Source organism: Xiphophorus hellerii, chromosome 5, assembly GCF_003331165.1.
Source record: "Xiphophorus hellerii strain 12219 chromosome 5, Xiphophorus_hellerii-4.1, whole genome shotgun sequence".
NCBI classification, from domain to species: Eukaryota; Metazoa; Chordata; class Actinopteri; order Cyprinodontiformes; family Poeciliidae; genus Xiphophorus; species Xiphophorus hellerii.
Window position 1 is genome coordinate 6,444,910 of NC_045676.1, and position 116,275 is coordinate 6,561,184.

Genomic DNA, 116,275 nt, shown 5'->3' on the forward strand with positions numbered 1-116,275 from the left:
ACTCAAGTACTGAATAACTGATCAAATTATCAATCATTTAATATTTAGAAATTACATCATTAGATGCACCAAAGTACAAAGTTAAGTAGGAATTTTGGTATTTTAAGGACAAAAATGAAAAGTTTATATAGGTAAACAAAAACTAACAAAGTCAGGCAAAAGAATAATTTTCCAAATAATTCTTTTCAGTAAAAACATTTTGGTTAAAACATGTTTGATTTTTGTTCAGAGGGTAAAGAATCCAGAAATTTTACTCAAGTAAGAAGTAGAAATATTTAAACATATTTTTATTCAAGTAAAATTTAAAAGTAGCAGTCTAAGAAATTATTCAAGAGTAGCAATGCTTTATAATACAATTACTCAAGTAACAGTGCAGTGTAGCAAAAATACTCCTAAAAGTTTTTTTTTCCTAAAAAGTTACTCAAGTAAATGTAACTGAGTAAATGTAACTAGTTACTACCCAACTCATTCTATTTTGTTTTCTCCCCAGCTCCGTGGCTGTGCTTGCAGTAATTTACTTGGTCTGCTGGGGTCGCTGTTGGGCTTCGGCATTTATATCTACGTCATCAACACTGCAAAAAACAGGGAGCCATGTTCGACTACCTTCAGGCACTACAGATGTGTTCAGGGGGATCTAGAGGTCAGTCTCTCCTGATCATTTCCCCCCTTTCCTGTTCTATTTTTTTTGTTTTATCTTTTGCCATTTATAAACCACATCTTAATTCATATAAAATGCTACTCTTATACAGTTTATTATTGCTCTGTGGCAGAATTGGGTTGTACCTAGTTACATTTACTCAATTACATTTTCTTGAGTACATTTTTTGGAAGAAAAAGAACTTTTAGGAGTATTATTTACTATGCTGTACTTTTCACTTTTACTTGAGTAATTTTATTATGAAGTATTTCTACTCTTACTAGAGTAAAATTTCTACCCACTGAAAGAAAAGCACACCAGTTTTAACCAAAATTTCCAGACACAGACACACAACTACAGTTTTTGTTAATGTTCCATATGTTTTTTATTGAAAGAAACTGATTTGGAAAAATGTTCTTTTGCATAATTTGGTATTTTTTGTTACTTCTATAAATTATTGTTATTTTGGTCCTTAAATACCTAAATTTCCACTTAACTTTATATTTTATTCGTCTGATTATGTAACTTTTAAATAGTAAATGATTGATAATTTGATCAGTTACGCAATACTTGAGACTTTGTTTTACCAAATACTTTTTACTCTTACTTGAGTTATTTTTTGGGCAGCTACTTTTTACTTTTAGTTGAATAAAAATATGTTGAAGTAGTGCTATTTTTACTAATTTTTGGATACTCTGCCCACCTCTGTTATCAGTGCAGTATTTATATAACATGTAATGTTTTCATTTTTTTTCTTGCAGGACTACACCTCAAGCCTGACTCTTCAACTGCTGCTCTATGACACTGTGACTGTAGTTTTGCACTTCCTCTTGTCTGTCTGTACCTTCAAAAGTCTTTAGAAAGATAACACACATGCCTAACATACTATGTAATCAATGTAATGGAACTGAGTATTAACCCTGGAGGGTATTGTTTTAGCAGATATTCTTTCTGTATTTTGCATTGTTTTTTGTAAAATGTGTCCTGATTTTACATACAACAAATAAAGATTTTTTTACATGCTTTGTATCTTTGAATAAAAAGCATAAAATAATTATTATTTTGTCTAATTTTGTGTAAATATGATTATGTATACACCAATAAAACTGTTATTGTGAGCATTTGTAAGTTTAGTTTATCTCTTTGTTCTTTTTCTATGTTTTGTCATTTAGCTCTCTGTTTATTTCTCTATTTTGGTCAGGTATTTTTCTAATTTTACCCTAATTCTTGCACCCTTACAACATCATTACAACCAGATATTTCAACCTCTTGTGCCAGTAATCCCCCTCTTTTATTTATACTAGTTTGTTCTCAGTTATTGTCAGATCCACCCGTTTTTGTTCTCATTTATTACTTGTTTGCTCCTAGATAAGTCCCTTCAAGGATCCTATTTTGTAAACCTTTAATTTTTCAGTAAATATCTACTTCAACATGATTCTGGTCTCATCAGCATATACATACATATATATATAATTTTTATTTGCTTATTCTTTAGATATTGAAAAATTTGTATTTGTTATATTTTAAAACAATTTGCTGTTGCTTTTATACACAGCTGTGATTTTCCTAAAACAAAGAGCAATGACTTACAAACATTGTTCCAATGGAAGTTGCTTTGCCATTGTTTTGAATTTACATTGAGAAGCAGTTGCGCATGCGCGAGTCTCTTTGGCCAGCGACCGTTTCCTCTTGTCTCACGGCGCATACCATCTCCAGAAACAGCTTTTTGTTTTTCGGGTTCTCCAGAGGTGAGTGGTCTGCTTAAAACATTACACTCAAACGAAAGAGCAAAAAAGAGTTATTCAAAACTTGGGCAAACATAGAAACCTTGTCAGTTCAGCAATACACGCCTGAATAAAATTAGTTTCTCCTGAAATACACCCCCGCCAGCTGTGGAGGATTCCAAAAATGGCAGCAGTTCCTGTCAGAGCAGAGTGGAACTTTCCTATTTTTCTTCCAATTTTGTCAACTGTCGGATAAATTTTCCCCACTACGTTGATATTTTGATTCAACTAAACATTAGCAGGACTATAGAGAGTTTGGGCAGCCATCAGTTGCTGGGTGACTTGGTCCCGGGGCATCGTGTTTGGTCGGGAGATCACCGGGCTTCCCACGAAGTTGACGCCGCTCTTCTTTTCTCAGGCTCCCCCTGACAACAGCTCACTGATCGCGGAACTTTCAGCTCAGCCTGGACATCGGCGGTAGCTAGCTAGTTAGCTTGCCGGCCGAAGAGCGCCGAAAACAAACCAGCGTCGTCTCGGTTTTTTCCCCTTTATTTCACCCGCTCGGAGATCCAGGAGACGTGTCGCGTCACTTGTCAGGGGAAATAAATATCTGGTGTTAGATGTCAGCACCAGTCAGAGGCGCACTGACTTTCTTCTGCTGTTATCATGTAAGTGCCTGTTTATTTACACCTTTTCTTTTATTGACTGTTCTTCTGAAAATCTGTTTTTATTTACCGTGGCCTTCGACCACTTGTGTACTGTACATATTGTTCTAAGTTATATTTCTCAGACGCCAGTTGGCCAGCTATTTATAGAATATCGCTATTTAGGTGTTCCCCGTTTACTCTTATTTTACTTAAATAAGTGGCCAAATCATTTTAAAATGCGTGTTTATTACGAAATGCATCTATTAAGTAGCTAGTGTGTTTTATTTTTGTCAATATAACTGTAAAAAACAAAACGCAGTTATAATTGAATATATTAATTGACATTAATTTCAGATGGGAGGCCTCCAAGTGTTCACTTTCTGTTTCCAAGCACTGGTTTAACCTCGTTTTACTTCCGGTATGCTCTCTGACGGACAGCTATCCTAGCCAATCACATGGAGAAGCTCCAGGATATGGGCCAATCAGAGCTGCAGGAGCTCTTGGACAATTCAGAGAGGGTGGAGTCTATGACTCAGGAGTCTGACGAGGTAAGAAAAAAAGGAAGCGTTACTTTATCTTTAGCTCATGTTTTGAATTAGCTCAGGGGCAAGTTATAGATTTATTATAATTCAGGAATATTAAAGGTAAAATTCTCAAACTGAGTTGTGTTGATTTGTTGACTTTTATGGATAGATATAATCGGAGGTGGGTAGAGTACCCAAAAATTGTACTCAAGTAAAAGAAGCACTACGGCAGCATATTTTTACCCAAATAAAAGTAAAGAGTAGCCATCCAAGAAATTTCTCAAGTAAGAGTAAAAAAGTATTTGGTAAAACGTCTACTCAAGTACTGAGTAGTTGATCAAATTATCAATCAGTTAATATTTAAAAATTACATCATCAGATGGATCAAAATATAAAATTAAGTGGACATTTTAGTATTTCAAGGATTAAAATAACAAAAATGTATAATTATATAAGTAACAAAAAATCACAAAATGAGACAAAATATATTTATTTCCAAATCAGTTTCTTTCAATATGAATCTTAAACAAAACTGTCAGTATGTGGCTGCGCATGGTGAACCTTTGGTTACAACATGTTTGTTTTTCACTCAGTCGGTAGAGAATCCATAAATTTTACTCAAGTAAAAGTAGAGATACTTGTGGGTCCTGTTGTGGTGCAGGGGCTAAGCACAACCCACATATGGAGGCCTTAGTCAGCTGTCACAGGTTCGATTCCCGGCCTGGCGACCTTTGCCGCATGTCTTCCCCGTTTCTTATTACCCTCTTTCCTGTCAATTCACTATCAAATAAAGGCCACTAGAGCCAATAAAACCTTTTTAAAAAAGTAGAGATGCTTCATAATAAAATTACTCTGGTAAATTTATTATTTAAAATAAATTGCAGCGTAAAAAAAATCCTTAAAGTACATTCTTCAAAAAAGTTACTTAAGTAAATGTAATTGAGTGAATGTAAATAGATACTACCCATCTCTGGATATAATAGATGAATAGGGGAGATTCACATGTAAGTGATAGGCATGTAAATTCACACAGTGACAAACGTCTACCTCGTAAGCCGCTGCTGACCTGCAAAATGTTATCATTTATGACTAAAAAGACAATAAATGTCTAGAAAACCAGATTGGCTTCATCATAATTATAGCCATAGGGTTTTTCCTTTGTCTCCAATGATCATCACAGTTATGGGTTTAGCTGTGATATTGAACCAAAGTACACTGCCTCTTACTAATGTAAGAGTTTTATTTGTTGCATTTGCCAAAGAAAACTGTATACACACATTCCACACTCAGACAATCTGACCAAACGGTTTCGAGTTGTCGTTTATTTGTTTTTTATCGCCTCATGTACACAAGATTTTACTGTCATTAACCACTAATGTCATAATATGCATGGTTTGTTAGTTTGTATTCAAATTGCTGGCATCTTAGGGAGGAATTAAGAAGCTCGATCACAAAATTAATCTAACTGCACTCTGATTCTGGACCCAAATAAAGTTTCATCAGATGTAATATTCTTTTAGATTTTCATAGAACGCTTTCTTAGACATTTTAACATTTTAAGTTTACAGAGCTCACACTGTGTCAGACATGCAAACATTTATTTTTGTTGAATGTTTAAAAAGCTGCAGTCACACAGAAATGTGCCATAAAAAGTCAGTCAACATACCGTTTCTTATTTCTTTGGATTTTTGAGAGTTTGATTTTAGCTTTAAGTCCCATTTTTAATCAAAATTTCCTAGATTGTTCTCGAGGGGGTTCAGTAAATTTTCCTAAAGACAGGCAGCAGCTCAGTTGGCCAAGAGAGGAAAAAAAGTCTCATTTCTCTTTTTTTATGATGTTGGAATAACAACGCCCCTTTTTTCTATGACCGGGTGGAAATATTGACAGTGGCTGTACTTTTAGACTTTAGCAAATCATTGGCAACTTTTATGCTTGAGTCATAAACCAGCCGTGTGTATGGAAACACTGTTAGGCAGACTTGTAGTGCTTTACATAACATTTAGTCACATTACAGTAACAAACATTAGTATATTTTATTTTAATTTTATGTGATAGACCAGTGCAAAGTATTACATAATGTAAAGTTTAAGGACGATGTTGTTTTGGAGAATTCTACACAAAAGCTGAGAAAAGTTTAACAGAGCTGCAGAATATGCAACAAATTTGTCATCACCACAATACGCATTAAGAACTGTAATAATTGTTAGCTAATTAGTTAAGTACCATGGATACCATAAAACAAATTTGGTGTTTGACGCAGCATAAACAAGTTTTAGAAGGTAAGGATGAGGTTCCTTGATCCTTTTTCCAGAACAATTTTTTCAACAATTAAGTCAAAACTTTACAAAAAATAAATGCATTTTGCCTTTAAGATGAAAAAAAAGCTTTTGTATGTGAATATGTTCTACCTAAAGCTCATCAAGTGGCATAGTTTTTAAACAAAATCTCATATTCAGCACCTTTTGCTATCCAATTATTGGTCCATTAATCCAACAGATTAGCCATACACTGTATTATTAAATTAAGCAGGAAGAAATAAACTTGTCACATGCTGATGTATAATAAAATGTATATTTTCTTATTTTAATTAAGAATTGATTTATTAGCATTTTTAATGTATTTCTAATATTGTGCAAGAAAAACTTAAGTGGTTAAATGCAAAAGGCGCAAAATGTGGCAACTTCTTATTCCGATTAATCGTCAAAGTAATCCTTGCAGACCTATCAGTAATTAGCGATTTTTCCTTCTTCAGATTCAGAATATCCAGCTGGAGAGAGAGATGGCGCTGGCGGCCAATCGCAGCCTGGCAGAGCAAAACCTGGACATGAAACCTCGATTGGAGTCCCTGAAGGAGGCGCTGGTGGCGAGATACTCTCAGCTGGAGGCCGTCAGAGAAACCTTCAGGCAGCACTGCTCCCAGAGAGGTAGGGCGGCAGAAAACTCTGACGTGGAAAATTAGAGTTGAGCCACAATGACTCTTTAAATAAATGCTGTCAGGAAGTGCGTCTGTTCAGCATTGTCTTCTAACCCTTTGTATTGTGCTATTTTTAGACATGTGGATGAACTATTTTTAGTTTTTTATAGTCAAAGTCTATATTGCCTCAGGTAAAGGTGCCTTATGTAACTTTTATACAATATTTTTTCTTACATATTTGTTAAAAGTGTCACCATGTCATGACAGTATAATATCAGACAGATAATCTGTAAAAATCAATCTATTTAATTTCCTCCTTTGCCGTCTGAAGAAATGCACCGCTCCCGACCAAAAACAACCAATCAGAGCCAAGAAGAGGGTCTTAGCGCTGTCAATTATCCTCATATTCTCACTTCTAAATTTCCTAATGGTGGAAAAACAGCTTGCAGCTACAGGAAAACCATTTATCTTCTGTCATCAGCCGCTATGTTAACTAGCCTTAGCATTCACAACAGACTCTGCTAGCTGCAACATTGACAGCGCTAAGACCCGCCTCCTGGTTCTGATTGGTTGTTTCTAGAGAGCAATGGGAGATGGCACAGGAGCTCAATTTTTTTTTTTTACAGATTATCTCTCTCATACTGTCACAACATAACAAATTATAATTTTATTTTTTTTAATAAAAGTTGTGTACGGCAGCTTTAAGAAGTGATCAGTCCAGTTTAAGTATTTGTTTTATAATTGGCTTGAATGAATTTACGTTACTCTGCTCTCTGGTTTTCCCCATTGGCAATTTTTAAAAAAAGTTATGAAGTGGGTCATTTGCTGCACGTCTTATTATTCTGAGCAGATTGTTATCCAGATGAACACAACCAGTTTTTCACGTTCTCTGCTGTTCTGTAAACGCCCTTGGTACGTTCTTTTTGTCTTGAGGTTGTTTTTTTTTATCTGTCCACACAGATGGGATGGTGGGTCAGGTCTCTCCAGAGGCGTTCTTCTCAAGACTACAAACAGAAAGTGAAAAAACAGAGTCTGAGTCAGAGGTCAGTGTTCAATCAGTCAACCAATTAATCAAGTTTATTAGTATAGCGCATTTCAGTAACAAGGCAGTTCAAAGTGCTTTACATTGTAAAAACACAAAAAAATGCAAAATTGTTGATTAATGTTTCACTTGTAATGTTTCAAAAGTAACTCTAAATAAGTGAGTTTCTACTCACATGTCTGATTAAAATGTAAAATAGATTGTAGATGTATTTATACATAATTTTTTCCCATTTAGCTATGTTACAAATAGAAATGAGATTTTATGGAATAGACTATGATCTGATCGATATGACTTAAAATATAATCAGATTTTTTTCATACCAGATCCGTCTTTATTCAAACTGTTTTCAAACTTTCTTCTCCTAATACTATGATTACATTCTTGTAATTAAAACAAAAATTGGTGGCTTCAGCTAACTAACTAACTCACTCCCTCACTTTCCGGTTACCTAGCAACTCACTCATTCTTTGGTTACCTAGCAACAACCTGTGGAGTAACTGACACAGCAGCAGTTTTAAGGTTTTCTCACAGTGCCTCTTAACTGCTTAAAAAGAAAAAAAATAAAGTTGTGGAGTGAGAGTTGAAAATGATAACAGCTCAAAGTTCACATCACCAGTTTGGCAGTATTTCAGATATTTAAAACTAAAAACTAATAAATAATTATCAATATTAACTGATATAAAATGCTTATTTTGAGTTACAGGTCCTATCTGGCCCAGATGCTGCGTCATATAACTCATAGAAATTGAATTAATTAGAACCCATAGATTGAATTAAAAGCCTCTTTTTGAAAACATTTCCTGTCATTTCCAATATATTTTTTAGAAATGAAAGCAAGGGAGCTGGCGGAGGGAATTTAAGATAGGAAATCTTTTTGTTGTTGTTTTTCTCTTATTTTTATCTACGTTTGGATTTTTAGAGCTGATTTGCTGTTGTAATGTGGTTTTGGAAAAGAAAAATACACAACTCAGAGCAAACTGAAATCAGGTCTGGTATGAAAATAATTTTAGATTGTATCTGTAAGCCACGCCGCCCAGCCCTGTGTGTTTCTCCCGTTGGCGGTAGATGATGCATGTTTCACCGTGTGTGTCCAGGCTCTGGCCGATGACTTCCTGGAAGGCTCTCTGTCCTTGGACTCCTTTTTCGAGCGTTTCCTCCTCCTGCGCTCGCTCGCTCACAAAAGACGCGTGCAGATAGAGAAACTCCAAGAAATCCTGCGACAGAGGGACAAGAGCAACCCGACCGCCATGACATCAACAGCTGGCGTTGCCCCAAACCCCGTCGCCACTGCAGCCTCATGGAACCTACCGACGACAACAGTGACGACGACAAATCTGCCGCAGCTGAACTCCAACCCGCCGTCCTCCAGCTACCAAAACTCCTCTCAGTCGGCCTCGTCTTCTGCAGTTGGAGCCTCTGGGCTTCCGTACAGCCCGTACCCTGCTTCCCCTCCCAACCTGCCTGCTGTAGTGGCAGCGGCGGGGCCGATCCCAAACAATCCGCCGCCACAGTTCACTCCGTACCCGAGCTCTGGCTCGTCTTTCACCCCTGCCGCGGGCTACTCCGGGCCCAGACCGGCATTCGGGCCGCCTTCCTCCGTCACCTGCCCGTACCCGACCCAACACCCGTTTCCTGTTCCGCACCCTGGCTCTGCGTTCGGTCAGTACACCCCCAGCCACCCCCCTGCCGGCGGCCCGGCGCCGTATCCAGCCTCCTACAGCTACGGCGGCTACAGCTACCCGGCCGCGCCGGCGTATTCCAGTTCTCAGTCTCCAACAGGGAAGCCCATGTACAGAGCCGGGTACGGCGTTCCCCAGCCGTACTCCTGAAAGCGCTGCTGCTGATCGGCCTCACACCGCAGAAACACTGAACCTCTCCAAGTATTTCTGATGTAGTTTCTACTGCAAATATCTTACTACACTTAAAATATGACAAAACAAACTTACAAATAACTTCCCAGTAAAATATAGCATGTTGCTTTAAGTATTCCTTTATTGTTGTAAAGAAGTCCTAGTTCAGCTGGCAGATTATTTCACTTGTAAGTAGAGGTGCACCGACTGCAGTTTCCTGGCCTGACCTTATAAATCCTGACCTGCCAATTCAGAATTTGGCTAATACCAATTTCTTTTTCTGAAATGTTGCTAAATGTAGCAAGAAAGTCACTGAGCTTTCAACAGTAGGGTGATTATTGTTACCTGCAAATGTGCAAACCTGACCTGGTGGGTCAGTCAGTCAAACCTTTCTAAAGGCAGAGCAGCAGAGGACAGAGGCTGATTTTTAGACCTTTACTGAGGTAGATAAGATCGGCTTCACATGCATGTATCAACCGATCACCGATATCCCAGAATTAAGGAGGTCTGGGCCAATTTACTGCATTTTTACTTGTTTTAAGTGAAAAATTTCTTAATATTGATAGTTCCACTGGAAGACTGTTCCACTTATAACAACACTGCAAAAACACAAAATCTACCAAGTATTTTTGGTCTTTTAGTGCAAATTTCTTATTACACTAGAAATAGGACAGAACTAACTTACAAGTAACGTTTCAGCAACAGCTTGGTTTAAGATAATAATTCCTTAATATTGACGAAAATTTTCTAATTCCATCAGCAGATTATTTTACTGATAAAACGTTTTCCCCTTGTTGTATGTGAAATAATCTGCCGGTGGAACTAGTAGTTTTTTTTATGAATATTAAGGAATTTTGCTGAAAATTTACATGTAAGTTAATTTTGCATATTTTTTTTTCTAAAACATTTGAACTAGAAACTAGATTAAAAATACTTAGTAAGATTTTGTTTTTGCAGTGAAGACATTTTTCTTCTAAGTGAAATAATCAGCCAGTGCAACTGATACTTACTAGTCAAGATAAAGGGATTATTGACATATACAGTAGCTACAGTATGTAACTTTTATTTAAAAAATATATGTTTTTCACTTATTTGTTGAAGTTGTCACCATGTTGTGACAGTTTCTGTGAAAAGATCAATCTCCTCCATCTTCTACCTGAGCTGCTATTGTGGTCTGAAGAAATGCACCACTCCTTATCAAAAACAACCAATCAGAGCCAGGAGGCGGGCCTTAGTGTTGTCAATCTTGCTTGCTGTTACAGGAAAACCATTTATCCACTGTTATCGGTGGTTATGCTAACTAGTCTTAGCAGTCACAACAGGCTATGCTAGCTGCAGCATAGCAGAGGGAAAAGGAGGGTGATTGACAGCACTAAAACCCTCCTCCTTATTCTGATTGGTTGTTTCCAGATAGCATTTTTTCGCAGTTTGTCTCTTCTATACTATCACTATATACTGACAGTTTCAACAAATACACCAAATACTTTTTATAAAAGTTGCATACCGCAGCTTTAAAACAAGCTGCATATATCTTGATAAAAAAAGTTACTTGTAAGTTAGTCTTGTCTTTTTTTCTCAATATACTTGCACTAGAAACTAAACCAAAAACACTTGGTTAGATTTTTTTGTGTGTTTTTGCAGTGCAATTTCCAACACTTTCTTCCTTTCTCTCCTTCTTCTCTCTTGCTTTTTTTCCCTGCTTCTTCCTCCTTTCACCACAGTCTCACCCTCCAGAGGTCTCTTGCTTTACTTAACTTTGTTGCACTATTTCATTAAACCAGTCTGAAGTATCTGCCCCTCCCTCTCTCCCTTCCTCCCTCTGCCACACTAGTCTCAGGTTGTTGCATTGCTTTGAGGTGTTCAAGCACTCGTTTGTGTCGTCTTTCTCCCTGTTGAAGTGATGTTCTGTCCTCCCCTCCCGCCTCTCCGTCACGTTCATGGCAACGATAAGTCGTCGTAACACTACAAACAATGTAAACCAGCTGTCTGTCTGCATCACACCCATATTTATTAGTAAATTACTTGTGATCGGAGGATCTTAGGAGGCTGAACACGGACAGAGTTGTGGCTAAAGCGAAGCATGGTTTCTTTAGTAAGTCGTTTGGGTTTTGATGCAGCTTCGGCTCGTTCTGCCGTTTGATTGGCTCTCCCGGTGGCGGTGAACGCCTTCATGCAAATAGCTTTTGTTCTGAGGAGCTTTCAGGAATCAGTCCCACTTTCTGTTCTTAGAAACCAAAGAAGCTTCATTTCGTTTGACCTGCAGGTAGACGACGTTCTTCAGCTGCATTTTTAAAACTCTCCATGCCATTAATGTTGAGTTTTCAGCTGTTACTGTTTTTATGGGGGGGGGGGAAGTCTAAATATATTAATGGAGGATGATGACAGTAAAATTTCCTGAACAACTCTTTTCTTATTTAGCTAGATGAGAACCGATTTCAGTTTTCTAGCCGATCACGGATCTTTAAGGGTGTTTGCCTGGTAGACTCGGTTTGATTGGGGATAAAATCGGTTTCACATGTAAGTATCGACTGATTCCCAATTTCCAAAATCACGGAAATCTACGCCAATTTAACCTCTTTGAAAGAAAGGATTATTTTGAGTTTACGTTCCACCAAGATTTGTCAACAGTTGGGAGACAATTGCTGTGTTTATTACAGTGTACTTTGGCCTGCAGCGCCCTCCATTGGCCACACAGTCCTCATTGTGAGGACTTAACCTGAAAGAGTAATTTTCTCAATTGGGGAAAAAATTCCTCATAAGTATAATCTGTATTTTTGCTTAAATCAAACATTGTTTTCAGTAATTGCAGCTCTATCATACTGGACATTTTTAGATGTAATTCTTGTATAAATACAATGATAGCTAGCCTTAGAAATCTCCTACCAGCTCGTGACAATTAGACTGAATAAAATTTAGAAGGAATATTTTTATTAAAACCCGCCAACACAAGACGCTGAATCCAACCACAGGGCAGAGTTTCGTGAAGCCTGGTGGTGCACCGATTGCAAATTTTTCAGCCGATTATGAATCTTTAAAAAGCCTGACCTGCCAATACCAATTTGTCTTTTTTTTTTTATCTGAAAAGTTGCTAAGTTTATCGGTGCACCCCTTTCCAAAACTACTTGTTTGTTTCTTTGGATATCTGAATATTTTCTTTGCCAAGGATCTAGTTCTGAGTACTGTTTAACTTTGCACTGTGTTTCATCATTGTCCACATTCGATTTAGAAACATTCTGCAAAGCTAGTGTGCATTCCCTCTGATCTGTTTGGATCCATCTTCAGGAATCACTAAACTATAACATTTCTGTTTAACCTCAAAACAAAACAAATTAGTACTCCTGAACCAAACGAGTGCTGATGTGGTTTTTACACGCCTCGGGGTTCTGGCATTTTGCACAAACTTCATCCCTGAGTTTCAGTTTTAGGTCCCCAATAAAACAATAATGAACATCTCAACGTTGATTTTTGTCGTGGATGAAGGAACAAAACTGATCTTAAAGAGATCAAACTGAACTTCTGACCAGACGAGGTGATCAAAACATGCCTGTGGTGGGAGTGATGTTGGTGGGTGATCAGATACCGACTAATTAAAGGGAAAACACTTCAACAGAACCACAGTGGGTTGGTTTTGTTATAAATACATTCTGACTTGACTTTGACCTTCATGTGTTGACTGGGAGTGGTTCAAACCATCCAACACAGCAAGTGTAAAGCTCATGGTGTGGAGAAATATAAACGGTCTACTTACACCACGTGTGTCAAACTCAAGGTCCGGGGGCCAAATCTGGCCCGCCGTAGCTTTTCATGTGGCCGTCTAGAAACCAGACGCCATATTACATCAATAAGCCTCTCTGGCTTTTCATGAAAATTCATGTAAATTTAACAGATCCCTGCATTTTGAGTCATCAAAAAATGGTCAGAATCATTTGGGTTTAAGTGACCAACTCCCACCTGCAGGTGGCAGCATTTCTTACTTTTACGACACTGCCACCTCAGCCTCACTTGACGTCAAGTTATAGTCTGTGATCAATAAGGCGAGAAACAAAAACTTGCATATGTAAATGCAAATACTGCAAAGATCCTTTTCAGATATTTCTGAATTAGCACCGCAGAATCAGAAACTTTGATTGTAAAATAATCAAAAATCAATCATAAAATACTGAAGGGACTGATCAGAAGCTGCGTTTCCGTTGACCATGTAATTCAGCAATTTGACATTTAAAAAATAAATTTGTTTAATGGAAGCACAACAATTTTGAAAAAACTGTCCAAGGAGAGTTTGGCGCTGGGATGACGTGGTTTTCGGCCATTTTGAAATTGGTTTATCAAAACTTCAATGGAAAAAGTTTTTTGCATCGCACAAGTCACATGATCAACAACGCCTGGTGCAAACCACGAAGAAGAAAACGACAGCAAACAGTTGGAGGACATTAGCGTGGCATTTTTTTTATTGACTTATTGTGTCAACAAACTTATTCACGTGATTTTAATTTAGTTTTTTTTATTTAATGGAAACACCGCAATTGCAAAATTGTGTTTCTACAACATTAGTGGAAAATGGAAAAATCTTTGCAGACATTTGTAATGGAATCGCAGCTAATGTGAAAAGACGATAAATATTTAATTTTAAGAGGAACATTCATGATTTTGGTATCGCCCAAAATGAAAATGAGTTTGACACTCCTGCCTTAGGCCATCAAAAGCACAAAATGGCAGTGCTGAGAAATTCCACGTTATTGATGAGTGATTTTATAAGGTAGTCTTTGCAACGCTTCATTAAAAGCAAAATGGAAGCATTGTGCATCAAAGAGTGATCTGTTATATACAACGGCTTAGTAGAGCTACTATAGATGGGGTGGAGGGGAGAGTTAATTTTCACCAAAAAACTGAAATCTTCAGATTAATCTCAAAAATTTTATAGAACAAAAAAACGTGGAAATTTGAGTTTGAAAAATTAAACAATTTGCTAATAGAAAAAAAGCTCCTGCATTAATCAGATAAATTAAAAAAGTACAACATTTTCTGAAGTTTAAAAAAAAAAAAAAATCTGAGATTAATCTGAAAATTTCAGATTTTTTTTCTAGAAAACATTTGATTTTTCAAACTTATTTCTATGTTTTTTCTGAAAAATATGAGATTTATCTCAAAATTAGCTTTTTTTTCTAGAAAATGTTTGACTTTTAGAAATTAAAAATGTTTCAGAAAAACATGGAAATTTTGAGATTAATCTAAAAATGTTACGACTTTTCAAAGTCACAAATTTTCATGTTTTGTTTTGTTTGTTTGTTTAGAAAATTTGTTAGATTAATCTCAAAATTTCAGGGATTTTTCTTTCTAGAAAATATTTGACGTTTCAAATTCAGAAATATTCTTGTCTTTTCTGGAAAAGATTAATCTCTAAAATTTCTGAGATTTTACTCCTTGGTATTTTTCTATTTGCAGTGGCCCTCATAAACCGTGGCAATCATGTGATCTGAGTTCATTTTTAAGTCATAATATTTCACGGAAACTGGGATGTCTCCGGAAGAGCCTGCGGCGCTCCAACGTCAATATACGCTCGTCTACCGATGTGACGTAAGCGGGAAAAATCTCACTTGGAACTATCGGTCTTAAAACGCGTCTTATCTGGCAACCATGAGGTGGTGAGCGCACCCACCGCATGGTGGCGCCACTGCGCCGGCGCGGCAGTGTTCCCATTTGGATCACGTGCTTTAGTTGAGTCGTTCTCGCCACACGCGGAGCCTTGTTGTTTTCTGTGGGCTTTGAGTGAATTCATCAATGTTTCTTCTTCGCCTGACGGGTGAAAAACCCCCAGAACGGTTTCATATCCTCCTGATGATGAAGAGCGATCACACCGAGGACTTACCGGCCCGTCGGGCTCTGACGGTAAAAGTGATTACAGTGTTTTAGAAGAAGCACAAGGAAAAAAAAAATTAGCTTGGTTGAGGATTTGTATTATTCTGAGGATAATGACATTCAGATGGACTGAAATCATCTTCTGATAATAAAAAACTATGTAGATTGTTTAAAATCTTATTTCTTTTTGTTGTGAATAATTAAACATTCATTTGAACTAATATAAGCTTGTTGAGTTGTCTTTTTATTCTGCGATTATTTAATTAAAGTTAATAAAAAAGAGAAGCAAAACATGTTTTAGGGCTGCAGCTAGGGATTATTTTAGAAACTGATTATGTTGGTAATTGGTCAAGTAATTAGATATTGGTAATCGCACATTCTGCCCATTTTCTTTTTTCAGTTTCAACATTTCAAACTCAAGAATTTTTTTTTTTCTGAAAAATTTCTGTGATTTGAACATTTTCAAATTTTATTTTTTCTAGAAAATATTTGATGTTTTTATCTCTGTTTTTCTGTGAAATTTCTCAGAATAATTTCTTAAAATGTTATTTCTTTTCTAGAAATTATTCAACTTTTCAAACTCAAAAATATAAACAAATTTTCCTAGAAAATGTCTGAGATTAATCCAAAAACTTCAGCTTTTTTTAAATAAATGTTTTTACTTTTTAATCTCAGAAATGTTCTTGTTTTTTGTAGAAAATCTCTGAGATTAATCTTAACCTTGCTTTATACAAAAGAAGTTTTATTGCAGACTTGAAGACCAAATCACATAAAATAACAACCAATAAGAACAACAAAAATAAAAATGCATGAAAAAAGACTCAGAACCATTAAAATATTAAAAACGTTTTTAAAAAGCATTAATTTAGTTTATGCAAAGGATGCATTTACAGCTGAATAAATACTTAAAGCCCTTTCTGCCCCACTTAACATCAATATAGCACAGGGCTGATGGCAAAAGTAGCTTAACGGGAGAATTTCACACAATTTGAACCAGATGAAGCTGAAACTACGACACCTGAGGAGTTCTGCTTAGAACATATTTACAGGTTTTGTACAAACAAGAAGTCTCACTTTGAAATAAACTGTAGGTGGGGAATATTTATTTAAAACATGTTTGTCTTTCATTCAGAGTAACTAGTTTTACTCAAGTAAGAATAGCGATACTTCACAATAATATTCACCAAGTAAAAGTAAAAAGTACTCCTAAACGTACTCCCCCCCCCCCCCAACCCCCTAAAAGTTACTTTAGTAAATGTAACTGAGTAAATATAGCCAGTCACAATCTACCTCTGGTTTTCTGAAGAACTTGTATAAGAATAAGAGTTTTGTCTCGAACAAAACCAAAGTTCTTCACATTCGCATTAAAGCACACAACAGATTTAGGATTATATTTAGGCTTTATGATATTGATTGATTGATTGATTGATTGGTTTCTTAAGTAACCAATCAATCAATCAAATTTATTACATTTTGTCCACTGCCATTGTTAAAAACGTCAATGCAAGTCAAATATATTGATCAAGGTTTTATTGATTATGGTTCAGAAGCAACTCCAAACAGGTGAGTTTTTAGTCTAGAACTAAAGGAAGTCAGTGTTTCAGCTGTTTTACAGTTTTCTAGAAGTTTGTTCCAGATTTGCGGTGCATAGAAGCTGAGTGCTGCTTCTCCATCTTTGATTCTGGTTTTGGATGCAGAGCGGAACCAGAAGACCTGAGAGGTCTGGAAGGTTGCTATGACAACAGCAGATCTATAATGTGTATTTTGGTGCTAAGCTGTTCAGTGATTTATAAACTAACAACAGTACTTTAAAGTCTACTGTACAAATACTTCTAAAAGTATTTTTTTTTCTAAAAGGTTACTCCAGTAACTGTAACAGAGTACATGTAACTAGTTACTATCCTTCTCTGTGTATGCATGTATGAGACATTCGTCCTTTAATCCTGGACATGTCCTTCAGGTGATGGAAGGCCAACTTTGTAATCGTCTTTATGTGGCTCTGAAGGTTCAGGTCTATCACTACATTCAGATTTCAGGCCTGATCACGAGTTTCTACATTGCAAAAAAAAAGAGAATGAAGCCTGAACTTTAAAAAAAAAAGTAGATGTGCTACATGTAATCAAATTAAGTTTGTCAAACTTACTTTATTTACGTTTGTTTAACATGACAACTTAATAAAATTAATACACAGCTCTAGAGAGAATGAAGAGTCCGCTGCACTGATCCCCATTGAAAACCTCCTGGTTATTCCACCAAATGCTGGTTTCTGAACTCTTCCTGACTTAAAACATTAGTATTGTTGTTTATAAATTAATATCAGCTTGTTTTCTTTGCATTATTTGAAATCTGAAAACACTGCCTCTTTGTCGTTATTTTGGCTAAATAAATGTTACATTTTTGCTTGGAATTTCAGGGACATGTTGTCAGTAGTTCATAGAATAAAAGAACAATGGTCATTTTAGTAAAACATATAACTATAAAGAGTAAAATCAGAGAAACTGATCATTTTAAGTGGGCTCTTAATTTTTTCCAGACCTGTATTCACTTGAATAAACGTCCTTTGATTACTTGTAACAATTTTTATTTTCTTTTTTCAGTGTAGCTGTAACACCTGAAGCTGACTCCGGATCGTTCCTCTTTTGGATCAGTTGTGTAACGGTTTAATTACAGCTAAAACATGTGCATGTGGGCGTGTATGATCGTAAACATTAGCTTTTACATAAAATTATTGAGGTTTACCATCGTTCAATACTGTTGTGATATTTTTAGTAAATCTGTGTTTCTCTACACCTTCTGGCACACCAACATGCTGAAAGTACTTAGATTAAAGTAATGTTTGTCTTCTCTGCTTTCTCCTATCTCTTCCTGCTTCCTACTCGTTCTTCTTCGGTTCTTACTTTCCCCACCCCTTTTTCACCCAATTTGCTTTGAAGAGAGGAAATCTGCTTTTCTGCAAAAGCTGCAGCCGCCATCTGTGGATGAAGTTCTTCACTGTATGGAGAAGGTGGCGGTGGGGGAGAGGAGGTTTTTTTGTTTTTTGCAGCTCTGCATCATTTCCTTTCGCATCACTTCTGCTGTTGTTGGCGTATCAACCTGAACTGAGCTGTTTGTCCTCCTACATTTATCTTATTCGTCTACTTAATCCTTTCTATGATGGATCTGAGCGCCGTTGTGATCATCGTGGCCTTTTCTCTTGTGTCTGCAGGTGAGTTCATCAGAGTTGGTTTGTACAAAATGTTTTAAAAAGAAAAGAAATAAGATGATTAGGACAATAAGCTTCCGCTTTATGCTTGACTGAAATGTTTTTTAAGACGATGGCGAAGGTAAGTGGAAGAAATCTTCTTGTTTTTGTGAATGTTGGCTCAACATATTTACACATACGTTCATTTATGCCATCATATATGTGTTCTGTGTTAAAGAAAGCGGGATTTTTAACGAGGGTTTTCAATTTAAGTTTAACTTTATAGTCGAACTAAGTCTAGCTTTCAAATTTTAGGTTTTTGCCCCTAACATTTTGAGTTCACAGCAGCAGGATTAGAGGAAATTGTGACTCTGTAGCTCAGTCAGGAAGGAACAGACTTTAAACTAATAGATATTTTAGATCTAATTATGTAATTATCAATAACCACTTTCTGTTGGTCTTGTTACAGCGCCAAATTTACTACAGGAACTTTGCACATGTTAAAACTCAACCCTCGCACTAATGTCACGTTTGCACCTCAAAGTACTTTGACTGCAACCTGCAAAACTGTGATAGCATCAAACTGAGAGAGAAACAGAAACGCCGGGAAAAACAGATTTTAAAACTGCAAAAGGGATTTAAAAAGTAATCTGATTAAAACAATTGGATCTGGATTCATTTTTTATTTTTATGGACTCATCTACTGAAAAACAGCCAATCCTGCAAAACATAAAAAGACAAAAATGAAGAGGAAACTATCTGAATAAGAGTCCAAACCCATCATCTAATGCACATTTTTAATCTAGTTTCAACATTTAGTCTTCTTTCTTTCACATCTAACATCAGTTATAGAAAATGTATCATCCTAAATTAAACCACAACCATCCCAACCAGGTTTTACTCACATTTCACTCAACAGACAAATCAAAATGACCTCATTTTACAAAGGTACCAGTCAGGAAAAGAGCTGAAAATCCACAGGATTATACATACCAGGATGCAGTGCAGATTTACGTTAGGTATGTGAAGAGAATTTGAGGCAATAGTGACATTAGAAAAATGTTATGTTTCTCCAAAATTAGTCAAAAGATGACAGAAAGTGGGTAGGGAGACTCCCAAAACAAAAACAGAAGCCAGCACAAAATTCTGGTTCTGTTTTATTTGCATATCTGAAGTACGAACTGGGTAAAAATAGTGAGCTTTCTCTTTCAAAGCAGAAAGTTCATGCAGGGCTAAAACATTCTATAAGCTTGTTCAAGCGACATGTTTGACACAAAAACAACATCATATTTGTAGGAAAGTGTGGTAGTGGCAGGGTCATGCTCTGGGGCTGCTTCTCTTCACATGCAACTGGGATTTTATGTTTAAGGTAGAAGCAGAATTTAGTAAGTTTGACAAATCAGACAGATTTCATTCTTCAAAGTCCCAGCGCTCCATCCTGCTGCATCCTTCGTGCACAAAGCAGCATTATTATAAATCCTTCCTCCATAACGGTTTACCTCCCAGCTGCTATTTTCATCATAATAACATCCCTGCTGTGCAGTGTTATGTTCTCATGTTGTATATTTGTCAATATTTGCCTGTACAGTTAGATATTTTTTACCTTAGTTTGAAGATGTATATTAAACTTTAACTAGCTGCTGTTACATCTGAATTTCCCCACTGTGAGTAATAATTAAGGATATTTCTATTCTAGACTCCACACTGCTCCTTTATTGTGGACCAGAGGCTGTAGAACATTTTCAACATTGATCTAAACAACAGGGAGCAATTTGTTATCCTTTACATTTGAGTTTTACTGATGGTTGTATGAGAAAAGGTTCCTGCAAAGCTTCTCTGACTTAATATTTTAAACTTTTGTGTTGTTTTGTGTGTTTTTCATAGAGACTGATGGCCAACAATCGACTTTAAATGCAACCGACCCCACGATGAATACTTCCACTTCCACAGTCTGTTCCTGTGCAACGTCAGCTCCCCCTACTTCCAACCCCTATAACCTTTCTATCAAAATGGGCGTCCTCAAAGTCCGTTGGACAGACACATGCAAAGGGACTGTCGAGCTGGTTCCGCATTTTAGCGTCAACAAATCTTCCCTGCCTGTCTGTCAAAGCTCAGAGAAACAAGTCTCCGAGATTCTTCAAAATGTTTGTAAGGACAGAAAGGGCTGTGAATATGAGCCAAGATGGCTCCGTATGGATACCGAAGCGAGGGAATGCTACATGATTCATGCTAACGGAGCTAGCCCAACGTCCGGCAAGACATTCAGAGTCAAGTGCAAAGGTTGGTGCCGACAGCATTCCGCACATTATAACCCGAAATCATTTACTGAAATACATTTACTCAGTTACATTTAATAACTTTTGGGGAAAAATATCTACTTTTAGGACGAGTGTGTTTACTACGCTGTATTTTTTTTTATTATGAAGTGCTGCTGCTCTTACAGGAGTAAAATTTCCGGATTTCTTTACCAGCGAATGAAAAACAAACAAAACTCATCAGACACAGACCTGCAGTTTTTAAGTTTTTACTTTGTTTTGTTTTTTGTTTAAAGAAACGTATTTGGAAAAAACTTTCTTTACCCTAATTTTGTTATTTTGTAATTATTTAAAATATTTTAATTTTGGTCCTTAAAATGCCAAAAATATAAACATAGAATTAATTATATCTTGGTCCATTTGATAATGTCATTTTTAAATATTAAATGATTGATAATTTGATCAGTTACCCAGTAATTAAGCAGACTTTTTACCCAATACTTTTCTACTCAAGTAATTTCTGGGACGGCTACTTTCTACTTTTACTTGAGTACAATTTTTGGGTACTCTACCACCTCTGATTATTTCTGTGTTTAAGAAAGTTAATTCAGTTTAATATAAAACTTCAGGACACATACTTAGCTCCTTAGCTCCCATTTTGTCTGACTTATGTTAGGAATCTTGGTGTTATCTTTCATAGCTGTTTAAAATTAGTTAAGTTGTTAAATTAAGTTTTTGCCACCTGTTAAGTCTTATTTTTGTTTAAAAGTTGCAGCATATAACTTTTATAAAAAGTGTTGTTTTTTTTTACATGTTTGTTAAAATCATTATTATGTTGCGCCAATATAATATAAAACAGATAATTTGTAAAAAAAACCCCCAAAAAACTCCCAGTACCATCTGGAGAAATACACCACTCAGTCAGAAACAACCAATCAGGGTCAGGAGGAGGGTCTTAGCGCTGTCAATCACTCTTACCCGCTGGTTCACTATAACAAAGCCTGCCACGAATGCTAAGGCTAGTTAGCATAGCCACCAATGACAGCGGAAAAAACTGTTTTTCTCTAACGGTAAGTTGTTGCTCCACAGCTTACATTTAGCAGTGGGTACACAAGAATGATTGACAGCACTAAGACCCTCCCCCTGGCTTTGATTGGTTGATTTTGGTCAGGTGCGGTGCATTTCTTCTCTCCAATCTTTTCACAGGTTGTCTGTCTAATATTATACTGTCACAACATTATAAAAGTTTTAACAAAAATGGGAAAAACATATATTTTTAAAATATGTTTACATGCTGCATCTTTAAGGATTTTGAAGGAAATGTTTATGCCTTTGTTAAATCGCTATTGGATTATTGTACCTCGTTATATAAAGGCATAGATAAATCCCTAATGCAGCGTATTGGCTTGTTTCGTACTAGCTGCCTGTTTCGTTTTGGATAGATTCCTTTAATGACTTATGAAGCTTTGAACGGATTGGTCCCTTCTTATCTGCAGGATCTTTTGAAACGACACTTTCATGGAGATTCAACCTGTTTTAAAAGTGCTATATAAACAAGTAGAGTACTAAGAATTGTACTCAAGTAAGAATAGAACTACTTCATCATATTTTTATTCAAGTAAAAGTAGAAAGTAGCCATCCAAGAAATTACTCAAGTAAGAGAAAAAAGTAAAAAGTCTACTCAAGGACAGAGTAACTGATCAAAATATCAATTATTTAATATTTAAAAATTACTTAGACAGTTGGACCAAATAGCTTTAGTAAGTAAAAAAACAATTATTGGCATGATAAATTAAAACAAACTCAATAATTTCCAGTTGCATGATTTATTGTTTTTCCTCTTTTCTCTTTCTACTAAAACTGGATGATAAAATTCTTCCTTGTGGTGTTTTGGTCTCATTTATCTAAGGACAATTTTGTTTACAGATACTTCATAATTAATTTTATTTGTTGTTTCTGTTATTTTGTTAAGTAATTTTGCATATTTAAAATGCCTTCCAGTTCAAATTAAATGAGTTAAATATTTTTTAGAATTTAAAGTTTATTGATCTTTAAGGATGTGTTCTTGTACTATTATGCCATTAAGATTATATTCCTGGAAAATGATGTCTAAACTACAATATAATCATTTATCACAATATTGTGATAAACGATGTTATTGTGACAGGCCTCCCTCAGACAAAAGTATAAAGTTATTTTTTTTAATCAATCAATCAATCAAATTTTATTTGTATAGCACATTTCAGCAGCAAGGCATTTCAAAGTGCTTTACATCATAACAAACACAGAATCACAATGCAATATAGAATCAATCATTAAGTCAAGTTACATCAATAAATTTGTAATTGATTACATTTCAAATACAATTCTAAACAGGTGGGTTTTTAGTTGAGATTTAAAAGAAGTCAGTGTTTCAGCTGTTTTACAGTTTTCTGGAAGTTTGTTCCAAATTCGTGGTGCATAGATGCTGAAAGCTGCTTCTCCTCGTTTGGTTCTGGTTCTGGGGATGCAGAGCAGACCAGAACCGGAAGACCTGAGAGGTCTGGAAGGTTGATACAATAAAAGCAGATCTTTAATGTATTGTGGTGCTAAGCCGTTCAGTGATTTATAAACTAACAACAGTATTTTAAAGTCTATTCTTTGAGCTACAGGGAGCCAGTGGAGGGACTTTAAAACTGGTGTTATGTGCTCTATCTTCCTGGTTTTAGTGAGAACGCGAGCAGCAGCATTCTGGATCAGCTGCAGCTGTTTGATTAATTTGTTGGACAGACCTGTGAAGACGCTGTTGCAATAATCAATACGACTGAAGATGAACGCATGGACGAGTTTCTCTAGATCTGGCTGAGACATTAGTCCTTTAATCCTGGAAATGTTCTTCAGGTGATAGAAGGCCGACTTTGTAACTGTCTTTATGTGGCTCTGGAGGTTCAGGTCAGAGTCCATCACTACTCCCAGGTTTCGGGCCTGATCGCTAGTTTTCAGTTGTAATAACTGAAGCTGTGCATTGACTCTAGATCGTTCCTCTTTAGGTCCAAAAATAATAACTTCAGTTTTGTTTCTGTTCAGCTGGAGAAAGTTTTGGCACATCCACACATTTATCTGTGTGGATGTGCCAAATATATATAATTTGGCATATATATATATTTTAAATATATATAATTAACAAAAAATAACAAAATCAGGAAAAAGAAAATTTTTCCAAGTCAGTTTCTTTCAATAAAAACTTATGAAAATGTAACAAAAACTGCTGTGTATGTGTCTGCGTCTGGTGAATTTTTGGTTAAATCATTTTAGTTTTTTATTCAGTGGGAAGAAAATCCAGAAATTTTACTCAAGTACTATAAAGTAAAAATACTTTATAGTGCAATTACTCAACTAAAAACAAAAAAAATGGTAAAAATATTCCTAAAAGTATTTTTTTCCCCCAAAAAAGTTATTCTAGTAAATGTAATAGAGTAAATATAATTATTTGCTACCCAACTCTGCATAGAAATAAACTTGACAATAACACACTGGTGAATTTTTGCTAAATTTCATAGAAGTCTGTCCAAATGACATTATTTAAACCCCACTGATGCTATTAGATACTGTTCATGCTTGGTAAAGTTCGTTCCTTCCTTACTTTGCATGATGTTATCATTAAGACTTTAGAGAATATTGTCTGTTTGTCTCCAGTTGAGAATCTCCCAGATTTTGAGGGGCAGCTGACGGCCTGTAAGGTGGTGATAGCTTTGCTCAGCATCGTCCTCCTGGTCCTTTTATTAATGCGCTTCACCAAACCCACCGTCATGGCCCTGCAGAAGAGATGTGAGTACACACACACACATTACTCATACTTCTAATCTTATTTAGCTAACCCTGTATTCAAAAAAAAGAGGAGTTGTGAAACATGCCGGTACGCCAGCGAAAAATGTGGGTTTAACGGCGCAAAATTACTGTTTTCAGTATCAGACAGGAGGCAACATCGCTGGGTCGGGCCCACACAAAGTCACAGTGGTGAGTCACACACTTTTATTTTTTCTGTTAATTGTTTGCTTAAAATTATTCTATAAAGCATTTTTATCACCAGCATATTGACACACCAATACATACTATATCTCTGTATCTTCATAACGACTTTGCATTCACATTTACCAAGTATTTTTAGTGCAAATATCTTGAATACATTTGAAATGAGACAAAACTAACTTACAAGTAACTTTTCAGTACAATATAGGATCTGGTTTGTATTATAACAATAACTATATATTTTTACAACAGGACATAAAATCACAATCTTTGTAACATTCAAAGATTACCACACAATTGATAATTGAAACATTACTTTGCATCAAAAATTAAAATATGCCTAACAACAGAGAAAATCAAGTTGGTTGTTAACATCAGTCCAGCAGCTTCAACCCCTGTATATTAAATAAAATACATTAAATATCCCTAAATAAACTACAGAGCGATGGCTCCCAATGAGCAGCTGACAACAGTTAACAATTGTAAAATTAAACGTAGCTAAAACGTAGATTAATTATAATAACAGTTACAAAAATAAACAAAACATGGCAAAATTACACTTGAAACCCCATATATAACTAAAATAGTACAAAATATATGTTAAAATGTAATACTTGTAAAGAAAACATAGAGCTTGTCCTAATACTTACCGTAGTTAACAGAAAAAAGGGTCGGAGCTGTCGGTTACTGGTTGCTACGGTAACCACCAACTGCCAAGAGCAGCGTAGCAGAACTTATAGAGCAAAAAAATGTCTGGAGAAAATATATTTTTGACTATATAAAATAAATTTGAAGAATAAATGAACACATTTTGACAAACTTCACATCTACAGGGTGGGCCATAAGTTTCCATACATAGAAAAAATAAACAGTTTATATTCGACAACTGCTTTTATTTTTGTGGGACTCTGTGTAATCGCTGCCCGTCTTGGACCACTTCGTGGTTGATCTGCAACATTTCCAGTTTTCTGAAACTTGCAAATAAGTTTTGCCACAGTGTCGTGTGTGATGCTGGCTCCATGTTTTCTGTTAAAGTTTCGTGCAACTGCTTCCCGATCCAGCCATCAGTATAATTTCAATTCTTTGCTCTTTTGTCAAACTCATCTTCTTGGGTATCTGAAATATAAAAGACATATACATTTTACATTATCCTATTTATGGAAACTTATGGCCCACCCTGTATAACATTGTTAAAACGAAGCCCTGTTACATTGTTTTTCTATGACAACTAGAAAAACAAAACATCGGTAGACTTCTCATGATCACATACACAGACCGCTGGGAGACAGTTTGTGGTCTGTGTTTGTTTTAAAGTCTCTGAAATGAAGGCGGAGGGTTAGCGATTGCTCTTCATTGCCGCTGCGTTATTTTACCTAAAAATTCTCCTGTTTGTTTAAAAGTCAAGTTTGTATAACATAAGTATCATAATGTGACAGTGTTTGAAATTCTGTTTTTAAACAGATAGAAATAATGTAGTGTAATGTACATTTTAATCACTTTTACAAAACAGATTCACTTAAAAATATGCACATTTAGTTGACTATATATTTATTTTTAAATAAATAAGGAAAAAATATATATGTCATTTTAAGGGGTTGCCAGGTTGCCTATTTAAAAATGTACATTACATTTTTGATTCCGTTTTGCCTTCTTTTGTTTCCTAACAGTTTCCTACCATCGAGGGAAGAGTGTCGCTAAGAACGAAGATGAAGAGAAAAGATTTTCAGGTAACCTGATATTATGTCAGAAGGTGCCAACAGAAGGTTTTCTGACCAAACGTCATATTTTAGATTTTGTTCTCTCAAGCAGGACTTTTGTCATTCTACTCTTTAATCACTGTGGAAATATTTCTGCACATACAGAAAATATATTGTTTTTTTAATGGCTACAAATGGAGAACTTTGTTTTTACAAGATCTCTCTGGTTTGCAGGTGTTTCAAATTATGTCCTGATCAAACTGTTGCTTTACTTGTATTTTATTTACTCCAGTAAAAGTAGTGACACTTCATAACATTCCTCAAGAAAAAGTAAAACGTATATTGTAGTAAAACTCCTCCTAAAAGTAGATTTTTCCAAAATGTTACTCAAGAAAATGTAACTGAATAAATGTAATTAGTTAGTACCCATCACTGAGGATAAGTGAATTTCTTATATAAATAAAACATCAAGAATTTAGCTAATTTATCAAAACTTATAATAAACTTTCTATTGGCGCTTTGCTGTAAGTACAATATCAGCTCATCTGAAATTTGTTTTAATCCGCCTCCTCTTTGTGCCTGAACAGCTCTGGAGCGTCTGACAGTCGGCGGCGGCAGCAGCCCGTCGTGCAACAGAAACTTCTATAACTACTAGTCTGCAGGATCCTCCATCTTCATATCCATGAGTGTCTTTCTCTCCGTGTTGAAGATCTGTGTTCAAATGTGAAGCTCTAGATTGGACCTGTGTGTAGAAAAACTGCCTACGCTTGTCAAATGAATTACTATGACTTGCATCACACACAAACATCATTGTAACATTATAGTATGATTTTATTCTGTCTGTAAATTAGAACTGTTTGTCTTGTAAATTACCTTGAGATGACATTTGTTGTGGTGTGACACTGTATAAATAAACTAATATGAATTTAATCTACTTAGTTGGGCAGTTTCTAATTCTTAAAATTTGTCATTTTTATCAAAGCAAAATGTTATATATAGAAATGGAAATGTTAATTAAATCTAATAATTTTTGAAGGATCCAAACTGCAGTAATTCAACTAGGGATGCAACATTTACGGTAGATATAAAAAGTTTGCACACAGTTGAAATGCCAGGTTTTCAGGCGTTAAGAAGGAGACTGATAAACGGTTTCCACAATTAATGAGACATTTGTCCTGTACAAGACTACTCAAAAACATAAATCTTTGAAACTTATTGAAATCATCTGCTGTGACTGCTTTAAAAATTTAAAAAGGATATAAGAATTCAAGAGTACAATTTCTTTGTCTTTTTAAGGCCAATTTAAGTCCATTATTCTTTAATTATATATTTTTTAAATATCTTTATTACTTGGCTTTAACAACTTCTGTCAATTTCGCATTATTTCAGCAACCAAAACGGATTTTTGTTTTTTAATGTAATGGCAAGGTAGCAACATGTAGCCCTGAAAAGCTGCTACCATTAATGTGATTTAGGTTGATGCTCTTATTTTGAAATGTACCCGGACGTTATCTGTTAAGACAAGGAAGGAGAAATTATGGCGATGCCATTTATGTCGGACTGCCATTTATGTCGGACTGGCAAACATGCACGCAACCTGCCTGGCGTTGTTCTATCGAAGTGCTAAAAGTGTAACTGAGCCCCCAAGTCTTCCGATAACAGCAGCAAGCTCGTAAAACTAAATAAATTAACGAAAGTCCGATGCCAGAGAGGTAAGCTAGCAATACTTTAAAAAAAGAAAAAAATCGAATGACAGACGTTCATTTCGTCCGTTGCTCTTGATAAATGGCTGCAGACGTGTGCTACTTGCTTTAAGCCCTAGGTACAACGGCCATTGTGGATAGAAAAAAATGTAATTCCCGCCATAAAATTTCAGAAATTTCTTTGAAAAAACTTTAACATTTCTGATTTTGAAAAGAAGATTAAGATAAATATCTGATTTTTTTTTTTAGAAAAAAATTAAAATTTCTTACTCTAAAATTTTTGACTTTTGAAATTCTAGAAAATTCTGAGTTTTGTGGCAAAAATGCACTCCTTTTCCATTATATTGTATGTACAATGACCATCGTAATAGCGTGATGGTGGCATGTTGTGGCCGTGAAAAAACCATGCTAAATGTGTTAAGACTGGATTGGCCTTGGTGACCCTGAAAGCAATGGTCGCTTTGTCTGCCTTTACTTTGACATCCAGGTTTATGCCTCTTCCATCTAAAGAGAGCTTCATGCTGAATCCCACCCACACATCTTAAATCTTTCTGTTAGTTGATGTTAGTTTGAAACACCAGTCACAGAAAAATTTGACAGTAAAAGTGTTTCAGAGTTTCAGAGAAATTATTTCCAAATTCAGTTAACTTTAAAGCTTGTTTAAAACTAAAGTGAAACTGACGAAACAGCTGTATGTGGTTTTTGTGTTTTTTGTCACTCTGCCGTGGTTTTGGTGAATACATTTAGTTTTCCATTCTCTGCTTCTGTGTATTTCCTCATATTTTCTCACATGCAGAATTTTATACTCAAGTAAATGTTACTGAGTAGACTTCAAAAACACAAAATCTTAACAAGTATTTTTGTCTACTTTCTAGTCCAAATATATTTCTAGGAAGATATAGGAGCTTGTTTTACGCCAATAATTTCTTAATATTAGTGAAGAAGTACCAGTTCTGCTGGTACATTATTTTACTAATGGAAAAAACATCTTGTTATAAGTGTAGGAATCTGCCAATATATTAACATATAATATTAAGGAATTATTTACTTAAACCAAGCTCCTATGTCTTGCTGAAAAGTCACTTGTAAATTAGTTTTGTCTTATTTCTAGTGTACTAAACTATTTACACTAGAAACTAGTCAAAAAATATTTTGCTGTGTAACTGTAACTAGTTACCACCCAACTCTGGTCATGAGAAGGTAGACACTCGAGTACTGCGAGCAAATAAAGAAATAAAGTGTGTCGAAAAAAACATGAAGAGATCCTAAGAAGAACTGAGCTAAAGTAAATCATGCGGATCAAAATATAAAGAAGTAAAAGCAATATTTTCCTGGAGATGGTTGTTCTGGTTAAAGCAAAAATACAACTTGGTTCAGAATCAATTGTGTAAAACAACATAATATTAAAACGGTATAAAGCCCACACAGCATTTTAGCAGCTTGACCAAACTTGAGAAACAGTTAATCATTTGAAAGTCTACATGATGCAACTGCAAAGCCAACTGATGCAGCAGCATCATCAATGATGCTGCTGCAAACCTAACTGTTGCAGCAGTGGCATCTCCTGATACTACTGCAAGGTAAACTGCTGCAGAGGCATTTTATGCATGCTGCTGCTGCTACAAAATAAAGTGCGCTCTCCGCCATGGGACGTGAAAATAACATAATTTGAGTAACCTATATTTCCTCATGAAGTAGACCATGCTATGTCATTTGTCGCAAACAGCTTCGTGGGCCAACTCGTTTTAGAGTGTGTTTTCAAGTTTTTATCAGTTATTATTGGTTAAATATTAGTCTTAGTTTACATTTTATTAGTCATATTAGCAGTTTTAGTTTCTTCATATTTTGGTTAATTTTAGGTGCAAAATTCAAAAAGGTCAAAGTATTGTGATTATGTAAACATTGATTGGATAATGAACACTCAAAAGAAGAAACCATTTTCAAAAAATGTATTCAACTATTGTTGAACAACAACTGACTGCTGTTTTCTCTATTGAAAGACTAATAAATAGATAAACATACTTTGAATCTATTCAAGGTTTGAACCTGTCTTCCTATGAAAACAAAGGACATTCTATCTATAAGTTCATTAAGTTTTAATTTTAAAAATGCATGCTATAGTTCCAGTTCGTTATAGTTTTTTTAATTACTGTTTTTATTTATTTCAGTTAACAAAAAAGTTTTAATTTCAGTTTTTGTTATTTTATTAGTATTAGTTAACTATAATAGTCTTGATTCCCAATAGTTGGAGTATATGTTGTTCTCATCTGTTTCCAGCTCTGTTGACTTTATTTTGCTCATATTTTGGATGAGACTTGATGGTTAATTGGGAATTATGAAAGTTTTACCTTTCACATTTTTTAAAATCTAAAAAAACAGATTGTTTCCCAGTGCCTCTACATGTTGTCCCGCATATTTCCCAGACTTTGCAGAAATGACTGTATGTACACCTAGAGACAGAAAATGAGACTTTTACAAATTGACATTCTCACATTCACCGTTATGAAAGGAGCAGCGTAGGTGCAAATCACAAATTACCGACGACTGGATTCCCCCCACCGTTGAAAACATGCAAAACTGGCACAACTTCCAATATTGCAAAGGATACAAGAAGTACCCCCTCTGTGTTTTGCCATTTAATGGACAAAGTTAACAAAATGTCACCCATAAACTGGTCAGACATTTTAAAGTCTTCTAGAACCACAAGATCCAGAAAATAAAAATAAAGAAATGATTCAGGGAACATTTACAGTTCTGTCTTCTATTTAGAAACGTGTTCAAGCGTTGTTGCCGTTTTCTGCTCAGTAACCAAACTGCTGTTAGCAATATGAGCTAGAAATTTTGAACAACTTTGAACTTTGTGGATTAATCCGTTTGAACATTTACTGTAGTGGCTATTTGTACATGAAAACCAACAAACTTAAAAGTGATCAAACTAAAGGCGACTATTTATGGTCATTGTTGGTTTTTGCAGAACAAAACAGGCAGAAGTTGATGCCGCTCCGTCATGTAGCCCAGCTGAATAAGCGCTATTAGGTTCAACTTCAGGATTTTTTAGAGTATTTACTTTTCAACTTAAGTAGCTTGTCGAGTGTTTATATTTCAAAACAGAATCCCACCCCGGACTCTGGACTGCTTCTCTTTCACGCTCTGGTATATCTCCGCCATCTTGATTCCTGTACCAACAGCGCCGCTGATGGATAATGACCGGCGGCGCCCCCTGCTGGGTAGGTGACCAAACTACAACACCAAAAGACTCTTTAAGTGGAGGTTATCAGTTAATCATTTGAAACTAATTTTAATCTAATAAACCATTAATTGACACTTAATCGTAAGAAGATTAATTATTTACATCCCTCACCATTGATTTAGTGATACACAAACTGCCAGAAGTACAACTGACTTTATCAATTTCAAACATGTCAGTTGGATAAAATAATAAAATGACGTTAAAGGGAGGATATTAAACATGTACACTTTCACAAGAGGTGTGTTAAGTTTATTCCTCTTCTTTCAGCCGATCTACATCCGTGTTACTCTAGAGACTCTGTGGTTGACGCTGTGGGCGGTTTCAGACCACCTCTTCAGCTCGTCAAACGACAGCATCGTCGTCGTCGTCATCATCATCATCACTCATGATCAGGTCAGGTGGATCAGTTGATAAACTGGGTTGATGCAGCTGCCAAAGTCCACCAGCATAACTTGATGTTGAAAAATCCAACTTAGAAAGTCTTTTTTATATTTATAGAGGTTAATATCAACAAATATTAACATTTTATTACATAGATAAAAACATTTCCAGTTTGAATCATTTTAAACTACTAACCAGCTTCGGATAACTTGGAATCCTCCACCTTTCAAAAGAGGCGTTTCTCCCCTTAGTTCAGCTAAAAAAATCATCATTTGGAGCTGCTAACATTCCAACACAACTTATAATTTTTAATAAAGATTTACTCCATTAAATTTGTTATTTTTTAAAGAACCCCAATTTTAATCCTGTGTTTAGGTTTTGTAATAAAATCTTTGCTAAAAAAAAAAAAGTATCAATAAATTTTCTTTTATAAGATGTTGATATTTGTCGAGACTGATGTAATAACTCAAAGAAAAATAGATCTGAACAATATTACTGGAATTTTGTGTCATTCTGTTGTGGAAAATCAGTGCAATCATTCCATGAAATAAAAAGCTAAATACTGCAAGTCATCATGATATCTATTTTAAAAATACTTGTTGTTTCTTTATTATTTTTAGCCAAAGGTATTAAGAGCCATGGTTCCATTGTGGAAGGTCCAAAGAGCCACCTATGGCCCCAGAACCACAGGTTGAAGACCCTTGGAATAGGTTTACCTGACAGCAAAATAATTTCTTCACCGCAATCTGACTTTTTTCTGTCACAGGAAGAGGAAACTATAATAATAACCTCACAGAACTTCACTTCAAACAAATCAGACCGCTTCCTCTCCTTTTAATAACCTGCTAATCTGCAAATAAAAACTCTATTTTTGACAAAGAAATGGATGAAAACTATGACGTGCAAATTCTACTTTACTGACACTGACTTTAAATGGTCCAAGCTGAATTTCTATGAAGAAAAAAAGCATGATTAAATTATTATAAACATGTTGCAACGTGAATAGCCATAAATTATGGCATCATCTAAAATCTCTTGATGAAAATTAAAATATATTTTCATTTTCCAAGACTAATCGTCTGAACGCAGGTCAATATTTCAAAGCATATTTATCTTAATTTAAACATCTGACCTTCATTTAATGTCGGATTTTAAAAGTATGTTTAAATAACAGCTATTCTACTGACATTTTCTGGTGACATTATTGTTTAATTTGAATTTAAATTTCTTCATGTTCATCTGTGTCATTTTCAAAGCACTTGAACAGAAAGAAAATATTGTTATTTTTCAAGAATATTTAATTCAAATTTATGGGGGAAAGGGGGAGAAAGTGAGACAGGAAGGTTGCTAGCAAGTGCAGATTATGGTTTCCTCTGCCGTTGACGTCAGCTTCCTGTTTGTGTTAAATCGGGTTCAACCGAGACGTCGTGTCCCTGTCTTCCATTCTCATTCTGAGCTGTCCTCATTTACTCCGTTTTTCTTCATTTATGTTCATTCATAGAAAACAGTCGATACTATGAGCTTAAATCCAACAATGACACAAGAGGAAGTTCAAAATTGGAAAGCATTGATGAATTATTTGGCAGGATTGTTGCAGTTCTCCTTTAATAAACATTTTCTCCACTTCTCTCAGGTCTTTCAAGCCAAATATCAAAGAACATTAAGAGATGCCAATGTTACTCCAATACAACACAGAGAAAACAATACAGAATTTAATTGTGGTTTAATCTCAAATTTTTTAATCTTGGACCCTGGTTTATTAATGTTCAGTAATCATATTACATAAGTCATCAAATAAAATATGTAAACATTTATGTTTGATCAGTTAGAATATCTGTTCCAATGAGGTTTGTTTAAAATAACCTTTATGTAGGTATTAAACACTTTTCACTGAAACTGCAGTATGTAACGTTTACAAAAAAGGTTTTTTTTTACGTATTTGTTAATACTGTCACTGTGTTGTGACAGTATAATATTAGGCAGGTAATCTGTGAAAATTCAATCTCCTCCACCTTCCTGAGCTACTACCTCTGAAGAAACGCACCGCTCTGACCGAAAACAACCAATCAGAGCCAGGAGGCGGGTCTTAGCGCTGTCAATCATTCTTGGGAACGTTCTGGTAAAAGTGCTAATGATGGAGAAACAATTTACCGTGACAGGAAAACAATTCATCCACCATCAGAGAGACTGGTCCTGGCCCAGCTGAGGCCTCGGGTGAGGACGTTTCTAGACCCACTGCAATTTGCCTACCAGCCCCACTTAGGAGTTGACGATGCCGTCATCTTCCTGCTGCAACGAGCACTGTCGCACCTGGATGGTGGAGGAGACACTGTGAGAATCACATTCTTTGATTTCTCCAGTGCCTTCAACACCATCCAGCCTCTGCTGCTGGGTGAGAAGCTGCGGAGGATGGGTGTCAACGACTCAGTGATCTCCTGGGTGACTGACTACTTGACAGGCAGGCCACAGTTTGTCCGTCTGGGCAGTGTCCTGTCTGATGTGGTGGTCAGTGACGTAGGAGCTCCACAGGGAACTGTGCTTTCTCCCTTTCTTTTCACCCTGTACACCACTGATTTCCAGTACAACTCTGAGTCATGTCACCTACAGAAGTTTTCTGATGACTCAGCGGTTGTCGGGTGTATAGGGGATGGAGGAGAGGGGGAGTACAGGACACTGGTGGACGGCTTTGTGGAGTGGTCTGACCAGAATCACCTGAGGCTCAACATTAGTAAGACCAGAGAGATGGTGATTGACTTCAGAAGGAAGAAGACACCTTCACGGCCACTGAAAATCAAAGGGGAAGTGGTGGAGGATTACAAATACCTGGGAGTTGTAATCGGCAACAGACTGGACTGGGCATCTAACACTGACGCTGTGTGCAGGAAGGGGATGAGCAGACTCTATTTTTTAAGGAAGCTGAGATCCTTCAAAGTGTGCAGCAAGATGTTGGAGACCTTTTATCACAGTGTTGTTGCCGGCGCCATCTTCTTTGCTGCTGTGTGTTGGGGAAGCAGCATCAGAGCCAGCGACTCTAATAGACTGGACAAAATCATCAGGAAAGCTGGCTCTGTACTGGGACTAAGGCTGGAGTCCCTGGAAACTGTGGTGGAGAGGAGGACACTGAAGAAGGTTCTCTCTATTATGGACAATAACAGCACCCTCTCCACCACATAGTGGACAGATAGCGGAGCACCTTCTCACATAGGCTGCTCCAGCTCCGCTGCTGTAGGGACAGATACAGGAAATCCTTCCTGCCACATGCCATCTCACTGTACAATAAAAGCTAAATCATTGTTCTGCACTAATCAGTCCAATTTTGCACAACTGCACTGTGGCACACTTGCTGTACATATATTTACATATACATATCTGCATTTTTTTGAATCTTTGCAAGGACTGCTCTAAGTTGCTTTTTATATTGACAGCATGTTATATTTTATTTTTATTTTGTCTACAATTGATACTCAGTGGTGGTTGTTGTGTGTCTTGTCTCTATGCTGCTGTAACTGCGAAATAATTTCCCTGCTGGGATGAATAAAGTAATTCTATTCTATTCTATCATCAGTGTCCATGCTAACTAGCATTAGCATTTTGCTATGGAGAAGAATCTGGAAAGAGCAAGAGGGAGCATGAGCTTGATTGACAGCACTAGGACCCTCCTCCTGGCTCTTGATTGGTTGTTTCCGGCTGAGCGTTGAAAAGACGGAGGATTTCATTATTTTCAATTTATCTGCTTTATGTTATACTGTCACAACATTGACAGGTTTAACAAATGTGTAAGAAAATATATTTTTCATAAATACTTTGGCTTTAAGCCCACATTTTTGCATTAATTTTTTTTTATTGCTCTGGTGTAAAATTCTGATTTTAATTTCTTCATTAACTGTAAGCAGAAAATCATCATAATTATCAGAAATAAAGACATCAGTGTGTGTGTAATACAATTAATTAAGCTATATAATGTACTGGGCAGGCTGTTCTCTTGACAACTGAGAAAACAATAAACATACTTGCATTTTTTTTTAAAGTAACAGTGGTTTTGTGAAGGAAATGGAAAAAATAACACAACAAAAAATATGTTGTGGCTTTTGCCTTTTGTTGATCCTTCTAGGCCACCATAATAATCTGCTATACTCTTTTTAACTTGTATATTATGATGATTACATTCAAAGAAATATAAACACAACACTGATATGTAGGGTTTTATTTTGACACATTTTCACAATATTTTGTTTTGCTGCATTTCATTATAACTAATACTGATATTAAGAAGACTCACACTACACTTTAAGCTCAATTTATTTAAAAGGTAAAGTAAATTTAACTAATTAATAAAAATATCACAAGATGTAAGCCTTTTCTCAGTAAAGTGTCCAGATTAAAAAGATTTATCACAGTAAAGGTCACTTATAGGAGATGCTGTAGTGAATATATGATTAAATACATTTAATAAAATCTGGGGTCATTTTGACAAATTATTTCTATTTTTATTTCATATTTTGGGTGTTCATTTATTTTATCTGTAGAACACTTTGCCACAGCTGTCGTTTTAAAACGTTCATATTCAAACGTGTCAGTTAGCCAATCAGAAGTTTCCAAAGCTGTGATGTCATCAGTGGACTTCCCCTCATTGCTTAAAGAGACAGTAAACATTCTGTATAAAACTTTATCATTTTAAAGACATAATAAATAAATCTGATATTTTCTTTCCTTCATTTTTGTGGAATTCATCAAATAAAAATTATTTTGGTGATTCTTAAACCAAAAGGACTTTAGTCTGATTTAACTGTCAGAAAAAAAAGTGTCTTTTGTTTCATTGCTCTCAGTTAATAAAGTTCAGACAAAACTTAAAGAAAAAGGCTATAAACTCAGAGCTTTGCTTTGAAAGTAGGTGAAATAATATTAAAAAGATCGTATTGGTTTTGGTGAATTACTTACATTAATCTCTGTAATTATGAGAATTATTTATGTAATTTTTGTATTTATGTAATTATGATTATCATGTAGGATAAATCAATGTCTTGATTCTTACTGGAGCAATAAAGAAACCACTGCAACTTCTTTCAACAACATTGGGAGAACTTCACACGTTTTATTGTGGTTGTCATTTATGTAGTTTGTGATCATTTTTCCAGTTAGGCAATGGGGACCGTTTGTAAAGTTACAGTCAAACGTTAGCAGCAATAATTTAGGTTATTTAGCCTGTCATGAAAGGGAAAAATGAGGGTTCATTCTTTTAAAGTCATATTATCACAATGATATTCATTTATTTTTAAGTATCAGAATTTCAACCTAAATCTTTAGTCAGCAGATATTTAGCATAAGAACTAAATATTTAGCTTCACACTAAAAATAGTGAGCTAACTATTTAGTTTAAAGTTAAACATTTACCATTTACTTCAGAGATAAATATAAAGCTAATATTCACATGCCAATAGTCGAGATTCACATGTGAATTTCCAGTATAGAGCAAATTCACATGCCAGTTAGCAAGCATAGTAATTAGTTTGCTAACTAAATATTTAGCTTTATCCTAAATATTTAGGTCATAGCTAAGTATTGAAAGTATTGAGTTTAAAGTTAAATATTTAGCTGTAAGGTAAATGCTTAGCTGTCAGCTAATTATTTTGCTAATTAAATATTTAGAGATAGATATTTAGTTTGTAAACTACATATTTAGCTAAGCTAAATATTTAGTTTGGAGCTAAATATTTAGCTTGCTAACTAAATGCGTAGCTTCAAACTAAATATTTAGTTTAGATTGAAGCTCAACTTAGTTTGAAATAAACTAAACTAGTTTATTTAGTTTGAAGCTAAACATTTAGGTTGCTAATTAAATGTTTGGTTTGATGCTAAGTGTTTTGCTAACAAAATTTTTAGTCTGATATAAAATATTTAGCTTGCTAATTAAATATTTAGTTTCAAATTCTGACACTTATAAATGAACGAGCAAGGTGGTGAAAATGTGACTTTGAAAAATGAACTCCCAATTCTTTCCTCTGATGACAGGCTAATTAACTGAAATTATCGCTCTTGATTTTTGACTGTGTAACTTTACAAACGGTGCCTCACAGTTTGGAACCTACTTGGGTAACAAAGAAAAGGTAATTTTTCACTTTGTCCATTTAGAAGTATGAACAGGGAAATGTTTTGGAGACTAGAATAATTCGCATTAAGACAGCTTTGACAACACCATTGAAAACAACAAACCCACCAGTCATGAACTAGCAGACAGAGTTAAGTCTAATGTCCTTTGTTCAAGCAGAAGATCGATTAACACACACAGATACACAGAAGACTGAATCTTTAGTCTGGCTTAAGAGAAGATTAAACACCATCTACATGCCACACTGGGACTGCTGCCGGTGTCTCCGAACGCTACACATCTGGCTAAAGGACTGTCCACAGCGGGAGCAGCTGTAGGGTTTCTCCTGCGTGTGAACTGTTCGGTGCCTCTTTAGGTGACTTGAAGAGATGAAGCTTTTCCCACACAGCGTACAGCGGTAGCGTCTCTCACCGGTGTGGACAAGAAGGTGGACCCTCAGGTTGTTAGGCTGGGCGAACCCTTTCCCACAGTGGGGGCAGGTGTACGGTCTCTCCCCCGTGTGAATCTGCTGGTGCTGCTCCAGGGCTGCAGTGTTTGGGAAGACGAGCCGGCACACCGTGCACACCAGCAGCTCATTATTAAACGCAGCGCCGTTCCTGGGCGGCCGCCGCTGACTAGGTGTCTTAGCTGCAGAACCTGTGCAGTGGGAGGGCGGAGGAGGATGTGGAGCAGCGATGACACCAGCCATGTCAAAAGATGGCGCAAAAGCAGCCACTTCACGAGTGACGGCCATTGGACCGTCAAGAGCGTCTGCCTCTCCCTGCGAAGGAAAGGAAGACGAAGCATGTCCAGAGTTTGTGTTCCCCAAACCCAGCTGTGCAACTGCGTAAGCTGCACCAAGATGGCTGACCCGCTCCTGCATCCAGGCCAGATCCAGGTCCAGGTTAAGGTCAGCGCCTTGTTCTTCTGATTTCACAGCAGCTGCCAGATTAGAAGGATGAAGGCTGTCATCTGTAGTTTCCTCTGGCTTTATTTTGCTTCCTGGAAGGCACTCGGTAAACTCCCTGCTAACGGGGCTTTGAACGCCAACACTGCCGGCGGGAAAACTGCTGCTCAAAGGTTTCATGGCCTTCCGTTTTGCTCGAGGCCTGAAGGTCAGATCTATTGTGGCGTCAGTGGGAGACGGAGAAGACTGCGAGGAGGACAGTAAGGTGCTGGTACTGGTGTCAATGACAATATCAGCAGGAGGAGATTCTTCACTCTGATCCCGGGCTAAAAAAGGACAGAAAGAGAAAGAAGTTCTGCAAGTAAAATGGATCCGCAATGCACATTCACCTTTGAAGTTTCAAGTTTACATTTTCTGACTCTAAATAATTAATAGGAAATAATCAGAATTCTCAAAAAAAATGCATATTTTTTTACAGTTAACATAAACTCAACATAAATTTGCTAGAATTGGCAGTAATGTCTTGTTTTCTTTGATTTACCATAAAAAACAAAATCTAAAAATGTAAAAAAAAAAAAACAACTGCAACATTATTGTCAGGATCAAAGGTCCTGGAGAAATCACTAAAAACCAACCAGAAGCAGCTAAAACTACGATGGGAGGTCAACTCACCAGAAGAAAGGTCGCCACAGTCAGTGCTGATGTTGACCTCCACCTTCACATCCAGGCTGCAGCTTTCTCGCTCCTTTTTCACTTGTTTTTGCAAGGCTAGCTTAGTTTCTTCTTGCTGGAATACAGTAAATAAACCAAATAAATAAACTATTTGTTTTTTAGTGCTTAGAATATGATTGGATATGTTGTATGAATGGATTAAATAGAATAGAAGATGTTAGTTTTCATCTTACAGGAGACGGTATTAGATTGTGGCGATATTGTAGACTGCTAAACATGACGGTGAAGGTAAATGTTTTGGAAACCGTAAGATAATAGTAACATAAAAGACCAATTATACGTATTCTAAACTGAAATGTACAATGTGTATACTGGAGGACTTAGTTTTTATATTTGATTAGTGTATATGTTTATATAACAAAATTTCTGACCTGATAATGAACTTTATTAGGTTCAAAATCTAAAACTTGTTAAATATATTTGACTTAAAGAGTAGAAGCTAGTTGACACAAATGTGGCTCAAATGTTTTACAGTGTACATATTGAAAATAAAAACGTGGAAAAAAACCTTTAAAACTCAACTGTTTCTCCTGTTTACTTCTAAAACAATTAATATTTTTATTGTTTAAATTTCTATTGGTCAAATACAGCACTTAAAAAAATCTAGTAGAGAATGTAGTTGAAATAAAACAAACCATCATGCTTCCACCACCGTGCTTTACAGTAAGTAAAATGTCTCCCAGTAGCTGCTTTCTTATATACTCTTCGGTTCTCATTGAAGTATTTTTGTTTGTTGTTTTATTTAGTTGTGTTATAAATGCTTGAACTGTTTCTTTTATAATATGTGGCGACAATTTGTGAATCAAGTGAAGATATTTTGGGCTATGAGTGTATATATTGTCAATTTAAGAATAATATTTATTAATTCTTTGTGCTTTTCCATTGAATGTTGTTTTTTTTCTCAACAATAGCTGAAAATTTTTATTTTTAATTCCCATTATGCTGATTAATATTTACCTGTGAAACATGATGAAATGTTACGTCTTCAGGTGCTGCAGGAAGAGGTGCCAACAGAAGCTGATGGTTGCCAGAAACTGAAAAATGTAACATAAAACTATATTATGCATTATTCTTTGCAAAAAAAAAACCCCAACTCCTTTTAATGCATGACTTAGTTTTCAGTCAGGTTTGCCTAAAGTTGTTTTGGATCATCGCTTTTAGATTTTGAGGTCGTCACAGAAAAGGTTTACAGGTTAGGTTTTGTTAAAAAGAAAAAAAAAAGCTATATATCAAATGTAATCTACCGCTTTTTCTCTTTAAAAACTCCTGCTCTTTCTAAAACAAAGCCTTCAGGAAACATTTACATTGGCCAAAGTTTTTATTATCGCTCGTTTTTAGTGCTTTTAAATGGAGAGGAATTAAAATTCTCCTGCTCGTTTGTTGGTCCAACAGTGACACCTTGTGGTCATTTTGAATAACAGCATATTTCTTCGTGGGTTTTAAGCTGAAATAAAGGAATTGGAGGGAAATTCTTAAAATAGCGTCTTTGGAAAGCAGAATTAGGAAAAATATGCACAATTGTGTTTTGTGATAAATGTTATTTAATAAGCGGTATAATGTCTTTGGTTTTTTTGTTTAAAAAGGAAAACTGCATGTTGAAAAATTAAGGACAGTAAATATTGTCCTTTGTGAACATTAATATGCTTTATTTTATATAAGGGAAACATAATGTTTTGTTTTCTATTTGTTTTAAAAGACTCTCAAGGACTATTTCATTTATATTACATCATGATTAAGCCTTGGAAATTATTTTATTGGGTTAAACATCTCCAACAATTTCATATCTTTTCCTTTTATGCTACAGTTTTCAGAGTATCTATTCAGTTTATCAGATATCCTGGCTACATGTAGATAAGGACTGAGAGCCGGGGTGTCTAAAATACCATTTGTGACCCTTGGAACGATTTTAGGCGGCTCTTGATCTCAATTCAAGAATGTCTTCATTTTGGTTTGCCAAGCAAATGGAAAAATATAAAGTGCAACACCAAGTTTTAATCCAGGTTTCTGTTTTGAATGTAATTGTTTTTTTTTTTTAAGACTAAAATACCACTACCAATAGTCAGTTCACTATCAAATAAAGGCCACTAGAGCAAATTAAACCTTCACACAAAAAACTGCCTTGGGCACGATCATTTAATAAACTTTACAAAATAAATCAAGAGTGAGCCATGTCTGGTTGTTGTTGATAAAAAGACCAAAAATCACTAAACAAATGATGGTTTGGTGTTTTCTGCTTAATCTGGAAAACCTGCAAGAGCATTTTATGTTTAAAAAATACAATCTAATAAAATATTGTGTATATTTTATACCCAACATTTATACCCACATTTATTTATTTTTCCCCAATTGGATATTTTTGGCCCCATTGTCAAAAAGTTTGGACAAATATAAAGTGCAACACCAAGTATTCATCCAGGTAAACTGGGAATGACAAAGCATCCAGTGTTGATATATTGGTATGGGAGGGGGCCCTAAATTAAAATCTGCTCAGGGCCCCAGACAGACTACGGTCGGCCCTGGTGGAGGGGGATTCTGGAAGCCACGCCCACAGAGAGTCAACCTCAGACAGCTGCTGTCACCAGTTGATCTCTCACACCAACAAGCTCGTCTGGGATTCACAATCATCCCCATCCTGACATAACCCCGACCCTCTCCTCTAATCCTGCTCCATCGCACACCGACGGTCCCATCGGCGCCATCTCCGTCCGTTTACCTTCGCCAGGCTTCAAATGGACGGCGTACATTTCCTCCCGCTGGCGGCTCCTCCTCAGCCTCTTCTCGCAGCTCCTCACCTTCACGTCCATTTCCTGCAGCCTCTGCCGCAGGGCATCGTTCTCCTTCTGGCTCTTGTCGAGCTCCAGGTCCATCTGGGAGCGCAGAGCCGCATAGCCAGCGTCCACCAGTTTGCAGATTTCCACCACCGCCGAATTGGCCAGAATCTCTATTACCGAGGCGATTTGCGCCTGGAAGCCCAGACAGTCCTCCATCATCCCCAGCGGTCTTCCTGGTGCCGTCTGGACGGACTCATACAGAGAGAGAGAGAAAACCCAGTCTCCTTCTTCCAGTTAAAGTGTCTGCTGTTTTTAAACTGTCTTGTTCCGATTCCCGGCAAGGAGCGCATGCGCAGACATGAGACGTTAGAAGGGAAAAAAACAGGAATGCGTCACAAATTAACTGACAACTGAATATATACAATAGTACGACTACGTATTAGAGACATTGAAGATAAAAAGCGTAAATTTCTGACAAAAATTTACAAGAAATTTTGAAATTGATCTAATAAATTTTCTAAAGAAGAAAATAAAAGGACATTTCTGAGTTTGCAAAAGTCAACGCTGTTTTTAGAAAAAAAAAAACTCCGAAATTTTTAGATTAATCTGAGAAATTTTCTAGAAAAAAAAATAATGTTCTCAGATAAAGTGAGAATTTTGAGGAAAATTTCAGAATTCTGGGGGAAAAAAAGTTAAAATTCAGAGAAAAGTCAGAATTCTGAGGTTAAAATCTGGATTTTGAAAAAGAAAGTACGAGTTCTGAGATTTAAGTAAAAATTTGGGGGGGAAAAAAATCGGAATTTTGAGGGGGGGAAATATTTGCAAGAAAAAGCTCAAATTTTGGGATTAATTAGAAAAATTTTCTAGATAAGTTTTTTCACAGGGCAAAAGATGAAAATTAGGAGAAAAGTCAGGATTCTGAGAAAAAAGTTACAATTCTCAAGTTAAAATCTAAATTTTGAGAAAAAACATGAATTGTGATGAAAAAAAGAGTCACAATTCTAAGATGAAACTCAAAATTTTATTTATTTGTATTTTGGGGCGTCCTAATCCTCGTAGGGCCGCCTCACACATCAGAGTCAGACCGAGAGCTAAATTGTCTGGTAAGGCAGAGTATTTTAATAATAATCTAAATTTTGTCTCTTACCAGTTTGATTTAACTGATTCCACTTATGATGTAAATGAAAATGCAAAACAAAACAAACGCAGACATATTTATAACATTTAGATCTTTTTATTAACATTTTGTTTGCATTCAGCTGTTGAGTGAAGAAAAGGCAGCAAAATTCAAAGCTTAACCAACTGAATACTTTGGTGCAGGAAGCGTTTCACAATACTCATTAAATCAGCGGCTTGTAAACTGGACAGATAAAAGATTTTAAAGTACGAAAAAGTAACATGGAGGCATTCATCACTGCTTTCTGCTCCTCCTCCAGTTTGCATCCACCTCTTTCTCAGACATTCATCGACAACAAAAGGAACTGGAAATGGAGGAAAAAATGCAGGTAAATCAACTTGATTTGTCGCTAAATGAAATTTAAATTTGATTTCAGGTGGAGTTATGTGAGGGTTTTTACCTGCATCATGTTCATTCTTACTCTTCCCCTGTTGTGTTCATCCAGAGCCTGGAAAACTCCTAAATAAGAAACAAAATTCAGTCTGAATTAACGTTATTAAAGTTAATTACAAAAAATGAGAAAACATTTTCAGTAACTGAAATAAACAAAAATGGTGATTAATGGAAAAATTAATAACCATCTTGTTATAATTAGCTGGAATTATATCGTGTATTTATAAAATTATAACATCCTGTGTTTTTTTTATTTATGGATATATTTCTTATCTTTATGAAACAGATTTTTTCCTCCCACTCAAGCAGTTTCCTCCTGGTGTCACTTACAGCAGCAAACAAAATGGCAACAGAAAAAGTTGGGCGAAAATACCGGAGTCAACAATAATTAAATTAATTATTTGAAAATTTTATCTTCTGTTAAGTGTTCATTACCCAATTAATGTATTCATAATCACAATGCAATACTTTGATTTTAATTCTTCATCTATAAATTAATTAAATGAAATTTAAATGAAATAGAAAACACTACTAGTATAACTAATAAAACCTAAACTAAAACTAAGCAATAATAACTAATAAAACACACTCTAAAAACTGAATTAGACAAACAAAAAGTACAACAAAAAAAACCCATAAAATTATTATAACTCTGGTCTGAATCGTGGCAAATCAAAAACATTCAGCAGGGACAAATATTGTAAAATCATAAATGTTGGTTTTTACTGCTGTCTCTAATGAATGAGTTAATTTTTGTGTGTTTTAACGTACTGAACATGTTCTCCAGGCGGACGATGCAGGTGAGGTAGTCGTCAAAGTCGATCTCATAGTTATCGTCTGCGAACCTCAAGCCAATCAGCTGCAGCAGCTGGTTGTTCAGGTTCATACCTGCATGAAACCAAGCAGAGGTTAGACATAACCCATCACTTCATATTGGTTTCATATAACGAGATCCACTGCAACAATAAATCTCATATTTTCATAACTTTCAGATTTTAGCTGGAAGGGTCGTAGAAAAGTCTCTTCATGAAAGTCAATATAAAAATATTGTTCCTAAAGATGTATCCTAAACAAATAAAAACCTACCGGAATCCATCTAACCAGTAATATCATATTGTTTTCTAAACCTCAGTGCCTCTTTGACAGAAAGACAACTTTGTAAAAACCAGTCCCGTGTTCTATGCCTCACTTTGTTCTCCCCATCTTCCTGCCAGAGGCAAAGCTGGTTGGCATTGGTTTTAGCTGTCAAGTTGTCAACATAACGCGCTAAATCTTAAATGTACGCATAATATATAAAAGAAAAAGAGACGCAGTGCTTTGCTATTTGTCAACACTACAACAACTAGACAACTAGGAAAAAGTTTCAATTAACAAAACAAAAATAGTGATGAGAGGGAGGTTAGTTATGCTAGCTTGACTTTGACAACTTAACATTTAGATGTGCTGTGGAATCTGGTCTGTTTTGTTTCAGTGACAAAATAAAAATGTGGCCTACACACCAACTGTGACAGGTCATCAGTTGCAGGTGTTTAAATAAGCTAATCAACCACCAGTGTTGGATTAGCCAATAGCAGCGGTAGCTAATCTACCACAGCGATCACTTATTAATAATCGCAAAATAAACATCAAGCCTAAAACATGACACTGTAATGGACTGAATGTTCTGTTCTTTGTGTTGTTTGAAACTTTCATGTCTCCGGTTGAGGTTCGCTGATGCAGGAGATTCCAGAAAAATCAGTGAGTTAAAATCAACCAGTTTATTAAAAATAGAGACATATCTTGGAGATGCACTCCAGCATCAAACATGCATACAGAGTTACCCAAAGGCAATTCCAGTGAGATCTGAAGTTTCGCCAAATGACTCTTACTGTGCTCTGTGGCCCAACCCCCACCCTGCTGAGAGCAGGGTCAGCCTTTTGTTTTAAGGCCAGTAAAATGTTTTACTGAAGCTACAGAGGAAAGATGGCGGCTTTGAAGCAAACAGCTTCGATCTCTAACCTCGGTTCCTGTCCCTGGACAAAGTTATAAAACTGACAACCATTTGGTTCATCTCCTCTTTAGTCTACATTTTGGTTCCTACTGTGACAAGCTGGGGCAGGATGTCGTTATCACTTCCTAATCCATCTTACAAGCTATCAGAGGCCAGACTCAAACCGGGGGAGGGAATGCAGAACACAGCAAGGCTCCACTTGTAGTTTCCTTGTAACTCAAGGTAAATTCATGATTGTACATCAATGTAACATTCAACAAAAATCACTTTATAATATTTCCAGTGTGGGAAATGTTTGAGTGTTTTTTGGTATTGAATCCTGACGCATATCGTGGAGCTGTTGTCAGTCAGTTGCTACGGCAACGTGTTTATGAGTAGCGTAGCCGACACAGAGCAAGAAAGAAGAATATGAGTTTAAAGTTGTTCCTCGACTGTTTTTATGTGTTATTTCCCCCTTTGCTGTGGCGCACAGCGCTGAATGAATCATACCTACATCTCCAGGTTTCATTTAGTCAACGGAGTCGTTTTACCGCAGCAGCGCCGCCGTTAACGGCATGTGGAAGAATAATCCTTTTGCCCTCAAGCGCAAAATTTACAGATGTCAATAATAACATGCAACGTCTCTACACTTGGGTACACTTCCCCCCACAACACCCACTCCACCAGTGAAACCTCTAACAAGTATAATGTCAAAATAAACTCTTATATTTAAAATAAGGAAAACATGATAACATTCTATAGTTTGCTGAATGAATGAATTAATTAATTAATGAAAAGTCTCCCACACTCACCAGTGCAACATCTTCACTGAGGAGGATATTGCTTATAGAAAGTCCTTCTTTTTAAAGTTAAAATATATTTTTGTAACATATATAAAGCTGGTCAGTTTACTCACCGGCGGCTGTAAGAGCCGTGCGAAGCTCATAGGAAGACATTTTTCCTGACCGGTCCGTGTCAAAGGACAGGAAGAGCATCTGCAACAACAACCTGGTCTTAAATAACTTCACAACAACAGCAGCTAAATTTACTCCACCCTTCACCACCTCCAATAAACTATTTCACCACGTAAATCAGTACATACGATCCATTTCTTCATCTTGTCCCAAAACACCTTAAACTCCTGGAACTCCATCTTTCCTGTGTTGTCCACCTGTTTCGCTATGTTAGGAAAAATCTTTACCAACATCTTGATAATCATGTTATCCACTATCACCAACCTATTTCTCATAATCTGTTACAAAAGTACAAAAATCTTATAGGAACTCCAGACATTATTTCCATTTGGTCTCCATAAACAACCATTAAAGGGATATTTCAAGCTCTTTTGAACTGAAACCCAGATCAATTCTTCTCAGGATGAACAGAACCAAGCCATCTCAAACAAAAATGTATTTTTAAATCCACTAGGGCCTAATTAATATTCTCCAATAAAGTAGACCACACCAGAATCAGCTGCTGAAAACCTTCAAAACGTCCTTCAGATGTGTCTATTTATCACAAATTTCTTATCATAACATCCATTAGCAGAAAATTTAATGAGTAAAGCTGAAAGCTAATGCTAAATCTTTCTTTAGCTGCAATAGCTTTCTGTTGCCATTTGGGGGCGATGTTCCTGCTTCTGTTGATTGATTTACTACATTGGTGAAAAGTTAGAAGTTATTGTTGATAAAGTCGTTCACCACACTTTGAGATGTCCTGTTTTGTCCTGTTTTGGTTAAGATCCAACATCCTGGCGGACACGTTTTAAAGCATTTCCTCCTGTAAGGAGAACAGGAGCCGTTTTAAACCTGCAGATAAAACGTAAACAGTCGTGATGTGGAAGGATACGTCCATCAGGTTGATGATGCTGTGGCAGGTGCTGAGACTCAGGCCATCAAACTTAATCTCTTTTCCTGGAGACAAAACAATAATAATAATTAATTATCCAAAAATGTCTGTTTCAGGTTCAAGCAACAGATTCCTGAGAAAAAAAAGGCTAAATCAACTCCACACTTTTTAAAATACAGAAGAATTTGGGACTTTATGTTTTCTTTATACTATTTAGACTTTTCTTTTCCTAATTGAGCATATTTTGTTCCCCTGTTTCTATTTTTTATTATTTATTAGCACCAAGAAGTGACTAGTTTATCCATTTGTTATTTTTCCTCAGGAAGACAGAAAGTTATTTTATATCTGAAATGTTTTCTATGGAATTTGGTAAAATAACTGCATTTGTAACAGGAATATCAGCTTATTTTCTGACCAAATCTCTGCTATCATCTTAAGGAAATGAACATGAACTAAAACTGAATTTATTGTGGACTTAAATGCATCAACCTACTTAAGTCCTTTGGATTTTAATTGTCTTCATTTTAATCTTCTCTTAAAGTCTTGACTTCACTTTCTCACCATCCCAGATACACTGTAAAAACTACAAAATCCAAGTATTTTTGTCTAGCTTTAGTGCAAATACCTTAATGCACTTGAAATTAGACAAACTACAGTACATCACAAGTAACTTTTCAGCAAGATACAAGAGCTTGTTTTAAGTAAATAATTCCTTATTATTGATTAAAACTCTCTAGTTATATGTGAAATAATCTGCCAGTAAAATTAGTACATTTTCAAAAAAATTAAGGAATTATTTATTTAAAACAAGCTCCTATTTCTCGCTGGAAATGTACCTCTAAGTTAGTTTGCTTGAAAAACAAAAGATAAAAATAAGATATTTGCACCAGAAAATACACAAAAAAAGTACAAATTTGTAATTTTGCAGGGATTTATGTTTTTTTACACTGCAAAAACACAACATCTTACCAATTATTTTCCGTCTAGTTTTTAATGCAAATACATTAGTACACTTGAAAAGAGAGAAAACTAACTTACAAATAACTTTTCAACAAGATACAGGAGCTTGTTTTAAATAAATAATTTCTTAATATTTTTTTTAAAAACTACTACACTGCAAAAAACCAAAACCTTAAGTATTCTTTTATCTAATTTTTATTGCAAATATCTCTGTACACTTGAAATAAGACAATACAAGTAACTTCTCAGCAAGATGTAGGAGCTTGTTTTAAGAAAATTATTTTACAATTATTTCCTAATATTGATGAAAAAGTTCTAGTTCTACTGGCTAATTATTTCACTTATAACAAGATGCATTTCCCATGTAAAAAGTGAAATAATCTGCCAGTGGAATTAGTCATTTTAAAAAATATTAAAGAATTATTTACTTAAAACAAGCTCCTATGTCTTGTTGAAAACTTACTTGTAAGTTAGTTTTGTCTTATTTCAAGTTTACTGAGATATTCGAACAATAATCCTTGGTAACATTTTGTGTTTTTGTAGTGTACAGTTCTTTTGCTCTACATTTTCTCATCTTTTACACACATTCTGATTTTTAAAAATGCCCAGATTTAAACCACGTTGGTTTGCTTTTCTACTTACGTCTGCTGAGAACACCGTTCAGCATCTCCTGAAGCTCCGTCACACAGATTGCCTTATCCTGTTGTTGCATTGAGGAAAAATAAAAGTTACTCGTTTGCCGTTAATTTAAACTCTGGGAGTTGTGAAGAGCGTTTCTTACCGAACCGGCCAGCTGGTCAAACAGCCTCCTCAGGCCTTTCTCTTCCTCCGTCTCCTCCTCTGGAGCGCTGGGCATCGGTGGCTGCAGGACGACAGAAAACCTCAGCAGAGTCAATTTGCTAACTCAAAATATGGTTTATTATGAGCAGAGGTGGGTAGAGTAATAAGAGTAGCACTAAATATGGTTTATTATGAGCAGGGGTGGGTAGAGTAATAAGAGTAGCACTACTTCTACGTATTTCTGCTCAATAAAGAAGCCGTTCAAGAGACGAGAAAAGAAAACGTCTTTGGTAAAAAGGTGATTCAAGTAACTCATCAAAACATCATTTAATATTTAAAAATTACATTATTATGAGGAAATGTTGGTACTTTAAAGAGTAAAATGAAAATTATTGATATAAATAAGATATTTGCAAAAGAAACAAATCATTTTCTTTCAATTTAAAACTTTAATAGAAACTGTATTATTGATATCAAGTGACTTTGGGGCTAAAACATTTTTGTTCTTCATTCAGTGAAGTTACTCACAACAGAGTTTTAAAATTAAACAGGAATTTTTACTTACAGATTTTAAGTATTTAACAAATGTTGTATTTTAATGTTGGGTTTACAAGCTCCTTTTATTGTCTTTGTTTGTTTTTATTTTATTTCTTGATTTGTCTTGTTGTGCCTCACTTTAGACAAGTCATTTGAAATTTGAATTTCTACAATAATTTGCTCCAAAAAAAAAAGAGTATCCAGAAATTTTACTCAATTAAGAGTAACGATACTGCAAGTAAAAGTAAAAATACAAAACCAAAGTTCCTACCCAGCTCTGATTATCAGTGATTTATTTACCTCTGGTAAATCTGCGTCCACATTGGTCCCCATCTCTCTGTTGAACAAGCAGCATTTTGTTACAGTTGTAAATCGTAAAACATTTGGTTTTCTTACGAGTTTGACTGTTGGATTGACGCTGGACTCACATGGCTTCGGCCTTTTTCTCAGAGAAGATGCGGATGATGAAGTCGGCCTCTTGGTGCGGCTGGAAGGTGGTGGGGACCAGCAGGTATTTCCCTGGCGGCAGAGTGAAGCGCTCCGACACTTCCCGCATGTTGATGTACGTCCTGCTGCGCGCCTTGGACGGGTGGTAGCGGAAGAAGTCCTTCCCCACCTGGTCCTCTTCGTCCGGAGCCTGAGAAGGACAGAGGAGGACATGAGGTCTGAGTCTGAGGGAATCCTCTTTTTGCCTGGAAACGAGAGGAAGTCATACGGCCAGTTTATTCTCTTCTGAAGGAAGGAGAACCGCTAACCAGAGGTCGCGTTAACGGAATATTTTCCGTATTTGACCGGTTATTTTTTTAAACGACAGAAAATTTTTTAATTTTTTTTTATTTGACACGTTTTAATTAACACCCCTGATTGGTGCACATGGGCAGACATTATAGACTTTAGGCAAAGATTTAATCGTAGAAGCAACTAAAATCAACTAATAAAAACATCCTTTCTGAATATCACCTCATGAACACTGAACTAAAGCGTCTTTCTGACCGGCAGCTGACAGCGTGTTGAAGAGTTATGGACCGCACGCTTTGGAGCGTCTGGTTAGGAAGCGCATTCCAAACCTTTGGTAGAAATGGCGCCTTTAATTCAAGTCTCCATTACAAACAGACCAGAGAAAACTAAAGACAAAGCAATGTTGAGCTAATCCACTTATAGTCTAAACAGAGGAGCCGGAAGTTTATCTTGAGGAAATAAATAAAGGTGCAGAAGTTAATTAGGCCGTAACACACGCAGTCCGCTGCACAACTAATGCGGACGCGGCTCCTTCTGGACGGAGCGCGGCAGATGTAACATCTGTCCGTTTCGGAAAAGCGAAACACACAAAAAATCCTCGAAAAAGCTTTACGTCCGGACCGCACAGGGTAAAAAACAGTTCTATTGATCGGTTTGGATCTGACGGGTCCAAGTGGCCAATGAATTAGCACATATTTCTCTGCAGATGCGACCAGGAGGAATTTGTGAGGCTGTGAGTTCAAACCCCAGCAGATGAAGTGCTGGCAATTTAAGGGAAGTCGTTTAATTTAATTTATTATAAGTTATTGTGGCCACAGTCAGTGGTTTGTGTCACAGAGAAAAAGTTCTGCTTTATGTGTGGTGGGATCTGGAGTCACGGTTCAACTAGGTGAATATTAACTAAACCGCATAAAAATGCAGCTAAATAGCCTAATGTTAATATGATTATAATTTGACGGGTAAAAATAGTACATGACAGATGTTTTAAAAAGCTGTCGGTCAAAATGACGGAGAACAAAAAAGTCTAGCATGACCTCTGCCGCCAACTGAAGCTTAACTATGCTTCCTTGAACAGGTTAGCAAAAGTTTATGAGCTTTACAAAACATGTTCATTACAAATTCTGTATAAAATCACCTGTAGATAATGAGTTCTGCCTTTCAGAATGAGCTTCTTTAAGGCATCTTGTCACTTTAAATCCAAATAAGCTGCTGCTGGCCTAAACCCACATTTCTGTTTTTAAATATAAATTTTTATTGGTACAATGTAATATTGTAATTTTTAAAAAAATGTTCACTTCCTGACCTCATACACCGCGAAGCCGATGGTTTCCAGGTCCAGGCCTTCCTTCCTGAGCTTCCGTCTGTTCTTCTGCATGAGAGCAATCACCACGCTGCAGACGTCATCGTCATCATCAGCATCCTCCAGCTGCAGCTTGAACTGAGGGTTGGTCCAAAACGTGTCTGCACAACAAAGAGTTCATGGAAACGGTTCATGATGGAAACGAATAAAAGCGTCACTTAAGGAGAAAAGAGACAGTTCTGGAGAAAAACCTCAGAATAAAACAATGTTACATTGCATTAGATCAAACTGCAAAAACACAAAAATTTAACTTCTACTAACTAACAAGATATAGGAGCTTGTTTAACATCAATAATTCCTTAATATTGATGAAAATATACCAGCTCCAATGGCAGATTATTTCACTTACATCAAGACATTTATTCCATGTTATAAATTAAATAATCTGCCAGTGGAACTAGCACTTTTTCATCAACATTAAGGAATTATTGACTCTAAACAAGATCCTATATGTGGCTAAAAAGTTACTTAGAAATTAGTTTTGTCTTATTTCAAGTGTGCTAAGATATTTGCACTAGAAACTAGTCAGAAATACTTTGTAAGATTTTATGTTTTTTGCAGTGCAGGGTTCTGCTGTCTGCAGTAGATCTTACATAACACTGGATAATGTTTTTAATTCTCAATATAATTACAAATACATGTTTTAGTGGTTTTTGTTTTTTTATAGTAATATTTGCATTTAATTTTCAACACAAAATGTCGCAAAAAGTTCCAGTTTTATGTACTTTTCTTGTCATGACTAGGAAACTATGAACTTTATCTTTTTAAAACATTTTTCACAAATATCCAAATTCAATGTAAGAAAATGTATTTGTCGTCTTTTTGTAAATTAATTATGATCTTGTTAATTTTGATACCTAAAAATTTGAAATAAAATGGTGGTTGTTTAAAAATGACAAACTTCTCACAGTAGCTATTCAGCAAAAATTACAAGTTGTCTTTTCTCAAACCTTCATGTGAAATTAGTGGCTCTAAATGAGTCAATTTAGCTGAACTGAGGGTAAAAATGTCTCTTTGGGCTGTAACGGTCGCAGAGTTCTGCACCAGATGAAAAAAAGTCTCACCGATGTAGTTCCTGCAGCCCCCGGCGGTGGAGCCACGGATCCAGTTCCCCTCAAAAACGTTGACCTCCCAGTGGCGTTTCGTGTCGTCATCCAGGGCGTCGGGGCTCATGTTGCAGATCTCCACCTTGTCATAGTTCCTCTTGAAGTCCTCAAACTCCATCCTGGAGTTAAAGCCACACAAATAAAACCATTTCTCTGTGGCTTCTGCATGTGGAGGAGTTTATAAAATACAACCGTAACTTCTCAGACAGGTCCGCGCTTTTGTTATTTTAATTTTTTATTAATTAAGATTGTATTATTTTGGTTGATGTTTGACATGAATACAAGGGTACGATTTAGGGGGATATATGAATTTAAAAAAATAAAAAAAGACAATGAAAAGCATGTGTTTATTGAGCTGTGGAGTGAGTCTGGCTAGACATGAAGCAATGCACAAGCATAAATACATTCAAAAAATGGTATAAAATTATATTTTTTAACAGTTAAATGGAAGATGAAAGACAGACAGTAAAATAATACGGGATATTCTTATTATGCAAATGATTCAGATAAACGTATTAAAAAATACACATATATAGTTTAAAATTGTGTTTTTACATAAGATGTTGATATAATATAAACTGACATGTATTTTGATTTAAGCTACATTGGAGAATAGCAGTTATAAAAGTGTAAACAGCAGCTAAAATGATTATGTTGCAAAACAGTTTTTAGTGTATGCGTTGTATGTAAATATATATGTATTCTTGTTTTGTTTGTTTTTTATTATTGATCCTTTAATTGTCATCTGATAATTAAAAAAAAATTAAGGCTGAGGTCTCACCAAAATTCACCGTCATCGGTTGAATTCTGCAGGATTCGTGTCTTTTCTGCTTTGTCGACATAATCCCACTCTCTGGAACTGAAACAGACAGGAACCGGAACATTCAGACAGGAACTGGAACATTCAGACAGGAACCGGAACATTCAGACAGGAACCGGAACATTCAGACAGGAACCGGAACATTCAGACAGGAACTGGAACATTCAGAGAGGAACCAGAACATTCAGAGAGGAACCAGAACTTTCAGAGAGGAAACGGAACGTTCAGACAGGAACCGGAACATTCTTACAGGAACTGGAACGTTCAGAGAGGAACCGGAACTTTCAGAGAGGAACCGGAACTTTCAGAGAGGAACCAGAACTTTCAGAGAGGAAACGGAACGTTCAGACAGGAACCGGAACATTCTTACAGGAACCGGAACGTTCAGACAGGAACCGGAACATTCTTACAGGAACCGGAACGTTCAGAGAGGAACCGGAACATTTTAATATGCAGAAATGTAATTCAGCCTTTAAGTCTTAACTGTACAATACGATTGATTCTGCTGATTCATGTGATTTATGGAAAGATGAGGAAAAATTGTGTGAATAAAAAGTTAAAAATGTGGAACATTTTTCTAAACTGCTTTACATGTCATAAGAATGTAAGTCTTTTATTTTGAAAGTCAGAACAGGTCAGTCGTTTCCTCTTACTTGTCACTCCAGCGGCCGTTCCACTCGACTTGACCCCAGGGGTTTCTGATTCGAATCAACTTCACTTTCTGGCCTCGGAAATGCACCTGAAAAGCAAAATAATATTTTAGTTATGATTTCCCCCAGCTTAGCTTTACATAGTCTAACCAGCAGTATGACAATTTAAAGGTAGATTTCTCTTTGAAAAGTTCAGTTCAGGTAATGACAGAATGAAGATTGTTTAAAATTTAACGCTGTTTAATATATTTTATTAGTAACTGGCATCACTGGAACATAAAAACAATCAGTTTCTTTACAACATGAACTAAAGTTGATCTGAGTCCAAACATTTTGTGAACTGATGTCAACAAGGCAGGTGGATGTGGAAAGTACTGTTACGTTATTTTATACGTCAATTTTGATTAATTAATTACATTAACATTTTAAAAACATTAATCGCACTGGAACCTTTATAGTTGTGTGTTTCTGGTACGCCTGTAAATCTGTTGCACACCTCGAACAGGGATGGGCGACAACGCTGCTTCTCTTGACCCACTGGGTGTTAAGTTCTGCTTAAAAAACTGATGGGACGCTAGAAAATACTATTGCTGTGTTCAAGTTGTGCTAACAGGAGTCAGTTAAGCTACTCAAGCCTAAAATAGCATCTCAAAGCTAAACATGTAGCCGCAGGACAGACGTCCCAAACGCTAATGCCAGTGTCAATAATCATTTCTTAAAAAGCTTTTTTTCTAAGAAGTTACATGAATGATCAGTAGTTCTTGAAATAATGGAAAGCTGAAGGGGAATAATAGCGATTTGCATCAATCTGATGGTTGAATAACCTAAATAATAGATTAAAAACAATAAATATCTTTGTTTTTTAGCTCAGATGTGTATTTATTCAATAATTTAGCAGAAGATAGACTTCAATATGTCAAGCAACACATATATAGAAAAACATAATATGACACAAGAAGAAGAATCATTCAGTTTAGTTGTTATTCTTGTAAATGCCTTTTGAAATTCATTCTTCTGATGTGTCTAATATATATTTTTTGGTAAGCATTACTGTCGACATATTCAAAGAATTTGTATAAACCTTTGGCAGTATGAATATCTTCAATTGGATGTCTAGTTTGATAATCATGTCATTAGCACTAAAAAACAATTTAGAATATAATCTGGTGAGTAGTCTTACCTCTTCCAGGCCGGTAATGGAGTATGCGTGACCTTTCACAAGGCCTGTGCTGGTCCTGGCTTCAGACTCTGCTGAGCTGGTGATCTGGACAAAAAAATACAAATACAAATCAAAGAATCCAGACAGGTTTGGGCCAGAAAGCTGAGTTGAAGGGCTTCGTCGTCATAAAAGACATTCATTAAACACATAAGAGCCGTGTTTTGATTATGTATTCTTACATCAATGGAGCATCCCATCATGGATCCTCTGTCCAAGGCCTTCTTCATGATTGTGAACAGGTCTTCTGGGGCGCTCTTGGTTTCATACATCTCTCCAACTCCACCAGTGAAGTCCTCCATGGCCTCCATGGTGCTGCCGCCTTTCAGGGACTCGTAGCTGCCGTGAACTCTTAACATAAACCAAAAAGAAAACTGGATTAAGTAATGAAACTCATTACTGCTGCAGCTTTATTCCAGTCAGTAGCTGCGTTTTCATTACAAATGTGCGTAAATCTTTGTCGCCATTCTGCTAATGTCGAAAAGAAAGACACAATTTAGCCATTGCGGTGTTTCCGATAAATAGGAAATTAAATTAAAATCACATGTAAATAAGATTATTCACGCAATAAGTTATTAAAAGTCATGACAGCGACTGATGCAAACATTGACATGAGATTTATTCATAGTTCAGCCATGGCGCTAGCACATGGGTAGCATAATCTATCAGCCAATCAGAACAGACGTTGGCGTCTTATTCAGGCGCTCTAGCGTCAACGTATGAGGCTCTTAGGCGGGATTGTAGTCGGTAAATTTACGAAAGAGATGTGGATTAAACACAACTTTTAATGAACTGTGCAATGCTGTGACAGCTCTGGTGGAGCTCGCTGCACATTGTCCGAAACAACAACAACAACAAAAACATAATTCTCCTACTACTTCCTGTTGTCTTCTTTGCGGGTTTCCGCCAGTAGTTGATCACGTGACTCGCGTGACGCGGGGAAACAAAAGTGTTTCCATACGACTGAAAAACCGCTTCATCCCAACGAAAAAACTTCTTGTCGACAAAAACGTCAGTTTTATTTTCGGAATTCGCGAGTTTCCGTTAAGCAAATTTATTTCTGTTCTTTTAATTTGCGCATTTCTGTGACGAGTGGAAACGCAGCTAGTGACATCGGCTTTCGCCGCTGTTTACTTGGCGTAGGCTTTCTCCAGCAAGGCGCTCCAGAACTCGTCGTTGGAGGCGGAGTGAAGCATGATGAGCCGGTTTCTCACCGTCGGCAGCCGGTCGTCCACCACCACGTCCAGCCATTTGTTATGTTGCCAGAACTAATAAAACCGGAACACATCACAAAATAATTAAATCTGGTCTCGCTTCATTGTAGAAACACTAAATATACTTATGTATAAAATAATTATTTTCCCTTTGGGCTCTACCCATTGAACAAACGCTTAGAACAAATAAATGTGTTGGGGTGCCAAGGCTTTCTCCAGCTGGACAAAAACAAAACTTAAGCTATTATCTGTGACGATAGTCAGGGCACAGCTCCTGTTATTACAGTTAGAACAGGGATGTCAAAAGTGAGGCCCGAGGGCCACTTGTGGTCCTTGGACTGATTTTGTGCGGCCCCCATCTACAATTCAAAAATGATACAAATTTGGCCCGTAGATTCAGATGGATACTTTCAATTTGTAATCAGGGTCAAGTTGTTACCAACATAATTTTCTTATACAAAAATGTAAAGTTCAACATAAAATATTTGTGTTTTTATCACCAAGTTTTAACAAAAGGTAAATCCAAGAGAGTTTTATTGAAAAGCCAACTTTGCTGCACCCCAATCAACTTTTATTCTTTCTTAAACTTGGCTAAATATAGCAAAAGTTTTGAAATAAAGTGACTCCAAATTCTGTTTTTATTACTGATAATACAGGTATTGGTCCGAGTCCACAAGAAACTGAAAAATAAATGTCTATTTTACTAGGAAATGTAATCTTTTTTTCTATCTATAGTGGCTCTATAGATAGAGCCGTAAAAATTCCTTTCAAGTTTTGGATCTACGGAAAATATCAGGTTACTTTATTTGATTGAGAAACTTCAGGGCCCAAATCTAGTGATGGACTCTGACCTGAACCTTGAGACCCACATAAAGACAGTTTCAAAGTCAGCCTTTTATCACCTGAAGAATATTGAGTTCCTTGAAATCAAAACTAAAACCCCACCTGTTCAGAGTTGCTTTTAACTACTAGTAAGTGGAACATTGATCATCATATTTGTGTATCTTATAAGAGGATAAATTCAAAGTTAATGAATAAATTAAACTGTTCTCATTCATTGTTTCCCCTGAAGCTTGTTTAGTTTGACATTTGAATTTTGTAAAAGTATCATGGCATTTGAAACACAGATAAAAATCAGTCTCCCCTCTCAGGAGTCAAACAGTTGTGTACCTGGAAGTGAAAGATGCCGGCGTATCCACGGTCGAAGTCTTGATCGTGGGGAACAACTCGAGCCAGAGCTTCTTTCTTCATAGTTAGTGAGGCGATGGCTGCTAGGAGCCAACAGTCCCCTACAGCAACAAAACAATATGTACCAAGGATGAGCAAATGCAAAATATGGCTGTGAAACGATGTTCACACAGCAGGTCTTAAGGGTCAACTCTATGATGGTGAATTAAAGCCATTTAAGACAGGAAAAAAGAGGAAAAAACTCAAGGATTTGGAAATTAATCTCAGAAATTTGAGAAAAATTAGGAAATATCGACTCTGAAAGGTTGAAAATTTGCCAGAAAAGTTTCAGAAATTTTCTAGAAAAAAACTTGAAAATTTCTGAGTTTCAATAGTCAAACATTTTTGACATTTCAAGTTTAAAATTTTTTAATTTTTCTACTTTCCAAGTTTCTTTTTAGACGATTTATGAGATTAATAATATCAAAAGGTTTTAGTTTTTTCTAGCAATTTTTTTACTTTTGGAGTTCAGAAATATCTTTGTTTTCTTCTAGAAAATTTCTGTGTTTTTAGCAAAAATGTACTCCTCCCTGTTTATCTACAATGGCCCTCGGAGTCGTACAATTCCAATTTTTGGATGAAATCCGATGTTTTTGTGTGGTCGTTCATACTGCTAATTAAACTCCAATAAGATTTCTGTGTGAACCGGTTATGGCCTTAAAGCGAACCGCGTGGCAGAAGAGGAACGTTGACGTCACTCACCCAGCGCATCGTTCACGGACGTAACAAGCAACATTCACACCGTGGGTCTCGATGCTAAATCCATATTTTTGCTGAAATCAGATATATTTTCGTTCATACTACCAACCGCAATGAGACTTGTGTGTGAACGGTTTACGTCCCCAAGACGATCCGCATGCGCAGATGAAGAATGTTGACGTCACACAGCAGCGCTCTGTTTACGGAAGTAATAGTGGATGGAGCCGTTTAGGGATTGATTTTTTAAATTTCTTAGCAATGAGGGCCGACAGTAAAATCAAAAAATATGAAAACAGGAAGGAGGCTAATAGAAAAGAACCATAAAGTACTAGTGATGGTCTTTTGTGGCGCACTGACTCTTCGAAAACAATTGGATATCCGAATCGGCGCCACATGGAAGCGGCACAGATCGGATTTTTTTAGGAGGGGTGAAACGATAAGATTGCGGTGAAAACGCCGGATACAAATCGCGTTTGCCTGCTGTGGGAACGTAGCCAGAGATTGATAACAGAACCACCCACCGAGCTGGCCTTGGCAGATATCGGTCCTGTCCGCACCACCGACGATGAACTTTGGGTTTTGACATATCTCCTGGAGAAGTGACAGAAAAAAAAAAACAAGAAAGGAAACAGGTTGGTTGATTTTTAAAGGCCACACCAGGTGCATTCCTGATAGGCGTGTTCACATTCCAACCATATCAATCAGTCTGAAATCCCAGTCAGTCACTAACAGAAAATACACACACACACACACGCCCCCACACACACGCACACACGCCCCCACACACACGCACACACACACGCCCACACACACACACACACACACCATGATGGCAGCTGAAGCATTTACCCCGAAGAAACGCCCTGAGGAAAAATGCACAGCGACTGTAACAAAGTAGAGGGGGGAGTTTGTTTGTTTGTTTGTTTGTTTGTTTTTTTCACTAGATGTGATATAAAGGTGGAGTAAAAATGGGTTAATGGGTAAACAAAGAGATAAAGACACAAACCTGCAAACCAGCTACTGACATTTTTACTACAGATACTTTAAACGTGGATGTTATCTACTCCATTTACAAAAAGTTTCAGTCAGATCAGGTTTGTTTACTGAGAGTACAAACTAGGACTGTAATGATTAATCGCAATTAATCGATTATTGAAATAATATGTATATCTCTGCATTTTAAATTAAAGCATATTTGTCTAAAATTGGCATAATTTTAGCTTCATCTGGATCAAATACACTAAAGTACTAATATGGTATTGCAATTTAGGCAATAAAATGTTTGCTTTCTTATTTTTAAAAAATTTGAATTATTTATTTTCATGTTTGTATGTTTCACTAATATTGCATAAGAAGGCTTATGTGGTTAAATGAAAAATTTGTAGAATGTGGCGATTTATTTTTATCCGATTAATCGATTAGTTGTTAGATTAATCTAAAAATAATTGTTAGTGGCAGGCCTAGTACAAACACACAACACATAAAAAGTTCATCACATTAAACTTTCCCTTCATTTCCTTCTTCCACTTTGCTTACACTGCAAAAACACAAAATCATACCAAGTATTTTTATCTAGTTTATAGTGCAAACATGTAAGAACTCTTTAAATATTACAAAAAGTAACTTACAAGTAACTTTTCAGCAGAGAGTACTAGTTCCATTGGCAGATTATTTCACTTATAAGTAGTACTTTTTCAGCAATGTTTAGGAATTAGCTCCTATATCTTGCAAATTAGTTTTCTCTCATTTCAAGTGTACTAATATATTTGTGCTAGAAACTAGACCAATATTACTTTAACTTTTTGTGTTTTTGCTCTGTAGCTTTCATTTACTAATATAATAAGTAAATATATTTTCTTTCAACAGATTTTAGCATCACTTAGACTTTTTTTTGGCGTCCCAAACATCAACCAGCTCTGACGTTTCCAAGCCTACATACCTTCGGCCTCTTCCATTCGATCTGGACAGGAACGCTTTGGCTGAAGAAGAGCGAGGCATCAGCGGCGGGGAAGTCCGGGTCCTCGAACAGAACCCCCTTCTGGAGACACTCCTGCCTGAGCTGCTCAAACGACTTCCCGTCCCACTGACTGCTCACCACCTGGTTGGAGTCCGAGTTCTTGCCGGACAGAGTGGACTGCACAGGCATTCTCTTCTTCGGCGCGCGGAGGAGGAAGAGGAGAAGAAGGTGTGAGGTGAGCTGCACCTGACAGAGTGGTGGATGTAGGGAAGAGTGTCGGCTGGGTAGGGCTGGTTGGTGGACACACCTCAGGCAGACAGAAACTGGTTTGTCCTCCAGGTAGAGAGCCACTCCCTTTCTGTCAATCTCACTGGGCTTGGCCTGCAGGAGGATTCACGCGTGTTGACAAGACAACAGGAACGTTCACAAAAATATTGTTAAAGAAATCAACTAAAGTGTTTCCACTGTCTTTGAACTACACTTTCCATGAAATCTATTCATGATGTACTAAAAGTAGATCCACATGAAGTTCTATTGGAAAGTAACTGCAAAAGCAGAAAATATATTACCAAGTAGTTTGTTTTGTTTCTAGAGCAAATATTTTAGTACATTTGAAATAAGACAAAACTGACTTAAAAGTAACGTTTCAGCAAGATATAATGGCATGTTTAAAGTAAATTATTCTCTATTATTGATGAAAAAACACTAGTTCCATGTGCAGATCGTTTCACTTACAACATGACAAATCTCTTATTTCTTTAAATAATTTGCCAGTGGAGCTGGCACTTTTTTTTATCAGTATTAAAAAATATTTACTTAAAACAAGCTCCTATCTTCCTATATCTTGCAGAAAAGTTACTTGTAAGTTAATTTTGTCTTATTTCAACTGTAGTAAGATATTCTAAAAAAAAAAAATACACCAAAAGTTCTTGGCAAGACTTTATTTTTTTGCAATGTTGTTTTAAGTTACATAATCTGCCAGTGGAGCTGGTATTTATTCATCAACATTAAGGAATTATTTGCTTAAAACAAACTCAAATATCTTGCTGAAAAGTTACTTGTCAGTTAGTTTGTTGTATTTAGATATTTGCAGTAGAAACTAGATGAAAAAAACTTGGTAAGATTTTGTGTTTTTGCAATGTAAGCGATATAAATGAAAGAAATGAAGGGAAAATGTCGTTTTATTAACTTTTTATATGTTGTATGTTTGTACTAGGGCTGCAACAGACAATTCTAGTAAATGTTGTGTTTTTGCAGTAAACTAGCTTTAAATTAATCTGCACTATAATAGGAAATTCCTGGTTTAGTGAAACACATTGAGATTACCAACCTCTAGATAAACTCAAGCCAAAGTAAGACAAGTTGACGTGGAAACAATAAAACAAACTCCACTTCCTGTATAAAACACAACTTCTACGTTGCCTTTAAGACCGGAAAGATCCATGTATCATGAGATGCAAAGTTCTGGGCACATTACAGATGATCTTTCATGAATTATGTATTTTACTGTATGCAGGATTTGTGAAAGAAATCTTAAAATCAGATCTACAAGCCAAAGAGCGATTGTAAGACTTGTTAAGCAACTTCAAAGATCCGGACCAGCTGGATAGTTGACAGTATGTGTGCATGCTTACGCACTCACTCACATTGTTCTGTCCGGCTCTGCAAGGTGTGAACCAGAATCGAGCTTCGACAAGCAAGGGGAAGTGAATGTTCACCTTGATAACAGGAAACAATCACAAAACATGTGGATTTATTTATTTTTATTACTATTTTTACTGCAGAAAGCATATCTGTAGTCTGAAGATATTCTGACTACATTTTCTTGAGTAATTTAAAAAAAAAAAGTACTATTTACTCTTACTTGAGTAATATTCTTATTAGGTATTGCTACTCTTGAGTAAAATTCCTGGATACTCTACCCACTGTGAGAAACTTCATAGAATGAAGAGCAAGTTTGTTTTAATCAGAAAAGCACCAGACAAACATCTTATAGTTTATGACAAAGTGAGACCTCTTGTCTCTACACAATCTTTGTTACTCTATCGTTATTTTCTATCTGCTGAGCTTCTGGAGCCACTTGGAAATCAACAAAAGATACAGTAAACACTGTATGTATATATATATATATATATATATATATATATATATACCAAACATTGTTAACAGTAGCACTACTTCAACATGTCTTTAAGTAAAAAGTAGCTATTAAAGAAATTACTCAAGTACTTGAAGTTTGCTTTGTAAATATATTCTAGTTTCTAGTATATATTTACTCATAAGTTATATTTTCTTAGTATCAAGCTTTTATATCTTACTGAGATAATTAAGTACAAAAACACTTAAAATAAGAAAAATATTCTAACATAAAAACATCTTGGTGAGAAAAATTATCTTGTCAAAAAGAAAACAAGCTTAAAAACTCCTTAATTTAAGATATTTAATCTTACTCAGATTTCAGTTTTTGCAGTGTAAGAGTAAAAAAGGATTTGGTAAAAATACCGAGTAACTGATCAAATTATCAATCATTTAATATTTAAAAATTACATAATCAGAAAGACCAAAATATAAAATTAAGTGGAAATTTTGGTATTTTAAGGACAAAAATGACAATAATTCATATAAGTAACAAAAAATAACAAAATCAGGCGAAAGAAACATTTTCCTTTTTTTTTTCTTTCAATGTTAAACTTATGAAACTTTAACAAAAACTGCAGGTGTGTCTGTCTGGTGACTATTGGTTAAAAAATGTTTGTTTTTCTTTCAGTGGGTAGAAAATCCAAATTTTACTCAAGCAAGAGTAGAAATACTTCATAATAAAATTACTCAAGTGAAAGTAACTAGTTACTTCACAACTAAGCCTGTAAGGATGTAGTGGGAACAGAAAATGTACGGGGAACAGAGCTGCTGAAACTTACAAGTTTATTCCAACTGCATCAATAAGCAAGTTATCAATAACGTTGTTTTTGTCCATAGGAAAAAAAAAAATTCTCCTTTTAATGGCGCCAAGCATCCAGATTCCTATGGAACCGAGTGAAAAATGCCCAGAAACTGCCAGGTATTTGTACTTCATCTACAGTACGATAAAAAATACATCAACAATCTGGTTTCACAAGTTTGTAAGAAACAGAAAATCCTTTTTTTGTTGCCGATTGTTTTTGTGCTTTCTTACGATACCATGAAGAACGAGTATTAGAGCCACGTTAAGAAAGTAGAATTAAATTATGAGAATACAGCTTAAATAAAACGAGACTAAAGTCAAAACTACACGAGAAGTTGTAGTATTACAAGAATAAAGTTTACCACAATAACGTCATAGTATTAATAAAGTCAACTTTTTTCTCTAAATATTACGGTTCTTAGACTCGTATTACGACTTTATTCTCAAAATGAGTTTTTATTTTCACATTTTTACAACTTTGTTCTCAAAATATGACTGTTTATATTGTGTTACGACTCGTAATGTTACAACATTTTTGTAGGATTCTTATTGTATAACTTGTTTCTCGTAGTTTATATTCATAATATGACTTTGTTCTTATTATTACGACTTTATTCTCAAAATGTGACTGTATTCTCATTATTTACATTTACATTATAAACATGCTTCCACGATGTTCCAACAGCACATCAACATGAGTGAAACTTTGTGGAAGTGAAATTGGAGCCGAGTCGTTTGTTGCTACGGCTCGGTTTTCTCCAGCGCCGTTCCTGTGACCAGCAGCAGGTTGCAGGCCATGAACTGGACGTTCAGGACGTTGCTGGTGTTTCCTACGTACTGACCCACCAGCTCGCCGGACGAGCCGTCGGCAGCCGGCGCCCCGCCGTGTGCGCTGCGGATGTCCCAGACGCGGACGGAGTTGTCTATGGAGGAGGACGCCACCAGGCTGCTGTCCGGGCTGAAGGACAGGCTGGTGATGCTGTCCGCGTGGCCGCGCAGCTCTTTGAACAGAGTCCCCGCCGCCAGGTCCCACAGCTTCACCCGCTGGTCCTCGCCAGCCGACGCCAGGTACTTCCCGTTTGGCGAGAAGGCGAGCGCCAGCACGGCGCCGCGGTGGCCCGTGAAGAGCCGCACAGACTGGCCCTGCTGGGTGCTCCACAGCCGCACCGTTTTGTCCGTGGAGCCGGTGGCCAGGTAGTTGGAGTTGGGGTGGAACTTGACGCAGTCGACGTCGGACAGGTGGCCGACGTAGAGCCGCAGCGGGTAGGAGCGCGAGAAGGTCCAGAGGCGGGCGGTGCGGTCGTGGGAGCCGCTGGCGAAATAGAGGCTGCAGGGGCTGACGTCCAGGTCCCACACCGGGTACCCGTGGCCCTGGTACAGCACCGTGTTGGTGAAGCTGCCCAGGTCCCAGTAGCGGATGGTTGAGTCCTCAGAGCAGGACAGCAGGCCGGAGCTGTCGGTCAGGAAGGCGGTGCGATAGACGGGACCGCTGTGGCCGCGCAGCATCTTCACCTCGCTGCCGCAGCCGTCCTCCTCGTCCACCTGGAGAACGACAAAAAAGATCAGAATACGAATTTCTGAGTTTAAAAAGTTGACAATTGGGGCGTGCCGTGGTGGTGTACTGGTTAGCGCGACCCGTATTTGGAGGCCTTGAGTCCTCGACACGGCCGTCGCGGGTTCGACTCCCGGACCCGACGATATTTGCCGCATGTCTCCCCCCCTCTCCTTCCCTGTTTCCTGTCAGCCTACTATCATATAAGGGACACTAGAGCCCACAAAAAAGACCCCCTGGAGGGGTAAAAAAAAAAAAAGTCGACAATTTTTAAGAAAAAACATCCAAATTTTGAGGATAATTTCAAACTTTTGAATTTCAAAGTTAAAAATTTGCCAGAAGAAAAACTAAAGCAAAACAAAAAAACGAGGACATTTGCTTAGTTTCAAAAGTTTAAAATTTGCAAGAAAAATTTTGAGTTTGATCTTAGAAATGATTATGAAAAAACAAAAACATTTCTGAACTCCAAAAATCCAAAATATGTGAAAAGTCTGAGTTTCAAATATGGAAAATTTGTGTCTTCATTTTTGTCTTACTTGAGATTAATCTAAAAATTTCCTGGAAAAAAGATTCTAAGTTTCGTTTTTATGTATTTCAGTTAATGAAAATTTTCTCTCACTTTCAATAGTTTTTAGTTAACTATCGTAATGCTGATCTGAACTCTTAAAGTAAAGATGACTAGTTTTGTCGGCTCACCTCCTCCTCTTGCACGTCGCACGCCAGGTGGATGTACGACACGTCGGCCTGGTGTGGTTTGGCCTTCAGCTTCCTGGCCCGGAGGCTCCACAGCTTCACGGCGGAGTTGTCGAACCCGGCCGCCAGCAGCCGGCTGTCCGGCGAAACCTCCGCCGCGTTCAGCATCTGCTCCGTGTGGTGGAAGGCGTAGAAGCAGATGGTGGTGAGCGACGGAGGGCCTTCGCGGACTTTCTTGATGCAGTCCTGCAGCGCCAGAAGCGCCACCTCGTTCTGCGGGATCCCGGCAGGAACCTCCAACGCCTCGGCGCCGCCCTCAGCTCCGCCCACGCCCGCCCAGGAGCCGGCGTTGGCGGCCGCCATGGAGCCAGCGGCGGCTCCGTACAGCTGGTACTCAGTTCGCCTGGAAGCAGTGACCTCCACCTGCAGGTGTGTGCTGAGTGTCCTGCAGATGGCGCTGTTGTCGTCGCTCTGAAGGTAGCGCAGCAGGTAGCTGTGAGCCGGCTCCGTCAGGTGAACCACGTACTTATGCTCCAGGAAAGACCTCAGCTTGGGATTGGCGGCGACGTCCTGCGCCGTGACGACGTGGCGGAGCTGCTCCACCACCGACCGCTGCTCCCCGTCGTGAAGAAAGGCGTCGTGAAAACGGACGTAGAAGCTGTCTACTGCCCCCTTCAGGCCGCAGTGCACCATGTCAAGGTGGAGATAAACGAAGAGCGGGTAGAGGAGGCAGCTGACCTCCTGGGCATAAGAGATTTCTGTTTCTGGTAGTGGAAAAATAGGAAATATTCTCAACATTCAGGATCTAAAAAGGCCTTAAAAGTTCCCATTTAGAGTTGCAACTAACGATTATTTAAGTAATCAATTATTCTTTTCCGGGTTGTTTGCTTGACACCAAATTTGTTAGATTTTCTTTTTAAGTCAGCAGGTGGGGTGTGGTTGCTTTACTAACCTCTTTAAACTGTCACAAATGTCTAAATCTAAACTCTATGGAGGTAGATATGTGCCAATATCCTCCTTCACCAGCTCTGTTTACACCAGAGCTCCTTCTTCTACTGGGTTGAACAGGCACATGAACACTGCTGCCATCTAGTGTCTAAAGGCTTGTTTTGCAGTCAAGCAAGAATAAATGCTATTTGAGAAGTACTGATGTAAAGGATGCTACAAGCAGTCAAAGTGTAGGTGTGATACCTGAGAGAAAGCAGCGGAGCCTGGAGAACTGGACCTCATACTGCTGCGGGTCGGGCTGGCAAGGAGCAGCAGAGACGATGTTGGCACAGCCCGACTCTGTCTGCACTGCTCACAATGAGGAGGAGAAGCAGAAGAGGAGGAGGAAATCACTTTAGTTACATCATGATGATTGTATTTTAAATAACGGCCAAAGAAAGAATGAGCTCACCAGTCAGACCAGCAGCCAGCTCTTCTGTGGACTGGAAGAGTTTGGCTCCTTTCAGGGAGCCGTCAGTATCCACATATTGTCTCCTCTTCAGGTACTGAGCCACAGTGTACTGGATATGCTCGGCCCGGACCCGTTTCATGACCTGACAGGTACAAAAACATCAACACTCAGGCCTCCAAATCCAAGCAGGAAATCCATCATTCTTTGTTACTAATTTATGAGGAGTGTGATCTAAAACCAGCTGGAATGACTGAGAGTACGGCAGGGCAGTGTGGATTTAAAATAAACTATTTTTCGAACCAGATCCCATTTTAAATCTTTTTTTTTTCCTATACAATCTAACCGAATCATAATAAAGCTAGCTGTTTAAATCAATTGTTTTTGCGTTTTTATTAGATGAATTTGACTAGATAAATAGGCTAGTGTGTGTTTTGTCTGATAAACCAAAACTTATACTAAAAAAATGCTTCCACTTAAAAATACTAACCTGGTTAAATTTAAGTCACATTTTTAGTTTTCCTAAAAACTCCTCCAATTTAGAAACTAGAATACATGAACTATTCAAATCTGGACTAAAATATTCTACACTAATGGGAAAATATTTAAAACCCAGTTTGTGATGTACAAAACTGTTATTTTGCCTTTTTATTTTACTTTGAAATATCAAAACGTCTTGATGCTGCTGCGACGCAACGCTGTCAGAACGTTAGATGGAGCTAACCGGCTACTTTAGCTCCGTTAGCAGCGGTGCTAACGGTAAAGGCTTTTCATGGGAATATGTTTCATTCTGAATCACTGCAGGCTACAAAACATCTACTCACTGCATCTTGTCGTGTTATCCTCAGTCGTCAGATCATATAAGCAAGGCGGTCTAGTTTAATCCAGATTCTAACTGAACGAATATTTCTACCTTTCATTGCCGCGCCATCATGGATTATCTTCTTTTAAACTAGCTGACAGTTAGCGAACTGGCGTAATTTCGCATTACTGCCACCTACAGTCTGGACTGTAAAACAACGCACTTTCTCCAAAATGTTTATAAAGGGGACGTATATTCTACTTTTTAGCACTTTTCAGTCGCTGCAATTTTTTATTGGATGAATTATTATAAATTAGCTTTTAAACAAACTTTTAAATAGAAATAAACATTTGAGACACTGTGTCTGAATTCCAGCTGTACTTTTAAATGTACTTTTAAATTAAATTATTCAGTCAAGTTAATTTTTCGTTTATATCTGAAACGTCTAATCACACAAATAGCACGAGTTTATTAAAAAAAAAAACACGTATTGGAATAAAATTGTTAATGGTATTCTAATTTGTTGAGATGACCATATTCTCTGTTGCGAGAAATCAACTCCTTCCACGGCCACTAGAGGGCTCTCTGTGATGATTTGAGTTCTGTTCTGGTCACGTGGTTGTTGAGTGATGACGTTCAATCATCGCGACTGAACCGCGCGTTGTTTGGAGAGTGCTGTGTTGAAGAGCGGTTAAATTGATCTTTTTCACCGTTTGATGTGGATTTATTCGGTCTGCTGTTTTGTGTATTGATCATCAGAGCTCTTTATAGACTATTGAACAGTTCGGAGTGCAGGCGCAGGCATGTTTAGCCCCCGGACCGCCCCGGGCTCCGGCCGCAGGCATCAGGGCAGAGTTACTGGGAGGAAAAGCGTCTCTGGGTCGGGTGGTGGGTTTATGTTTTCCCCTCGCAGGACGCCTATGACGGCGAGGTGAGTGGACGCACACTGAACACAGGCTTTGTTTTAGTTTTATATTTCCACTTTAAAGTAAAAAACCCCACACATTTGTACGTCCTTGTCTCCTAGGGAACTCGAGTAAACAAAAAGCACATGCAGTCATATAATATAGTTACCTGCTTTTAAAACAATAAAAGCCCATTTTAGCTGAAATTTTGGTATTTATGCATAATAAAGTTTACCGTATAAAATCATTGGCTTTTGCAGCCATTCTAGAATATTAATGCAGAGGACTAACAAGTAAGCCGTTCACGATAAAAAAAAAAATTCTGGACGATAAATTGTTCCAGAAGTTATTGCGATAAATGATAATATTGTTATTTTGAGAACATTTTCAAGTAACATAATAGTAACAATGTACTAACTCAAGAACACATTCCCAAAGGTCACTGAACTTTAAATTCTAATGAACATTTAACTCTGGAACTGGAAGGCAATTTAAATTGTCCTTTAAAATGAGCCAGTTGAGACCAAAACACCAGACTGAAGACTTTTGTCACCCAGTTTTTGGTAGAAAGAGAGAAAAGAGCAAAACAACAAATCATGCAAATAGAAATTATTGAGTTAGTTTTGATTTATCATATGATAAATGGAGTTATTGCTTATTGCTCCGGGCTTACTAATAATAAATCTCTAAAAAATGATCTGGTGGATCTTATTTATGAAATTGGTTAAATTGGTGCAGCTACATTGAAATGTGTTTTCCTTTGGAAAGTGTGGTGGGAAAATTATTATAAGTTAACATCTGCTGATCATGTTATATTAAATACTTGTGAAGTCCCACCAAAAGAACCTGTTTGGGCTACACACACAAAGTCGGGAGTTGTTTTCCTGCACCTGCATGGGAACCAGACTGTTTCCCATGTTTTGGATCCCTTGTCCTTGGTATAAAACCAATGTGTTGACTCTGCCTGTAGAGCTTTTCATTTGGAATTTATTTATTATTGATTGTCTGTATTGTGCACAATATACAAATAAACCTGATTGAGTGATTTCATCTAACAGTGCTTGGAAATAAATTTTCCCACAACAAGAGCGAAGAAATATTCAAGAGATCTCAAACTTTGGTGCTGCATTTTAGTTAAAAATGGAAGTCCAGCTCAATCAACACTTTTCCTTCTGTCCTCTGCAAATCGTTAAAATCCACATTTTATCAGAAACTAACACTTTATGTTATTATCCTGTTGATTATGCTAAAAATCCAGTCCTGATGTGTGTAATCGCTCCTCGTCAGGTCGACGCCCACTCGAGTGCAGAACCACACTGTCACTGAGACGGTTTACTACGACGTTCAGACGTTTGGTTCGTCGCTGCCTGTCAAAGTGATGGAAGCTCTCACCATGGCTGAAGGTGAGAAAAGCTTTATCCCTGATTGGAGGGAAAGAAACAGGAATGCTCTCTCTATAGTTAAAGCCATAAGATTACATACACCTTGTTGTTTTTCTCACCATCTGTAGTGAAATCAGACCAAGCTTTTCTTTTTTTTTTTTTAGGTCAACTAGAGTTACTAAAATTATATGTATTTATTAAATGTCACAATAATGACAGAATATGTCAGATATTTATGCATTCACATTTCTAAATGTTAATTAGAGATATTTAAGATTAATTGCTAATTTCGTTGAAATGTCACTTGGCGATTCCTACTTTGAACTATTCTTAATTTCGCTCTCAGAAATGTTTTTAAGTGTTGTTTTAATTCACCAAATAAATGTACAAAACATTGATGCATTTACATGCTGAAATAAATCCAAATTTTCAGTTTGGTGTGTTAATAAACAGGGGAAATATTAAAGTTTTATTTTTTTCCACTATTGTTTTCTAAGTCGTTTCTGGTTCTTCTAGCTGACGACCCGATCTCAGTTAAGGTGAACGAGAGCGGCTGGGCCTGGATGGTTTGTGGAGAGAGACTAATAATCTGGAAGATCTGCCAGACTGCTGTAGCCAAGGTACGATAAACCAGATCAGTAGGGCGGGGCGATAAACCAATCTTATTGGTCCCTGAAGACTCAATTTTTGTGAAAAAAGATCTACACAAGCTGAGCTGCTAATCCCGATAAAGCTTTTTTCTCAATAAAACAACTTTTTTATCGTAATTTTGAGACGTTTTTACTGGTAAAATTGCGTCATTATTCTGCTAATATTTTGATTATAATCTTGTAATTAAACATTCTTGTAGCCTGGCTCTAATACTCCACTGTAGTGGTTGAAATAAAATCCACTTTTTAAAAATATTTTCTTTTTTAGAATAAAGCTAGGAAATTTCTTTTGTGTAAAATTGGATCTTGTATTGAAACTTTTTTTTTTTCATTTAGAAACAAAAGCTAGCAAAAAAAGAGATAAAAATCGGTTCTTGGATGAGCTTTTATTTTGAAGCCATTTCATCCAGCCCTACAAATCAGCATAAAATATGATCTGTTGAAAATGAATAAGCTATAAATAGTTTCTGATGTAGAATAGATGAAGTCTTTTTTAGTTTGAATGAGAATAAAACGTGTGTTTTGCTGCAGCTGTCTGTTTGCAAAGAGCTGCAGCTGCCCAGCAGTGAGTTCACCTACACGGCCGACCTGGTAGCTCTGACGTCGGCCGCTCCTCTCAGGACGGCCACCGTTCAGTCCGTCTCCATCCTCGCCGTGGCTGCAGAAGGAACGGCTCGCTTCTGGCCGAGTCTGGCACACGAGGGGATCTACACAGAGTCGGATGTGAACCTGGGAGATCTTTGCAACTTCGTTGTTGCACTCAGAGTTCGTAAAAAATAGAAAAAGTTTGAAATTATTTGTATTTATCTTGACAGAAATCTTGTTTTTAAGCCTTGTGATGGTTTCTATCCTGTTCTTCTGCTGCTACTTCAACTTTTTTCCTATTTTCTCTTTAAGGGTGGAAGCTTTGTCTTATCGTCTGTGAAGAATCAGCTGCTGAGAGCGAGCTCGGACTCTTCAGGGAAGCTGCAGTACCGAGCCCTGCAGCAGGGTCAGGGGGTTCTGTCCGGGATCGGGCGCCGTGTGTCCAGTCTGTTCGGCATCCTCTCCCCTCCAGCTAACGACGAAGTGAGTTATATTCAGTTTGCAATTCCAGCTAGACGGAGAACGGCAAGATATTTTACACCCCAAAAAACATTAGATGAACTGGATCCTTTGGGTTTTAGACATTTTTGATGTCCCAGTTTATTCTAAACTTGTTTATTATTGTTTTTGTTTTCTTTTTTATTTAAATAATGTGTACAAACCTCAACATATAAAAGAAGGGGCTCAAAATAAATTAGTAGGATGAACGACTACGTAGGCCTGTCGCAATAAGTGATAAATCAGTTAAATTAAAACAAACTCAATTATTTCTATTTGCATGATTTATTGTTTTTCTCTTTCTACCACAAACAAGATGATAAAAAAATCTTCAATCTGGTGTTTTGGTCTCAACTAGACATTTTATTGAAGATCAATTTTAAATAATTCATTTTATTTGTTGTTTCTATTATTTTGTTTATTTATTTTGGATATTTAAAATGTCTTCTAGATCCAGTATTAAATTTTCATTCAAATTTAAAGTTTATTTGAGAATGTTTTGTTGCATTATTATGCAATTAATATTATATTACTTGAGAATGGTCTCAAAATAACAATATTATTGTTTATCACAATAACGTCTGGGAAAATTTATTGTCCAGCAACATTTGTTATAGTGACAGGCCTACACCCCTCCCCCCACACACACAAAAAAAAACAGATTTCAGAAAAAAAAATCAGAATTGAGCATCAATACCTGCTGTGTTAGTGAAGCCTAAAGTGACGTTTCAGAAAGTAAAGTTTCAAAATGTTGTTTCAAATGCAAACCAACGCTCTGGATCTGGAGAAAAACCTTGAAAACTCCCAAAAATCTGTCCAGCATCAGCAGTTGAACTGTATATAAATCATCCTATAAATGTCTCTGCAGCTCCACAGCGTCCTGTGGGTGGAGGGAACCAGCTGCTTGTACTCGCTGACCAGCTCCACTGTGAGCAAATGGGAAGTGGACGACAGCACAGAGCACCAGATCTTCAGCTGGGACACCAGGAAAGCTCTGACTGAGAGCATCGTGGATTCAATCTGGGTCAGTAAGAACGCAACATGTGTCGCAGTGAAATGGCTGAAAGCAGATTCGAACTTCTGCTGGAGTCAGGAATCCAACTGGGACTGCATTTACAGCATTTTTCTAAAAAGAAAAGACAATAAATATATTTTAAAAAGTGGCTTTTATTTCAATCAACCCTTCTTCTGCGAGTTGTAGGACGGAGTACTACAACGCAAAATTGAAAAAACCAGAAACAAACATTACATTTTGATGAATTTCGAATATGTTGGTCAATGTTTCATTTATTATGGTACAGAGTAAACTCTAAACAGATGGGGTTTTAGTCTTGATTTAAAGGAACTTGGTGTTTCAGCCGTTTTCCAGTTTTCTGGAAGTTTGTTCCAGATTTGTGGTCCGTAGAAGCTGAATATTAGCAGAATAAAGATGCTGTTTTACCACAAGAACGTCTTAAAATGAAGAGAAAAGTTGTTTTAAAGAAAAGAAATTGTAGATTTATCAAGATCTGACATGACCAGATCTGTTTGGGTTTTTTTTTTCAAAATAGACTCAGTTGTTGCTCAATAATTTCAAAGTCCTGCTACCAATAATAATGTGATGCAGAGATGTCAAAGGATTAAGTATTTCTTTATCTTAATTTAACTTCAGAAGATTCTCAACATTATAAATTTTGGTTACTCTCGTTAGTTGGAGTTCCAGTAATACTTCTTCATTCTTCTTCTATGAATTTATTCTCATAATTGCAAAAAATTAATCCTAACCTAGCTCTAATATTCAAAGTTTAAATAAATAGAAACTGTAAAACAAGATGGCGGCTGACACCACTCTGAAATATGAAAACTCAAACACTGAACTGGTGAAAAATAATCTCAATTTTCTAAAAATTGAATCTTCAAAAGCCAAAAATTAGATTAATAATATTGATTTGTCGCCCAGCCTTACTCAAAACTAAGGCCTTAATAAAATTGCTAAATACTATTGTTATATTATAGGAAGCTGCATGTTTAAAGCAAACATTGATTTTCCAGAAAATGTGACTGAACTTTTTCCTCCAGGGGTCTGAGAGCAACTATGAGGAGCTGAAGGAGGGAGCGAACGTCACATACCTGGATATGAAGTCGAGCCAGTGAGTGGTTTCATCTTTCTGTCTGAAAGGGAATGAAAAACATCAGGCTGATGATGAGAAATCATTTCAGTCCAGTTTTATTGTGACTTGTGTTGATTAAAATGCAGCTAAAGAACAAAATCAGAGCAGTACACACTGACAGGTGTCGGGTCGTTGCACCTTAATGCAAGAATTTCTTGCAAACTAGATGATAAGAGAGGAAAAATGAAGGGAAGGTATAAATAAGTGTTAGCTTGATTATTATGAAGACAAGAAAGCAATTTGTGTGATTCAGAAATTCAACATTAACAGGTTTTAATCTATTTTCTTAGAGCATTAATGTCTATGTTTCTTGTTCTGTGAATACTGAATTTAAGCAATTTTAAAAGCAGATTTTAGCAGATATTTTTGTAAATATAATTTCCAAGCTTCTGCGTCTCCCCCACTCAGCTCCTTCAGACTAGCCAGCAGCAATTAGCAAACACCTGGTGGAACTGAGCATCAGCTAAGCTTATTGTACGAGCTGCTTCTCATTGAAACAGATAAAAATGTTGTTAAAGGTTTAATAGAGGAGCCATGTTGTGATGACTTCCTGTAGTTTCAGAAAGAGCAGGAGTTTCTTAAAGAGACAGAGGCCCAATTTCAAGGCATTAAACTACAAAGTCAAATTTCTTTTAAGTCATATTTGATATATACAAAAATTTTTATAACAATTATTTGCCTGATTGGGCTATAAATCGGCACTATGTGCCTGGAAAACATTTAATCCTGCCTCTTTAATGTAGCATCTTGTGTTTACGGTGACTTTTTCTTATCGTTTTGGCCGACTGTTGATGCTCTTAAGCACTAGACTCCCCGTTGCACCTTGTAAATCAAATAACTGACACCCTGAAAATTTGATCTCCGTGCCCACCGTATGATGTCTAAATCCCAGACCCTGTTGTGCATGCCTCCAGACTCGGCCTGGTGGTTTTGGCTGCAGCCTGGCATCCATCAGATTCGCCCTGCCTGGCTTATTTCTGCCTGGTCACCCTGCAGGAGACCGGAGACACAATTTCTGACCAGTTCACTGTAGAAGTGACCAAGTACAGCTGTCCATTCCAGGTCAGTGTCCATCCTGCACCAACACGCTTCAAGAACTTAGTTTTTACATTCTGGAAAGTCAGTATAAAATGATAATCTTCCACTCCTATGTTAATATTCTGAGACTTTTATAGTAATAAAACAGAGAAGCCTGAAAAAAGATGGAAAACATAACAAGCAGATACAAATTTATCATAGAATATCTAAAAATACACATTTCTCAACCTTATTCACTGCAAAAACACCAGATCTCATTTCTTGCTCAAATATCTTATTACATTTGAAATAAGACAAAACTAATTTATCTTTGCATCAAGATATGAGCATCTTTTAAGTTAAAAAATTCTTAATATTTGTGAAAAAGTACTAGTTCAACTGGCAAATAAATGTACTTATAGCAAGACAATTTCCCCATGCTATAAGTGAAATAATCTGCCAATAGAACTGATCATTTTTCATCAATATCAAGGAATTATTTACTTAAAACAAGCTTCTATATCTTGCAGATAAGTTTTAATTCACGTATTTGGATGTGTTTTTGTCACTTTTTGTTAAAGTAGTATTTATGTAGACTAAAGGGTACACATTATTTTATTTTACCCATTTATGTATACATTTATTTAACTTTTACTTGCTACTTTATTTATTCTACTTTGTAGATTGCAAGACCTTGACACCAATGTTGTCGATGTCTGGTTATTTTTATTTTTATTGTAGCATTGTGATATTTATCTTTGTGTTAAAAGATCCTCTATGTAATGTTATTTGTTTGAAATAAAGTCAGTTGGTGGAATCCACTAACTCACTCTTTGGTTACCTAGCAACAAGTAACTTGCTCACTCTTTGGTTACCTAGCAACGGGTAACTGGCAGCAGAAGTTTCAGGTTTGGCCACTGTGACTCATAACTGCCTAAAATTAAGAAAAAACAACCGTGTGGAGTGAAAACTCCCGATAAAACAGGAAAGTTTACGCCACCAGTTTAGCAATATTCAGGTATTTAAAACAAAGTGCTAATTAATAATTATCTATAGACTGATATGAAATGCTTGTATTGTGATTCGTTTCTCAGCCTTATTGCACAGCCTGGGTTTTATTCTCCACTGATGTACTCTTTATAACGGGGTAAAACACATTTTGAAATAATAGTTTAAGTTTAAAGGCCTTCTGTTTATTCTTGACTCTGTTCGGTTCCATCAGAGCGAGGAAGAGCTGCAGGCCACACGCTTTGTGCTGCCCGATCCACCTGGTACCACTGCCGTCCTGTACAACAAGGAGATGGTGTCGGCCTGCTCAACCGGCACCAGCAGGGCGGCGCTACCAGATGAGAAAATTAGCTTCAACTCACCAGGTAAGACTCATTTCTTTCCCCTCTTATATAAACTTATAAAAAAAAAAATCATCCAACTGAAAAATGTTAAATTCTTGAAGGAAAAAATATTGATGACATCTTTGCTTTGTTTTGGGTTTTATGACATTATTAGAAGAAAGACTAATGAGAGCTTATTAAAATATTAAATTATCTACTCTTGCCTATTCTGCAGAGTATTGTTAAAAATAAATATTTTATATATTTCTTTGTCGTTATCAGACAGAAGTACAGATATAAATGTGCAGATAAAGAGAAGTTGTTAAAAATATAGTTGTTTTGATCAGGATTTGACTTTGTGTTGATTCTCACCACCAACACGGTAACATAAAAGGGACTTAAAGGGAAACTGTTATGAAAAATTAATATTTAGCATGTTTTTGTTTTTCTATTTAGATTTTTATTTCTTCTAAAAAATAAACCCCCAAGCGCTAGAAAAAACGCACCAAGCCGTTTTCTGGAAATATGTTAACGTTTTTCGTGGAAAATGAGCCATTTCAAAAACCTACTGATTATTAAGTCACATTCAACATGCACTGAGCCGTTACCTAGCAACTACAACCAAACTCAGCCCGTTGCCTAGCAACCTAAGCTGAGCTCCAGCTCATTTGGTCAGCTTGTTCTAATGCTGTATGAGCTGTACAATGGCTACTGGAAAAGAAAAGTGATGCGACGAGTGTAAGGAAAGGCAGCAATGTGGGGTTTAAGTGTAAGCAAACAAATGTGTCTGTCTGTTCAGGTGATGGCATACGTGGAGGAGGCTGCTGCTCCAACCTGCCGGTGTTTTTCTCCCAGAACAGTGGACTGGTAGCTGTGGTGGCCAGAGAGAGCGCCTCCATCCTGCCAGAGACCATGGAGGACTCGCTGTGCTCCTCGCTGGCTGCAGCGCCCGAGGTAAAACGACCAAAACACAATCCGATGATCTATATCTCTGAAGGTTTACACCAAGGAAGGATGCGTCTAATTCAGTTGCAGCATGCTACTGAAATATAACTTTATTCTTCTGGATGTTTTGCAGCCGGATGTTTCTTGCATTAAAGTGTTTTGAAGCCTTAGTATGTAACTATGTAACTTTTATGAAGATATTTTTGTACTAGTTTAAAGCTATCACCGTGACATGATAGTATAACATATCTACCGCAATAACAAATTTTGCTGGACGATAAATTGTCCCAGAAGTTATTGCGATAAACGATAATATTGTTGTTTTGAGACCATATTCAAATAATATAATGGTAATAATGGCTTAATAATGGAAGGACCCATTCTCAAAGATCAATAAACTTTAAATTAATAAACATTTAACCCTAGAACTGGATGACTTTTTAAATATCCAAAATAACAGAAACAACAAATAAAATGACTTATGTAGTATCTGTAAACAAAATTGTCCTTCAAAAAAGCAGCTAGTTGAGACCAAAGCACCAGACTGAAGACTTTTGTTATCTAGTTTTTGGTAGAAAAGAGAAAAACAATAAAATATGGAGACGGAAATAATTGAGTTAGCTTTAATTTATCATTCAATTAATTGATTTCTTTCTTATTATCTTATTGTTATTATATCTCCTCCACCTCTTCCCTGTCAGCTGGAATTACCAAAATTATTTCTACTTGCTAAAATTCGCAATAATGAGAGAAATAATACGTCTGATTTATTTACTCACTAATGTCTTCTGGCTCTGTGTGCCTCCAAACAAACCCTCTATCGCACCGTTTGAGATGTGAAACACTGATTAGAAGCAGGGAAACCTGAAGTAAAGAATTTGCATTGAATCATTTAATCACTTTCTTGATATAATTTTTTTTTTCCAGATTTCTGCCATGGAAACACCAACCAGATCAGAGCCCGTTGCTCAGGAGGACAAAACCAAACTGCTGAAGGCAGCTTTCCTCCAGTTCTGCCGGTATGTCGCTACAAAACAACTATTTCTTACCAACTGATTTCTTTCGATTTTGGTATTCACTGCAGTAATCAGCATTACTGCATGGATCTGCTTTAAAATAAAATAAAAAAAACTGCAGTCATAATAGAATATTAGTGTGATTCCTGTGATTTCCTTCTCGCTCAGTAACGACCTGGTTGGCGCCCAGACGGTCACAGACGACCTGTTTACTGCCGACGCTGATGGAGAGGAAGGAGCTGAGCTGGACGCCGTTGTGGTTCAGATCAACCTGGAACTGGTGGACGATTACCCGGCGTCAGACCCTCGCTGGGCCGAGTCTGTCCTCGGCGGTGAGGCGTGCTTTCCATCTTAAAAACTTCATATGGTCCCAATTATTAAACAAGCGCTACACATTACATTTAGTGAAATACCATCACCAAATTTATTCAGCAACTACATCAAATATGTTGATCAGTGTTGCATGTACTGCTAATCAAAGGCAGCTCTAATCAGGTAGGTTTTTAGCCTTGATTTAAAGATACTCAGTTTTTCAGCAGTTTTGCTGTTTTCTGGAAGTTTGTTCCAGATTAGAGCAGGATAAAAAGTGAGTTCTGCTTCTCCATGTTTGGTTCTGATTCTGGGGAATCAAAACTTTTGTCAATATTTTGTTAATGTCAAAAACACACAATTTCTCGATTGCAGTGTTTCCATCAAATAAAAAACGCAAGAAAAATCACGTGAATTAGTTTGTTTGTGCAATAAGTCATTAAAAAACATCCAGCGCCATCATCCTCCAACTACTTCCTGTGGACTTTTTTGTCATTTCCTCCAGTAGTCATCCGGCTGATGATCACGACCCAGTGATACAAAAAAATACAGTGATACAAAAAAACTGTTTCTATTGCAGTTTTGTGAAATACAGTAATTTCAATACAGCCAAAAAAACCCACCTCATCCTAGCGCTTGCTGTATTTTCATGAAGTCAATTCACTGTTGTAATTCCAATATACACAATTATATGGTCAATACAAACATAGATGGAGTAGACCAGAACCAGAAGACCTGAATAATCAGGAAGGTTTTTAATGTATTTTAACAACAGTATTTTATTTTAGCAGCGGCGTTCTGGATCAGCTGCAGCTGTTTGTTAGATTTTTTTAGGCAGACCTGTGAATAGAATAGAATAGAAGTACTTTATTCATCCCAGCAGGGAAATTATTTCGCAGTTACAGCATAGAGACAAGACACAAGAAGAAACTGTTGCAGAAATCAATTTGACTAAAGATAAACACATGAATGAGTTTCTCTAGATTTAGTTGGGACATTAGTCCTCTAATCTTAGAGACGGTCTTCAAGTGATAGAAGACCGACTTTGTAACTGCCTTTATGTGACTCTGAAGCTTCAGGTCTCAGATTTCAGGCCTGATCTTTGGTTTCCAGCTCTAATAACTGAAGCTGAAGATGGATCTTCTTTAGGCCCAAAGATAATAACTTGAATTTCATTTTTTTCTTTGGTTATTTCAGAGAGTGCTGGTTTTCCTCTCACGTCCCTCATCATCCTCCACCAGCTGGAGGACAAGATGAAGGCTCACTGTTGCTTCATGGACTTCCTGCTCCAGGTATCCTAACTCCGTTCCTCCTCTTCCATGTTGGGTTTCTTCACGTCTCACGTTTGACCCGCGGATCAGGTGGGCCTGCTGGACCGACTCAGCCAGGTGACGGTGAGGTCGTCTCCCATGGCAACCCGCCTGCTGCTGTGCGAGCACGCTGAGAAACTGCAGGCGGCCATGGTGCTGAAGAACCACCACAACAAACACGCCGAGCTGGTGAACCGGGCCATCAACGTCGCTCTGCAGCGAAGCAACACCGCGGTGCCGCCCAGCCTCACGGCGGCCGACGTCTTCTTCAGGGAGGTGTGTGTCTGAGGAACTGCTGTTTGGCCGCCGGATGACGTTTTAACGATGCAGCGCAGGGTTGCCCAAAGTGAGGCCCAGGGGCCATATGTGGCCCTTGGACTGATTTTGTGCGGCCCCTGACTGCAATTTTAAAATGATTCAAATTTGTCCCGTAGATACAGATGGAGAGTTTTAATTTATTACCAGCAGAAAATTTGTTACAGACATAATTTTTTTTTACACAGAAACATGTAAAGTACAAGACAAAGTCTTTGTGTTTTTATAACCAAGTTTCAATAAAAGGGAAAACCAAGAGGCTTTTACTGAAAAAACAACTTTGCTGCATCCAAAATGATCTTTTATTCTTTCCTAAACTTGGCTGAATAGAGCAAGCGTTTTGAAACAAAGTCACCCAAATCCTGTTCTTATTACTGAAAATTTATTCAGTTGAGCCCAAAAGACACTGAAAACTAAATGTTCTTCTGTTAGAACAGCAAATGGCGTATTATCATCTTTGTTGAAGAAAAGAAAAATCTTTCAAGAAACTCAGAACTTTTGAGAGTAATCTCAGGAAGGAAATTTGCTAGAAAAAAAAATCTCGTTTTCAGATTAATATCAGAAATTTCCACCAAAAAAAAATCTTTTAAACATTTTTCTAAAGAAATTTTTCCAAGTTTTCCAGAAAATTTCTGATATTAGTCACTTTTTTTGGTGAAAATTTGCTCCTGATACACAGTTGTAAAAAATCCCTTTTGGGATTTGGACCTACAGTAAATATTGGGCCACTTTATTTGGTTGATTTTTATTTTTTGTATTTATTTTTTGGGCCGCCATTACTTTTGAGTCTACAGTTTTGGCCCACGGCTAAATGTCTGGACACCCCTGATGTCGCGTTTTTCCCCAGGTGTCTCAGATCTCCTTGTTGTTCGACTGTCTGGTGGAGGAGGAGGAGCGGATCCTGAAGGAGAACCCGGTCGACTCAGAGCAGTGGGCTGACGTTGTGCTCACAGTTAACAACATACTCAAGGTAAACGCGTCACTAGTTCACAGCTAGTGCAGTCGCAGTGAGCAATAAATCCATTAATCACATGATAAATAAAAATTTTATCAATAATTTCCATTTGGATGATGTATTGTTTTTCTCTTTTCTCTCTTTCTGGATGATAAAACTTCAGTCTGTTGCTTTGGTCTCAAAATTGTCCTTTTTTTGAAGATCCATTTTGTTTACAGATAACTCATTTTATTTGTTGTTTCTCTTGTTTTGTTTAATTATTTTTGAATACTTAAAATGTCTTAAAGTTCTAGGGTTAAATATTAATTAGAATTTAGGGGTGAAATTTCGACCTCTTAGCTCAAACGCCATTACCTTAGGTCAAAGGTTAAAGCCCGCTCTGAGTTCCCAGAGCCACATAGCCTTTACCTCTAAACGCCGCCTCCTCTGTAACTTTTTAAATACTTTTAAAAGCAGAGAAAATATATGAAAAGTGAACAAATTCTAAGTGGTAAATATTTTTGGATTTTTTCGCATAGCAAAACTCCATAAATTGAGTTATTTTGTGCTCTTTGACCCTGAAAATATGCATCTTGTAGCTAATATTTATGCCTGACATCATTGCACCATGTTGGCACCTTTGTTCTTTATGCAAAAATATAAATCAGAAAACTTGTGGTCTGTGTGCAGGACATGCTTCAAGCTGCAGGTCAGTACAGAGAGACGAAAGCCTCCATGTACAGAGCTTCAGAAAATGCATCTGCAGAGCCAGAATATATTCCATGGACGGGTAATATACCAAAGCGACGTATTGATTTAACATTAAATAATAATTAAATATTGAACAGTTTTCCCCCACCCCGTTCCCTCCAGCTTCAGGCGGTGTAGGAGGCGTTCGCACCGTCCTTTCTCACCAGCACGAAATCATCCTGCACTCTGTCTACCCTCACGCCGACTCAGAGTTGCGCAGCGCCCTCTGTGAGCAGCTGGTGGCGCTGTTGGACATCTACCTAGGTGGCTATGTGGCCCAGCTGTCCTCCCTGCAGAAGCAGGGGCCCCTGGGGGCCCAACAAGAGCGCTACGACGGCCTGGAGATGGAATACAGCCAGCTGCGCTCAGAGCTACTCAGCCCTCTGTGTGAGTGGAAGACGCTAAGCTTTGACAATCTCTTACATCAGAGGCACCCAAACTTTTTTCCTTCGAGTCGTTGAGTTGAAACAGGGCTAGAGAATAAATCAATAACGATATCTACCGCGATAGACGTGATCAATATCAACAGATAGTTTGTCTGACAGAATATTTATTATTCAGCTAAACAAATGTTGGTGGAATCAGCTAACTCACTCCTTCTTTGGTTGCCTAGCAACTCACTCATTCTGTGGTTGCCTAGCAACAACCTGCTGAGTAACTGCGCAGCAGCAATTTAAGGTTCCACCACATTTAACTGCCTAAAAATAATAATAATTTTTTTTTAAAACAACGTGGAGGGAAGAGTGTTGATAGAACAGGAATGGTCACATCACCTGTTTGGCAGAGTTTCAGATATTTAAAACAAAAAAATTTGTCAATAATTATTAACATCAACTGATATGAAACACTATGTGTATTTTTTTGTACTTAGTATGTTTTTGTAACAAAAAAAAAAAAGTTCACATATAAAGTCTGTATCTGCCCAAAATCCTTCGGAAGGCCACTAACGGCCCCCGGGCCGCACTTTGGACACCTTACTTGGGTATTATGTTGGAAACGATTAAAGGCCCTGTCCATTTAGCTATCTGCATTGATTATTATTTTAATCATCTAATTAAATATTCAGTAAATTACTTCTCTATTAAAACAATTATTTAAGCATTTAATAAAACTAATGTTTTCAGTAGGTATTTAATTTTGTCCCTTTTGGGCCTCCATATGGATGATGTGTGTTGCAGTGGAGCTCGGTCAGTACCAGTGGGTCGCGGCGCTGGCAGAAAAGTACTGTGACTTCGACATCCTGGTCCAGATGTGTGAGCAAACCGACAACCAGAACCGCCTGCAGCATTACATGGCCAAGTTCGCTGACCAGGTACAGAACCGGTACAGAACCAGCAGATGCCAAACCAGGGAGTCCTTTATTATTTAATATGGAAAGGTTTGTAGTTATGTTGAACATTAAAACACTTAGAAGTGTCTTAATCCGTACATCACTGCCCACTTAATATCTCCTTAAATAAGCTTTCTAAGAGTATATATATTGTTATTATTATTAAGTGGCTAGTGACGGAGACTATATATACAGTATATATATATATATACTGTATATATATATTTTATTTTTTTTACCGGATCCGTGTTCAGGTTCCTGGACAGTCAGAAAAATGATAAAAATTATGTTTTCCTGATCTGGAAAAATGCTGAATAAATTTGGAAATGCAGCATAAAAAAATGTTTTCTAACTCGACTCCCTGTTGTGTCCTTCTTTCCTCCCTTCCTTCCTTCATCATGTAGTTCCTTTACTTTTGGGCAACTTTCCTTCCTCCCTTTCTCTAACAGACCCTTCCTTCTTTCCTTCCTGTTTTCCTTCCTAGTGTCCTACCCGTGTCACTAAAAAACTTTCCTTTTTCCTACATTTTTCTTTGCTTCCTTTGCACTCCTTTATCCTCCTTCCTTCCATTTATCCTTCCTTCCATTTGTTCTTCTCCCAGCTCATCCTTTCTTTCTTTTACTTCTATCCTTCCTTCCTTCTTTCCTTCCTTCCATTTGTCCTTCTTTTCTTGCTTTTTTCTTCCTCTTTTCCTTCTTTTCCTCCTATAATTTCATCTTCCTTATTTCCCTTCTTTTTCCTATTTGTCTTTTCATTGCCTCCTTTCTTTCTTCCTTCCTTCCTTCTGTCCTTCCTTCCCTCCTTTTTCCAATCTATCCTTTTTTCATTCCTCCTTTCCTTTGATCCTTCGTTCTATTTGTCCTTCCTTGCTTATTTCCTTCTAGCCTTCCCTATTTTTACTAAGAATTTATTTTTTCATCTCTCCTTGCTTTCTTTCTCCTTTCTTCCTTTCTTTTTTCCTTTCATTCTTCCTTTCTTTTTTCCTTCCTTCCTTCCTTCCTTCCATCTTGCTCCTGCTCGTACCAAATGCCAACTCTCCTTGTCCTCTACTCAATCTGTCATAAAAACTCAGTGAATTTTTCTCTCTTTTGCAAATGAAAACCTACAAATTAACTGTGTGTGAAGAACGGCTAATCCTCATTTCTGAAACAAACAACATCTAAACACAAACAAACATTAAAAACCGAATCCTGCTCACGTAAACAAACTCTTCCTTTGTTTCGCTCTGTTTTTCTAGAACTTCTCTGACTTCCTGTTTCGTTGGTACATGGAGAAAGGGAAGCGGGGGAAGCTGCTGGCCCAACCCGCCGCGCAGCACCAGCAGCTGGCCAGCTTCCTGCAGTCTCACCAACACCTGAGCTGGTTGCACCACATCTGCATCAACGACTTCCAGAATGTATGCAAACCTCTGTTTAATAAACCAACTCTGTTGGATCTTAGCTCAGAATGGGGCTATTCTGGCTTTAACGTCTTATGTAAACTTTGGTTTTCCAGTTTAAAAGGGGAAAAGATCTTTTTTGCTAAATTTCAAGTTGAGTGAAAATGAGTTTGTAAATAGAGTCGGGGCTTTTATTGTTTGGAAAAATGTGCTAACGTATCTTCAATTAATAACCACATGAAGTTGTTTTTTTAACTGTATTCAGTTTTAAGATTCACAATATATTGGTAATCAGTCAGTTCCCTGTTGGAGAACAAGTTGTGCAAAAAGTACTGAAACATTATCAAGTTGATCATGTGCATTCAAATATTTAGAGAAAGTCACATTAAGTTCAGCTGTACAAAAACCAAATATTCCAGACTTTATCAATCCAGTCCGATTTATAAAGCACATTTAAAAAATAAAATGTTTACCTAACTTGCTGTGCAGTGGGACAGATAAATCAAGACAAAATAACAATAAAATAAAAATATTGAAAGCAAATAAGACATACAAATGTCTTTTTTTGTAAGCTTAAGTTTATACGTATGAAATTTATTAAAGTTTATAGCCATAAACTTCAATACATTAATAAAAACTGGTTATGTCATGTTTTTTAATTTCTGTTTTATATGTATGATTTTGCACGTTTTCAATATTATGTTTTATTGTTTTACTTTATCAATATTTCACTTCCTAATACTTTTCAGATATATTGTTTATAAAAGCCCATCTACAGATAAGTGCTTCTGCTATAAGCACCTAAAAAGACAACAGATATTCTAAAATAGAAAACGGAAAATCAACGCACATTGTGTAAAAAACCACTGAAAAGGAATTTATTTTTAAGAGAAACCTGAAACATCAATATGAGATGCATCCCTAATTTTAATATTTTGTGGGTAGCATATATTTCATGTAATCTGTTGTTATAACTTTGCTCCCTGCAGGCCCACAGGACTCTCTACAGTCAAGCCAACAAAGAAACGCGATACTTTGTGAAGAAGAAGACTCTGCTGGCTCTCAGTAAGCTGACGGCGCTGGCCTCAGATCTGCCACAGGATGAGATCAGCAAACAAGTCGACGGTAAAAAAAATATCCACCCTCATCAGACGGTGTTAGACTAAGTTTGTTTAGTTCTGACATCTCTCCTGTTCTGTGTTGTAATAAAATACATGGGAGATTGATGTGATGTTACTTTATGTGAGCGTAAACATTGCAGATTAGCTGGATGCTTAGCTGCAGGTTTTCGGCTCAGATTCTTTGTGTATGTTTCAGTTTCTGGTAACAAGATGGAGATTCAGTGTTGAATTGTTCATCCAAAATACATTTCTGACTCTATAAAGCATATTTAAACTGTTATAAGTATGAATTTTATGTTTAAAACTTATGCTTCTTTTACCTTGGGCTGCAACTAATGATTATTTTTGTAATGAATAATTTTATTGTTTTTCTGACGATTAATCGAAAAAGAAAGTTTAGATTTTTCATTTAACCGTTTGAGCTTATTTCACACAGTATTAGAAGTACATTTAAAAGATACATATGAACAAATAATTCATTTTTAAAATAAGAAAATTTAACATTTTCTGTCTAAAATGCGATGACAGCATTTCTTTAGTGTATACTTGATTGTTTGTTGCAAAAGATGCTTCTGCAGCTTAAAAACTTCTAACATCAGCTTATGGAAAAGTTCTGCTCTTTCTGCTTATCAATGCAGTATGTGGCTAATCTGTTTGTTTTTTATTCTTTTATTAGCTGATTAGTAACTGGATAGCAAAATTTTCAAAACTTGAATCGGACCTGAAATTCAAAATGTATATATTTTTTGTACAATGTTGACTTAATTACTGCTCTGAATATGTTGTTTTTTCAGCCTATTGCCTTTTTTGAATCTGTATTCTCCAGTTAAAATTAACCAATTACGAAATAAGTTGACGAATATTTCAATAATTAACAATTAACTGTTTCAGCCCTACGTTTAGCGTCTATTTTTCTGCATTTCTAGAGAGACAAGCTGTAATAATTAAACATTGCAACTTGTTAAGCTGTAGCTGACAGCGCCATGTCTCTGCCTGACTCAGATATTGTGGAGCAGGAGCGCTTCCTGCTGCATCAGGAGACCCTGCCCAAGCGCCTCCTGGAGGAGAAAGAGCAGAACCTCGACACCATGCCTCTGCTCAACGCTCACAACCTCATACAGGTAAAAATAAAACACTGATCACACAACTGTCATCCAGGATCAGGTACCGACCAGCTTTAAGCTATAAACAGAATAATCTGACCAGCTTCTGCCTCACATTTTTTATCAATTTTTTACACATATTGACACATATGCTTGATTTTGCTTCCACTTTTTTATTATACACAAACAATTAATTGATTTACGACTAATGGTGTATTAGATTAAAGTTAGTTCCAATCGATTAACTAATGACGTCCGCTTATACATATTTCGGTGTTGTAGTTTGACCGCCATCCAGCAGGGGCGCCGCTGGTCATCCCTAAAGGGAGCCGTTGGTACAGGAATCAAAATGACGGCGGGGGCACATTAGAACGGGAAAGAAAAACGGTCCAAGCGGAGTCCGTTGTGGGATGAAAAATGCACTTTATGCGGTTCTGTTTTGAAATGTAAGCCTTCGATAAGCTCCCTAAGTTTCGCCTTATTAGCTGCTACAAAGCTGAGGGTGTGATGAAAAGCGGTGGAGATAACAGAATGAAAAATTCACCTTGTACGGTTGTTTTGAAATAATAAATTTTCTTAATAGCTTCATTACAGTGCACCATCAACTTCTCATTTAAAAATCAATTATGTGCGACGAAGTCGAGGATGTGATGAAAATCTGTGAAGATATCGTAGAAAAATTGTAACATAACGGAAAAAATGTGTCGCTAATAAGCACGGTTGATTTTGCGAGCTGTTTTGAGCTAATGCACTTCTTTGAGCGAAGTTTTAGCACACGTTCAAGAACAAAGTTTGACGGTATGTCTGTATGAATATCTCTTTATATGAGAAGTGGAAAAAAATAGTTTCACATTTATTTTTTTCCTACTTTATTTTTCTTTTCGGCAACTTTGAGATTCATTTTTTGTTTTATTTTATGAATATGTCCAAGTTTAATAATGTGAGGAAACCCCAATTGTATGCTTATTCACTATTTAATACATTGGACACAAAATGATAATAAAAAAATATTTGGTATTATATGACAAAATTATCCCTTGATATGTAGAAAGACAGTCGACCCCTTTGATAAAAGAGAACTTAGATTTTTCAGAAAATGGGTGCTTATCAACTAATTGTTAGTCGATGGATAAGATTAGTTAACTTTAGATCAACTATCAGTCATCCCTATTCAAATCAGCACTTTAGGTTGTGTGTTACATATATGTTAAAAACATACACAACATTTTGTTTGTTTTTATTGTGAGAAAACGTTCAAGAGGCTTAAATTACTGTAACAGAGTGAAACAAACAAAAGATCACAAGTCAGAATGAAGCTCATATAACAGACTGGAACCAAAAATTGGATAAAAATTGAAAAACATCTGTGATTCACAGGGATGTCGAGATAGATGCACTTTATAGATATATTTAGTTGTCTAACAGAACTGTAAGAATCCGGTGTTGTAGTTCTGCTAAGTGTAATCCAGTTGGGGAAACCTCAGATTATGACAGATAATTTTCACAGATTAGCATTTCCTTCCCTCCAGCTGTACATCTGCGATGACAACAGGCAAGCCAACGAATACGACTTCAAAAAAGCTCTGGACCTGCTGGAATACATCGATGAGGTAACGTCCTGTTTCTGCTGCACCTCTGGGTGCCATTTTGAATCAGTAGTCATGTAAACGATTTTCTGTGATTTTGTTTCAGGAGGATTCTGTGGACATCGATTCTCTGAAATGTGAAATCTTAAGCAAAGCACTCAGGAGAGACGAGTAAGATCTTCATTTAAGTTAAATTATTGAGAGGTTAAATCGGAGGTCGTGTTTCGTTTACTGTGACGCCCACATAATGTAGAGTAAGATCTTTGCTTTTCCTTTTTTCACTTTTGTCCATTTGTTATGATGAGTAAGCAGAGCAACAGCCAGCAGCATCTGATTAACCTTGCAAAAAATTATGCTTTATGAATGCAGAGCAGAGAGAAAAATACCAATTACTCTATCAATTATTCAGTTAATCAATTAAACTGATAAAAAAATTGGCATATTGTGTATATTTCTTTTTAAATTTAACCCTTTTTTTAGTAATAGAAATGCATTAAAATATGCAAAAAAGCTAATATTTTTTATAAGAAAAACATTTAATTGTCTGAAATGCAATAACATAAGATATATTACTGCGCAGATTGTTTTTAGATTAGCCTATTAGTAAATAAATAGCATGAAAAGGAACTCTTGCATTATGGTCACAACTGTCTTCTACTGCCCTCTAGTGGTCATAGAGTTCTGTCAGGTTTACGTTCTTATTCTGTAAAATATTTCACAGAATGTGACTTTACCGCTGGTTTCTTTCAGCTGGTCCTCTGCTGATGGGAGCGACGATCCTCTGGAAGCAGCTAAAGACAGCATCTTTGTGAAAATCCTCCTTAAACTCATTCAAGAAGGTGAAACACATCAAGTTAGATTATTATTATAGTAAAATGGCATAATCCTTACTTTGGATGTTAGGAACAAATCAAAACTCCTCACTGTTTTCTTTCTTTTTTCTTACTTTATTTCTCTTTCTTTCTCTCTTTTCTTTCTGTCCCCCTTGTTTTTTTCTTGTCTCTTTTTCTGTTTTCTTTCCCTTGTCTTTCTTTTTTGTTTTTCTTTTTATCTTTTTTCTTTCTTTCAATTAAAAGTTCAACAGAACAAATATATGGGAAAGAAGCACAAATAAACATGCAATATTTTAAACAAAATTATTTGTAAAATAAACCAAAAGGTGTTTAAAAATGTACAAATTCGCCAGTCCATAAGTTTACATACAAACTCTTATTCAAAATTGTAATTCACTACAGTAAATGCATATATCTCCATGTATTAATGTACATACACACAGATTAGTATATATTAAATTTTGAAATAACTTTTAACTGTTTATTATTTACTCCTTAATTGTTCTTGAATTGTGCAATATTTTTACTTAATTCCGTCTAAGCCAAGCAGCTAAGTAAAAACTTTAAGTTTGTGTTAAACTTTCTGATTTAATTGTGTTAAACTTATAGATCAGCAGCATTGGGTTGAATGTGTAGTTTTGATGCAAATATTCATGGATCAGAACAATCTAATGAATATATACATTTGCAGTGAATCCGATCTTTTCCTGCTTGAAACACATTTCTTTTATAGAGAAACCTTAAACTAAGTCTCCTTTCCTTCCAGGTGTTCCTCTGCAGACTTACCTGCCTGATGTGAAAGAGCTGCTGGAACAGGACGAGTTGAGCACTTTGAAATCAAAGCCTTACTTTGAATTTGTCCTTCGAGCCAACTATGAACATTACTTTCAGGCTCAGATGTGATGGCTGCTTTTTATTGCAGTTAAGCTTTCTGCACTTCTGTTTGGCCTTACACTCGTAATAATGTTCAAGATTTGTATGAGTTTTGTTCTTTTTCTAAATAAATATGTTGGCAATTCTTGATTTCTTGACTTTTTTTTGCAAAAACACAAGGAGGGAATGATTTGTAACCTTTTATTTATTTATTAAATGATTATTTCCTGAGAAGATCATTGAAACTTTGACTTTTCTAAACTTTACTGATGTTTTTCTTGCAGAATCATAAGTAACTAGTTACAGTAATTCAGTAAAAATTTTGTTTACTCAGTTTAGCAAAGGTTATAAGTTCAATATGTACAAGATGAGGTGCAAAATTAGCTCTAAATGAACCGACATGATCTACTTTCATTGCTTCAAAAATGGATTCCTTCTGACTTCCAACTGTGAAAAAAAATTTTTAAAAATGGGCTAGCTGAGGCACAGCAGATGTACATTCTGATTTTAGGTGTCTGATTCTACAAAAAAGCCTCATTTAAGCATCTTCACACAATAAACTGCCACTTAAGACAAACTTTAAGCAGTTTGTATATAGTTTAAATTTCAAAGATGAGACAACACAGCCCTGAGGTACTCCAGTTCTGATTGTTTTGAGATCATAGATCTGTTAAATAGTAAATGGACTGAGCTTATTTTGTGCTGTATAAGTATTTCCTTCTGTAATTCTGTGTCCAGAAGACACTCGCCAGCCTTTGTGATTTTCCCTACAAATACTTTTCGTATGCAGATACGATACAGAGAGGAAAATCTAAACTTTTCTGACTCAAATCTGGGAATAAAGTGCTCTTTTTTAGGAATATATGGAACAAACAAATTTAATGTTATACAGATTTTTCAGGGCTTTATGTAAAAAAAAAAATTCTAAATAATTTTATAGGGAATCTAGTTTATCTAAATAATGAATATTTCCAACAAATTAAGATCCTGATGAGTCATTTGTCAGATTAAAAGTATCTTTTTAAAATAGCCTTTAAGTAGCTATTAGAGATATTTTTGATTAAGCCCACATTTCTGTTTATAAAACTATTTTGTATTGGTCTGATGTAAGTGGGAAATGATTGTGATTACCAGAAATGAAGGCTTTCAACCGATTGTTTCACCTAATGATAAAGTTCCTAAAATAAATGGACTCTTCAATAGTATAATTTATTGAATTATAACATTATTATAATTCAATAACTAGAAGTTTAATGGAATTACCCTTTTAATATATCAGACGTCAGAGACCTCCATCAGCCCAGCTGATCAGTTTTTTCATGGCGTATTTAAAACCCACACCGAAAGCACGCATGCGCTGTTTGGGCTCTCGCTTTTCCATAGAGAACATCTTTTTTTATCCGTTATCAAAACATCTTTACGTTGTATTCGTGAATTTAGCAGAATACACAATAAAAATAACGGAAGTTGCTGTTTATTCTTTCAAAATACGCCATTTGGTACTGTAGCTCTGAATAAAATGAGCTGTACGAATTCTGTGCTCTATCAATTTGTCTATTAAATACTTTATTATGTAATCACTGCGTTTCAGTTATGCTAAAATCTTGTCTTAAACCAACGTTCTAGTCTGGTTCGCTGGATGTGGCCGATCTCAGGTTCATTTGAACTTTTATTGTGAAACCGGAAATGAAAGTCAGATTATTGTTGCTAGCTTGGCCAGTTTAGCACCTGTTCTATAGCTGTCAGTCAGCTGGGCGATGCTGGCCGTCTGAAAGCCGAACTGAACGCACACAGACGGGATCTCTGTGGTAAGTTAACACGACAGAATCATCCGTCCTGTCTGGAGCCGTCAGTTTTAGTAATAAACAGAGGCTTACCGAGCTGCAGACAGGAAGGCTGTCAACGTCGCTAACGTTTATTTCACCCGATTATTCGGTGCAAAACTGTAATTCACGCTCTTCATTGCGCTTTTTATTTTTTACATTCACCGTTTTAAAACGGTAACGAACGTTGACCCGGTTTTAGCTCTGGATCAATGGCAGACTCTTCAATTAATTATTCATATTCTCACCATATATATGTTCCAGGTAAGTTTAAGAGTCTGTTTAATGAAGTCGGGGCAGGCGGGAGGTGTGTGTTAATGGTTGTTGTGGATGAGTGGCCCAGTAAAGGTGTAGTAAATCTCAATCCGCCTCCGTTTAGTAGCTAATCTGTTTTGGATGGAGAGGTGGGCGGGGCTTGCAGGTAGCGCGCGCGCCCCTCTGTAGAAACGTCATCAGATTCTGACCGTTGATCCAGAACCAGAGCGCCATTTTCCAGCATTTATCAACTTCATTTACCCCAATGTTGCGTTTATTTCCCCCGCCAGACGCCAATCGACTGGAGAGGTGTGGTGGACCGCAATAAAAGACTAACTGCTCCTATTTTATTTTAACTAAAAAGGTTCTGCTAGCATGGTTTACAGCAGAATTTGTGACGACGATACAGTTCAAGCCATAAATTTAAATGTACCCAAAGATGGGTCGAGTACCCCCCGCCCTCCCAAAATAAATTGTACATAAGTAAGAGTAGCACTACTTTAACTTTATATTTTTACTCAAGTAACTGCATATTATGGCTTTCTAGGTAGAAAAAGACACAATTTGAACTTGCTGTCTTTCAAAAAAGGAGTGAATTTCCACAAAAAAAGCTCAGAAAGTTTGTAGAAAACACTTGAACATTTCTGAGTTTGAAAAGTCGAATATTTGCTAGAAAAAACACACAAAAACTTTGAGATTAATCTCAGAAAAGTTCAGACTTTTGAAAAGGACAAATGTCCAACTTTTTTAAAGTTTGTTTTAAGGTTATTCACAGGAAATATTTTGACTTCAAATATTTTTAGAAAATTTTGGGGATTAATCTCAACATTTCTGAGTTTTCTTTTCTTGCAAATTTTCAACTTTTGAAACTTTTGTTACTCTTTTTGTTTCTATCTACAATGGCCCTAATACGCTGCCGTAGAGTAATTGTTCAGAATATCTGATTTAATATTTAAAAATGATTTCATCAGACATGAAGATAACTGGAAATTTTGGTATTTTAAAGACTAAAACAAAAACATTATTTAAAAAATGATTTAGAAAATAGTCGATTTGGGCAGAAGGACTTTCCAAATCAAAAAAAAATGTTTGAAACTAATAGTTAGTCTATAATGCAAATATACTTTATGTCAGAAGAAGTACTTCGAGTGCAGGCATTTAGCTTTTTCCTCATTCAGTGAAGTTACGGGAGTAGATTATGCCAAAATTTTACTGAAGTAAGAGTAGCAATACCTTATAAAAATATTGCTCAAGTAAAAGTAAAAAGTACATGATAGGTAAACTACTTCTAAAAGTTGGGGGGGGGGGGGGGGGTTTGTTACACAAGAGACTTTTTTTTCCTCACTGTCTGAATATTAAATCAAACCAAATAGACCCATACCTGTTTGAATTTTAAGACCACAGCTCAAACTGAGTTTTTATTGTTTGACACAATGAAAATTTGAAATAAATCAGCACAAATATCAGGAGGAAAAGTCTGGTTCATCCTTAGGAACAGTTTCCAGATGCATGAAGGTGCATTGTTCATCTGTTCAATCAGTTATACTCATGATGGGAATGTCCAACCATCTACCATCTCAGGAAGGAAACGGGTTCTGTGTCCCAGAGGTGTTTTGGTCCAAAATTTGCAAATGGACTCAGACCTCCATTTTTGGCGACATGTTTCATAGTTTGATGATAATACAGTGGAACTATTTGGCCATAATGACCTTCGTAAAATTTGTAGGAATAAAGGGGATATTTGGTAGCACCATCCCAACTGTGAGGTTGAATAGCTCTGAGCTCTGAGGTTTTTCCTTTTGTCTAAATTTCCAGGATTATTGCTTCCAAAAAGACTGGATACCAAGAACCATGGTGACCAAGAAGGTCAGGACAGAATATATGAAGAAGTTCAGGGATCCCAAATGGGAGACGTTCTCTAAATGCTACGAGGATTCTCTGAAATACCGCCTGACCCGGCGAGTGATGGAGCATTCCCACAAGCCCTGGTTCTGGGAGAGCTGGGAGACCGCTTCCGACTCCAGCGGCTGGTCCACTCCGAGACTGACCAGAAACAAGGTTGCTCCTCTGTCACTGCCGCCGCCACCGCCACCGCCGCCTGTATGCTCAGAGGTCAAACAGAAGCTGATGGAGGTGAAGACCAGTCTTGATTTGAAGCCAGAGGTCAAACAGACTGAAGAGGAAACGGGAGAGACTCCTGTTGTAGACGTTGCACCAACAGCAGGTTAGGAAACTGATTGCTTATGATATTGACTGATTTATCTCTGTTCGGCTCGGCCTTTGGTAGTTTTCCTGTGTTACTCAAACTAGGAAGAACCGATAAGATATAACTTTGGATTTTTCAGGCAGACACACACCTATTGCCCATTATGTTAGCTGTCGTAGTGTTTTGTACGTCCAGTTATGGAAACTAAGAAGAATACCTGCTGTAGTTTTAAAAAGGTTTTAAATGTTGAGTGATCTTCGCTCCTTACTGGTTCAAGGGTGTTTAGTTTAAATGGAACCATTTTGTTTTAAGCCCTAAACCAAACAGTGGTACCAGCAATGTCTCTTCTAAGGCCTGCATTCAGTCTCCATGGTAACCAACTGCTGTTCAGTGGAGCCACGCCTATTTTGGAAATTTCCTACTTATCTATCTACCATTCATCACCAAGGTCCTCCTTTATTTTCGAGTTTTACTTTAATTCAAAGGTTTTTCTCATGTTTATCTGAATCAGATATTTTAGAAAATGGCATAAACAGGCCTGGGGCAGTTTCAGCGTCCATACCTCCAGACACCAGCGGCCCCTCAGACGACACGGCGACAGACAACAGGCCCGACAGTACGGATTCGTCTGACGAGAAGCCGGTGAACCCAGCGCCGCGACGACGCCACCGCTGTCGCACCCCTCGCTCTGTGCCGGCGCAGCGGGACAGTTCCCTCGCAGATAAACCAGCTGTGGTCCAAAAGCCACCGAGAGCCAAGAGCCAACCAGCAATAAGCAGCAAGGCAAACCGCAGACCGTCCAGCAGGATGGACTGGACTGAGAGACAACCAGAGGTAAACAGCACTTTTAAATAACCATACTTTAAGTTCTTTGTTTGTATGTGTTTGTTTCATCTGAAAATTTTGTCTGTCACAATAACAAATTTTTCTAGAGGATACATTTTTCCTGAAGTTTTTGGGATAAGCAATGATATTGTTGTTGTTTTGAGACCATTTTCAAGTAATATCAAAGTAATGATGGCATAATAATGCAAGAACATATTCTCAAGATTAATTAACTTTAAATGCTAATGGACATTTAACACTGGAACTCAAAGACATATTAAATATTCTAAATAAATTTAAAAAAACAACAGAAACAAAAAATATATTAATTATGAAGTCTTTATAAACAAATTGTCCTTGAAAAAATGGGGTGGTTGAGACCAAAACACCAGACTGAAGAATTTCATTGTCTAGTTTTTGGTAGAAAAAGAAAAAAGAGAAAAACAATAAATCATGAAAATGGAAATTATTGATATCATTTTACTTTATCGTGTGGTTAATTGATTTATTGCGACAAGCCTACTGAAAATATAAATTTCCTTCCACTTCCCAAACATGGGCTGCTTTGTGCTTCACATAAAATCCCAGTAAAGTTGTTGAAGGTTTGATGTTGTAACGTGACGCAATATGAAAAGGCTTTATTTATTCATTTCTTTGCCTTTGGATCCTAAAGTTTGATATTTTGCACACTTTTTTGAAACTTTAGTTATTTTATCTTTAAATCGTGTATTTACAGACTGAGTGTATCTCCAGTGTTTCCCATCACACACAGTTAATGGTTAAGATGTGCAGTTCTGTGGTTCAGAACCTCACATCTGTGGCTATGAATGAACTCCACAGTATCACTCAGATTTGCTAATAATGGTGCTCCAAAGTGTTGCTTCCTCTCAGCGATACTTTAGTAGAGTAAGTTTAAAGTCAGAGGACACCTGAGATCCGGAGCGTTGTCACCAAACTCCCTGCACACATTAATAATAAAACACACTGCGAACTTTCCATCAACGAAGCCCTCTGGCTTTTTCCTCTCAGAGCAACACGTCCGCCGCCGGCATCCAGACGCAGCCCGACAGGCGCAACTCCAATCTGGACCGTCGACGGGCCCGGTCGGCCGACCTGGAGAAGACGCGGCGGTCACAGCTAACGATGGCCGCAGCTGACGACCGCTGGATGACAGAATACATGCGGTGCTTTTCTGCCCGGCTCAGGTAGAGTCCGGATCCATAAAGAACCCGTGTTTACCCAGCAGCGGACGAACATGAGGGGCTGCAGACTGTTCAGCTGACTGAGCAACAGGCTGGGCAGCAGGTTGACTCAAAGTGGTGAAGAAGTTGGCAGGAGAAACTAAATTATTCAAACCCCTGGCAAAATACCTAAAAGATACCTAAAGTTTCTTCTAACTGGAAGCAACGTTAGCAGAGTGCCCCTTCATCCTGAAATTCTCTGGCAGGTCTTAAATTTTGTCATCCCAGGACTATTCAATCTCAATAGTCCTGAGATTATTGAGATTGAATGTAGTTTGTTTTTCTTCGGTCAAATAAATGTTTGAGTTGGACAAACATTTTCATTCTATTCTGACTGTAGGCATTGAGGCTACCGCTAACTAGCTGCTAATAACCCTTACTATCTAGCTTATTTTGCATCTTTAATGGAAAAGCGTATGTTTGTTTTCACCACTGGCTCACAACCCATACGATGCCATGTAAAGTTTGTGCATAAAAAAAAACATGGCACTACTACATTTATTATGCAACTTTCTTTTGTACATTTCTGTTCATAATGGTTATTAAAATGTCTTAAAAAGCCTTAAATTTGAGTTGTTGAAATCTACAGAAACCCAGATTAAGGTTTTTTTTACTTGAATCTGATAGAAAATCTCTGAATGGAGCTAAAAATTATGGAGCTCATCACAACAGGAGAATCATCAAAACAGCAGGGAAAGACAAGCAGAAAGCTGCTCAACAACCAGAATAAAGGCTTGTAAATCAAGTCTTTCCTGTTAATCTTGGAGAAGATTATTAATAATTTTGAAATGCAATTTTTAGTAAAACAAAATAAAAGCAGATCAATATCTGTGCATCTGAAATCTCCTGTCATCAGTGTATCTAAACATTATCAATAATAGTTAAAAAGATGATGTTTGCCAACAATTATTCAGCATAACCCTGCTTGCTTCTTCACTTCAGAGGCAGCTGAGGTGTAATGTTGCATCAGTGAATCTCTGCTGCTGAGGATAAAACACCAGAGACGTTTTCACCTGCAGAAAACAGAAATACTCCTGTGGTGTAGAAAAGTAAGAAATGAAAAGATCTCCGTGTTTGAATCTCGTTTTTGGAGCTAAGCGGAAACAGAAGTCAGTAATCTGCAGATGCTTTCATATCCTGTGTGGTTTTGCCTCGATGGCAGGGATTCAGTGAGCGCTACGCTGCCCGGTCTGCACTGCGTCTGTGTGAGCCGTGAACAAGGATCTGGGATTACAGAGAAGCTTTTTTTTAACCAGTACAGACTTTAAGAAAGTGCTAACATGCTACTGTCTGAATGTGCAGGATCTCATTTCTCCAACCGCTGTACTTTAAATGAGCTTATAAAAAGTCGTTCTTGTTTTGTTTTACTTCAACTTTTCTCTCACTCAAAGGCAGCTGAGCTTTTCCAACACTGAGGAAAAAGAGAGGCGCAAATTAGAATATTTTTGATATCTGGTTTGTATTTTGGGAATAAGGACTTCTAGTTTAGAGGTTAATAAAGAACAGATAAATATAACTTATCATCTAAAATCAGTATTGTAGTCTAACAGAAGATATATTTACGGTACGCTGGCCTTATTATAGTTGCTAAATGAACCTCACTTTATTTAAAACTGGAGATAAGCTGTGGAGGTGGGTGGGTTTTATTTAGGTAAGATGCATCAAAAGGGGACGTAATGTAACCGTTGATTAAATAATGCTTTATTTATCTGAAAGGGAAATTTAAATGATGTAACAAAAATATCATCCGAGTTTCTACAAAGTCATTGTGGGTGGTGATGCTGTGAGCAGGAAGGATCTCAGGTAGCAGTCAGTCTTCCAACACATCTGAAGACGCTTCTGACTGAAGACTGTTTATGTATAATAATAATAATAATAATAATAATAATACTTTATTTGTATAGCACCTTTTTAAACAAATGTTAAAGTGCTTTACATTTAAAATATAAATGAAAACGTCATAAATGACACAAAAAGTATACCAAATCAATTAAAATACATGACAGTGAAATAATAAAAATACAAAAGCAATCCAAATATTAGAAGCCTTACTATAAAAGTACGTCTTAACTAATTTTAACAAATGATTTAAAAGAAGACAAAGAGGTCTGTCAGATATTTAGAAGGACAAACTGGGAGGGATTACATAACTGTCATGACTTGCTAACTGCTCAATATCCAGGCAGAAGAGACGATATTCAACAGTAAAATGTCCTGGCCGACACCATCAGTTATTGACAAGCACTGCTAATCCACCTCATTTACTTTTGCCACTCCATTTTAATCGGCTAGAGAGACGTTTGAACTTCTCTTCCTTCTCTCTTCTTTTAACTCCTCTTGGATTTGGGGTCATAGTGCATGCACTACTTAAGCTTTTGGGAAGCTTATTAGCTGCTCCCAGTTGTAAAAAAAATATTATAATAATAATACCTTGTTGCGATGATTACGCATTATAACGATTGTCTGAAAATGAAAAGGTAAGAGCAAAAAACGGTCCTTCCAGCTGCACAGCATCTAAAGCCAGGCATGCAACGCCTAACACCCCCTCACCCCCCGTTTACACAAAAAAGACGAACAAATGTCTACAAAATTAACAAGATGAGATTAAAAGGGATTATAAATTTGAACATTTTCCTAAATTTAACAGGAGTAAATCTCACAAAGAAAACCTATCATCTGGAAACCTGTGAAATTTTTTGTCACATCTTTAAGATATTTTATTCTTCTTTAGTTCAAAAGAGAAGGGAAAAAGATGGATCATTGCTACCTTTCTTTCTTTATATTGACATCCAAATTAATTATTTCTTGTGTTAAGATACCAGGATGTGCATTTGGTGTTGTAGTGAAGGAATAATTTGGGTAACATCTCAATGTTGTTTGGATTTAGTTGCTGTCTAACTGTGGATTGTAAACACGCGTTGATGTCATTGTTGCATCTCCCCACTTTGAGGGCTAATGGTCATTATGCACCATTTTATTCAGCAAATATCCTTCTAAAAATCTGAATGCTTTTAAATTTAATATGAATGTTTGTTGATTTCACACTTGCTAATTTTTCTATATTTACGTGAATGTTTTTATAACACTGTGGAGAACCTCTGCTTCATGCTGAACTTTAGTATTTCATATGATTAAGTGTCTTTTTTCTAAGAAACTATTATTATTGATCATGCTGTGCTGGTTTTTCGTGTCTCTCTTACCAAGACCAAAAAAAAGACAATTATCACACATGTATGAATTAAAAATTATGTTTAGTATTTTTGATGTTAGATTATTTAAATGAATGTGACCAATAAAATAGCAGGTTCAGAGGCAGTCATGCATCCCACCTAAGGAGCATGTAGCAGTTAAGCTAACATGCGATATTGCTTCATCGGCATGCATGGTGTGTACGGTGCCTTGCTTAAGTATTCACACCCTTTAAACTTGGTTAGTTTGTTACAGCCGACAACTTTGGTGTATTTTATTTGTGCTACCACGCGGATATGCTTTGATCTAAATAATTTCATTGTAGCCTTGGCTACTTGTTTACAACATAATATCCTATTAAAATACATCGAAATGAAACAAAAGTCGAGGTATGGATACTTTTGCATCGGACTGTTTATACAGTGACTGACAATCAGTTTGTGGGTAAAACATGTTAACCATTAACAGTGGTAGGCGCCTCTAAAACATTTGTAGCACTAATCATAAATATTAGCTTTGCTAGCGCACTACACCACCATGCTAAAGTGCTAAGTAGAATTGATATTGATCTGCCCTTGAAAGACTACAATCCTCAAGCCCAAATTTAATCTTAACACAATTTACATGTTCTGTAACGCCCTTAGACACTGTATTTGTTTATATCTTGTTCTCTTTGTCCGCATTTTATTGTGGGGGCGGGAAACAGAGGGAGACCGTGAGGGCATGAAACGGAAATGATGCGCAAACTGTCATCACTCACTTCAAAATAAGAGCATGGGTATAAACGTCTACCTACTTAAAGAATTCTTAACGGTTGATAACCAAACCACAACTTCCGACACAGATAAAATGTTTTCAAGTGAAAGTTTACAAAACAGCCAAGTAAACTAACACTGTGGAATTTATCTAGAAAAATTATTTTAAGGGAATCTAACTGCTCTAAATATTTTAAAAGTTATCAAAAGCGATAAAATATAGCTAAAAATTAGCTGTGCTGTTAGCAGGCTAGCAGAAGTGTGCCCACCACAAGTAGCTCCTGCTAAGAAATCTAAATTTCTTCCTTACGTGACACTCTGGAAGTCCTGGTAAAATCACTGTGGTCTTTGTGTCTGTATGTATTTAATTTGTTTAGTGTTTCTATGTTTAGACAATCACAAGATGGTATCTGAGACGTTACTAAGTGGAACAATTTTTTTTTATAAATTAAAGAGTCTTTATGCGTAGGGATGGTTGCTGTGGATTTTGACAGTGCTTTGTGGGATTTTTGTGATAAGTGATGATTTAAAAAATTGTCCCCATAAATAAGATGCCGGTTAAAGAAATGTAGTTTTATCACTGAATTGCACACAATAACTGATTATAGTTTTGAATTAGATATTTATCAATGTTCTCATGAAAAATAAAAAATGGACAAAATGGTTAAATTAACAATCCTGACAATACTGAGTTTTTTTTGTAAGATTACTAGAACTTATCATCCTAAGAAATTTTTTCTTGATAGCGACATGAAATAAATTCACCCCGATTCATTCGACTCTCAAATTTCAGTGGTTGTGCTGGAAAACGTGATTCAGTTCAGGATTATTGATGGTAGATATTTTGAATGTTATGCATCCAAATATTTTATCATTTTACCTCCACTGATGTTTGACTTGATGCTCCATGTATTTGTATTAAAAACATGCACATATTTCCATTCACTTATTATTGCTGTGAATAAATGATTTGAATAAAATCAGATGTGTTTTATATGTGTAATTTAAGGTCATTTCTATATCAGATTTTAATTTAGATTAATTCCACATTTACTCATTTCTGCAAACATTTGACTAATTTTGTTTATTTTCAATCTGAGACACTATCTGTAAATTGTGAATGTTACAGCTAGGAATTAGTGATCAGGCCCAAAATATGGGTGTAATAATGAACTTAGCTCTGAACCTTTAGAGCCACATAAAGACAATTACAAAGTCGGCCTTCCATCACCTGACGAAAATTTCTACAATTAAAGGTCTAATGTCAAAGTAAGCTCCAGGGAAACACGTGAATGTGTTCATCTTTAGTCACATTGATTACTGCAATAATGTCTTCACAGGTCTGTCTAAAAAAAATAAAATAAAATCGGCTGATTCAGAATGTTGGTGAACAAACTTCCAGAAAACCATTTAAATCTAGACTAAAAAACTTCCTGATTAAAGTTATTTTTAATAACTGGAACATTGAAAATATTATTCTTGATGGCATTAAGCAAAAATATGTTTGTTGCTACATAATTGGTTGCGTTACATTTTTATCATGTAAAACACTGACCGGCCTTGTTGCTGAAATGTTCTGTACTAATAAACTTGACTGGACCTGTTAATCTGACAATCAGAAGAAAATGATGGAAGGATGGATTTCCATGTGTTTAAAAAGCAGAGGACTGAGCACACATTCCTGAGGGATCCCAGAGTCCAGCATGTCTTATTCTAATGCAGACCACGTAAAATTAAATATCCTCTTCTGTTAACACAACTGCACTCCAGTGCAACCAGTGTACTAAAGCAATTATTTATCGATAGGCAAGTTTTATTTTTAGGAACATGATTCCCGGTATTAGGGTGGGGCTGCACACCATTACTGAAATACATGTTATTGAAACAAGTACCATTAAATTTAGCCATAAAATCTGAGGTCCGTTTGATCCACTCCTGTTATGCAGTTTAAAAAAATACTGAAATCAAGTTGCAGTTTTCCAGGCTGCATAATAAACCTCCATGTTTAGTCACACATGATTTTTGTTTTTTTTTACCAAGTTTGTTTCTTGCTCCTTTGGTCCTCGTCTGTGTGAACACTTCAGTTTCTGCAGCTCAGTCAGGCCGCTCTCGGCCTCCTTTAATCCAATCAGGTTAGAGGCTGAGCTAATTCAATGGACAGAAATAGATCCAGCTCTGAAGGGGAACCCAGAAAAATGAATAAAACACTTCACGTCTGTAAATCTATTTATTTACAGCACAAAAAAACAAATACAGAACATTAAAAAAAAATCATCAATGACTACAACTCAAAATAACTGAGCAGTCATCTAAAAAAAAAAAAAAAGTACTAGCGTTTCCTTTTTAAAGGAAACATCTTTAAAATCATTTAAAAAAGTAAAACATAATTTAAAATAACTTTATAATTGATGAGGTATCATGAGGGAAGCCCTGCAGCCAGGATGCTGCCCAGAAGCGTTCGGTCCTTCAGAGCGTTTTCTACGTCTTTTTCGTCAATTTTCAGGAACACCTGAGAAAAAACAAACAAAGAGTTCAGTAATAATAACAAAGATGCCACTTTTGACAGATTTTACACATTTCAAAATAAATGAACTAAAACCTGTATATTTTACCTGTATATTTTACAGAAATATACAGGTTTTGTGTTTTTCTGCCACACGCTAAATATTTAGATATTTTCCTATGAATGTTTTCTAAAAACACAAATGTTGTGAAAGGGAACCCAAAACTTTTTTCCCAATCCAACGTGTTCAAAAATAAACCCGCCCAATCTGGCAACGCTGCGCTGGAACTCCTCTTGGGTTGCTGGGGAACAGGACTGGGCTCAGCCAGGGTTGCTAGGTAACAGACCCCTGAAAGCGCCTTAATGTGCAGAAGGTTTTTGAAGCGGCTCAATTTCCAGACACCAAAACACAAACTTACTGACAAAAACTCGCTGGGTGTTTTTTTTTTAATCAAGCCCTTGGGAATTTTTTTTCTTTTGTTTTTAGAAACAGTAGAAACCCAAATGGAAGTACAAAAACATCCAAAATATGAATTTTGTACAATGCATCCACTTTAATCATATTCTAAGGGTCCTTTAAATAACATTTGATCGTTGTTGTTCAGAGAGTTTTGCACCTTAGTGAGACGACCCTCTTTGGCCTTCTTCAAAGCGAAGATTCCCCGACTCTCCAGCAGTCCGCACAGCGCCAAACACTCGCCCTGCCCGACTCCAGACACCTGCCTCTGGGCGCACAGGCGGCTGTAAACCTCATGGAGCTGAAAGGCAAAGCAGGGTCATTTAAAACTCATCACAATTAGACTGCAGAAGCTCACCAGAGATGTTAGGAGGAGAAGAAAGTAAAGCTGGAAGCAGTGGGTGGTGCCTTTAGTAGATCCTTTTAATTACATCCCACTGAATTAAAGCTGCAGTGTGTAACTTTCATAATGTTTATATTTTTATACATTTGTTAAAACTGTCAGTTTGTTGTGAGATAGATAATCTGTGAAAAGATTCATCTCCACTTTCTACCTGAGCTTCTATTGCCATCTGAAGAAAGGCATGGCTCCTGTAAAAAACCAACCAATCAGAGCCTGGAGGAGGGTCTTAGCGCTGTCAATCATCCACATGTACTTGCTGCTAAATGTGCTAGTGGTGAAGAAACAACTTCCATTGTAGGGAAACCATTTTTCTGACATCATTGATTAATTATGACAGAGTTTTCTAAGACAAAACTAACTTAGAAGTAACTTTTCAGCGAGATATAGAAGATTGCCAGTTATTTCTGTTATATTTTCCCATATAAGTGAAATTATCTGCCAGTGAAACTAGAACTTTTTCATCAATATTAAGGAATTATTGACTTAAAACAATCTCCTATCTTACTTCAAGTATACCAAGATATTAGCTCTAAAAAGTACGGTTTGATAAGATTTTGTATTTTTGCAGTGTAACACTTTGCATTTCAATTAGCCTCAGTATCTTTTAGCCTGATGACCTTGAATCATGCTCGTAGGTTCTCCATCTTACCTTCCCCAGGTTCGTCTCTTTGCTCTTCCCTTTGCGGATGAGCAGCAGCAGGCAGCAAACCAGCAGCTTCTGCTGCAGAGGGAAACTCTCTCCCTCCGAACCGCCGCTCTGCGCCGCCATGCGGTCGCCGTAAACCTCTGACAACACCTTCGCCACCTGAGGGAGGCCGACCAAAGACGCTGCAGACAGACAGCCAAACTCAGTTTCAGTCACAATTATTTTAGTAATTGATTACTCTCACGATTAATCAGATAAAAATAATTGCCACTTGCGCCTTTTTTGTACAATATTTATTTTTAAAAAAAAACATTAGAAGATGCAAAGAGCAATTAAATTCCACTTTAAATAAGAGAAACATTTTAATTCCTAAAATGCAGCAACATCTGGAGTTCTGGGAATAAAATATTCACAGACAGAAAGGTTTTTTTCATCTTAAATGCGTAATCCATATTTTTTTTACAGTGTTGGCTTAATTACAGCTGTGAGTGTGTTGTTCTTTCAGCAAATCACCTTTTTTCCAGTCTGCATACTCCAGTTAAAGATCAATCAGTTACTAAATAAGCTGACGAATATTTGAACAATCAATTAATCACGATTATTCACAAATAATCTAATAATTTCAGCTGCAGGTGGTTACAAAGTTTACTCTGATGACCCCAGGTGACCTTACCTTTAGCAGAGGCCTTCTGTCTTTCATCAGCTTCTGCGATCTCGACCGCTCTCCTGGAAAGACACAGCGTTAGGTCAGCCATTTTCTCTGGTGTTCCAGACTCAGGTCATCATTAACGATTTTTACCTGCAGATGTCAAGAGCCTTTCTGGCGTCTCCGGACACAGCCGATACCTTCCTGGCACAGAACTGAACAGCCGAGGCGTCCAGCAGACCCTCAGCCGAAACCTTCAGAACCAAAGCAGAACTCTAGTTAGATGAGCCGAGAGATGGAGAGATGCTGGTGATAGCAACAGAACCGGACCAACCTTCGACAGTCTGTCCTGTATGATGGCGCTCAGCTCCTGTCGGCTGTAGGGCGGGAAGTGCAGCAGCAGGGGGCGACAGTGAGTCTGAGCCTGCAGTCTGGGCAGGATGCGATCCGTCAGGTCCAAAGAGTTGGCGATGCCTGCAGGAAGACATGAAGTCAGTGTGAAGATCACATGGTGGAAGGTGAGGCATGCTATGGGCCAAACTCGTACCGATGAGACAGAGACGGGACCGCGGCAAATATGGCCATTCAAAGATGGTGTAGAGGACGTCCTGAGCTTTGCTGTCCAGCTGGTCCATCTCATCCAGAACCAGGAGCCTGAGGGGACAAAGATTAATGATCAAACTCAAGATTTTTACCCAACTGAAAGAAAGAAAGAAAGAAAGAAAGAAAGAAAGTCATTGTAAGATACTAGTTTAGTTGAGACGAAATATTAGGGCCAGGCTAAGAAAAATAAAGAATGTACTTACAAGAATAAAATCATATTATATCATTGTGACTTTATTCTTGCAATAGTAAAACTTTTTCCACTTATCACAACCTTTTGTTCACGCAATATCTCGGCTATTTCTCAGGCATCATGGCAAAAAAATTCCTCACACATTATCGTACTTTTTCCACGCATTACCCCGACTTTTCAAGCAAAATCGTAACTATGTTTTCATGAATTTTCACGACTATTTTCACTTTATTGCAACATTTTTTTCAAGCATTATTATGACTTTTCTCGTAATTAATTCTTATTTGTTTGTTTGTTCAGCCTGGCACTGAACAAACAAGTTCAGTGCCAGGCTGTCGTAAAAAGGCAACTAAAGTTTTAAAAAGCAGAAACTCACACTGTGGGCCCCGGGGCCGTCAGGAACCTCTGGAGGCCGCTCTGTCCACCGGCTGCTTTCAGCTTGTAGGCCAGCAGCGGGAAAATGGCGTGGGAACTCCGCAGACTCATGCAGTTCACCACCACCGTCTTTACCGATGTGAGCTCAGACTGGGAGGACAGAAAGAACCCAAACATGTTACAGAGGACAAAATGAGGACAAGTAGCAGATTAAAACTACATAAACACTGAGAAGCTGGAAGATTTTGGTTGTTAATTGACTGGAAAATAAAAATCTAGGTAACAGTTTTTCCCTCCAAACTGTTACCAAAGTTCTGATAAACTACAAATAACGACAAACTCAAGTCTGAAAACTAACAAGAAACTAAAGACAGTTTCAACAAAATCACCTCTGATCATTTGTCTTAACAGATTGAAATCCTGTTTATCTGCAGACCTGTATAACAGATTCTCACACAGTGTGACATCACCCCAGTATCAGATGTATTACAAATGGGGTTCTCTGGGTTTAATAGATGAACAGACATTTACCAAACTAAGACAAATTACAGAATTAAATTGTTTTATCGTCTCATAAATAGCAGAAATTTACTGCATTTTAAAATTTTCACTGATATAAACGACAGAAGTATTGTAGAGAAAAAGGGATGAATTTTAATTTTTAACTTCTCCAAAAAACAGTGTGTGTGTATATATATATATTTATTTATAGCATTTAAAGATATAAAAGCATCCCCATTGCTATGAGATCTAAATCCCGACAGTGGCGCTGGGTCTCCACTAGGTGCCACCTGTGTAGAATAATCTGCCCCAACTCACCTTCATCTCCTGGAGGATGCAGTTCAGGCAGGCGGTCTTGCCGGTCCCTGGAGCCCCTGAGACATAGAGGCTGCTGGGGACGCGCTGCAGCACTTTGTCCTCCAAGAAGGAGCGGATGGACGCCCGCTCAGCGTCTCTGGACAGGAGACACTCAGGGATGGCAGTGTGCAGCGCCTGCTTCACGCTTTGAAACCTCGACTCTGCAGAGACAGGGGATGTCACAGATTAGAAATAAAGCTATTCTACAAGGTTTTTTTTTTTTTTTTTTTTTAAACTGACCAGGCTGTTTTTTATGCTTTTTAAAGGAGACTCATTTTGCAAAGATTCATATTTCGTGTGTTTTTGTGCTTCCATTTTGGTTTCTTCTGCTTCTGAAAGCAGCCAAAGTGCTAAAAAATAAAGACAAACAAAAAAAGCCTTTTTTTTTGGCAATAAGTTAACAAGTTTTGATGCCTGGAAAATAAAACCTTTCAAAAACCTCTGTAATGTAACATCACAAATCAGCACGCACTGCCCCTCACCTTGTAACCCCAGCTAAGACAGCCCGTTGCCTAGCAACCCCAGCAGAATTCCACCCGTCACCTAGCAACCCAAGCTGAGTTCCAGAACATTGTGTCAGCTGACTTCAGAACAGAACATACTTTATTGAAGTCCAAGGGGAAAACACTTATTTGTTGTTAAATATTAAAACATTTAAATGTAACCATTAGTAATATAACCTTTATAACACGTGTGAAATTACAACTAATGTAAATATGATCGAAATATAAACTAAATTAAATAAGTAAAATATGAAAAACGCTTATGTACATAAAAATATGTGGATATAAATATATAAATGAGTTCAGAATTTTGACCGAGTTTTAACGGCTGCTGGAAAAGACAAGTTTTTTGTTGTTGACTTTCTATCCAGAAACTACATGCTGTATTCTTATTAGCTCCATTTCTGTTTTTCAAAGATGTATGTATGGTTGTATAATTGGGCGTCTGTTTGCAGCCATTTTAATATGCGAGTGTAGATGTTGAGTTCGGGTCGTAACCAGCAGCAGCTTATGTGGATTTAAAGTGGCAAGACGCCCTAAAGCAGCTCATTCTGAAAGGCAAAACTGACCAGGCTAAGAATGATTTTGTGCAAGAAATATAACAACCGGTTTGTGCAGCCCACAGACTTTTCCTTACATGTTCAATGAAGTATAATAAGTCACCTTTAAAGATAATTTTCAGCTCAGAAAAGTTCTTACTGTCAGCAAACAGGCGAGCAACAGGCGGCTTCTTCTCTTGGCTGTGCAGGACGGAACTCCCAGGAGGCGTTTCCTGTCTGTTCGGAGACAACTTGCTGGTTGGAGAGCGCCGCTGCTTGGGCGTCCGACCTTCAGATGTTTGCAAGTTTTCGTCGAAGTCGAGTTTACGTGGCGTTGCCGGATTTGGTCTGTTCTGCTTCGGAGGGGAACAATGCACGTTGCAGCCATTGTCGTCACCTTCAGAAAGAAAACAGAATAATAGACTGAAAGAATAAAATTGAAAAATTAATAACTAGCACTACAAAATATTTCCCGAGTCTGAACTAGGGATCCAAATTATCGATTAATCAGGTAATCTAAAGTTGATCAAGCTCATTAATTACCTAACAATTAGTTGATAAGCAGACGTTGTCTTTGCATTATGTAAAGGGACACATTTTTAATAATATGCCAAATTTAAAAAACATTACATTTTGTCAGTTGTACAAAATGTAATGTTTTGTACATTACATTTTGTGGTTTTCGGTTTTATTCAGAAAACGACTATTTTCTGAAACGATAGAAAATAGAGGTTTTCTCACATTATTAATCTTGGACATATTTATAAAATATAACAAAACAGTTACCCTTTAGGTTGCGGAGTAGAAAAATAATTGAAAAGAATAAAATATGTGAAACACTTAATTCCCCATGAACAAAGAGATATTCATACAGAAGTACCGTCTGTTTTTCCTCTTGAAGGAATGTTAATATTTTTCTCCATTAAGCTTTTTAAATCACAACAGCTCTGAAAATCAACCCTGTTTATTGCCTTGTTGTTTTTTTTCTTTCTGTGTCATCTCTTTGCTTTTCATCACATCCTCGTAGCAAATCAGTCATTTTTAAATGTGAAGTTAAATGTGGAGCAACGCCGGGCCTGTCGTTGCTCCAGGCCCGGCGGCCCACAGAGTCAGCCGGCCAAACTACAACACTGCAAGATTTAAGTGCATTGTATTAATCAACTGGAACAAATTTTATCCTAACAAACCATTAATCGTCAGTCACCAGTCGATTAATTGTTTGCATCCCTAGTTCAGGTAGATCCGTGTCTCACCTGTGCGTTTCCGAGGACTGAGAGGGAGTCGGTTCTGCAGGATGGGGGAGGAAGGTGGTGTTGGTGGAGGCGCCTGTGCTGCAGATCTACAGAGCTGATCCACTTTCTGCTTTGGAGAGGTTAGAGGGCTCTGGGCAGCAGAACGTCTGGGTGACAGAAGCGTCGGTCTGTCTGACGACCGCCTTGGAGAAATCGGACCGATCCGACTTGGGGAAGGAAGCCGGAGCTCTGGCTTGTTCGAGGGCTGAGCCGTCTTCGACTGCAGGGGCGCTCGGCAAGATTTGCGATGCGGGAACTGCAGCGTGCGCTGAACTTGCCCCTGAGAGCGAGTCCTGGGCATGACTGGTTGTCTGATGGAAACAAAAAGAACAGAATGAGTTAACAGGATGTGGAAATGAACGATAACAGGAAGCTAAATGTGCTTTTGATTAATACATGATGCTAAATGCTGAATGACATTTAAGGGAAAAAAAGTGTGTAGATGCAATGTTGAATCTTCCTACATTTCTCAGACATGTTTCCATTATTAAAAATCAGAGATCCCCAAACTTAACAACATGGGATAAAAAAAAGTCAAGAGTATTTGCTGGTTAAGCCTGAAGCAATTAGTCAGTTAATCACATCGTAAATTAAAATGTGGTCAATAGTTTTCATTCTGATGTTTAGGTTTCTTTAAGGAAAACTTTGTTTGCAGAAACTCTATTTTATTTATGGTTTCAGTTGTGTGTGCTTTTTATTTTCTTTTTACTGTTGTTTTGGTTGTGTGTTTCATTTTGGAAAATATCTTCCATTTTTAATGTGAATCATTTCTAAAGTTAAAGTTCATTAGTCTTTGAGAGTGCGAGTTCAATATACTTGTTGAAAGTTGTCTCAAAAAAACAATTATTTACCACAATAATTTCTGAAAGAATTTATTGTCCAGTGAAATTTATCATCACATCGTAGGCCAAGAAAAAACAAAAATGTAAAACCTAAAATCCCAACCAGTTTTATTAAGATTCTTTCCTGCTCAACAATAAATTACACATAAAATGTTTAATTTAAACAGTCTGATTTTTCTGTAGGACATGAATGTGTAAATCACTGTAGATCAAAATTAAAGTTATTTTGCATACTTTCATTCTTTAAAGACAACCAACCTCTCACCAATTTATTTTGAGTTTTATTGAAGAAAATTAAAAAAGATTTAGCCTGATTTAAAAAAAAGAACATGACTTATGTCACTTTTTGCACAATACACCAAAAGATGAATACTTTGTGTTTTAACTAACGATTTTGCGAACAAGTGTTAATCTGTGGCTCATAGTTTTGTCTCAATTGTCTTCCTGTATAGTTACAAAAACTAAATCAAATAACAAAAATATAGCTGTAAAACTTTTCCCTTTCAGTTTTAAGATGGACACCAGTATTATTTTAAGATGAATAACACATTCAGGTGTGGGGAACAAAAAGAAGCCGTTTTGTTTCACTATGAATGTCGTGTTGTTACAGTTTGGGTTAAAATGGTGCGAGTAGGTCAAAGGTTACAAAGAAAAATCAGAGATAAACTAGTATGTGAACATAATGCAAGTCGCACAATCTCAATGTATTTTTACTCGAGTAAAGGCAAAATAGTATCCGTTCAAGAGTGAAAAAGTATTTTGTAAAAAGAAACTGCGTAACTGTCTGATTTAATATTTAAAAATCATGTCCTCAAACAAGAAAATGAAAGTTTTGTGCTGGTATTTTAAAGACTAAAATACCACTACAGCACTTACGTAAACTGGCTAATGGCGCCAAAACAACTACATCGCCTCCAACACCCATCAACTTTCGACTCTTTTTAAAGTAAAATGTTGATTTTAAGCACCCATGTTTCAAAATGACCGACTTCAGCTGATGTCCGGTCACGAACGCGCAACTTTCTAACAAAACTACCGCTAACAAATTAGACAATAAATTAGCAAACGAGTCCTGGCACTTGGAGGTGGCTTTCTTATTTCCGCCTCTTAAACAACAAAATATTTCAGATTCTGTTACTTACGGGAAACACGTCGATGATGAACGGAGTTTTGTAAATGGAAAACAGAAGTCCTCTTGATTCAGAGTTTCGGGTTTATTCGACGTAAAGCTGTTTCGTGTCTGTCTTCAACTGCACACGAAGTCCGAACTGGCCAAATCTTCTCTCTAACTCATCTGTAACTCCCGCCAGCGCTCTCTGATTGGTTCACCGCTTCAGCTTCCGCGATGCTGATTGGCTCAGCGTCACATGAGGATGTTACGTCACTGTTGCTGAGCTCACGTACAGTTTTGGTGGCGGGAGTTTGGATTAAACCTCCGATTTTGGCGGATTGCGTCAGTCTACGTGTCAGAAGAGCTGTACTCCTAAAATGTGTTTTTAAATAATAGTGCAGACAAAAACTGGAGAAAATGTACTAATAAATAGTTGATTACATAGACAAAAATAACAATTGTGATGTTATTTTTCTATTAAACTGGACTTCAGACTTTAATGCTTTTGATTGTTTGAAATAGACACAAAGTGAAAAATCATCATAAACAGACATAAAGGCTTTCAAACATCCATCTATATAATGTTTCACATTGTGATAAAGTTATTAAAATAAATTGGCTACTCAATAATACTAATGTATTGAATGAGTCTTTATTAAGAAAGGAAGAGAGCAACTATGTCGGACATTGGAAGAAAAGGCTTGATGTGGGACATTAGGAAAAGTCTTCTCAACCTGACTGCGAGCGAACTCTTTCAGATCGCCAAACATGTTGGTCCTGTGCCGAACAAAGATCCATCTAAGCTAGAAGATGATGATTCTGAGGGCTGCCTGAAATACATTAATGCCTTCATGCACAGCAAACCTCTCCTTGAGTCAGAGGACAGAGGGATGGTTGAATTATTGGTCTTAAAGGACACTATTGACAATGTGGTCCAAGTACGTAAAGTAATGTTGGCGGAGAAGGTTTCTGATGTTGATGTTAATCCCATTGTTGAACCATATAACACAACAGCTTTTACTAAATCCTCTAACACAATACAGGATGGGGTTAGTGACGTGGGTCCACCTTCTACCTTACATTACTCAGACAGAATATCTGCAGCTCAAAATAAACATTGCTGTCACTGCATATGACAACACTAACACAGCTACAGTTAATTCAGCAGCACCCAAACTGAATGATGATCTGCAAAGAATTCTGTTAAGTTACACAGATCTGAGCTGATGCAGGGTGTTGGCCCTTCGGTTTCAAATCCAGCTTCATCTCAGCTTGCAGCTACCAGAGTTGGGGCATCCCAAGACTTTAAAGGGGAACTCGGGCCGAACGGCAACCACCACCAGCAATATGAACAGTTTGTCCCATCAGAGAACTTTCATTTCTCCCCCGAAGAGAATTTAAGATTCAAGGTGGCCAGATTGATGATCATTCATCTCCTGATACAGGAAATCCTTCCTGCCACATGCCATCTCACTGTACAATAAAAGCTAAATCATTGTTCTGCACTAATCAGTCCGATTTTGCACAACTGCACTGTGGCACACTTGCTGTGCATATATTTACATATACATATCTGCATTTTTGAATCTTTGCAAGGACTGCTCTTAAGTTGCTTTTTATATTAACAGCATGTTATATTTTTACAATTTATAGCATTTTATATTTTATTTTTTATTTTTATTTTATCTACAACTACTACTCAGTGGTAGTTGTTATTGTGTCTTGTCTCTATGCTGTAACTGCGAAGTAATTTCCCTGCTGGGATGAATAAAGTACTTCTATTCTATTCTATTCTATTCTATTCTATTCTATTCTATTCTATTCTATTCTATTCTACAGTAATGTCTGCGGACAAATTGACGAGGGGATTCAAGATAACTTTGCTGACTCTGACATTGTCAGGGCTGTGCTCAAGATAATCAAAGCAGGCAGCTTCAAAGACATGTTGATGAACAAAGATGATATGAAAGTTACAGAGCTGAAGGGATTTCTACAATCTCATCAGCGGGAGAAGAATAGCACTGAACTGTTTCAAGAGTTAATTTGCACCAAACACATTGACAATGAGACTCCACAACAGTTTCTTCACAGAGTGATGGGATTAAAACAGAGAACAATGTTCACTTCTAACCTCCCTGATGCAAGTATTAAGTACTTTGTGGGGCGCTGATGTACCTCAGTTACTGTAAGGCCTTTTGTTTTCTAGTGCTAAAAATAAAGCTAAAACTTAAATGTGAATGCCATACAGTCTTATTCAATAAATTAGGATATATTTCCTGATCAGGCTTGTCAGATTAATAGTACCTTTCGAAAATAACCTTTTAGCAGGTATTAAACATACAACATATAAATATGTTAAAACAGAAGTCATCTAATTAATCTGTATAATGTTTTTCACTTGGTGATTGAACTTTTCAGTCATATTCTAATTTATGGAATCAGCCTTTATGTGCTGAATGCTTGAAAACAGTTTCATAATTCAGTAATATTTTTTGTGAAGAATTATCACAGATGTTTTTTTATTGTCTGATTTTATCAAGTGCTAGAAACATAAACATGAAATCTCATGTCTATAACAATAAAAATGTTATTAAACATTTCAAAGGCAGAATAAGTAACTTATGTGTAAACCAAATGAATCCTCATCAGCGCAAACTTTATATTTTTTCAATTATGTGATTCTGATTCCACAGCTGTCCCTCAGTTGGTTGGCAAAGCTTTTGTCCTGCTGACTTACACATAGCAGATGAGATATGATGCATCTTTAACATAGCAAACATTAAAGACACAAAACCTTTTTGGGTCTGGTTGGGGCAGTTGGTGAGTAGAGTTACCATCGATGTAACTGGATTTTATAAAATGTGGCTTAAAGCTGAGATGCTGATGTCTGGATAAGTAAAAAATATATAGATAACTACTTCTTCTGGGCAACTCACATCTGAACCTTTAGAGTCACATAAAGATAGTTACAAAGTCAGCCTTCTATCACCTAAAGAACATTTCCAGGATTAAATTACTAATGTCCCAGTAAGATCAAGTATTTAATCAAATTGATTACTGCAAGTATCTTCATAGGTTTCCCTAAAAAGTCTTAAAACTTTAACAGTTGTATGCTGAAATATTTTATCAGTTAAATCAGTTTTTATTTGTACGGTGCCAAACATGAATATGAAAATATGTTCAATATTTACTTTTAAGAATATTCATCAAATGCAAAGAAAGTGTTGTTTTAATTTGTTAGTAGGTAGTAGGTAGGCGCTTTGACAACATTCATGAACCAATCTGCAGTAATTTCCATTAAGTCACCAATTTTCTTCAGAAAGTGAAAATTGCCAAATATCTTTTTCCTAGTTTGTTACAGAAACATTAAAATCGAGCAAAACCAACACGAGACAATGAATCCGATACCCTTTGTCCCCTAACAGGAATGTATTTTATTGAATTTATTTCAAATGGAAAAAAAAAAAGATTAAAAACAAATATCCACCACTTGGTTCCTGTTTTTCAGAGTGAGCAACGTGAAAACATCGTGACAGATCACTCGTGTGTCAGAGGCGAGTTTACATCCAGTAAAGAAAGTGCAGGTTCAATAACGTCACCGCCGTCGATCACTCGTCTATTACCTGATGGATCTTTAGGAATCATACAAAAAAATAAAAACAACCGGCTGGTGAAAAACTGACATGCAGCGACTGAACCAGGTGGTCAGACTGGAGGTCACTCACCGCTGGTGAAACTTTCCTATATCACAAAAACGTATTACATCACAAAAATAGATCAGTAATTAGGATTATCATTCTTTAGTGTAAATATACAATATTTATTGCATTTCCAAATACACTTGTTTCCTATTTTGTTTCTGGCCGTCACCTGAAAAGACTAAATAAACTGTAAAAGCCACAAAGTACCAAAGAGAAGTGAAGTCAGCCTGGCATAAGGCAAAGAGCAGCAAGAAACGGTGCTTCTGTGAGAAATCACCAACTAACCTCATCCTCCGCCTCCATTTTAGCAATTAGTGTTTTAAAGTGAAGTTTAGCAGATCATAAAAAAGTAAAATAGCACTGATTTAAACAGTTTTCTGGCACTTAGTGTTCAACGTTTTATTAGCTGCTACCATTTACAACTACAAACCGTTTCTTGCATAGAAAATAAAAATCATAATGTTTCTGTGGAAAAAGAAAATAATGAATAGCTTTTAGGTTTACCTCCTGAAAGATTTCTGATATATATATATATATGACTATTTCCTGTAAACTCCAACAAACTAGGAAAATCTGCAGCTAAAAGGATTTTCCACCAAACCGGTTTCAGTTCTGAATCTAGATCTAAAAGTAAATCTTTTAAAACTACAACTTAATAAAAAACAATGCTTCATTGCCCATAAAGAGGTAAATTAGCACTGGAGATACGTCTGATGCCTCAGGTTCGTCAGATTTACTGTCGCCAGCCAGGGAACTTATAAATGCACTGCAAAAAACAAAATTTTA

General features: G+C 36.9%; 8 protein-coding genes and 1 long non-coding RNA gene across 12 annotated transcripts; 4 read left to right on the forward strand and 5 right to left on the reverse strand.

Moving 5' to 3' along the window:
- Positions 1 to 1,497: 1,497 nt before the first annotated feature.
- LOC116720274 (uncharacterized) lies at positions 1,498 to 2,272 on the reverse strand. Its single transcript, XR_004339359.1, has 2 exons — positions 1,939 to 2,272; positions 1,498 to 1,871 (listed from the first exon to the last, which is right to left on the reverse strand). It is a non-coding gene; the product is annotated as an uncharacterized LOC116720274 (long non-coding RNA).
- Positions 2,273 to 2,540: 268 nt separating this feature from the next.
- On the forward strand, positions 2,541 to 9,835 carry vps37c (VPS37C subunit of ESCRT-I). The gene is made up of 5 exons (XM_032563400.1): positions 2,541 to 3,029; positions 3,447 to 3,556; positions 6,285 to 6,456; positions 7,407 to 7,489; positions 8,586 to 9,835. Exons 2-5 carry the CDS (start codon positions 3,464 to 3,466, stop codon positions 9,318 to 9,320), a joined length of 1,083 nt encoding a protein of 360 aa, XP_032419291.1. The 5' UTR covers positions 2,541 to 3,029; positions 3,447 to 3,463; the 3' UTR covers positions 9,321 to 9,835.
- A 7,879-nt stretch (positions 9,836 to 17,714) lies between these two features.
- cd5 (CD5 molecule) lies at positions 17,715 to 27,250 on the forward strand. 2 transcript variants are annotated; one of them, XM_032563414.1, is made up of 6 exons: positions 17,715 to 18,420; positions 20,263 to 20,658; positions 24,309 to 24,440; positions 24,579 to 24,629; positions 26,309 to 26,368; positions 26,926 to 27,250. In XM_032563414.1, the coding sequence occupies exons 1-6, from the start codon at positions 18,348 to 18,350 to the stop codon at positions 26,991 to 26,993; spliced, it is 780 nt and encodes a 259-aa protein (XP_032419305.1). In that variant the 5' UTR covers positions 17,715 to 18,347; the 3' UTR covers positions 26,994 to 27,250. The 2 variants fall into 2 exon arrangements, with proteins under 2 accessions (XP_032419305.1, XP_032419306.1); XM_032563415.1 differs by having other exon boundaries at positions 17,721 to 18,402.
- Positions 27,251 to 36,740: 9,490 nt separating this feature from the next.
- LOC116720247 (zinc finger protein with KRAB and SCAN domains 3-like) lies at positions 36,741 to 42,653 on the reverse strand. Its single transcript, XM_032563396.1, has 4 exons — positions 42,110 to 42,653; positions 40,354 to 40,430; positions 39,337 to 39,451; positions 36,741 to 38,990 (listed from the first exon to the last, which is right to left on the reverse strand). Exons 1-4 carry the CDS (start codon positions 42,384 to 42,386, stop codon positions 38,011 to 38,013), a joined length of 1,449 nt encoding a protein of 482 aa, XP_032419287.1. The 5' UTR covers positions 42,387 to 42,653; the 3' UTR covers positions 36,741 to 38,010.
- A 728-nt stretch (positions 42,654 to 43,381) lies between these two features.
- Positions 43,382 to 62,262, reverse strand: capn9 (calpain 9). The gene is made up of 21 exons (XM_032564181.1): positions 62,236 to 62,262; positions 60,801 to 61,199; positions 59,383 to 59,452; positions 58,106 to 58,224; positions 56,856 to 56,989; positions 55,904 to 56,072; positions 55,686 to 55,769; positions 54,509 to 54,594; positions 53,817 to 53,894; positions 52,994 to 53,154; positions 51,873 to 52,030; positions 50,260 to 50,468; positions 50,132 to 50,168; positions 49,296 to 49,376; positions 49,157 to 49,214; positions 47,555 to 47,619; positions 46,809 to 46,877; positions 46,623 to 46,701; positions 44,509 to 44,625; positions 43,745 to 43,803; positions 43,382 to 43,648 (listed from the first exon to the last, which is right to left on the reverse strand). The coding sequence occupies exons 1-21, from the start codon at positions 62,260 to 62,262 to the stop codon at positions 43,622 to 43,624; spliced, it is 2,286 nt and encodes a 761-aa protein (XP_032420072.1). The 3' UTR covers positions 43,382 to 43,621.
- Positions 62,263 to 63,723: 1,461 nt separating this feature from the next.
- taf5l (TAF5-like RNA polymerase II, p300/CBP-associated factor (PCAF)-associated factor) lies at positions 63,724 to 68,352 on the reverse strand. Of its 2 annotated transcripts, XM_032563391.1 has the most exons (6): positions 68,225 to 68,352; positions 67,404 to 67,545; positions 67,196 to 67,300; positions 66,362 to 66,768; positions 66,008 to 66,328; positions 63,724 to 65,301 (listed from the first exon to the last, which is right to left on the reverse strand). In XM_032563391.1, the coding sequence occupies exons 2-6, from the start codon at positions 67,540 to 67,542 to the stop codon at positions 64,501 to 64,503; spliced, it is 1,773 nt and encodes a 590-aa protein (XP_032419282.1). In that variant the 5' UTR covers positions 67,543 to 67,545; positions 68,225 to 68,352; the 3' UTR covers positions 63,724 to 64,500. The 2 variants fall into 2 exon arrangements, with proteins under 2 accessions (XP_032419282.1, XP_032419280.1); XM_032563389.1 differs by having other exon boundaries at positions 66,008 to 66,768.
- A 486-nt stretch (positions 68,353 to 68,838) lies between these two features.
- nup133 (nucleoporin 133) lies at positions 68,839 to 90,673 on the forward strand. 2 transcript variants are annotated; one of them, XM_032563364.1, is made up of 25 exons: positions 68,839 to 69,133; positions 70,395 to 70,510; positions 71,006 to 71,109; positions 71,671 to 71,904; positions 72,037 to 72,207; positions 73,091 to 73,246; positions 74,281 to 74,351; positions 75,287 to 75,434; positions 76,612 to 76,762; positions 77,520 to 77,674; positions 78,593 to 78,684; positions 78,850 to 79,013; positions 80,188 to 80,282; positions 80,352 to 80,576; positions 81,463 to 81,585; positions 82,240 to 82,339; positions 82,423 to 82,686; positions 83,478 to 83,611; positions 84,867 to 85,025; positions 85,997 to 86,132; positions 87,131 to 87,249; positions 88,761 to 88,841; positions 88,924 to 88,988; positions 89,568 to 89,656; positions 90,417 to 90,673. In XM_032563364.1, exons 1-25 carry the CDS (start codon positions 69,006 to 69,008, stop codon positions 90,551 to 90,553), a joined length of 3,417 nt encoding a protein of 1,138 aa, XP_032419255.1. In that variant the 5' UTR covers positions 68,839 to 69,005; the 3' UTR covers positions 90,554 to 90,673. The 2 variants fall into 2 exon arrangements, with proteins under 2 accessions (XP_032419255.1, XP_032419256.1); XM_032563365.1 differs by lacking the exons at positions 82,240 to 82,339; positions 82,423 to 82,686; positions 83,478 to 83,611.
- A 1,557-nt stretch (positions 90,674 to 92,230) lies between these two features.
- On the forward strand, positions 92,231 to 97,550 carry ccsapa (centriole, cilia and spindle-associated protein a). The gene is made up of 4 exons (XM_032563410.1): positions 92,231 to 92,331; positions 94,417 to 94,825; positions 95,319 to 95,641; positions 96,662 to 97,550. The coding sequence occupies exons 2-4, from the start codon at positions 94,453 to 94,455 to the stop codon at positions 96,839 to 96,841; spliced, it is 876 nt and encodes a 291-aa protein (XP_032419301.1). The 5' UTR covers positions 92,231 to 92,331; positions 94,417 to 94,452; the 3' UTR covers positions 96,842 to 97,550.
- Positions 97,551 to 103,030: 5,480 nt separating this feature from the next.
- On the reverse strand, positions 103,031 to 112,140 carry cdc6 (cell division cycle 6 homolog (S. cerevisiae)). Its single transcript, XM_032563392.1, has 12 exons — positions 111,820 to 112,140; positions 109,797 to 110,146; positions 108,704 to 108,940; positions 107,463 to 107,662; positions 106,645 to 106,793; positions 106,020 to 106,126; positions 105,807 to 105,946; positions 105,626 to 105,726; positions 105,500 to 105,552; positions 104,830 to 105,008; positions 103,938 to 104,078; positions 103,031 to 103,326 (listed from the first exon to the last, which is right to left on the reverse strand). Exons 2-12 carry the CDS (start codon positions 110,134 to 110,136, stop codon positions 103,234 to 103,236), a joined length of 1,740 nt encoding a protein of 579 aa, XP_032419283.1. The 5' UTR covers positions 110,137 to 110,146; positions 111,820 to 112,140; the 3' UTR covers positions 103,031 to 103,233.
- Between the last annotated feature and the right edge of the window lie 4,135 nt (positions 112,141 to 116,275).

Coding starts and splice junctions, on each gene's coding strand:
- cdc6 (XM_032563392.1), bottom strand. CDS start 110,136: ATGCCCAGGACTCGCTCTCAGGGGCAAGTTCAGCGCACGCTGCAGTTC. Junction 105,947..106,019: donor GTCCCGTCTCTGTCTCATCG/GTACGAGTTTGG, acceptor GTCTTCCTGCAG/GCATCGCCAACTCTTTGGAC. Junction 104,079..104,829: donor AAGAGACGAACCTGGGGAAG/GTAAGATGGAGA, acceptor TTTGCCTTTCAG/CTCCATGAGGTTTACAGCCG.
- taf5l (XM_032563389.1), bottom strand. CDS start 67,542: ATGAAACGGGTCCGGGCCGAGCATATCCAGTACACTGTGGCTCAGTAC. Junction 67,301..67,403: donor GCTGGCTGCTGGTCTGACTG/GTGAGCTCATTC, acceptor CATTGTGAGCAG/TGCAGACAGAGTCGGGCTGT. Junction 66,769..67,195: donor GCTCCGCTGCTTTCTCTCAG/GTATCACACCTA, acceptor TTCCACTACCAG/AAACAGAAATCTCTTATGCC.
- vps37c (XM_032563400.1), top strand. CDS start 3,464: ATGGAGAAGCTCCAGGATATGGGCCAATCAGAGCTGCAGGAGCTCTTG. Junction 6,457..7,406: donor GCAGCACTGCTCCCAGAGAG/GTAGGGCGGCAG, acceptor CTGTCCACACAG/ATGGGATGGTGGGTCAGGTC. Junction 7,490..8,585: donor AAACAGAGTCTGAGTCAGAG/GTCAGTGTTCAA, acceptor GTGTGTGTCCAG/GCTCTGGCCGATGACTTCCT.
- cd5 (XM_032563414.1), top strand. CDS start 18,348: ATGATGGATCTGAGCGCCGTTGTGATCATCGTGGCCTTTTCTCTTGTG. Junction 24,441..24,578: donor CATGGCCCTGCAGAAGAGAT/GTGAGTACACAC, acceptor TACTGTTTTCAG/TATCAGACAGGAGGCAACAT. Junction 24,630..26,308: donor GCCCACACAAAGTCACAGTG/GTGAGTCACACA, acceptor GTTTCCTAACAG/TTTCCTACCATCGAGGGAAG.
- nup133 (XM_032563364.1), top strand. CDS start 69,006: ATGTTTAGCCCCCGGACCGCCCCGGGCTCCGGCCGCAGGCATCAGGGC. Junction 69,134..70,394: donor AGGACGCCTATGACGGCGAG/GTGAGTGGACGC, acceptor GCTCCTCGTCAG/GTCGACGCCCACTCGAGTGC. Junction 72,208..73,090: donor CCCCTCCAGCTAACGACGAA/GTGAGTTATATT, acceptor ATGTCTCTGCAG/CTCCACAGCGTCCTGTGGGT.
- LOC116720247 (XM_032563396.1), bottom strand. CDS start 42,386: ATGATGGAGGACTGTCTGGGCTTCCAGGCGCAAATCGCCTCGGTAATA. Junction 39,452..40,353: donor CATTTCATCATGTTTCACAG/GTAAATATTAAT, acceptor ACTGTATTCCAG/CAAGAAGAAACTAAGCTAGC. Junction 38,991..39,336: donor CTGTGGCGACCTTTCTTCTG/GTGAGTTGACCT, acceptor GTCCTTTTTTAG/CCCGGGATCAGAGTGAAGAA.
- ccsapa (XM_032563410.1), top strand. CDS start 94,453: ATGGTGACCAAGAAGGTCAGGACAGAATATATGAAGAAGTTCAGGGAT. Junction 94,826..95,318: donor AGACGTTGCACCAACAGCAG/GTTAGGAAACTG, acceptor TATCTGAATCAG/ATATTTTAGAAAATGGCATA. Junction 95,642..96,661: donor GGACTGAGAGACAACCAGAG/GTAAACAGCACT, acceptor TTTTCCTCTCAG/AGCAACACGTCCGCCGCCGG.
- capn9 (XM_032564181.1), bottom strand. CDS start 62,262: ATGGATCTTTCCGGTCTTAAAGGCAAC. Junction 54,595..55,685: donor CCATTACCGGCCTGGAAGAG/GTAAGACTACTC, acceptor TTTGCTTTTCAG/GTGCATTTCCGAGGCCAGAA. Junction 52,031..52,993: donor GGGCTGCAGGAACTACATCG/GTGAGACTTTTT, acceptor TTTGTTGTGCAG/ACACGTTTTGGACCAACCCT.